Genomic DNA, 121,896 nt, shown 5'->3' with positions numbered 1-121,896 from the left:
GGAGTGTGCGTAGGCAGTGGCTGGCAGTGTGGCTGCAGCCATTTAGTTAGAGCACAAGGTCAGTCACTCGTGGGGTGCAGACAGAGCCTTGTCCTCAGGACGGAACGCTGAGCCCCGTGGAAGAAAAGTGAACTGAACAAGCTCTTCTCTGCCTGGCCCCTCCCTGTCGCAGTACCGCCTGCCTCGTCTACTGACAGTGCCCTTTGGCCCAAGCTTACAGGAGCTCACGCTTTTGCAGATATGGGCCCAGAGCTGGTGTTTAGGCAGGGACGGCATCACCTGAAGCCAAGGGGCGTGAGGCCCCCAGCCCTGTAGCCGGCTGTCGATGCCCGAGTCAGCCTTGGCAAAAGTTGTCCGTGTCCCCAGCTCCCGGGAGCGGTGTTCGCTGCTGAGCTGTGCCTGCCCTGCCCTGCGCTCTGCGAGAGCCTGTCCCTCGCTGCGGCTCGGGCGAGCGCTCTGTGGGGCCGCCCGCCCCGCGGAGCCCGGCGTTCCCGGCTCCGTGCCGTCCCGCTCCGCGGCCGCCCGCCCCAGCACCGTCCCGCTCCCCCGGGCCGGCGGCGCGGACGCCACGTGGCGCCGGGGGCCGCGCCGGGCCCGTCCCGCTCCCCGCTGCCGCCGGACGGGGCGGGCCCGGCCCTGCCGCCGAGCGGGACCCGCGCTGCCCCGGGGCGGGGCCGGCCTGGGCTGTCCCGGCGCCGCTCCGCACGGCCGGGCCCGCTCCGCCCGCCAGCCCGGCCCCCGCCCCGGCCCCGGCCCCGTCGCCCATGGGGAGCGCGGCCCGGCGGCGGCCTGGCAACAGGAGGCGGCGGGGGGGTTTCCCTGGCGGCCCCGCTCGCCCATAGCCCGGCGGGGCATGCCCGGCCCCAGGATGCCGGCCTGGGGGATCCTGCCCGTCACGCTGCCTGCCTTCACCATCACCGGCATGTGGATCGTGTGAGTGCCGCGGGGTCGCCGCCAGCCCCCCACCCACGGGCGCTGGGGCCGGGGGCCGGGCCGGATGCTGCGGGATAACTGAGGGCCGGGGGTTGGAGGATGCTCTAGAGTGGAATGCTGTGAGGTGGGATGCAGCGGGCAGGAGGTTGCGGAGAGCCGCTGTTCCCGGTCATGTTGGGGCACTTCTGGACACTCAGGGGCTCCCACACCTCCCTGAAACCCTCGAGGCGCCCTGCGTGGTCCCCGCGTCCCCTGCAGCAGCGCTGGCATGTGCCTCCCTGTCCTTGCATCCCTGACACCCTGCGGAATCGCGTGTCCTGTTCTGGCGTGAGTGCGGGTGACGCTCAGGTGGCAGGGGAACGGCATCGGGAGCCACGCCACCAGCCCAGATACTGCAGCGCCTGGGCAGTAGTCCCTGCATGGGCACCCATGCCATGTGGTGGGTGGATGGATCGAAAGGCCTTGTGCTAGGAGTAGAGGCTGTGTCACTTGGCTGGACAGTACTAGTCCATCCCAGCAGTCTGTTTCTCAGGCCTTAACGCCGGTGAGCAGTGGATGAAGGACTTTTCTCAAAGGCACCAAGAGGTTCGGTAGAGGTGGTGGGACTTCCTGGGGTGTGCGATGGAGCAAATGCACCCCATATGCACGCGGGTTCATCCAAGAGCTTCCCCGTGAGGTATTGCCTGTCCTACTTCACAACGAAGCCAAATGTTGAACCTGGTGCTAGGAACTTATGCTCCAGGTTTTTTCCTTAGACACCTTGCAAAGCACGGGCTGTCACCTGTGAGTGACCCTGAGGGGCAGATGCCCCTCCAGACCAAATCGGCACAGGTTGGAGTTGCTGCTTATGGTCCTCACAGCCTGAGCTACCCTGAGAGTGGCCCTTCTGGAGACCTGTGCTGGGAGATGGCTCCGTGAGGGGTCTGCTCCTTGGTGGCTGGGGATGCTGTTCCTTGGTTTCCCCCACCTGTCCTGCTCTTTGCCTCTGTTCTGGGATCATCCTTTTTGCAGCCCAGCTGTTACTCAGCCAGCTCGGGAGGGAGAGGAGTTTTCACACTGGTGTTGGGACCTATTTTTAATCACAGCCACCAGTGATGTAACAGCAAGGTGCTGCCCACTGCCGTGGCTGCCGGGCAGGAGGGCTCCTTGATGGCTGGGGTGGGGGCCGTGGGGCTGAGACCCCTTGGAGTGGAGCAGGATGCACGTCACGAACCCCTTGTTACACTGACTGAGACACAAGGGTGGCTCCTTAGTGAAATGCTTGGTGGAGCTGATCTGCCCATAATGCCCTCTCAACGCTCTGGCTGCTTTTCCAGACTCCTTTTAGCTCCATACTGGCCAGCCAGGGGCTGGGGCAGCAGGGCACAGCCAGTGCCATTGGGTGGCACCCGGCACAGGTGTAGGCTGGTGGAGAGCCCTGATGCCAAGGCATGCCAGGGAGGCTCTGTGACAGAGCAGTGCCCCAGAGCCCGTGCAGCACAGCAGCATGATGGAGAAGAGGCTGCACAGAAGCAGCTGCACTGAACTGGAGCAGGAGGTGGCTCTCATCAGGGATGCCACCAGGAACCTGGTCCCCAGCAGTGGGACTTTCGCAGAGCATGTGCTCATGCACTTGTTTTTCTTTTTGCTGCTTTGTAAAGCCGGGAGGTGCCACAGGATGAGTGCTGGTCCCTGGCAGGCAGCAAAGGCTTGTATCCTCTGCTCTGGCAGACAGTGCCTGGGGCTGCTCTGGGTGCTGGCAGGGAATGGGGTGCAGGGAGGCGGGTGGCTATGGTAACCCTGTGTTGTCTCACCTCCAGATATGCCATGGCACTGTCCAACAACCACATCTGCCCTGTCCACAACTGGTAAGGCCTGGGGGGAAATGGGCTTTTTGGAACATCCTGGCTTGATTCAACACCTCATAATGCCAAGTCTCTCCATACCTGTCCCACCTGAAGTATGCCAAGCCATGCCAGACCACTGAGCAGCTGAGGCACTCCCTGCACTCTAACTGTTCTGAAAGGGGGTTGGGGATGATGGGAGAGGTGGAAGCATTAAAGGGGCACAGATGCACCTTCTCCCCCAGCAGACGTGGTGGTGTTGGGGTGCAAATGCCACAGGGCACGTGCCTCCTGCCCAGTTGAGTCCCCAAGTTGAGTGCCTTTTGGGAGCAGAACAGCTTGGGGACGAGCTGCTGTCAGGGCTGGGCTGCCCTCCCTCCTCTGCCCAGGCTCGCCTGCGGTAACGGCTGCTCTGGTGAACAGTCCAGCCTCACTCCAAACCAGGCAGGGAGAAGGAGGCCATTGAAAAAACACAGCATGGAGAAAGTATGAAAATAAGTGGTCAGGAATTACAGAGAGCTACGTGTCTCCATGGAAAAGGTTGTGACTTGCCTGCTTGAGGCTAAATCTGGCAGTGCCAGGGGGATGGGATGGTCTTGCAGCACCCGGGCACCCCTTGGGCAGAGCTGCCTGCAATACCCCCAGATGGGGATGAGGCGTGGAAGAGACAAGGGCTGGGAAAAGAAACACTGTTTGGTCTCTTGGCAACTCCTTCTGCAGGGTTTTTGGCTTGTAGCGTCGCCTTAAAAATCTGCCCAGAAAGATCCATGTTAGTTTAATTCTTGCTGGAGTGTTCGAAGAAGTGAAAAAAAAAACCAAAAAACCTGCTGCCATTTCCTGCCTGATGGCTGATTCTGCCCTGAGAAGAATATGTGTCTCGGGTTGTCTCTGCCTCACAGCCAGCCCTTAATGAGGAATAATGCTTCCCGGCCTTAGGCTGCTTGCTTTAAACAAAATAATAACAAAAAAAAAAACAAACCCCTCCCAAACCAAACACGACCCCAAGAGCAGCCTTTGAGGAGGCCGTGAGGCTCCACAACTCGCCTGAGTTTAGTGGTTGGAAAACAAAGCTACCAGTAAACTGAGGAGACTGAAAAAACATTAAGAGCCCAGCCCTTTCCAAAACGGCTTTTTTAACCATTTTCTTGCTGCATAGCTGGAGGTGGTGGATGGACAGCTTGGGTGAGGGACGGGGCAGCACTGTCCCGCCGCAGCTCCCCCCACAATGTTGTCCCCCCTCAGTCCCCCCACAACGTGGGACTTGGGGTGTCTGAAGAGGCCCTTTGGGGCAGAGAACTTTGCACTCACTGCCTGTGGTGTGAGCATGGGGTCCCACTAGCCCACGCCAGGCAGAGGTACTGTGTGCCTGGGTGATGCTGCAGCAAAGAGGCACCCAAAAACCCACTTCCAGTGTGTGCCAGCTCCTGGAAGAGCTGTGAGGGTGCGTGAGCCGCTGTGGTGGGGGTTTGGTTAGGGCTGCAGGCAACAGCTGTGGTACGGGATGGGCTGATAAGAGCTCGGGGTACCTGGGCTCATGGGGTCTGTGGGTGCAGCAGGTGCTCCCAGGGCACTGCCATGGGTGCGGGCAGCAGAGCCCTGCCCGGCCCAGCAGTGCTGGGACTACCCCGGGTGCACTGCTGGTGTGTCTGGCTCCAGGGCAGCCTGGGGGCTGGCTCTTGTCATGTCCCTCAGGCAGTGCCTCCCAGCTCCCTCCCTCCCTCCCGGGTTCCGTGGCACTGCCTCGGGGGTGCCTCTGGCTGTGGGGGCCATTTCCCACACAGCTCAGTGTTCCAACCCATCCCCTGCAAACCTGGAGCTGTCAGTGTCTGTGTGCCCGGCTTTGCTGGTGCTTCCATCCCAGGAATATGTGAGGGGGCTGGTAGGTGGGTGTTCCTGCTCCTGTGTGGGTGTGGGGCTGCCTGAACCCCCTGAGCCCACACCCCGGCCTGTGCAGCCCCTGGCCTGCCATGGTCTCTCCCTCACAGGCTGGGGCCCCGGGTGAGCAGCAGAGCCAGCAGGCAGGGAACAGGCTGTGGAAACACAGGTGTGATGCTCCCTGTTGGGCAGTGGGTCACTCCCTGGATGGTGTGGGCACATCCCTGGGTCCGGGCGGCACTCACTGCAGAGCAGCTCAGCTGCCCTTGCAGGGCCTGTGGGCAGGAGACAGGAGGGCCCTGGGCAGCATCTCAGCTCTCCTAACCTCTCCCTTTGCTGCTGGCAGGAGTTACAACCAGTCATGCGACATGGATGGCCCCAGCTCCTGCTGCACACTGGATCACATCCCCCTCGTCAGGTGAGCAGCCTCAGGGTGGGAGCACGGGCAGAGCTGCTCTGAGACCCCTCCAGGGCAACCCAGGAGGGTGTCCTGAGGAGGGAGCCAAGCACACACCCCAGTGCCCCCGCTCTGAGGGCTCCGTGGGTCTTCTTTGTCCCCACAGCAAGTGTGGCACCCTGCCTCCCGAGAGCTGCTTCTTCAGCCTCATCTGCAGCCTGGGCTCCTTCATGGGTAAGTGAAGCAGCCCAGGGGAAGCAGGGCTGGGAGAGGCTGCCCTGCACCCACCCTGGCATGGGGCAGCAGTGGGATGAGGGGGCTGAAGACAGTGATGGGGCTGTGTTTCCCTCCCGCAGTCATCCTGGTGGGACTGCTGCGCTATGCCCACCTCCTGGAGCGCCTGGGGCCATCCCTCCTCAACACCCTGGGGCTGGCCGCTGGCTGGGTCTGCGCTGCTGGCCTCACCATGGTTGGCAACTTTCAGGTAGGGCATCTCCTCAGGAGTCCCTGGGATAGGGGGGCAGGAGAGAGCCTTGGCTGAAGCAGAGCAATGGCTGTGCTTAGCAGGGTAGGGTTTGGGGTGGTTGCTTTGGTCCAGCGTCCCATCCATATAGTCCTTCCCTTCCCCTGAGTCAGTGCTGTGCTTCCCAGGGTGCTGGAAAGTCCTCTTTGTGTATTCACAGTTCAAGTCTAGTTTGGTTTGGTTTAACCCTTACATTAGCTGAGCCCCCTCTGCACTGTCTGTCCTCTCCATGGGCACGTGCAGGGGCAGGGACATGCTGTTCAGGCTGCTCCTGCTCCTGCCCAGGGGGTGACACCAGGAAACTGTTGGGGCAGAGCCTGTGCTCACAGGGACCGGAGCGGGCCCGGGCTTGGCAGCACACGGCGCTGCTCAGCCCCTGCCTGCACTGCCAGCACCGGCCTGGCGGCAGCTGCCTGTGACAGCCAGGCCCTCCTGCTTGGCAGGAGGCTGCTGCCCACGCCAGCCCCGGGAGAAGCTTTGCGGGCCCCAGGCCCCCTCGTGCCCCGGCCGTGGTGAGCAGCGCTGGGCTGTGACCCTCAGGAGGGGTGCAGGCAGTCCCTGATGTTGCTCAGGGCAGAGGACAGCCTCTGGGCACAGCAGGGCTGCTGGCCCATGGATAAAAGAAGCAGAGCTCTTTGAGATCCCAGGAGTAGATGTTGGATCCAAGTCTGCACTTCAGCCAGGAATCAGGCACAGGGTGAGCTGCCTGGACCTGCTCCCAGCAGTGTCTGCACCCGTTCCTGGGCAGGAGTCCAACTCCTGGGGCAGAGTCATGCTGTGATAGGCAGTGTCACAGGGTGTTGGCACTGACGGTCTCTTCCCCACAGGTGGATCACGCCAAGGTGCTACACTACATTGGGGCGGGGGTGGCCTTTCCCACCAGCATGCTGTTCCTGCTCCTGCAGTCCATCCTCACCTACCGCATGGCCAAAACCCGAGGGCAGTACTGGACCGGCCACTTACGTACCATCCTCACCACTGTGGCCTTCTTCACCCTCGTCTTCAGTATCCTGCAGGGTGTGGGAAGAAGATTGGGAATAGGCTTGGTGAAAGGTGGTCCTCACGGTGGGGTATGTGCCCCATGTTCTCTGCCCTTTGGTCTGGCAGTGAGGCATGGTGCCAGGAGAGGAGGTGGGCAGGGCCTGAAGCAGGGGCAGCTCCCTGCAGGTGTAGGCTGGAGGAACAGCAGTACCAGGGCTGGGCAGGGGCTGAGGAGGGGAAGGGATGCTGGTGGGTGTCTCTTGGGGTGCTGGGATGCCCCAAACCATTCCTGCCCTGGCTGCTGCTCCCCAGCCACCACTGCAGGTTCCAGTCACACACCATCCAGGTCTGGTTAATTGTTGGGTTTTTTTAATGGGACAGAGGTATTTTGAGCCCTTGGCAATGCAAAGTCCATCTGAATTACCTCTCTGAAGCTGAGTACAGAAGCACTGTGTGCAGGTGCCAGGTAGCACTTTTGCCAGCCAGAACTTCCAGGCACTCGCCAGCCAACCTGCTCATGGGACAAGAAAGGGCTTCATGAGCAGGTGCTGGGGTCTGCAAACACTTTACCAGGGAGGGGGGCATGGCATCAGGGGGGCTGGAGCTCAAAGAATGGTCCCAAGTGTGTGGCTGGGGAGTGAGGAGTTTATTTGGGGCTGAGGTTAGGGATAAATTGGGAAACAAGGTAGTGGTTATTGGACAGGAAGGGGGAAAAAGCATGCAGTGTCCATGGGTCCCAAAGGGGCTGGCTGGGGTCTGGCTGAGGTGAGCAGCACAAGAGGAGCCTGGGGGTGCTTGTGGGCCTGGCACATAGCAGCAGGGTCCTGCTCTGTCACCACAGCAGGCAGGCAGGCTGGGAAGCAGGCAGGGAGCTGGGAAAGGCAGGACTGCTGCAGGGCCATGCCAGCTGGGAGGGACAGGAAGGGCATGTAAGGACAAGGAAGACAGGACTGGTGCCCATCTGCTGTGGCCATCGTGCTCTGTAAGCTCTGGGGACTGGGAGTGGGCAAGCAGCGAGCTGTGGTGAGGGCAGTGTGGGGAAAGGGCTGGGATCTTTCCTGATGGGATGGGGGAAATGAGCAGAGGGCTCTACACCGTACAGGTCAGGTCCCTGCTTTTGTAGCTCTCCCAGGTCTTGGTCTCACTTGCAGAAGCATGGTATTGCTGAAGGCTTCACCTGGAGGGATATACATACCTCCTCCCCTCACCCACAGTAGCTCTTGCAGTAGGTTTCCCCGGAGATTTTTGGTGGGAGTGGGAGAAGGATAAAGAAATTCCAGTAGCGGTAAGATCTGGAGAAGTGGGAGCAGGCCCTCTCTCTGGGGTGGGCCAGCATGCAGCACAGAAGGACAGGAGGTGCTGTAGGACTGGGATGCAACAGTCCTAACCCTGTTTCAAAGGCTGAGTTTTATCATCTTTGACTGCATCCTGTCAAAGGGCAGGATGGGGTCCACCAGCCTGGCTTGAGGAAGCAGCAGGGAGTGTGGGGAAATTGAAGCATCTGGGTACCTGGCTTGCACTGAGACCTCCAGCCTGAGCTCCTCCTGCCCTGGCCTCTTCAGATAATCCCAGCCTGGCATCAGTGCCATGATTTACCAAGGCTGGTTTGGGCATGTGTGCCATGATTTCACCCATGCCAGGACCCTCCTAGTGCTGGGAGAAGCATGTGGGAGTTTCTTAGTGTTAGGAGTGGTGATATGTTTCCTGTAGAGGATGGGTACTCACGTCCACCCCAGCATGTGGTAACAGTGGGACGTGGTCCTCCATGGGGTGGTTGGGGTTCAGCTGTACTTTCCTTGACTGGGATACCCTCAGGTGGTGTGTTCTTCATCCAGGAGAGCTTCGTGCTACAGCACGTGGCTGCCTTGTGTGAGTGGATTTTCATCATTGATGTCCTGGTTTTCTACGGCACGTTCACCTTTGAGTTTGGGGCCATCTCCACGGACACCTTCCTGGTCCTGCTGAAAGCCAGCCGGGCCCCCAAAAGTTACAAAGGCGAGAGCAGCCTGTCCAGTACAGCCCACATCCACAGCCATGTGGAGGGCCTGGCTATGGCCTGACCCCCACAGGAGGCAGCCCACAGTGGAGACCCCAAATTGGGCTCTGACAGTGACTCCCCACCTTGAATATCTCTGAAAACCCCGCTGCCGTGTTTGTGTGTGTGTGTTTGTGTGTGTGTGTGCACGTGGGCCTGCGGTGCCCTCTACTCTCAGCAGGAGCTGAGTCCAGTGCTCCTCTGGCAGCTGCTGCCTCTGCAAGAGCCGTCCCCTCCCTGCCCACAGGGTTTGGGGTCGCTGCTGGGGTGTGGGGATGCCAATCCGGTGCTATCATCAGTGCCAGGATCTGCCAGTGAGCCTCTGGGGTAGCCTGGTCTGAGTCGGGCTGCTGAAGGCAATCATACAGAGGCTTCCTCATGTAAGGGACATGGGGGAACAGGGGGCTCACCCTCCCTTCACCACACAAGCCTGTGTGCTGGAAGGGGATGAGATCTCTCTTCTTCCCTCCTCCACAGGGGTAAGGTTCAGCTGAGCAAGCCTTCCAGCTGGCCACAGTGACTGTCAGAGGAGCCAAAAAACACCAAGTGCCTTTTCCCTTCCTTGGGAAGTGACTGCACTGCCAGTCTGTCTGCAGCCCCATTAAGGATGGCAGCAGGGGGTCTCTCCCTGCCTGCCTTCCCAGTGGGGCTGGTGTCTCACTCTGCTGCAGGATGACACCAGCAGCCCCAGCTGGACTGTGCTGACCCCCCTGCACCAGGGCTCTCACTGCTCAGGGCCTTCTATGCCATCAGTGGGTGACTTTCCCCACATTTTTTTCAGCTTTGAGAATTGCTGAGAGGCAGGTTTCACCTCCCTGGTCACAGCATTCCCCTGCTTCCAGCTAGTTTGGGAAATGAGTTTCCAAATTTACCATCATACAGGGGGTGTCCTGCAGGCACTGTGCCTGCAGAGCAGTGGACTAATGCTCTTGTGCCACTGCTGTCCCAGAAGCTGTCCCAGCAGCTGTCCCAGAGAGTGCAGCCATGGAAAGGGGAAGCACTTATGTAGGAACAGAGGAAGCATGTGCCCCATTCTTCTGGGACTCCCAAATCCGTCCTCTGGTGCCTTGGCCAATGCCTGCCTGGCAGGAGCCCATCCCGTTCAGCTGCAGCATCCTTGGGCTGAGGTGCAGTCCGGGGTATCCTGGGCAGGGCTTGGGATGTCGAGGGGTATGAGTGCTGTGTGTGTATGCATGTGTGTGTATGTATAGATCTACAAATATATATATATATATATATACACACACATACATATATATATATATATATATATAATCCCCTTGTCCCTGGAGAGGGATATTTACTGCTGCTGCTGCTGCTGTGCGCGTTGATCAAGTTGGGCTTTCCTGTTTGCCCACCTTTTCCAAACCAGCCTGTAAATCCACCAGTATATGTAGTTCAAAGAGGAGCCTTTCTGACTTTTGTATCTAATATATTTTTTAAAAAGTATATATAAAGACAACAGCGAATTTACAATAATAAAAGTGAAAATCAGCCATGGGTGAGGCAGATGGTCCTTCCCCGCTGGAGTAGCAGCTGGCTTTGGGAATGGGGTGAAGGGTCCTGTCCGCCCCTCGGAGGACAGCCATGAGCCCGGGGCTCGGTTCCCTGACCCCAATGCCAGCCAGGTGGCGGATAGGCGATGGAGCCATAATGCAGCGGCCCGGAGATGCCCGTCCCTTCGGGGGACCCCTGGCCCGCCCTCCCGCTGTCTCCGCCGGGCGGAGCCGGGTCCGGGAAGCCCCGGGAGGCGGAGTCGGCTCGGGACTTTCCCGGTACGGCGGCGGGGCGCGGCGGCCGGCCTGAGGCTGGGGTGAAGGTAAGTGGCCGGGCCGGGTGTGGGTCCTGGGGGTGCCGGGGGGACGCGCCCCAGCGGCGGCGGGCAGAGCTGCCCGCGCTAGGGGGAGAACGGTTCCCAGGGAAAGGGAGTTGAGCGATTCAGAGGTTTAAAGTTCATGTGCTTGGGCTGCCCGTCCCAGCGGAAGGGTCCTGGGCTCTCTCTCGCTCCAGCAGCTACGCCGCTCCCTGGTTGCCTCTGGGCTGTCCATGCGGCCAGCTGGGGTAGGGGATGTTGGGAAGATCCAGGTCGGAGAGACAGTTGCTGTCTTGGAGGGGAGAGGAGACAGCAAGTCCCAGCGCTGGCGCTTACACCCTTTTCCCTGCTGGTGGGGAAGTTCCATATTCTCTCTGTTGCCAGTGGGTTCTGCCCCATCCTGCAGCTCTCCCTCTTTCGTCCTTGAGCCCTGCCTGCGCTGGAGCAGGGCCGGCTTGCTGCCAGCTCCGAGGCAGATCCGTGCCCGCAGGCTCGGCAAGCTCCAGCCCAAACGGAGCCGTGGGCACCGACACGGCAGTGGTACTGTGGGCAGAATGGAAACTGGAGAGAGTGAGAGACAGCAAACGCAGGGCTGACGCTGTGAGGGGTTCTCTGAGGGCATACAGCTGGATTAATAGTTCAGAACAGCAGAGGAGCTGATTTACAGGCCCTTAGAGGAGAAAACCAGAAGATCAGTGGGTGTCTGGGGTTTGCCAAAACCAACTTGATAGCCACAATGGGAGTAAAGGCATTTTTCGCAGAGATATACAAATGGCTTCAGTGCTCAAAGGCAGGTTGTCAGAAGGGGAAGGCTTAGAAAGTTTTCAGGGAGAGGGGATTTCTCTCTGCCATACTCGCTCGTCAAGAACTTGGTTTCCAGGAAGGGCCTCAGAGCAAAGTCACTTTGAATGTGATATGAGAGAGACTCAGCAGCCTCTTGCCAGTAGCTGTTGGGACTCCAGGAATGAAGCAGAGCACAGGATTTGTGCAGAAAGCAAGGCCAAGTATTCAGGGCCATTGTTTGCCGGTGTTAGCAGACCCCAGGGAAATCAAAATGCGAAGGGAAGAGTATGTTAGAGGAGCAGCCAGCTGAGTGGCTGGAACATGTCAGCTGTACACTAGCGCAGTTCAGAGCAGGGCTGCACTCGTGCTGCCTCCTGCATTTCTGGAGCACCCTTTCCCATGGCTAACTGAACGCTCCTGCCTCAGATAGGCTGACGTATGTTTCCCTCCTGCCTGCAGGGCATCAGCTCTGCAAGTCAGCCGACTGTCATGGGAGGAAAGAAAATAGCACCTGCATTACTAGGTCACGTTCAAGGAGCTGCAGGCATGGAAGAATGGCTTTAACTCACACTGCTAGCCAAAGGCTGGCCTTTAATTGAAGCAGCCTGGCTGGCACAGGGAGGCTGTGCCATCTGGCAAGGGTGCTATGGCAGTGCTGCACTCCACGGCAGGGAGCTGGTGCTGCTCTGGGCAGTGCTTTGCAGCTGGATTGCTGCTCTTTTCCCCCATTCCCAGCAATGCCCAGAGAATCCTTTCTGAACGCTAGGTATGCATGAAGATGGGGAGGAATTAGCCAAGCAAATGGGGTCTGGAGTTCAAGCCCATGATCCAGGGGCATGTTGGGTAACACAGAGCAGGGCATGCTACTGATGGAGGAAGGAGAGATGTGTTCCCTTCTGGGATGTGTGGGGGATCAAAGCTGTGTGTGCTACACTCCTAGGGGAAACCCCAAGTCCTGGGGGCCAGAAAGGCATGGTGCTTGGCACAGATGGCAGAACTTCCCCTTGAGAGCAGGTCTGAGGTTGCCTGAGGTTGCTTTTCTAGGAACAAGGAGGCAGGTGGTGACACCATCTCTGCTCAGCAAGCAAGGTGGGCTTCCTCTAGCACACACTGCACAAGTGTGCAGGGATAGGGCTGGCAACCTCCAGAGAGAGCCAGAGCTGTGTGGGATGGGGAGACACAGGCACGACTCCATCACATTCTTTAATCATGCTGTTTGCTGCAACAAGTGGAACTGTCCCAGGCAGCAGTGATCAAGCTGTAAAAACCCCTCAAGAGGAGATAGAGCTGATGCCACTGGAGAAGGGGAGTTGTGTTATTCAAGGGGCACAGTTTGTTCTTATCCAACAGGTTCAGGCCTGAGTTCCCCCACCAGACTCAGTGGATAGGGTAGGTGGCTGTTCCCAGCACACTGAGGAAGGTTGGTTGTCCCTTTGTTCACCTCTCTGGAAGATCTGTGCCAGCAGATGATGGTGGCAGGCTGAAGCTGTCCAGGTGGGATGATCGGTGGGATACCAACAGCAGGCAGTCTGTGCTGCTTCCCACAGACCATCAGGGGGTTGTGTCCATGTTCCCAGGCCTTTGGAAGCCCCTGCAGAATGGCAGGAGGAAGGTCCCCACCTCATTTTGCACTCCTGGATCTCTACCTTCCCCTTCCTTGCACCCTTCCCTGTGCTTGCAGGTCCCACAGACCCCACATCCCAGGCTGCACAGCTGCCTGGGATGCATCTCCGATCTTAGGTGGCAGGCCAAACAGGAAAAGCCTCAGGCTTGGGGTCACAGGACAGCCCCTTTGGAAGACTTGAGTGGCTGAAAAATCTCCTTGAAAAGGCTCTGTTCAGCTTCTGAAGAATATGAGTCACGCACGGATTGAACAATCCCCTTCCTTCCCCTCTTCTCCCACACACTCAAAATCCCCTGAGTGGGACCTGCAGCAACCACTGATTCAGAAATTCATGGTATGAGGGCATCGTGGAGTCAGATACGGTTTTTTTCTTTCTTTCTTTCTTTTCACTGGTTAGTGAGAAGAGATGCGGAGCATGCCCGTAGGCTCTCCCCGGATCCTGCCCCTCTGCTAGAAGTCACCGGTGGTTTTCTGTGGTCAGGCAGACCTTGACCCCAGCGGAACTCCTGTGGTACTGGCAGTCCCTGTGGCGATGCTGGGGCTGGACGGGTTGCTGAGACCAGCCTCTTCCTCCCCGGTGAGTAGGAGGGTGTGAGCGTTGTGGGCGGCAGGGAAGGGCCCCTGCTGCTGGCAGTGCCTCGTTGGGGTCGGCGGGGAGCATCCAGTGCTGAGTGCTGGGGCGGTGGGAGATGCTCCCACAGGGAGCTCTGGGACTGCCGCTTCCACTTTGAAGCCAGTGGGAAGAAGGCAATGGGAACATGGCTAGCGAGTGCTTCTCTCAGGCCACCTCCGCGGGAAGGATGCAGGGGTTGCTGTGTAAGTTGAAACTGGGGAGAGGGAAAGCACCTCTTTGGGTGCCTGGCAAGGGGCTGCAGACTCTGCTTCGGTCTGCAGAGTTCTGGAGAGATTCCCCTGCCCAGAGGGGAGCCAGTGGGCTAGGGGACAGCACTTTGGGGCGACTCCTGTTTGAGTCCATAGGGGCTTGGAGACGACATCCCGGTGAGGGAGACACATCCCTGTGCAGGATGGGATGATGTGGGGTAGGGACCTTGGGGGACCCAGGGGCTGCTGCGGGCTTTATGGCGCGGGCGGGTGGTTTCAGCCGTGCTGCACTGCAGGTCTTGCTGGGGAAGGGCTGATGGCAGCACAGCGGGGACTGGCACCCGTAGCGGTACAGGCGGCCGGGGACGGTGCGGGGTAAATCCCTCCGTACTCCCGGGGGGAAAATACGGCACATCTGGGGCCCCGGAGCTGCCAGGCAGCGCCCGAGCGAGAATGGCCGGGGGAGGCGGGCGGGAGTGCTCCGGGATTTCCAGCCCGCCCGGGGCTCCGAGTCCAAAATTCCCAGGCGAGGAGGGGACAGCCCGTCCCATTGCCCCGGGCGGCCGCCGGCGGGCGCAGGAGCAGCCGGGCCGAGCAGAGCCCGGCTCCGAGCCGTGCTGGGCCGACCCTGGCGTCCCGTGTCCCGTGTTCCCGGTCCCGTGCCCCGTGCCCCGAGCCGGGTCGGGCCGTGCCCCGGCCGCGGCGGGGCGGGGCGGGCCGCTGACGCGCGGGCCCGTCATTTCCCGGCTCGGCGGGGTTTCTAGGGACTTTCCGGAGCGGCGGTGCCTTCCTGCAGCCCCGCTCCCCGCTCAACCCCCCTCTCTTCGCAGGCCGGCGGCCGGCCCCGCGCCGACATGGACGAGCAGTTCCCACCCGTGAGTGCGCCACGGATCGGATCGGATCGGATCGGATCGGATCGGCCCGGGGGGGTGTCGCTGCCTGGTCCCCGTCCCGGCCCCGGAGCTGGGCAGGGGGCAGTTCCCGACCCCAGGGGTGGGGTGGGAGGTGCGGGTCTGTGCCTGCTTCCGGGGTGGGAGGTGCGAGGGTCTGTGTCAGCCTTCAGGGTGGGCACTGAGGGGTCTGCACCTGCCCACCTCTCTTCCCGGGGAGGGACAGGGATCTGTGCCCGCCCCGATGGGGTTCTGTGCCAGACTGCCATCACCCTCCCAGGGTAGTTGGGGGATTCCAGCCCCAACACACTCATCACACTCATCTTCCCTCCCATCACCTAGTGCCTGGATGGGATTGACTATGATGACTTCAGTTTTGGCTCCCACATGATGGAGCAGAAGGAGCCCCTGATGGAGACAGGTAAGGGCCCCTCTGGCTGTACCCTTCTGGGGGGTCCCCAGCTGCAGTGGAGTTTCCCAGCAGATTGACTCATGCCTCTTAGTTCCCAGAAGCACCGCAGGTTTTGTCCTTACTGGTTCCATTGTGGGCCGTCTGGGAATCCCTGCCCCATTCCACCAGGATGGGGCTTGTTCCGTCTGGTCCTGCTGCTCAGTTTACCAGGGATTGCCAGGTTGGACAGTGACCTCTTGGGGGTTCCTGTTCCCCAAGTGACAGAACATCCTCTGGCCCTCTCCTCTTCCTGCTACTCTGACTGCTGTTCCCAGCTGGGCTGTGACAGCACAGGGTTTGGGGGCTCTCGCGACCCCCATGGGACAGACAGGGGTCACATCGTCTTCAGTGCTGTCCCTGTATCTCCAGCATCCTTAGTGAGAGCATAACTTTGGTTATCCCATGTTTCTCATTGTTACCTCTCCTTTCTGTCTTCCAGTGGAAGGTCCCTACCTTGTCATTATTGAGCAGCCAAAGCAGGTAAGTACGTCACGCAGGTAAGGCCAGGTGTAATTGTCACCTGCTCTCATGGCATCAGGCCTTGGCCACCCTTGGCTGACGTGCTCTTTGCCTCCGCAGCGGGGTTTCCGCTTTCGGTACGGCTGCGAGGGCCCTTCCCACGGGGGGCTGCCGGGAGCATCCAGTGAGAAGGGGCGCAAGACGTATCCCACTGTCAAGGTGAGCGCTGCCATGGGAAGGGGGTGGAGCAGTGTCTTCAGCCAGTAGTGCATGAGCATCAGGAGGGAGCCTTGAAGGAAGGACAGGAAATTTTTAATAAGCTCTTGTGTGTCTCCTGGCGCTAGGAGTGGTGGCCATGGGGAGGGATAACAGGGATTTGTAGAGAATCCTTCAGGCTCCTAGGCTTATTGTACCTGACCCCCATCTCCTTCTTCCCTGCAGATCTGTAACTACACAGGGGTGGCTCGGATCGAGGTAGACCTGGTGACGCACAGTGACCCTCCCCGTGTACATGCCCACAGCCTGGTGGGCAAGCAGTGCAACGAGGCTGGCAACTGTGTCACAATCGTGGGACCCAAGGACATGACTGCTCAGTATGTGCAAGGAGGAGCCAGGGTAGCCTCTTGCCTATGTGAGGTGGCTGTGGGTGCTGCTTGCAGCTTATGAGATGGGGAGAAGATAGGGGTTAGTGCACCCTGGAGCTGGGTTTGCTGGATGAGGTCAGGTGTGTGTTCAGACAAGTTCATTGTTACAACTCTTTCCCCTGACCATTTTGCCTGTCTCTGGATTTTGACATATGCAGCTTATTTTGAGCTTCTGTCCTTGAGATTGCAGCTCCCCAGCTTTGCAGATGACTTTTGAAGACAGCCTGAGTCACAGGGTTATTCTGCAACTGCTACAGTTGCTCTTACATATATCCGTCCCTGGCTCAGCTCAGTACCATTTGCATCCCTCTGGCCTTCAGTCATCCTGGTCTTGTCTTTGACAGCCCTTTGGACTTATCACCTGTGGGAGCCCAGAGTTTCTTGGGCTCCTTTCCTCTCCTCTGTGGTTGCTTCTCTTCTGCTGCACACACACTGATTCCCTGCTGCCTGAGTGGCACCACTCTGTGCTTAGGTCCTTCCCAGCTGCAGGAGTATGTGCCCTTATGAGCTTGCTGCTCCTGGCATTGATGCTCCCAGATCCCAGCAGGTTCCCTCTTCTCCAGGTTCAGCAACCTGGGTGTGCTCCATGTCACCAAGAAGAATATGATGGAGATCATGAAGGAAAAGCTGAAGCAGCAGAAGATGCGCAACAGGAGCCAACTGCTGACGGGTGAGGGCAGCGTGGGGACTCAGTGGGCCTCGGCACCACGGGCTGACAGCTGAGGGCTGGGCTTAGCATGGGGCTGGGGTGGGTAGGAAGGGGACCTGGAGCACTGTCCTCCCATACAGCCTGACGGTTTGTCCCCCTGACCTGGCAGAAGTGGAGCTGCGTGAGATCGAGCTGGAGGCGAAGGAGCTGAAGAAGGTGATGGACTTGAGCATTGTGCGGTTGCGCTTCACCGCCTACCTCCGTGACAGCAGTGGGAACTTCACGCTGGCCCTCCAGCCTGTCATCTCAGACCCCATCCATGACAGCAGTGAGTGTGGGGCCAGTCCAGGAAAGGGATGGGGCAGGAGGGGGATAAGGACTTCTGCACAGTGACTCCCAACATCTCTTGCTCTGCAGAGTCCCCTGGAGCTTCCAACCTGAAGATCTCACGGATGGATAAGACAGCGGGCTCTGTGCGGGGAGGAGATGAAGTCTACTTGCTGTGTGATAAAGTTCAGAAAGGTAAAAGCCATTCTCTCCAGACAAAACCTTCTGGAGGGGCTGTGGCAGGAGAGATCTGGGGCTCCTGGGTGGTCAGGGGTCTGTGTCCTTGGAGCCTGTTTGGGGCAAGGAGACAGGCGGTGCCAGTGCCACTTGTCTCCCCAGATGACATTGAGGTGCGTTTCTACGAGGATGATGAGAACGGCTGGCAGGCCTTCGGGGACTTTTCTCCTACAGATGTGCACAAGCAGGTACAGGGGAGGTGGGGAGTGTCCTGCTCTGCTTCGAGGCAGATGAATGCTCTGTGGGGTGAGGTAGCCCCATTCCCAGCTCCAGGGATGAGCAGAACCTCATGTCCATCATGTCCTGCCCACAGTATGCCATTGTTTTCCGCACACCTCCCTACCACAAGCCCAAGATCGACCGTCCTGTCACCGTCTTCCTGCAGCTGAAGCGGAAACGGGGAGGGGATGTGAGTGACTCCAAGCAGTTCACCTACTACCCAGTGGTGGAAGGTGAGCACCACCCCGGCAGGCTGGCATGTCCCCTGCTGCTGGGGCTGCCTCTCACCCTACAGCCTCTCTCTCCCCACAGATAAGGAAGAAGTGGAAAGGAAGCGCAAGAAAGTCCTGCCTCAGTTTCCTCAGCACTTTGGCGGTGGCTCGCACATGGGGGGGGCCGGCGGGGGGGCCGGGGGCTTTGGCTCTGGAGGAGGTAAGTGGTGATGCCTCTTCCCCCCACCCCTCATGTGGCTGCGGTCTGGCCCTGGGGGCTCCCTTCTGCTCACCCATCCTCCGTCTTGGCCCGCAGGTGGGAACCTCAGCTTCCCGTACTCCCCTGGGCTGACCTACAACAGCATCTACTCGTCCGGCCCCCACCCAGTGGGGAGCTACCAGGGGGGTGTGCAGATGAAGGGCCCCGAGGCAGAGGGGCCTGGGAGCGACAGGAAGGCACCTGCAGAAGAGAGCACATACTGCAAGGAGCTGCAGAAGCATGGTAGGAGGGGCTGAGCTTGAGGGAGGGCTGGCATACATCCTTCAGGAGTGGAGGCATGGACTGGGAACCTTTTGGGGTTGTGTGCTGCTCTCCACACCTGGTGGATGCAGAAGAGTGGATGAAGCTGCTGCTCCTGGAGGTGACATCCTGCTTTGCCCCCCAGCCCAGCTGTGCCAGCTGTGGATGCTGGCTCTAGCCCGTCGCAATGCCCATGCCCTGCTCGACTACTCGGTCACCGCCGACCCCCGCATGCTGCTGGCAGTCCAGAGGCACCTGGCCGCATCACAGGATGAGAACGGAGACACGTGAGCACACGAGGGGTTTGAAGGGAGAGCGTGGGGGTCTTGTTGTCTGTCAGAGCCACTATGGGGGCTCTGAGGGCAACAGGGATTACCTGGAGAAGCATGGAGCTGACCTAGGGGCTGTCCCACTCTCTCTAAAGGCCTTTGCACCTTGCTATAATCCATGAACAGACAGCTGTGATCAAGCAGCTGATTGACGTCATTGTTAGCATCCCCAGCCAGCAGATCATCAACACCTCCAATAACCTGCAACAGGTACGTGTTTTTCAGAGTAGCCAGTTTTCCTCTACCTGGGAGTAGTTCTTTATTCCTATTTTCCAACCCTGGGGGCTCCTGTAGCTGCTCCTGGCTGAGGGGAGGCTGCAGATCTGAACAAGTTGCAGCTGCTGGAGGGAATGGTGGTGCAAGACTTGGCTCCTCTTATGAGCGCTGCTGAGGATGTGCTGCTGTCCTGCAGACACCACTGCATCTGGCAGTCATCACCAAGCAGCCCCAGGTGGTCCAGCTCCTGCTGCAAGCCCGCGCCGACCCAACTTTGCTGGACCGCTATGGCAATTCCCTGCTGCACCTGGCACTCCAGGCTGGTGATGAAGAGATGCTGAGGACGCTGCTGGCTCACCTGGGCTCAGCTGCCCCTTATCTGCTCCGCCTGCCCAATTTCCATGGTGAGTGTGGCTCAGGGATGATGGGCAGGACCCCAGTGGTGCCATCATGGGCTTGGCCAGAAGGCTGCTGAGTCTATCCCCATCTTGCAGGCCTCCTGCCTGTTCATTTGGCTGTGAAGGCAAAGAGTTTGGCTTGCCTGGACCTGCTTGTCAGGACGGGAGCAGATGTGAATGCAGTGGAGAGGCAAAGTGGGAGGACGCCACTGCACTTGGCTGTGGAGATGGAGAACTTGAACATGGCCACCCACCTGGTGAAGAAGGTATGGAGTGGCTGGTGTGGTGGTGGCTGTGGGACAAGGATGGGGTGCAGCCTCCTACAGGCTCCTGGCAGAAGTGGGGGCGCCCCTGAGGCCTTGGGGCGACAGGGTGTAGGAGAAGCCGTGCCCAGGCAGCCCATTCTCATGGCCTCACACATTTCTTAGCTGGGAGCAGACATCAACAGTCGGACTTTCGCTGGGAACACCCCCCTGCACTTGGCTGCTGGCCTGGGCTCCCCCACCCTCACCAAACTGCTCCTTAAAGCTGGTAAGGCACTGCCCTTCCTCCTTCCCTCCCCATAGCTCTGGCTGCCTGTGCTGGGTGGTGCCAGGCACAAGGTCAGACCCGTGGGCCTGGCTCATGCCTCCCTTTCCCGACAGGGGCAGATGTTTTGTGTGAGAACGATGAGCCCATGAGCCTATCCTCGTCAGAGGCCAGTAGCGACACAGATACCGACCCTGAGGAGCAGGAGCTGGCCATGGATCTAGGGGAGCCAGCCCTGGCTGCAGAGCACAGCACCAACTCCAAGCTCTCCACACAAGGGCATTGGCAGGCCGGGCACAGGCAGCGCCGCTGCCACACGTCCCTGGACCTGACTCGGAGCCAGAAGGTGTGTGGCACAGTGGGACAAACTCGCTGGGAGTGTTTCTGTGCAGGCCACGGCATGGATGGGGCAGAGCTCCAGGAGATACTCCTGTGAGGATGCCTGTGCTCCTCCATGTCCTGCAGAGATCCAAGGTGTGAGGAAGCAATGGGGGATCTGGGCAGTGTTCTGGAAGGTTGACATCCATGTCTGTCTGCAGGTGCGGGAGATCCTGCTGCAGGCCTCCCAGCAGGGGCCTGAGGCAGAACTGCCCACTGCCCCCCAGCCAGGTGAGCAGCCCCTTCCCCTCCCATCCCCCCAAATCAAAAGCACCGCACTAGGCAGGGTCACATCCTCCCAGCAGCAAGGATGGGCAGCCTGTGATGGGGGCACCTCTTTCACACAGGGAAGGTCCTGTCACTGGACAGTGAGGCACTGCAGGGGCTGGAGCAGCTGCTGAACCAGGACTGCAGTGGGTCAGACTGGATCGAGCTGGCCAAGCGCCTGGGGCTGTGCAGCCTCGTGGAGACCTACAAGGACACGCCCTCGCCCAGTGTCAGCCTCCTGCGCAGTTACGAGGTCAGTGCCTGTTTGGGGTGCCTCTGTCCCCCTTGTCTGGCCATCAGCCCTACTCAATGCCCTCTCTCTCTGCAGCTGGCAGGTGGCAGCCTGGGGGGACTGCTGGAGGCACTGGACTCCATGGGACTCCACAACGCCGTGAGGATGCTCCACAAAACCGAGGCACTGGAGAAGCTGCAGAGCATAGGTACAGAGAGTGAGGGCTGGGGCTGGTGGGCGGGGCGTGTCTCTGCTGCCCTGCTGTTGCCCCATCGCTAAGAGCGCCTGGGGGTTGCTTTGCAGAGCTGAAGGAAGACAGTGCCTACGGCAGTGAGTCGGTGGAGGAGGAGCAGGCACCCACACTAGCCCTGAAGCCAGGAGGTGAGCTGCCTCCCAGCCAGCAGCCACAGGTGCACTGAGGAGCCAGCCAGCAGCCCCTGTGACCACACAGGGAGCTGCACTGCCCTCTGTCTTGCCCACACAAGTGCCTTCTGGACTTGGGGTCCGGCTACCTGGACTCGGGGATGGGATGCAGCTGGCTCCTGCCCGTCTCTGCTCTTATTTAATGGTCCCTCTTCTGAATAAAAGGACACAGGTTCTATTAGTCTTTGCCCTCCCTCTCTCCAGCCCCAGCCATGAGCTGGGCACTCACACCCCTGAACCCTGCTTGGGTCTGGAAGTTTGGCAGCAAGGAGACGGCTGCCAGCTCCTCCTCAGCATCCCTTGGTGCTGGGGCTGTCCCCAGCCATGGGGAAGAAACCACAGCGCACCCAAGAAGTGAAGAGTGAGTTTTACTTCAGTAACTGAGAGAAGAAGCTGTACAAAGGTTTTTTTTCCCCCCCCACCCCCAAGCCACCTGGGGCAAGGGTGGATTTTTTTTTTTTTTTTTTTTTTTTTGCAATAGACTCAAAAGAGCAGAATAAAAAGTTTTGACACATTCGCAAAGTCAGTGCTGGAACCAGCCAGGTCCCAGGCGGCTGAGAACTGCATGTATGCCAGCCCCTGGTCACAGCCCTTCACTGTACCTGGACCCCTTTCTGGACAATCCTGCAGCCATTCTCCATCAGTTGCACCTTGCTCTGGATAAGCATCCTTCAGCCCACTCTGGAGTGGTGAGGGCTGCCCCAGCCTGCCCCTCACCTTGGAAAGGAGGGAGCCTATTTCTGAGGAAGGGGTTGCACCACTGCTGCTGCTGCAGCATGAGGACTGCAGCACTGCAGACAGGCTTTGCTGGCAGCATCTGAGGCCCCAGCCATGCATTGGAAAAGAGATGGGAAGAAAAGCTGGCTCCAGCCTGTGCTGGACCCATAGGGCAGGGGGACCCCCACATCAACCCTGGCTCCAGGGGTCACCACCCCACGGGGAGTACTTACACACCGCTGCCCACCGTGCCCTGGGTACGATGCTCACCCCCAGGTTGCTGCAATCAGGGCCAGTCCAAGCTGCCAGCAGTGGGGGGTGGAAAGTGGGGGTCATGAAGCACCGGTACATCAGCCTCCTACGCAGCCACACGTGCAGCAATGGGTGCTGCCATCTCAAGGCTGCCTCCTTGGTACTGGCAGCCACAGGGCTGCCTCCCTGAAGGGTTGCTGGTGCTGAAGTGGAGCTGGGGAGCAGGCAGCAGCAGTACACACAGTAGACCATGCTCAGCTTGCTGCAAGGTGGGGGTGTGGGGAGCTGGATCGCCCCCTGAGTCCTTTTAAAAAACTCCTTCCCCCAGAGTGCAGTGCCTACAAGATATGGCTGGGTTTGTGGTTTTGTTTTTTTTAAACAGTTCCCAAAGAGCATCAAAAGTAGCCCCCCCAGAAAACCTCCCTGGTGGTCGGCTCGATCTGGTACTAAAAAGTGCAAAACTGTATCACAAAAACTGTTCAAAAGTTGTAAGAAAGCGGGGAGGGTGCAGAGGTGATTGAGGTGGCAGAGAAGGGACCAGGTGCTGTTGCCCTGGCTTCCTTGGCCACCAGCCCCGGGAGAGGGGACAGTCTTAGGGCTGGCCCCCTCCCATCTACCCACATGGCACGATGGAGCTGGAGAAGCGGCCGCTGGCTTTGTTTTTCTGCACTTGTCTTTTTTTTTTTTTTTTTTTTTTTTCTAAGCCATTGAAGAATTGAGCCCAGCAGATAGGTTTCAGTTGTTCCCACTCCCCAGGGCAGCAAGAGTAGGTCCTGCAGCCAAGTGCAGGACAAGGAGGGGCAGGAACAAGTCTCATGGGGCCAGGCAGCTCCTGCAGGCAAGGACTGGGGACCGTCCTGCTCTGCCACTGTCTCCAGTGGAGGGGCCATGGCCCTGCATGGCTGGTGCTGGCGGCTGCAGTAGGGCTGTCACCCCCTCCAGCTGGTGCCGCAGACAGATGGACACATGCAGGGTCTCGGCAGGCACACGGCCTCCACCCCCGTGCCGGGGGAACAGGAACAGAGCTGCAGTGCAGGCAGCTGAGGCCCCACACTTACGACTTCTGGGGGTGGCCAGGGGGCTGGCGGCCAGCGCGCTCTGAGACGTTGCGCTTCACCTTGGTGGTCGTGCTGGAGGGCTCTGCGTTGAGTGAGGGGCTGGAGTGGGACTTTTTCAGGCCATCGTCCTCCCCACCCGCTGTGTCAAAGAGGGTGGACTCAAATGCTGCCAGGTCCTCGGAGCCAGCCTTCAGCTTGGCCCGCAGCAGCATGGCATAGGTGCCATAGCGCGATTTCTGAGGAGCACAGTGCAGCAGAGAGAGAGGTTGGCAAGCTGGGTACTGTCATGGCCAGCATCCCTGCAGGGGGGGGATGCTCATGGTCCCTCCAACCCAGCCAGCATCCCGGGGCAGAGGAATGCTCGTGGTCCAAGACCACGGCAGTGGCAGAGTAATTCAGCTGATGGGATGGGTTGGTCCCATCGCTGAGGATGGCCAAACAGGTAGGGGCAGAGGGCCTGAGGGCAGAGGGGGGCATCTTCCAGCTCACCTCAAATTCCAGGTACTCTTCTTTCTGCTTTAGCTCTTCATACTCCTTGCCTTTCACCTTCTTCTCAGGCAGTGAGGAACGATGCTCCAGCAGCTCTGCTGACATTGTCTTGAACTTGGTCTCATGGTTCTTCACCTGCTCCTCCTGGGGAAGGGCGGCACTATGTCAGTGCCCTGCTCTGTCCCCCTGGTAGTGTAAGCTGCCCAGGGATAGAACAGGTTTTACCCCTTCTAGGAGCAGCCAGGATCTCAGCTTCTGCTGCTGTGTTTGATTTTTTTTTTCTTTTTTTTTTTTTTAATGGCAGGCAAAATCACAGGCTCTCGGGGGCAATCCGCTCTCACCTTGTAGGGGGGCTCACTGCAGTCTTAAAGCAGAAGAATTTAATCCCTCTAAAACTAGGCTGGTGTTTTTTAAAATCCTTTCTGCTCTATGAATAACTGCCCTGGGTATGCACGAGTGCCAGCTAATCCCCCCAGTCAGTTGCCTTTCAAGGTCCCTGGCAGGACCTTGCAAGCCGTGATGTGGGACCACTTTCTCCTCCATGGTCTGACCATCACCTGACTCCAGCCCCACTGCCAGGAACAAAACCTCACTGTCTGCCCCCAGTCTCAGTACCCCTTTTCTCTGTCTACCCCTTGGCCCTTCACCTCACTGGGGAGGCAGCTGAGTGCACAGCACTACACAGATCCCTCCACAGGGGAATGTGCCACTGGCAGATCCGGGGGTCTGTCCCAGGCTCACCATTGCCCCCACACCGGGGCCCACCTGAGACAGCCTGGTGCAGGAGCTGGGCAGCAGCGGGCGGCTGAACTTCTTCTGGGAGCCGATGGCTGCGGGGAAGGGGGGTGCAGAGAACATGGCTGCCACCACATTGATGCGTGTGATCCACGAGTGCATCTGTTCAGGGTTCCTGAGGAAAAAGGCCAAAATACAGATGGGCTATCTTTGTCAAAGACAGACAGATCTGCTCTGCAGACAAGGTTTGAGTACCCCCAGGCCTGGCCCTGGCCCACCATGGCATTTGGGACTCTACCCACAGCTAACCTGAACCCATCGGGGTAGAAAAAAGAGGAGCAGGGCAAAGCTCAGCACTGACACCAGGCCCCTCTCCTTCCGGCCAGGGCCAGGACAGGAGAGAGCAAGGCGGCCCTAAGCCCCATCCCACCCTACACTCAAGTCAGGGGAGCTCCTGTGCCCTAGTGTGGGGCCAGCCAGGGATCCTGAAAGACTCACTGTGCTTGGAAAAGGAAGACCCTCCAGTCAGCTGTCCTGAGGTAGAAGACATTGGGTCGCTTGCTGTAGTCAGATGCTCGTGTGGCAAGCGAATGGTGGATGCTAATAGCATTCTTCAGTTCTTCTTCTGCCAGTGCCTTCCCTGGCTTATACTCCTCCTGCAAATCATGGGGCGTTTCAGAGCCAGCTCAGGGATGCACCCCACCATGAGTCAGCTCTATGAGGTTTCAGAAACTGCAGATTAACGCTGGCTGTGGCAGGGCTTGGACACTACCCTCCACCAGGCAGCTGTGGACTCTGCTTCCAGCTCATGCTATACTCCTGGAAAGAGAGTATGCACAATCCAGGCACATTGGCTTGGCAACAGCTCAGGAGGCTTTTCCCCACTGCTCCCAGTTCCCTGTGTGTGTGCCTGCAGGGAGCTGGATGTGCAGCCCAGCCCTCCACTCAGGGGAAAGACCCTGGTGCCCCTCTCTTCCCAGCCAAGCCCCCTGCATGCAGCGCTCTCAGTCAGCAGCACCTATCACTGCCCAAGCTGTACCCAGGCGCTCTGGAAACAGGGATGCCACCAAGCCCCCAGGCAAGAGCTCAGACATGCAGGGTGCTGAGTCTGCTTAGGCCAGGCTTTGCAATGCTGTGTGCTGCAGGCCCTCTCTCAGTGCTGTGGAGACTGCTGTGACCCGCTCTCTGGTCTGGGGTCAATCCCTCTCCCTGGTGTGGATGTGGGTGGTCCTGCTGCCTACCTTCTGCAGGTAGAGAATCATTCCCTTCAGGATGGCGTGGAAAGGCTTCCAGCCGCGCTTCCCTCGGGGTGCTGCCGGGGAGGAGAGAGCAGCTCAGACATCAGCCTCAGAACAGAGCGGGGGGAAAGGCAACCCCCCCCCTCTTCCAGCCAGCCCTGCCACAATGCACGTCACCCCACCCCACCCCCGGGACGGGCAGCACGCCAGGACTGTCCCTGCGCACCTGAGCCCGTGCAGGCCGCGTGGCTGGCAGATGGTGCTGCAGGCAGGGGGGCTGCTACCGCCCCCCGGGGCCAGTGCTGTGCTGCGCTCCCCCCTGTGCCCCCCTGCGCTCCCCGCCTCGCTGCTTGTGCTCGGCTTCGCCACTGCCTCCGTGCTCGGGCACGGGGACAAGGCAGTGCTGCCTGCCAGGTAACGCTGGCTTTGAAGGGCGGCTGCACCTAATCACATCTAGGCAGCATTAGACGGCCAGGGCTTAGAAGGGATTTTATGGGGAATATGGTGAACGTGTCTGGCAGTGCCCAACCTGCTGCAGCCCGCTGTGTGCCTTGTCTATCACACCACTGGACACTTCCCTTCATCCACACAATCCCGTGGCAGGGTTGCAACCCTGAGACCCCACCCCACCACCCTGCCTGCCCCTTTCTCAGCTCTGTGGGCAAGGAGAGGCTTTCCAGGTCCCCAGCCTGAGGGCTGAATTATGCCTGACACAGCCAGCCAGACAGACAGGGCACTGATGCTGGAGGCTGGCATGAAGCTACAGACAGACATCACATAGTGACTCCTGCCCTGCTTCCCATTCAGTTCTGGAGTTCACCGGTATCCTCTTGCCCCAAGTACCCTCCATGGGCTCCCCAGGCACCTACTTTTCTTGCAGTCAGGATCAGCGTGGATCTTGCGGACTAACAGCCCGTGCTTGTAAGTGGCAATGCTGGAGTCCTGGGAAAAGTCCAGAAAGGGGTTACTGCAGCTGCTGATGCGCTTGATGGACTTTGGGTTGGGATCTGCCAGCTCCGAGAGGGACTTTCTCAGCTCCTCCTCATCTCTGCCAATCAGATTTGGGTGGGGAAAGAGTTTGTTACCTTTCTGGGGACAGCAAACACAAAGTTCCCCACTGGTTGGTGCTACTTTTAGGCCTGGCTTCTGAAAGGGAAACTAGGAGCAGCAGGCCTGGATGAGCAGTCATCCATCAGCACAGGTGAGCATCCCAAACCTAGCCATGCCTGTGTGCCCCTGTCTCTCTAGACAGCTGAGATGCTGCCTGGTCCCCTGAACAACAAGGCATTGGGCTTTTGCTGCTGATTCAGGGTGGGACCCCTGCCTGCCCCAGGGAGTGAGAAGCCTTTTTTTGTGCGGGGATACAACAGATGCCAGCCAGGCTGATGAGCCAGGAGCGATGGAGGAGCAGTACCCTAAGGCTTGGCACTACCACAGCCCCCCAGCCCATGACATACAGGCTCACAGGTCCCCAGCTAGTAAGAAGGAGGGTATGGAATGGACCATCCCCACAAGGAGAGACCCAGGCTCTGGTCCCCACATTTTAAGGGTGGCAGCCAGACCACAGGGCCCAGGACCAGAGGCAAAGGGGTGCAGGGAGACTGTAGTGGGAAGGCCTTGGGCAGTATCATCCAAGGACAGGAGCAGGTGTGGGCAGGATGTAGGCAGCCCGCTCCCACCGGGGCTCAGCCCCTCACTATGGGCAGGCTGCAACGGTGCCACTCCCCCCCGCCTGCAGGAAGATGTGGGAGCCCAAAGCTGCTGCCTCCTCACTCCCTCAGCTGCTAATTAAACCCCTCAGCATCTGCCGGCGTCTCCATGGCAGCGGTCGAGCACATCGCTCAGTGCTGGGTAGCACCGGGCTGATTAATCCCTGCAGCGCAGGCGCTGCCACTCCTGCTGCTGGAGATGGCAGCTGTGGGCGAAGGTGCAGGCACCCTGTGGGGCCCCAGCACAGCCACAGCACCTCCATAGCCTGTCTATTCCCACCCCGGGCACAGCCACAAAGGCACAAACCCAGGCAGAAGCTGCAAGAAGCCAGCTTTAGGTGGCTTTCCCCCAGCACGTTGGAGAAGGGGCCCCATGGCAGTGCTGAGGGCAGCCAACGGGTACACTGCCTGGACCCCAGCCCAGCCCATCCCAAGCTCCCTCACTTTCCCTCATCCCCACAGGGGCACCTGCCCAGCAGCATCGTGGTTTGTGCGGCCTCTGGGGCCGGGTGGATCCACTGCCCACCCTGCGCCATGCAGCAGCATCCCCCGCAGGGTACTTACATGGCCCACTGCAGCTTCTCATTCTTGATGGAGCCGTACAGCGCCTGCAGAGAGAAGAGTGGGGGGTCAGCAGGAGAGCGGTGCCGGGCTGGGGATCTGCTCCGTCGAACAGAGGAGGGACGCCAAAGTGGCTCAGGGACACTGGAGGTTAAGGTAACGCCATGTCAGTTTGTTCCAGTTCAGCCCTGTTCTGACTGGGCTAGCCAGCTGACCGCGATTTAAGGTTACAGACACCTCATCCTGAGGGCCACGGAATCTGCAACCCCCCCCACCCCAAAGAAATGCTGGGGGTGGCCCTGGCATTTTGCCCTCTCCTACTCTTTGTCTCTACCTGCCTGTGACAGTGCCACAGCCTTAGCAGTATAATGGTGAGGCACACCTAACATTTCCAAGTGCTTGGGAGAGCTGTTTCTCCCTATTCAATGGTGTTCCAAGCTGGTAAAAATGACACCGTTCAAGAGGCCTGAGCCCAAGGAGAGCAAGCTTTTGGGACAGACTTCATTGGTGCATGCCTTCACTCTGCTCAGTGGAACCTCAGCTTGCTCCAGGGCCTCCAGAAGCCCCATGCCCCAAGAGACCACAGCCAACAACTTCACTGCAGTCAGCCACCCACCCTGGGCTGGCAGAGACCAGCTCATGGCAGCAGCCAGCACTCCCTGGCAGTGCATTGCAGGAGCAGGAGCACACTTTGTGAGAGACTTCAGCATGGTGCTGGCCCTGCAACTCGCAGAGACACTGGCATACTGTCCTTTATGAGGCCCTCAGAGGACCTTGTCCTCTTGGCTGGTCAAGGCAGGTGCTTGGAGTGGCTGTGGCCTGCCTCTATCCCCTCCCCAGCACTCTCAAACATTTTTCCCTCCTTGGAGATCCAAACACCACCCACGTGAGCAAAGCAGGGTCTGCTGCCTGTATTTCTGCACAGGAACAAGCTAAGCCTGCCTGCAGGAGGATACTCAAGGGCCCCACTCCCAAGTGTTTGTCCGGTTTGAGTTGGGTGCAAGCCAGCAGTGCTCAGCACAGCTCTGCAGTCAGGGAGGCTCCAGAGAGGGTTTCAATACAGTGCTCACAGAGGGCTTCAGAGCAGGATCTGGAAGGCATCATCCTTGGAGGAAAATAATCGAGTCTTGCACAGGCTGTTCGTGCAGCTGTCAACATCCATCACTGGGCCGGAGACTGCTGCTGAGAAATCTTGCTGGTGGCTGAGAAAGTACAGCTGGAGGCGTGCAGGGGCCCGGGAATGCTGGCCAGCAGACAGGCCCCAGCGGTGTCTGGGGAGGGGACATTCATCACTCCCAAGAGGAGCAGCAGCCAGGATGGTGCAGGAACCCAGCTCTTTCCACACTTTTCTGTTGGGGAAATGCTGGCATAGCACCAGCTTGTTTCTCAGAGGAGGGAAGGGATTGTCTCAATCTAGCAGGCAGAAAGTAGGGTTCAATTCTCTCCTGGGAAGACAGGAAACCTACAAAGTGGTAATGGCCTCACAGCCTGAGAGAAGATTTGATCCCAGACCCATTCATGCAGTCCCAGTGCCAGAGGGGCAGGATGCTAACTTGTGAGCAGGAGGTACCCACCAATGGCCTGGCAGCAAGGCAGCCAGAGGAGCAAAGAGACTTAGACAAGAATCTGGGAGAAAAAAAGCCATCCAAAGCCCTGCAGAACATAATCCGGGAGCAGAGCAGGGGGATAAGCAGGATCTCAGAGCAATGTAGATGATAACGAGTCTCTATGGGAAACAGAAGTGAAGGGATCTTACTCACTGCTGGGGATGCAGCTGAAAAATGCTGAGAACCAACAGACACAAAAAGGAGACTAAAAAAATGGCACAGAGTAGTGGGCACTGGAAACAGCAGAAAAGCACCTCAGGAAGAGTGGGCACAATGGCACATGCGGCTCGGCTTCCATCTGGCTCACTGGTGATACACAGAAGTGTCATCTCCCTGCCCCAAGGAAGGGAGATGTGAGCCAGCTGAGCAGGGATTTTGGATAGCTGGAGAGGACCCCAGCCCCATGCAGGGCTTGTGAGAGGATTGTGGCTAAATGGTGAGTGAATGAGCCAATAGAAGAAGATGCTCAAGGAGTAATTCAGGATGGACAAGTGCTGGATAACAGCCTGAGTTACAAAAACCTGGGCTCTGGGACTCTCGGTGAATACTTCAAAAGGCTGAACTGCTTTACGGCTTCAAAAGGCTCCAGCTGGCCTGCTACAGGCCCCAACAGCATCCCACCAAGCCCACTTCCAGCAGCCCCTGGAAAGTACCCCACCTCAGAGACAGGAAGCAGGGGCTGCTCAACACTCCTGTGCAAGGGGACAGTGAGAGGCAAACAGGAAAACGGCAGGATTAAGAGGGCAACACAAAGCTTTACATCTACACTTAAAACCTGCCAAAATTCTGCTTGGCAAAACACCAGCCCCAACCAAGACCAATCTCAGGTACAAAGCTGGTGGACTCAGCCCAAGTCCTAGCTGAGGATATGCATTCCAGCCACAAAGCCCATCCTGCTGTTCTGGTCCTGTAGCAGAGCCACTGCCTGTCAGTCCACAGAATTCCGGGCTCTTTGGTGCACAGATCATTTCTGCTGGGGAAGTGCAGGTGACGCAGGTTCCTGAAGACTAACTCACAACCACGTCAGCAGAGACCAGAGACACCAAATTCATCTCTCAGCAGGTCCCTCTCTCCAGACTCTCTTTGCTCCGTGGATTCATTTCCCCTGGGCCTGAAGTACAGCAACTCTTTGGCATTTCGGAGCTTGCAAGTACTACCCAAGAGAAAGCTGGGCACTGGCCACATGCCACTATGGATGACGACCCCAAGCATGGTTGGGGTTTTTTCCCATTGTTGGGTTATGAGCTCACTGTTGCAGCATGCCAGGCCAATCAGCCAGCTCGGCCCTAGACATGCGCAACGCTAAAGAGACCTAGGAATGTACTGTCCCAGTGGGATTTCTAACTGAATCAACATCTTTCTTTGGTGCTTTCCCTCCCAAAAGCAGGCTGAGAGGCTGTCCGTGAGTCCTGCTCTACCAAACGTCTCAAGGACAGTTGAGGGACCGCACTAGCAACAGGCAGGTGGCTCTGATGTTCTAGCCCAGCCATAGGGCCAGCTCTGCTGGGGCCAGCCTACGTAAGCAGGGTAGGGAGAAGACACCTGCCTTCAGCTCCTCAGCTCAGATCAGACCAGATCCAGTGATGGTCTGTGGAGCTGAGCAGCAAGCTGACCTGAACACAGCTTTGGCACTGGACTGTAGTGAGGGCTGGAGCCCAGCACCCAAGTAACAAGTGAAGGTTGAGGCAGGAATTTCAGCACCCAGATGAGGGTTTTAACCCTTTTTGGAGTGCCTCTTTTATGTATCATAACTCTTATGGAGACATCCTCTTTCCAGTCTGCTAGCTCCTCTGTTAACACAGTGCTCAGCTCTCATGCAGCAAGATGCCCTGTGCATTTCAAGGCTCCCCCTCCTCTTGTCAGCCCTGTGACCAGCTATGGGCTCAGGACACTCAAGACAGACTTCACAGCCACCAAGCACCCTTCCTGCAGTCATTCTATCTCTTTCTGTGACTGACGACATTTAAATATGAAAGCTCAATTGCTGTCTGTCCCCAACTTTTCCTTAGCAAAATATCTTTGCTACACCCAGCCACAAAGCTCTGTGAGGGTCCCCAGGCACACAGATACCCTAGCTGCACAGATCCAAACAGCAGGGTAAGATCAGGGCTGTATGTCAGATGGAACTGTATCTACGTCAGGTCCCTAATTCACTTTGGCAGCCCACCCCCCTCCCTGCACCTCGTGCACCTCCACAGCATGCACAACCCATGCCCAAGAACAACTCATCACCTGGCACATACCAGCCCTGCTGCGTACACCGCCGTGTCCCTCCCACCCACCCTGCTGCTGCAGAGGGGCTCCTGTGTGCACACAGAGCAGACTGACCTGGGGACAGATTTTTTTGCCCGTAGAATTGGCTGCCACGGGGACAATGTCCTGTGCATCACCTTTCACCCTGCTGCAGTCATGGGTGGCAGCAGGTGACAGCTACCCATCCCGGCCCCATGGTTTTGACTCAGTAACATTGCAAGCTGCATCAACCTCTTTCAAAATATTTAAACCACTCCTTGCACAGGCAACTACCACCCCCAGGACAGCAGACACTTCCCAGTGCAGCCTCACAGCGCGGGAAGCAGCGACCGATCATCTCCCAACTGCATGTTTCCATCCGAGTGCGTCACAACTTAATGCTGCCCCCAGACCGTACTGCGCTATGACAGCACCGCGGCTTGGCACGGCCCCGATGGCCCCGCCGGGCTGGTTTTGGCCACGGGGGCAGCCCAAGTAGCTCTGGGGTAACCCTGACTGCTCTGCCCCAGCCTGCCTGCGAGGGGGGGGGCCGGTGTGGGCTCTTCTCCCGCTACTACACCGAGGCACGACGCACCCAGAGACAGCCAGTTCGCTTCTTCCCACCTAGGACCGATGCGCACCAGCCTAACACCTCCAAAACGGATGCCGGCTTACAGCGAGCAAGCTCCTGGCAGTAAACAGCCCTTTTTCGTCCACGCAGCCACTCCGTCCTCTCAAACTCTGCTCGGCTGGGAGTCGGGGCTGCGGCGCTACCCCTCCGCGTTGCCTTGCGGCTCTCCCCGACGCTCAGGTGGGTGCCAGTCTGTCCCGGCTGGGCTGACCAGGGCACGGCGCAGTGCAACCCCTGGCAGAGAGCCCGCAGAGCCTGTCACTTACGCTAAGCCGTAGGGCAGGTCCCAGCGGTACGGCTCTGTCCTGGATTCCTCTCGCAGCGATGTTTTCGAGCAAGCACTGCTGCCAGACCACGGTAAGCGGCGCAATGTCACCCAGGTCTTGTCGCGCTCCCGCCACCCCCGTGATCGGGGTGGGATGGCGGGGAGGAAAAATCCAGGTTTGGGGACGGGGACCCTCGGGCGGAGAGAGCACGGCGGAGACCCGGCTCCGCAGAAAGCAGGCAGCAGAGAGAGACGGGGCTGGCTGCTCGCTACATCCGTATCAGGGCTGAGGCTCTTGTAGCGGGCGGGACGGTGACTGTCCGGGCACATTCACCTGCCCGTGTCCCCGCCGGGGCGCAGGGCGCTGCGCATCCCCCCGCGGGGCCCCCCGCTCCCCCGAACCGCCGCTTACCGGCTTCTTCTTGCGGCGGCTCTGGATGCGGCTGACCACCAGGTCCGTGTAGAGCACCGGCTTGAGGGTGCGGGAGCGCTGGGGCCAGCCGTAGCAGAAGGTCTCCACGCCGCGGTAGTTGCGCCCGTAGCGCACCGAGCACATGGAGCGGGACCGCATGCGCCCCGCGCTGCTGTTGATGCTGTTGACGCCGATCATCCTGCCGGCGGCGGCGAGGGGCCGGCGGGGCGCCCGGCGGCCCTTCCCTGCCCGGCCCTGCCCTTCCCTGCCCGGCCCTGCCCGCCGCGGCCGCTGTGCCGCCGCCGCCGCCGCCTGTTGAAGCGGGGCCGGGCCGGGCCGGGCTCGGCGGCGGCTCCCGACAGAGGCGGGGCCGCCCCGCCCCGCCCGCCGCAGCCAATGGCGACCCGCGGCGCCCGGCCGCGCTGAGCCCCGCCGAGGGGCCGGCGGCGGGCATCCCACCTGGGGGGACAGCATCCCTGACGCTGATGCCACACGAGTTGCCGGAGCTGCCTCCGGTGCACCAGCTGGCCGTCCCTGCCTCCTTTCCGCGGAGAGCGGGAGCAGGTGGCTGTGCCCTCCTGGGGGGGCCGCGGTGGTGACATCTCCCGAGTTTCAGGGGCCAGGTGGCACCTTCACTCGGTTCCAGCTGGGGAGGCTTCAGAGCTGCTGCTGCAGCCCGGCCCACACCAGGGACCTAGAAAGCCGGTAGGAGATGGGCCCGGTGGGGATGTGCTCAGACTTTCCATCTTCAGTGCCCACCCCACACTTAAGCCTCTTGCCTGTCCCTCCCAGGTCAGGCAGGAAACATCAGTAGCTACAGTCACCCAGCTGACTATGGGCAGGACAGAGACGTTTCAGGCAGTTGCTCCTGTGAAGAAGCAAAGAGCTGGGCAGCCTTGCAGAAAGCACGAGGATCGATGCGTAATTTAGTTAGGCTTGACTGAGCAGGAGATGCAGCCAGTGGAGAGGGGGAAATTTTCCACTCTGTCCTGTTTGGCATAGTGGTCATTTGGCACAACCTGTGAAGGAGGGGGCATGGATGTCTGGCACATCAGATGTACTGGGCTGCCTCTGAGGCCCGGGGGAGCCACAAGAGACAGGGGCAGGGCAGCCTATTGCTCCCAGGGGAAAGAGGAAAAAAAAAAAATAGCCCAGGGGATTAGACTGAGCAAGCGTTCCTGTGATTATAGCTCAGAGGTGGGAGCCAAGGCTTTCTTCCCACATTGCTAATCACTTACCCAGCACTCTGAGCGTCTGAGCCCTGCTGTTGTGCCTCCAAGCGGGAAGGTGGGGGCCCATCCTACCTTCCTCCCCCGAGGACCCGACTGCATTGTCAGGCTTAATTCATTAACATCTGTGACGTCCTCTGGGCTCCTAGGCTGGAAGGCAGCACGGATTTGGCTCACTCCTGCAATTCCTAAGCAGCGCTGGTAAGAAATGGGGCCCGATTTGGCCCTACTATTGTTTCTGCCAGCCAGTGAAGCACAAGGTTAAGCTAAGAGAGTAAGGAAGATGGGGACGAGCTAAGGCTCCACAAAGTGATCAGTCATATAAAGGTCAAATCCACATCTGAAATGTAACAGACAATCTGTGACGGTGAATGAAATCCCAAGGGGACTGGGCTGGAATCACGCTGTCAAGAGAAAAGCAACATCTCAAGAGCTAACCAAAGTATCACCAGCTCCAGGATGTCCTGCTTCCACTTCCTTCCTTATTGCATGGGCAGCTGCTGTCATATGGCCACAGGAGTTCAGGTCCAAGCCTACAGATGTGGGCATCTTTGGGCACAGCATTATATGGGTTCTTATATCTCTGGCATGGCTCCATGCCTGATCAGGGGGACATCTCAGCTGGAAAGCTGGGCAGCCCTGCCTGCAGAGTATAGTTCTCCAGGGGAGCTTTCAGAGACAGAAGAAAGGGTCTCCAGCAGCAGTGCTGGTAAGGCAGCACTGCCTTAGTTCCCGCAGCAGTGCTATGCAGGGCATAGTGAGGCACTGGCAGTGAGGGGGATGTGATGCTCAGCTGTGAAAGCTCTTCAAGTGTTTTCACTGCTTCTGCATAAAACTGGGACTGTTTACATGTATTATCTAGTAGCAGATAAAGTTCTCGTCTGACTCAAGCTGCCACATGCTCTCAGGCATCATGCTGCGTTTATCTTGGGACTCCCTGCAGCCAGAGATGAGGGCAGTGCTCTGGCTCCCTGTGGGTCTATTCCTGATGCTGCCCTCAGACCCACAGGGGACAGTGGCCTTCTCCCCCTGCAGCCACCTAGGTCCTGCCCTACTGCCCCAGTTCCCTGGCAGTGAGTGCTTTGGGTGAGAGCCACCTCCAGCTCCAAAGTCCATGGGGTAGCAACCTGCACCATCTACCCAAGCAGGCTTGGAAGAGCCCCCAGGACCTTTCTTCTGTGGTGCTGGAGCTGCCCAAGATCTGGCCTAGAGCTTTGGGAAGCTTCTGTGAAGCCTGCCAGCCCTTCCCCTCCCCTTTCCCTTAGGAAACGTGTGTGCTTCTGGAGCGCTAAAATTAGCCAGCCAGCTGTGTGGCACGCTTGCACAGGAGCCTCAGTCCCCAAGCACAGCCTGCCAGCCAGGTCTGCCAAGGAGGAAGCATCCTGCTCGGGGAAACAGGGCTAATGCAGGCTGACACAGGGAGGGCAGCAGGAGAACCCTTTCCCATTTGTCTGCCCCTGAGCCTGTGCAGGGACCACAAAGCATCAAACAGCCAAAAGCAGTGGGCAGAAAGGAAAGAGTCTCTTCTCTAGATGAGCTGATTAAGGCTGCCCAGGAGAGGCACAAGAGCCCCTTGCCAGTTCGCCCCCCAGCACAAGCCAACAGCACTTTCTCCATCTCACCTGCCCCAGAAACCTACTCCTCCTTGCATGGGCAGGGGGTTTCTAAAGTGGAGTGGTGCTTCAGGTGAAGAGTTGCAGCCCGCCCTGCCTGAGGTTCCTCACACTGTCTTTCACTCCCCCTCCCCAGCATGGCTCCTGTACAGAGGCGGCTGAACAGCGGCGGTGGGAAGCACCGCAGCTGCAGAGGGAGCGGGCCATTTTTAGCAGAGCAGCCTCCCAGCTGCTGGGCTGCCGGCAGAGCTGTGCGGGGCTGTGCTGCAGCACTGCAGCCTCCCTCCACTTCCTTACACCCAGCAATGGTCTTGGCCCCTGCCCATGAGAGAAAGCCTGTAGCTTCATGGCACTTCCACACTGACCTATTTCCCTGTGTCTGGGATCTGATGTGGTAACTTCATCTCATATGTTTGAACTGCTGGTGTTTTGAGAGCTAAGTTTAATAGGGCAATGCCTCAAGTGTGGGCACCCAACCACAGGGCAGTGAGGGATGCAAAGGGGGCACACCAAGAAGTCTGTGGAGCTCAGATACTCCAGGGCAAAGCAGCACTGAAGGGTCAGGGTTCACATTTCATATGTTTCCATCCATTTTGTGTGCTTAAAGGCTTTTCTGGAGCTGAGTTTAAATTTAGAGGAGAATTTCTCCTGAGTAACTCCTTTTACCGGCGAAGTGTGGGCTGAGAGGGAGGACAGCCCTATTGAGAACTGCTGGTAACCCCTAATGATGGGGTGAGCGACACAGCCAGGAATAGACCCACAAAGGCTGAAAAGGGAGCTCAGCTTTTCATCCTCTGTTGCCTTTTTTCATCAACCACCTCCCCCACGTTGTGGCTCCAGCACACTCTGGGAACCCATCTTCCACATCAGGAGTATTTGCCAACTGTAGTGCTTCACCATCAGCAGTGGTTTCTGCCTGGCAGACCCCATGGGAGCTAAGCCTATTCCCAGGGCCTGAGGAGAGGAGACAGCAGCTCAGAAAACCCTCCTGAGAACAGGTGATGCCAGAGAAGCACAGCAGTCCAAGGCCAGAGGTGCTTGCTGAACACTCTCCCTGACCAAGCCCCTCTAGGAACTGAGTCAGGCAGGAAGAGGCAAGAGTCCCTCAGTCACACCAGTGTGGTGAGTTCCCAGCTCTGAGGTTTTAACCTCCAGCCCACTCTCCCCATCGCAATGCCTTGCCCATGTCACCTCTGCCACCAGAGATAGCTCCAAACCCAGGGCCTGGCCAAAGTTTAGGGCTTCAGTGCTTCAGGGAATCAGAAAGGGCTGAGTACCACAGGACTGACGCCAGGAAGCCTCTGGCTGCAGCTGGTAAACCAGCCCTAGTAAGCTGCCCCATGTGTGCTCCCTTGCCTGCAATACAGGCACAGCAAGAACAATGAGGGAATCAGAACTCCAAGCAAAGCTCCAGTGTCGTGCTGGGGGAATCGAGCAGCCTATGTACCTCAGCAAGGCAGGAGCACAACTGTAGGCTCAGGGACCATCACTGTTCTTGCACATAAATGCATCTCGCATTCATAGCATCTCATGTAGCCCTCCATGTGATCCAGCCCAAAACTCTCACTTCTGCTCCTGCAGCTTGGCCAACCAAATTTACCTTGAGCAGCTCCTTGGGGAAGTCAGTGCCTCCATTGAGTCCCTCCAAGTTGCCAATGAAGTCGGAGCAGGACATTCTCTTCCCAATGTTCTGGGGGAGTCAGGGGGAGAGAAACATCACAATTACCTTTGGGAGAGGGGTCTTTGCTGGCTGAAGCAGGTCCCACAGCCCAGGAACAAACACCCCATCTCTGCAGAGGGGTGAGGGACCAGCCAGGTCTCTGGAAGGCTGCTTGGAGGTATGGAGAAGCTGTTGGCTTTGCAGAGACTCCAGGAGTTTTAAATAGCCTTCTTTTTCAAAATTGTGTGCTCCCTGCTCCCAACAGCAGCTGGTTTTGGAGTCTCATTCCCACCTTCTTTTCCTGTTCAGTTTTCTTTTCTGTCTTCATTCTATTTCTACATCTTTCAGCTCAGCAAGTCTCCTGCGAAGCCCCGCTCTCTCCTTCATCAGCCCCTCCTCTAATTTAGCCTTTCTTGCCTCTCCTCACCAAACACGTAAGGGGTGACCAGCACTTATGGACCCAGGCTCCCATGCCTCCTGCTCATGTGGCACTGTCCCCACTCTTCCCTGAGCACCTACAGTTTCAGGGTGGTGAGGTCAGACAGGGGACAGACTGGAACAATGGCAGTGGTAACTTACATGTCCATGCAGATCTGTGTTTAGCAGCATCAGGGCGCATGTGAGGGTGTGGGCTCCATCTGCAGCACAAGCACAGGACAGGAATTAGAGCTCCCAGCCCAGCCCTGCAGCTGGTGCTTCAGTGTCTCAGCATGTTAGGAAGTCTATGGGGCCTCTGAGCCTCCAAGACAGCGCTGAGCCCCCTCCTCCCACCCTGGACACAAGGGGACACAGCAGTCACTGCAGTGCTGACAGCCTGCAGGTAAGTAGGCAGGAGGCCGCTGGTTCCAAACCTGAGCATACAAACTCCCTTCCAAGCCTGCTGCCCCTATAGCCAGGCAGTGATGCTGTAGCTAATCCTGCAGAGCTCCTAGCATGGCAAGGTAGGACTGACACAGCCTCTGCCAGCCGGGCAGCCCAAACCCCACCTGTGGCAGAGCCAGCCCAGAGCAGACCCAGAAGCAGATCCATTCTGTGTGAATGCACACAGAAGAGGTGCAAAGACATGAAATAGTACAAAGTGGGTGTCTGGGCTCCCGAAATGCTAGGCGCACAAGTTTCCCCACTTAGATATTCCCTGAGCTGAGAGTCTGAGAGCTGGGGTCTGTTTGGTGAGGTGTGTGCTAAGTGTGTCTCTTGTGCTAATCTGCTCAAGGTCAAAATTAAGTATGGGTTGAGCCCTAATTATGCATCATCCAACCAGACCAGGCTTAAAAAAAACAACAATCTAAAGAATCTGTCATTTGAGAGAAATGACATGCTGGGGCTGTCTTGTAAGGCATCAGTATAGGCTGCTCTCTAGTTTCTGTTTGAGCACATTCACTGAGCTGACAAACTCACAGGCTCCCCTGAAACACACACATGCACACACACACCCCGCAGACATGAAGTTTCTTACCTTCTGAAGAGATTGCATTGGGATTACACTCGTAGTAGCGCTGGGAAAAATGAGCCAGCACTCGCTCTCGCTCTTGTGTCTCTCCCATCAAGGCCAGCTCTTTTAGAAAGGACCTGGAAAAGCAGCAGCAATGTTGGTCACACATGAAGCCCACTGCAGTTTCTGCAACTCACCCTGTGCAGGAATGAAGCTGTGCTTTCTGGTTTTGAGACCTTCCTGTGTGCTGGATGAAACCCTGTTTTTGCACATCCCTCCCTCCCTCCAAACCCACCATGGGACTCTCCTCCAAGCCCACAGCACCATATCCTGCTGGCACATCGCAGAGACCTACAACCAATCCCAGAAGCTACACTGGGAAAGGAGGTAGGTGTAACAGAAGGATTTGAGTTCAAGACCTGGAAGGTCAGGCCTTGGTGAACCTGACTGTCATTCAAGTGCACTGACCATTGAGTTAAGACCAGGAGTGTTTTTTCTTGGTTGCATGGCTGAGAGACCATCTTGGAAATCACCCTTTCCTATTTAAGATGCAAGAGGATCTCCAGGTGGCAGACATGCAGTCTGCTTGCTCCTGCAGATCTCTGCGTGGCTGCAGAGCTGCAGAGGGCACGGTCTGTTGGGACCCCACTCTGGTGGCCACCACAAACACATGTGCACATACTCAGTTCTGACCTGAGAGCCTGATCCAGACTCATCCCTGTGAACACGAAGAACTTCAGATATTCCCCTGCCACCATCCTGCTGAACTCGTTGCTGAAATAGAAAAAGGGGAGGGTGAGAATGGGATCGACCAGGCTGTGGGGACAGCCAAAGCTGCACAGGGGTTGGGTGGACTCCAGGAGGCTGGGAGCTCCCTAGGGTTGCAAGAAGCGTGCTAAGGACAGAGACACCCCATGCTCCCATGAAACTCAGAGAAGTCACCCACAAATTCACTGGGAATACTGGGCATATAAGAGAAAATGACGAAGATATAGAGGGAAGGGCCCATTAGAGGCCAGCCACCCCCATGCCCCAACACCTTACTGAAGCATCCAAGATGCAGCCATGGTAGGAAGGCACAAAAATCTGGATGTCTCCTAGGTTTTAAGACCTTCAGAGGGAACACCTGGTGCAAATATACCAGTCACAAGAAGCGGGTTTTGAGGTCCTGCCAGCAGTCCCTTGCCAGCCTGGTGCCCCGCAAGGGCAGCAGCTGCAGGTACGCTGTGGGTCCAAGTGAGCTCCTTGCAGAATGGAACAGTCCTTCCAAATACCCACACGTACTTCTTCCCCAAGTGGCGAGCCACATCTGCTTTTTTAAAGCCATCCAGGTTGTAGAGCCTCTTGGCCAGGCGTTTGGCAGCCTCCAGGTCAGCCTTGTGTCCATTGGAAAGGGTGTCCGTGCTGCCCAGGGCCAGCTGCTCCACACTGTCCATCTCCGACTCTGAGTCTGAAACCAGCTGGCTCTGGGGGCGGTCACTGCAATGGGAAGGGACACTCCACGTTAGCCTGCCTAAAGATCCCCTCCTTGTTCATCTTCTCAGGAAATGCATGTTCCTCACCCTGCTTTGGAGACTAGCTACTCACTGCTGCGACCTGGGATGAATTGCATTGGTCAGAGACACTCTGAGGTCAGCAAAGGGGAGGTGTAGGAAATGCAGGTCTGGGAGGAGGGGTGGGGGGATGGAACAGCACCGGTGACTGACTGGACCAAGGCACTCAAACCAACATTCGTACTGGATGTGGAAGGAAAGGACAACTACTTCAAAGTCCCCCACTTTGAACCTGTGAAACTGTATGTGTGGGCTGAGGCTCTGCCAAGCTAAGCTGTAGCAGACTCGGAGCAGAAACATGTACGCATCACATGCTGTCCTACAGCTCCGTACTCATTTTTTAATCTGGACAAACTCCTTGTGCTGCTCTCAAGTGCAGATTCTACCCAAGACAAGAAACTCTAATTCCTTTGTTCACCTTTGCCCACCCACTGATTTCAAAGCACTACACAGACAGCAAAGCCAAGGCAGAGAACATGAGGATGAAGGAAAACCTCCCTGGCCTCCCAGCTCACAGTGAAGCGCAGCCTTCTCCAGTCTGCCCATCAGCTCTCAGACCACCACGCCTTAAATGGCCATGTTAGGAGACACTCTTGGCTTGGCCCCCGAAGCGATCTGACTCAGCTGTGCAGAAGTTATCCCAACCAAAAGCTGGTTGAATCTAATCAACAACAAATGTTAAGCAACTCTGACCTCGCCCAAATTTTCTGGCAGCCCTTACAATGTTCCAGTCTGATTTATTTTTAAAAGTCTCTAATTGAGTTTTAAGAGGCCTGCTCTCCTGAGCCAATTACCCAGGCCAATCTCCTTGAGGCTCTGCTTTTTTCAAGAAGGACGAGCCTCCTCCTGCTCAGCGCTGCCTGCCACAGGGGAGCCCTGCACAACACTGACAGGCGGCCTCATGCCCCGGGGGGCTCTCAGGTGCCATTCTCTCCACCTTCCTGTCACCCCCAGCCAGCATGCTGGGGAGAAGCTGCTCTGCACTCAAACCTGTGGGTCAGACATTTCCCTGGTGAAAGCAGGTACAACACTGCAAGTCCTTGGAGAGACGTGCTTTGCTTGGACCACTGCTGAACTCAGTGGTGCCAGGTGACTGTGGTAAGACCGGGATGGGTGGCTGAGGTAGATCTGTGCCCACTTGGCTCCAGTCCTCCCCAGGAAGACTACCCATCACTCCAATGCACCCTGGTGGAAGCAGCCACAAGAGTGGTCACAAGGTCACCATGAGATCACCAGGTCTGACTCCACCAGCTCTGGGAAGCTGGGCAGGCAGCTTCCAGCATCACTGTCTGCATCATGAGCACACCCCATCCTGTGGGCAAATCTCCCACCTCCCTAAAAGCTCTTCTCCCAAAACAGCCACATCCAAAGGTGCTGTTGGCATGAGCCCTGGTGCCTGGCTGTGCCTTCACTGTCTGGCAAGGTCAAAGCTGCTCTAAGGGGTGCCCGCCAACAGAACAGGCTGGGTGCTGCTGGGCCAGTGCTGGGCACACACCTGGGCCCCACTTCAGCTCCTTGCGTGGCTGCAGTAACTGTGACCTCAACCAAGGACAGAGGTCACAGGCTCTCTCTGATTCCCAGAGGCAGAGGAGATTAATCCATCCCAGCAGCTGGCACCTGCCAGCCATGGGTTGTGGTGACTGCATTTTTTTTCTAAAATCCTTATCTGTTATCACAAGGGCACAGGCACTGTCCCCTTTGCAGCCGAGCAGTTCCAAGGGTGCTTTTCCAGCCACAGGCTGAGCTACAAAATTCAAAGCCACCCCTCCAACACTCCCTATGTTCTAACTGCATCTCCAGAGCAAGTGGCTCCTCAGTTACCCTCTCAAAATCTTTTAATTCTTCTCTGCACCATCCCTAAAACTCCCGATATCCTTCTGGACCTCATTTATACTGCTGAGAGGTTGACCTTCCTCAGATGGCCAGTTCCTGGAGTGTCCAGGGACAAACCTAGAGCTCTGAATCTGTCCCCATGACCTCTTTTTCTAATCTATGGTTCTCAGCTTTCCTATCTAAAGCTGAGCATCCAGGCATAGGGCCATTTACAAAATCTCTCGTGTCCTTCAATACCTGTATCTCCCTGCAGGATCCCAATCTGTGACTACAATTCCTGCCTTGCTTCTTGCACTGGGCATGCAGGGATCTCAAACCTTGAGTCTCAAAGTAGCTCTACCAGCAGAATCTGCTGCTCCCTCCCTCACCAAGTGCCAGTATTGATTTGGTGTTTTACAGCAAAGCATAACCTTGCTCTCAGGATGAGGCACTATTCAACCATGCCATGAAATGGGTTTTTTTTCTAGCACTCAAGGCACTCTCATGCAGTCAAATATGGACAGTCAGCCTCTGTAGGCTCAGTATGCCCCCTTTGTGGTACATATCTGCCACCACTCAAAGCCCAAATTGGCTTGGAGAACATGCAGCTTAAAGACAGAAAAACAAGAGCCCAATTCTCAAGTAAATGGAGAGCAGAGCAAGAGACATATCCATGTCTGAGGTAATTGAGGTTATGCTAATTTTCTCGCCAATGAGCTAATTGCAGGTCTCAGGGTGAGGGTTTTTTGGTGTATTTAGTAAAGTGACATTTTAGTTTGGCTTGAAGAAACACTGAGACAATATTTTTTACATTAAATACACGCTTATGGAATAAAGATCAAATCTGATATTATGCAAGTATCCTCAGTGTGCTTGAAATAAGTCATTCCTGAGCAGACACAATGCTAGCTCATCCCTCTCCCTGCTGGCACCACTCATGTCACTGGGAGCACAGGTCCCCCTGTCGCCTCAGAGGTGTTTGCTAGAGCCCAGTGTGCTGCAGTGAGGCACATCTGGGGGTCTCTGCAAGGAAGGCACGTGATCCGGCACAGGGCTCAGGGCTCACCCTGGGACAGAGGCTCTTCACTGACCACTTCCCACCCCAGCTCAGCAGAAGGACTTCTTGTGCTCCCTATCCTGGAAAGCTGCTGCAGAATCACAGTTCTGCTCAGAGCCACCATACCAAACACACTGCTTCGTCCAGGTCAGATGGTGCTCCAGGGCCCAAATGTTCCTTCTCAGGGCCAAACACTCCTTTCCTGGAGTTGGACCATCCTCTCACCCCAATATTCCTTCTCCAGCTGACTACCTGGAGCCCAGAAGCAGGGACCACAGTACCTTCCCTGACTGCAATGCAGTGTGTCACTGCAGGAGTCCTGACATCCTCTCCACCTTCCCACTATCAACCAAGCTTACTTGGCACCATGTTCACTTGGTTTTCCAGCGACCAGGAGCAAATCTTCTCTCCTGGATGTGGAGCACCAAGAAGGCACTGGTTCTGCAAAGCCATGCCCAAGGGGCTGACCTTCACCTCCCAGACGCCAGCAGAGAGGTATCTGCATGGTGGGACCCTTCCTGCAGCACCAACTTGTTCCCAAGGAGCTAGGGTGTGCTCAGTTGAGCTTCTGCGCTGTCCAGGTTGGTCCTGACACAGTCCCAGGCAAGACACCTGCTGCAGGAAACTCCAGACCTTTAAACACAATTCAAGTACTTCTTGCTCCCCACATGAGGCTGGTTTCATCCTACACTATGAAGGGACATGGCAAGGAGCCTGGTGCATGTCCACAGAGGACAGGTGCATGAGGCAAAGTAGCACCCTCTCCTCAATTCTGGAAGGCCCACGTGCATAGCTAGATGCTCATTGTCTCTGCCAAGCAAACCAAGCCTGCCTAATGTTGCTGCTCAGAATGTACCAGACCGGATCTTTGGCTGAGCTAAATGAATGCAGCTCCCTCCATCGGTCTCAGTGGAGCGACTTTGATTTATGACAGCAAAAATCTGGGCCAGTTAATTCCTCACAGAATTGAAGTTAGGGCTGGGAGGACACTTGAAGGTCAGCTAGACCAGCCTCCAACCACAGGCGCGGCTGGTTGTGCTTTCTGGCAGCTCTGGAGCCCAACAATCACCCAGCCAAAGCAGCACCCACCCGCATTACTGCTGACAGATCCAGATAGGACTGAACTTTGGGCAGCTGTGCCCCTCCTCAGTCTTGTTTCTCTGCAGACTTCCAGAACCTCCCCTGTAGCACCAGCATCCTCTGGAGATGTCTATTTGTCCTCCATCACCCCATCCCACCATGTTTTCTTGTGAGGGACACAACTGCTCCTGCAGAGGACAGGGACTGACACTACAATCCCACTGAACAATTTCTGGTACCAGCTGAGAGCCTTAAATATCCAGTTACTCACCTGCTGGATGGAGGGTGGTCTTCTCCCTCAGAGACACAGATGCCATAGGGTCAGCACAGGAAAACCTGGGTGTCATGAACCCTTGGGCCAAGAGCGGTCTAGGGGCTCGGAGTCAGATCCAAGAGCTGGAATTAATGCCTGACACATAGGGCTGTATCCCACAGGTATGTACTGCTGCTCATGCCTCTACAGACAGACCTCCCAACCCTGGGATCCCCTGTCCTTTATGCCATGGTGGGCTGATGTGTTCTGTGTCCTGGCTCCTGCTGCTCTTCATGGCTTGACACGGCTTGCATCGGGGAAAATTCCCCCCAGGCTTGTCCTTTATTTCTTCCTGTGCCAATGCTTGTGGGGAGACCTCTTCATCCTGCACCCTAACCTTGTCTCCCTACTGTGCTATCACCCCAGCCCACCCCATACCTCCCTTCCCCTTTCTTCATCCTTTCCTCAATGTCCACCTTCCTCTGCTCAGCTCTCAGCCTCAACCTCCTGCATTACACCCCGAATCCATCCCCACGGGGCCCCAAACTCGGCACAGTCCTTCAGGGCATCCTCACCAGTTTGCCCAGTGCTACCTGGGAGCTCAGACCAGCTGAGAGGCTTGCGCTGGCCCCGGGAGGGGCGGGGCGCCGGCTCGCCGACCGCCGCAGTAACAAAAGGAGCCTTATAAAGAAAGGCAGCGGAGCTGGCTGGCAGGCCCCGTGCTCCAGCACACGCCGGCAGCGGCGCTCCGGCAGGGACGCAGCTCTGACTCCCGGCGCGTCCTCCGCCCGGGGCGGCTGCCAGCGCCGCGGGCTGCCCGCTCCTCCCACACAGCCGCAGCTCCAGGGCCGAGCTCTCCCTCTAGCGAGGCTCCAGGCGCGCTGCCCTCGCCGTGGTCTCCGGCCTTTTCCATGGGGCGATTTGCAGCCCCGCCTTTGATGTCGCTTCTGCCGCCTACCCTTCTTTCTGTCCCGCCGCAGGCGAGCCCCGATGAGGTCCCAGAAGAACTTGCCTCGCTTGGGGGGCGAGTCACGTCTCTTCCCTCCGCGGACAAACCTCAGGGACCGGCATGATTGTGCCCGGGGCCAAGGCTGGCTCCAGAAGAGTGGGATTGCAGGGAAGTTGGGGAGCTGGATTTCAGAGGGCTTGCACCCCCAGAGAGATGCAGGTTGCCAATCTACATTCCTCCAGGGCTGATGCCCCATAGTGCCTACCTGTATAGGACTGTGCAAGCCCGGTGTCCCTCTGGACACCTGCTTGCACCCAGCAGCTTGGCCAAGTCCTGCAATTTGGACCTGCAGTTGCAGAAGGCTGTCTGTCACCACTGAAGCAATCTCTCTGCAGTCCCCAGGGCTGCCCCAGCTCCTGCCCCACCATTTTGCCAGCACTGCATCTGTCCCAGGCTGGCCTCCCTGGGTCTGCAAGGACTCTCTAGCCCTGGGGGGCTCTGCCCCCGCACATGCTTTGCAGAGGTCTGTCATAGCCACAGGGACAACCTGCTTTAACTGCAGCTCTCTGCCCATTGAGGGCAAGGGACCTACACACTTTCACCTCGTGCCCAAATCAGGTGATAACCTACTAACAGAGCTTATGCTGGGGATGTCACTGCTGTGGGCACGGCAGGGAGGGACTTCAGTCTCTGCTCTGTCCCTTTCAACCAAGCCTGCTGGAGTAAGTGCAGGCAGCCCAGGGGAGGCCTTTGTAGGTCTACACTTACACATACTTCCCACATACAAGGTCAAGATAAAAGCATGGTCTTCACTATTATGTGTTGAGGTACACCAGAGCCTTGGAGCAAGGAACAAGGCTGCATGACCCAAGGCCACTGGCTGTGGGGGGCACCACATCAGCCCAGCAATGCAGAGGCATCACTTATTGGCCATTCCTGCCACTGAGGGAGGTGGGAAGTCACAGGCTGCAAGGCTGTCTCCAACCCGCATGCTAACCCCAACTATTGCAACAGTTAGTAGCAAAGCTTTTGGGGACACAAGGAGGACAGCCACAGGGCAGCACATGCAGGCCTAGACCCACTACTGGCATTCATCACCAATCACACCCTGCAGCCTGAGGTCACCTCCGCCAACCCTGAGACTGCCAGACAGTGTAAAGCATAGTCTTCACCACAGAGTCCCCCTTCCAGGGGTCCCCAGTCTACCTGTGGTGGTGGCAGTCAGTCTGTACTGCTTGTGACCATGGACAGTGGTGAATGCTGTGCTCTGGCTCTGCTGGCACAGGTGATGATGCACTGGAGCGACTGCAGATGTTCCTTAGCTCCTTTCCTCATCAATTTCCATTGAACACCCCTTAGTGGGAGAACTACAAGGATAAGCTCTGCTCTATCAGATCAGCCCTGCAAGGTATCAGGATCTGCTGATTCCAGTTCATGAGAACCTTTGAGCAATCAGCCCAGCCACTTCTTCCTCAAACTACTTGGGAATCTTCAGCTTCATGGTCAGCTCCACTGAGAGTCTAGAAAGTTGGTAATACCAGTGATGGGGAAGAGGAAACTTCTTGGACCTGTCCCTTGTCAGAAACCCCTGCCTCCTGAGGACTGATCCTGCAGATGATGGGCTGTCTCAGACCCTGGTGCCACAAGCATTCCCTGCTTCCCAACCTAGTTCCTGCTTCCAGCCCCAATCCCCACTCCTTTTTCCTGTACCAGATGGCAGGTTCCGACCACACCTGCCTCTCTGTCCACTGCTGCCTATGGGACTTTGAGAGGAGGCTCACTCCATACGGGGGGGGCAGAGAGCTGGACTGCTCCCTGCTGGGGGCCTGCAGCAGGACCCTGCTCCTCCACACCCCATTTCTCACTGTCTTTCCTGCAGTCTCTGCTTCAGGCCACCACTGGAGCCAGGGCACCTGCTCACCTGCTGCAGGGCAGCATGGCAGATCAGAACAGTCCAGGACATGGACAAGAAACAGGGCCTGAACTGGACAAAAAGAAGTGCTGTGCAGGGACCTACTGATAACCAAGGGAATAGTTTCTAAGCAGGGAAAGGTAGTTGCCTGGGACTCTGCATGCATGTGTAAGAGAAGGTGAGACTGGCAGTTATGGTGCTATGGGAAGCCCAGGCCTTGGGGTTCCCAGGCCAGGGAGTACAGTGGGGGCTGCAGCTGCATCTCCCCTGTGCTCCTCTGTCACCAAAGCAGAGCAAATGACAAGAGGCTCAGCAAAGATCTGGGGCAGCTTGGGGGATATACAACATCCCTCCACAGCCTGTGTTGCAGCACTGCTCTGAAACCTGAGCTAGCAGGCGAGTACAGTGCCACAGTGTCCTCGGCACTGCCTGCATGCTCTGTGCTCCACTGACTACAAACCAGTGAGGAATAATCTCTGTTAAGCACCTCCTTGCTGCTCCTGCTGTCAGCTGTGTCTCTGCACCCTCACACCTGCCTGTGCCCCTGCATTGCTGTGCTGTGGTACAATGGCATCCCACGGACAGTTAGTCAGATACTGTCCTTTTGGTTTCTCCAGGGTGCTGTGTTTCAGTCTCTTGCCTTGGCACAGGGAATAGGAAGCCAATTTTTCCTGCAAAAAGCACTGATCATGGCTGGACACTGTCACCCTTCACTGCCATGTGCCTCCCAGACACGACCAGTTTTGCTGCACAAATCTTGTCAGACTTCTGTGCTACCACGTCTCTGGCTTAAGTGTCCCAAAGAAAGGGAAGGCCTAACCCAGCTCCCCTCTGCCCCCAAAGGCCCTTGGACTGACCCAAGGGCCACAGAACTGATGCAATATGCCACCCCCCTCTCTTGATTGCAGACACCAGAGAAGACACAGAGCTTAGATCTCCACCTGGCCACCCCAAGCTGAGCCTACAAAGATAGCACAGACTGTGACCAGAAGTGACAGATTTGGTGTGGAAAAGACCAAAGCCTGGAAAGTGGATGAGGGATTCAGGATGCTCATCTCTGCCCTCCATCTTCCAACATGAACAAGGCTGAGGAGCTTCAGGAAGCCAGAACAACAGGCACAAATCCACGGGACTCTTGTCTTTAAGAAACAAATGGCTGTGGTGCCGATGGCAAGAGACAAAGTCCCCAGCAGGGAAACGCTGTCAAATTTCTACTGGTAGTCAACTTCAGACTGGCCTCTCCCCATACCATCGCAGATTCTGGACTGCCTTGCAATGAAAATCACCACAGGATTGAAGTTCTGGCATCCCCTGCTTGCTTGGCTGAAGGAAACCTCACAGTCCTCCAGTACCTACAAAGCTGGCAAAGATGAAAAAGGAGTTGTGCTCCCATCAACACACCTACCACAATACCACGGTGATCACTGGCCTGATCATCCACTGCCTAGACAATCTAGCACATGCAGTCCTGACCCTTCCCCAGCAACACAAGTTAGGCTCTGGCTGCAAACCAGACCTCACAGCATCAGACTCCACATCAAGCCTTAGTGGCCCAGCTGGACAGCAAGCAACTTTGGTCACTCACCTTGTGTTAGAGGCCAAGGGAGTGCCAAAGCTGTCCTCTGAGTGGCAAGGGCTGTGCCGAGTACTCTTCCTTCGTCTCCCCCGTTCCTCCTCCCTCTCTGTCCAGGGGGCATCTGTGGCTGAACTGGTCCCAGAGTCTGGCTCTAAGTGCGCCAGAGGAGCAAAGTTCTCCTCAATCACCTTGGCGCTGTCTCGGATTTTTCCCTGTATTTCTGGGGTGAGGGTTGGGAGGTCAAAAGTGAAAAAGGTCCCATGGGTACGGGCTGGGGAAGAAAGGATGTCAATGGAGTCCAGGCTGGTGTAAGATGTGCCTTTGGCTCGATGGGACTCCATGATGTTCTCAAAATGCTTGCTGAAAGAGTCCATACCATCCTTGGAGAGGCTGTGCCCTAGAAGGAAGGGCACCGGAGACTTGAGCATACCCTGTGTATCTCGGTCCATGATCCTAGAGGGAAAACAGTGAGAAGAACTCATCATTGAAGAGCAAGGGATCAAAACTCCCAAACAAAAGCCCACACACTGCTTCAGAAGGGAATTGAGAAGAGTAGAAATCTCTTCTGAACATCTGTAGACCACCAAGGAAATGCCTTGCCTGCCCAAGACACCATGGGAAGCAGGACTGGGCTGGCCTCCCTCCAGACATATGCTTCTCCTTTAATGCGCCACAGACTTTTGTTCCTTTAGTGGCTCATCCTCATAAGAAGCTTATGAGATGGCTCCTGCTCCCAATCACTTGACTTGAGCTTAGATCCAATAAAGGGCTCAAGTACGAGAAGCAGGATGTGGTTCATCTCCATTTCCAACCAAATCTGGAAGTGGCTGAATTTTTCACGAGCCTTCAGAGCTTCTATGCCCAAAAAGGCTCCTCCTGAAGCTGCTCAGGACAGCATGACATCTTCCTCAATGAACACTTCACTGTGGTCACTGAGTACTATGCTCAGAGCATGACCAACACTCACCTGCAAGGTCTGCTGGCTGTTTCCACAAGGTGATGCTGAGTCCCAGGAGACACGTGTGACTGAGCATAAAGTGATATTAAGCTCCAGGTTTCCCCACACAGCACAGAGGGAGCCTCACACCCTTCTCTGGGCTTGGGAATCTGAGCTGACCCATGTCCTAGAGGCCATGATTGGTCCTAGCTCATCATCTTATCAGGGATCAGCCCCACAGAAAGGACCAGCCTGTCTTCAGTGCTGGTCTGGATCCAGCCCAACACAGAAGTTTCTAAACCCTGAAGCCTTGAGTGTTTTGTCTTGTAAATGAGGTGAAGTACAGCCTGCCCACCTACCTAACCACGTGACAACATGGATGTTTCCAACCCAGAGAACATAAGTGCTTCAGCAGTACAAGCACAAACACAGCCCTAAAAGCCTACTTTACTCATAAGCTGCTATCATTTTATTGAAGCAGCAGAGGAGCACTTGTTATGCCACTCTCTTCTCTGATTAAAGGAGAGGAACTGCTCCAGCCTGTCATAACATTTGTTATGAACAAACAGCTTCCTACAGAGGGTTCAGAAGATGCGTTGCTGTAGCACACACCAAATTATTTTCGTTCATTAGCCTTCACACGCCACTCAGAAATCTCACCCCAATTACTTCAGCAGGCCAAGAGCTGGCAGCTTGACTCCTCCAGAGTGCCAGCTGGTTTCAAGGGGAGTGCAGTGAAGCCAGACACAGGTAGGCAAGGCAGAGTGCAGGCTGGTCTCACCCATCCACCAGTGTTTCCCTGGCTCTGCAGCACCACGTGACACTCTTACGATTCCTGTAGGAGCCCCAGGAGCAGCCATTTCTGAAGTGGCTTTTGGTGAGGACAAGGCAGAAAAGACCTTTTTAATAACTACAGATGTGCTTTACAAATGCAAATGTGCATTCTCCATCCTTCTTGCCCAGACCCATGCTACTAAACCAAGCTAATGCTGCTGACCATTTTGCACCTTGATTCCAAGAGGAGGACGAAAACTGTGCCAGGGAAGACAATGCCAGCAGATTGGCAAAGGCATTTTGAAAGGAATCTTGTTTCCAGGTGGGCTCATTTTTGTGATCAAAATCCCAAATCCTGGAATCTTGTTTCCAGGAGAGGTAGGTGTGCTCATTTGGTGTGATATTGCCACCAAGCCACAGAAAAACCATGGCTGGTTTTGTCCACACCATCCAAGCTCTGGAAACAATGTCTTCACCCCAAAATATCAAGAACAAAGCCATTCAGTTCCAGAAGGATGTAGTCGCAGCAGAATGGGAGCGATATTGCCTGCTCAGACCCAGATGCTTCATTAGCCCCTGCTGCACTTCCCAGATCCTCCACGCTCTGCCCTGGTCCCCCAGGAAGGGTCACTGCACTGAGACCAAGCCAGACAAACCCAGCTGAGAGGAGCAGAGGACAGAGGGAGATGCAGAAGCTGCAATCGAGCATCTGTGCAAGGGTGACAGGCAGCAGGAAAGCAAAGGTTTCCAGCCTTGAGCTGGTGCAGGAGAGGCAATGAGCCTTCCTCAAGAGAGTGCCAGGCAGACATGGAAGGGAAGCAGATCCGGGAGCCAAGAGCGCCTCAGGCAAGGCTCTGGGTATGGGATCTGAGCAACTGGGTTTCTGATGCATCTGACGGCTGATGGAGGGGAAAGGGCTTGCCTCACTCTTGCTGCCTGCAGAGACATGGTGCTGCAGAGACATGCCATCCCTGGCAGTGGGGAAGAAGACAGGAAAATCTCTCCTGTGGCCCTCAGTGGTTTTAACTCTCTGCTACATGCTCCCGTGACCCTCCACACCCCTAACTCACCCATGCCCCATTCCTCCAGCTCCAGGCTCCTCCAGCCTGCATAGGCACAGCAGCTGCTGTGTGAGGATCCCAGCTCAGTTCAAAGTGAGACTGTTCAGCATCGCAGGAGCTGCGGGTACCTCCCCTGCTCATTGCCAGGCCCCTGCCAGCATCACCCTGAGCGTCCCCTCTGCAGCCCAAGCCTGGTGCTCCATCCAGGAGCATCACCCCAAGCTGTGGCTCTATGACCACTTTGGGCTCTGGGACAACACATCAGAGGCTTGATGCAGGTCAGGCACATGGTTAAGCATTTGATGAGATTGAGACCATAACCATTTTTCTAATCCTCAAGAAGGTTTGCCCTGTGGCTATTTTCTTGCCAGCAAGCAGCAAGCACAAAGGCTCTGGAAAGGCTTCCCAAGCAGCAGATCTAAGGGCTTTTCTAGGCAAGGCTTGCAGGGAGAAAAGGCATCACTGCCTCCCATCAGCCGTCTGTGCTCTCGGGGGAGCAGAGCATTCCCTAGCAAAGCCTCTTCTCTCTTATCACCCCAAGGCACTCATGCTGAGGGCCAAACCAGGCTCCTTCTATAGCTTAGCCATCATGTCTGCTGATGCTCAGGGAGGAAGGGAATTGAGCCTGCTCTCGCTGACAGGTCTCGGCTCTCTGGGACTAATAGGAATAAAGACAGTAAAAGCTTAGACTAGTCATTAGAGTCAGTAGATATAACTCTGAATATATTCAGGAAGCAGATTTGCTGGAAGAAGACAACATTTCTTCCATCGCTTTTCATGTCTTGTTTGATTTGGAGGGGGGGTTGGAATTTTTTTCTTGCTGTTAGCATCCTCTCTTATTTTGGGAGGGTAAATCACAAAAGATGATTCTGAACTTTGGCCAGAATATGAAGCACAACAAGGTAGTACCAAGCCAAAGTCCCCCTTGCAGAGGGTGCTAAACCCTTAAAGCTAGATTTTTAAAGGGACATACATGTCTAATAAAAGCTGAAAATCAGCATCCAAAGGCACTTCAGTGTTTTTTTAGGGCTGGTCCTTCCCAGCAACCAGGACAGGCCTGGAGTTCAGCAGCTGCTGCAGCAGCAGAATGATGCCAGGTCCAGGAACCCAGGGTGGCTTCTTCATCCCCCCAGCTTCACCCACCCTCCCCCCCGCCCCGGTGAGCAGGCAAAGCAGAAAGCTTGAAGAAGAAGACATCAATACTGGTGACTGGTAAACAGGGATAAGGACTGCAGCTGCAGAGCTCAAAACAGTGTGTAAGCAAAAAGCCAGGGCTGTGATGCAGGGACTGAACAAGCTTGCAATTTGAGCCTTGTGATTTTCAAGACACTGTCTACAGGGTCTGCACTTACCAGGGAAATATTCAGGGGGCTACAGGGGAAAAAAACAACTGGTCTACAAAGAAGCCATGCCAAATGAACATGACACCCACATATATACATTGGTAATTATACTGGGAGCACCATCTTTTTGGAGCAACAGTGGTTGTTTACACATCCAAGCTTTCAGCACTGGCTGGGAAGCTACAGTACCATGTCTCAGAGGAGACACAAAAAACAGGTCTAGGCTTACAGCTCATACAACTCACAGTGGCCTCAAAGATATTTGGAAACAAAATAACACTATGTAAAAAAATTGTTAGAGCAAATTGAAGAACTTACAATAAATTTATACCTTATTCAAACATCAACTTGGAAAAAAAACCCCCACACTACAAATGGCTTATTTTCAGCTTTTCTCTAGAACCCACATTTTTGAGAACAGGGTGGCTGACACATATTTGTCCCCTCCAGTGCAGATGCAAGGGTTGGACAAACTGACAGGAGTTCAGCTCCCCTTGAGATGCATGCCTTCCCTCCTTGTTAGCTCAGCACCTTCATTCTTTTCCTTCCCAGTGCAGGGGCACTACTGTATTAATGTATTATTAATGTATGTTTTTCATTATTTTTAACTTCTGCTGACATCAAAACCTCCCTTTTCTTTTCTTCCACCTAAATGCTCCCCACCTACCTTCTGCACAGCTAGGTGAGTTCATGCTACCACGTGGCATCCCAGCATCACCCTGGTTTTGTGTTTCCCAGATGAGACCTGTCCTTACTCCTTTAGAGCATTTGCTGATGATGCTGAACCTCCTCACCTCACTCAAGACTCTTGACAATACATATGTCAGAACATGACTGCACAGTGCCTTTCCCCTCCAGGTGGCTGTCCTACACAGTGTTCTGGACCTGATGATGCCCATCACTCTTCATGATCAAACTACCACTCCAGCAGAAACTCCATGGGCAGAGTTTCATGCCACCAAGCCAAAATGCTATCTCCTGTATGTGCTAATTGCCAGTGCCTGGTCCAGGGCAGCTGGGAGCACACTTGCTGCCCATGGGTACTCAACTGAGTGATAATCTTAGTGCCACCCACTCCATCAGCCTCCCAGCACAAGGTGTTTTGCCACACATGTGAAAAATGACATAGATGGCAACAAAATGCTTTTCTGATCCCAATGTATCCTCTACGCTATTCCGAACATGGCAAATACCTAATGAGGCTGAGCAAATGGAACTGCTCTCACTGCTGAAGCACAGTCATCTGTGGGGAGAAGGACAGCCCAGCAGCACCTGGCTTCCCAGAGTCGCTCCAGGACACAACCTGTGCTCTGGTGTCCTGACAGTGGCCACCCCAACACCTGGCAGCACCATGGCAGGACTCATGCTGGGAGGCCTCGACTCAGCTGGGCAACCTGAGCTGCAGGGCTCACCCCAGGCAAGGGAGGCCCACGGCCCAGTGCCCAGCACAGGATCCCCTGTGCTGGCTTACTCTTTCCATAGGGCAGTGAGAGCCCCCTCCCAGTCCTGCCCCCAGCCCCGGGACCCCATTTCACCCCCATGCACAGCTTGCATGTTGCTACTGGGATTTTTGCCTCAGACACTTCAGCAGAGCTTGTTTTGCCATGCAGGGTACAATAAGGAGGGTGAGAGGAGCTTTTTGCCCTTGCACACGGAGCCTCACCTTTCCCTGTTTTCCTTCCTCATCGCCTCAAACACCTCATTGTCCTCGTCCACATCCCTGTCCTGCAGCCCATCCTTGGAGCAGCTGGTGCCTGGGACGGGTGGCTCCTCCGGTGTGCTGTTCCTCCTGCCTGGCGTGCCCACAAAACTTGGGTTGCTCTCACTGTCCTTCTGGCTCTCAATTGCTGAATCCACCTCCTCCTTCTCGGCCAGGATATCATCGATGTTGGTTTCACGATAGCACCTCAGCGGCACAGTGTCCAGGTCTGTCTCAGAGTACTTCACTGTCCTCCTTATAATCCCAGTTTCACAGGAGCCAGACTTTTGGCTGCTCAAAGGAGACACTTCTATCTCCACCTCCACATGGCTCAGGCTGTGCTCAGGTACCAACGCCGGTGGCTCGGCCGGCAGTGGGGAGACAGACTTCTGGGGGAGTTCAGCCAGGGGAGTGGAGTCGGGGGCAGAGGAGCCTGCAAGGAAGGCCCAAGCATTCAGAGCTACAGGGAGCTGCAATGGGGAGCTCTGAGGAGCTGCTCCTGCAGCACCACACACACACACACTCCCTCCCACCCCACGCCTCTACCTGAGAGTGTGGTCATGTGTCATGGAAGCATATAAGCTTGAAAAAGACCTCCAAGACCGTCAAGTCCAACCTTTGACCAAGTACCACCATGTCAACAAAACCACAGCACTAAGTGCCATTCCAGCTGTTTCTTGAACACCTCCAGGAACAGTGACTCTACCATGCTGAGGAACACAGGAGAACAGTGAAGAGGTGGCAGAAGGAGAAAGAATGCGAGAGGCAGAGACAGGCTGCCAGCTAGTGCATCTCCAGCCAGCCCTGAGACCCCATCCAAACCCAGAAGATCATCTGCAGAGGCAGCCAGGGGCTCTCTGTCACCTCTTTTGCATGACCACAGGGGACTTTGCAGGGAGGTTGGTACATGCACGATCTGACCCCAGGAGGACATAGGCTGACCAGTCTTGGGGGAATCTCAGCTCTTTGTTGGGCACTGAGAAGACCCAAGGGATGGGCAGCCCCAGTGTGAGTCCTGCCAACAATACAGACTTAAAAGAAGGGGTGGGCCACTCTGATGGCATCCACCTGCAACTTCTCACCTGTCTTTGGGGTGTCTGAGGAGCCATAGAAGAATTCCCACTTGGCCTTGGCAATGCGCTGGGCATGGGCAGAGCTCTGCCGGGGATACAGCCAGGTGCTGCCCTGCAGAGAGGAGAGCAATGAGTGGGCAATGCACCCTCAGGGCAGAGCCCATGTCCAGTGTGTGAGACTCTGATACCTACCTGATGTCGGGGCTCTGGCTTCAGGGGACTCCTGGCAAAGGTGGGGAACTCCTCTGGCAGCCCATTGGATAGGGATCGGCAGAGGCAGCTGGTGTCGAGGGCACAAAGCTCCTTCCCACAAGGACGTGTCCCCCCTGGGGTCCTGCCCCCAGCCAGGAGCGGGTCAGACGCGGAGGCCTCCAGCTTCAGCGTGTGCAGGAGCCGCTCCTGAGGCAGGGGCTGGGGCTGGGGGGATCCCCCGTCCCCACCGAGCTCCAGACTGCGGCTGAGGCTGTAGGGGCCATTCTCCCAGCGGAGATGGGGGGTCGTCGGGCAACCCAGTGTCCGCACGCTGGCCTTCTCAATGAAGCGGAAGGTGACCACAGAGCTGCGTCCCTCTGGGGCTGGCGGACTGCGGCTGCCCAGAGAGGCGATAGCTGGGCTGGGCCGGCCCCACCGTGGGGTGCAGGGGGCAGTGAGTCGCCCCGTGCCTGGGCAGCTCCCGCTGCCGAAGGGCGCCGCCTCAGCAGGCCTGCGGGCCAAGGAGCCAGTGCTGTTGTAGAGGCCGAGGGGGCAGCGGCGGGCATCGGGCGCCAGGCCCTTGCGCAGCAGGTGGAGGCGGCCGGCGTTGAGGTTGGGGCTGAGGCAGGGTGGGGGGCTGCACCGCCCCACCTCGGGGCTTCCCTCCGCCAGCCAGGGCCTCCGGCTCACCCTGCGGGCAAAGGGCGGGGGAGAGGCGGTGCAGGCCTCCTCGGCGTGGAAGCGGACAGGTGCCCCTGCTTGGGCCATCCTGCCAGAAGAGGGCACAGAGGTGTCAGGTCCAGAGCCCAGCAGGGTGGCACAGGCACAGCAAGGCAGGTTCCCAGCACCCCTGAAATGTCTGAGAAAAGAGGCGATGCATCCTCAGGCAGCCCTGAAACAAGGGCAAGGAGCTGGTTAGGGAAGGGAAGGAACAGAAAAGAGTCTGGGGCCATGGGGGGCGACAGGCCAAAGGTGCCCCGCCCTCAAGGCAGAAGAAAGATATGCTTCAGGTGAGACAGCCCCCAGCAAATCCCCTCCTGCTGCAAGAAGCAGGCAAAGTTCATCAAGAGCATCACACCAGCACCACTGCAGGGATGCTGGCAGCCCTTTGCTTGGTCCCCAGGCACCCAGAAGGTTTGCTTTCTCCCCAGGGTGCGAGGATGCTCAGGCACTTTCCCCACAGTTCAGCACCCCAGACATTGTGAAAGAATGCATTATAAAATGGGTTTCATTCATTCTGCTTTAGGCTGAATATATTTACTACCCACAGCCTACAGCCTACTAAAGTAAGGGGGGAAAAAAGTATCTACTGTATCACTGAGACATCCTCCAATTATACTTACTCAAGGAGTTTAATATGAGCAGCAAGGGCAAGGAGCCACTCTGTTTGGAGGTCAGCCTGGGTTTAAACTGTGTCACAGCAGTACATGTCGCAGCCACTACTGATGGCGCAGACAGAGCTGTCAACACCAGTAGATTCAAAAAGCAGTGGTAACAGACAATCCCAGCCTGGGGGAACACAGCAAGCCTGTCCTGCACATAGCTCACTCGCCTGCCTGTCTCTGCCCAGAGATCATATACCCAGAGATGAGACCACAGCAGCAGGTGGGTGGTTGCAGGGAAAGGCAGGACCCAGAGCCCCCATCAACCCCACTGGCAGGGCTGCTGACATTTTTCTTTCTCCCAGTGGAGCTAAAACTTGTACTTATCCTTCCCTGAGCTTCTTCCAATTCCTAATATGCAGAGAAGACTTTGCCTTGGCTGCTTGTGCCTTCTGACAGATGCTAAGATACTGAGCCCCTCACTTTGATCATTTGAAAGTGAGAAACCATATGCCAGCTGCAAACAGGAAAGCATGATTTTCTTCTCCCTGTTTCCGAGTGCAAACCAGACAGGATTCAATTCCTAAAAGAAGTGGGGCTGAATTCTCAAATGTTTAGTCTCCAGAGATGCACAGACAAAACTATTAATGAAATAACCCAAACTACACCGGTGGGGTAGGCGCCCATTTATCTGCACTATTACACTACTGAAAATATCTGTCCTGCTGAGCAACAGCAATCTCTAATTGACTCACTGCAAATTTTATTCTCCTGATTAATTTATCATTTACTGTTTTTACAATATTTTTCTCCTGTTATGGTTGTGTTCACATTCAGTGTTGCTGAAGTTAACTGCTAAATAATAAAGATGCGGGGTTTATATATTTCAAATTAATTCTTCTTTTTATCTCAATAAAAAGATTTTTTCCTTGACACATATGCCAAGGAAAAAACTTATCTCTAGGAATTGTTGGCTTTCACTGTAACATAACAAATCTACAAAACACAGCCTATCTCAAAACATGTGAGTTTTTACTAGAATAAATGGGATAAGCAGAATGTCCTCCTGGTTATTAAAACAGAATTATCAAATTTAGAGTAAAGGCCATGCCTGCCTTTGACCCACCAAAGCCGGATGACTACACCATGCAGTGGAGCAAGCTTTTCTTTATTAATGAAAGGTAAAAAAGCACAAATGCTACTGAGATGAAAAACCAGTGATGGAATGAGTGGCAGCTTCCTGCTTGCTGATTTCAATTGTGAATCAAACGGATGCTCCTTAAATCACTGCGATGAATGGGTTGGGCTGTAAAGCACTGGTGGGCTGGAGAAAGACTTGCTGGTCCCTCTGCCTAAAGGCAGGAGAAGTCCTGCAAAGAAAATCTCACAGGGTGTCTGCCTGGGCAACCCTGGGCATGCATTCAAAGAGAAAAACTCAGGAGCTGCAGTGTGATAGCCAGGGGCTGCACATCACTGGGGGATTAAATTTTTTCAATAAAACATCTTGCAGGAAACTTGTTCCTCCTGGCTATCTCTTTTAATGGCCAAAGCAATGTCCAGGGATGCTTCTTGGGCATTGCTTTGAGCCATACCCAGTGCAACAGGGGATGGCTGCTCTCCATGCAAGCACTTTCCTTGTGGAATGGGGTGTTGCGGAGTGAAGGCAGCAGGCAGCAGGAACTGCTTGCGCTGCGGGGGAAGCACACACCCACGCCACGGAGTGTGGGGACAAGGCGTAGGAGCTGGGGGAGGACGAGAAGAGATTGGGCAAAGAACGGGATAGAGATGGGAGAGGCAAAAGGTGCAGAGCTGGGCTTAAATTCACACGATGGGCCGTATTTGTGTGCTGGACATGGAACCCATGGCAGGGAATGGGGGAAACCAGGCTGTGGGTCTCGGGCTACCTGACGGGGCTAGGGCAGGACGGCCCCTGGGAGATGATTCTGCCCTCCAGAGGGACACAGAGCAGTCTGAGAGGATGAAGTGGTGACCGAAGCGGGATGCCTGGAGGCCCTGAGGCTGTGGGGCAAAGCGGTGACCTCTTTCTGGTGTGGTGTTTAGGCAGGGGACGTGTCCCCACCTTGGAGCTGAGGCTGAACATGCTCTTCACTACCCGCCCCCCCCCCCCCCCCCCCGCTCGGCTTCCCTCACCCGGCACCTCCCGTCTTGGCGGGATCAGCCCTGAGTGGATGTGACATCCATCCGGATGAGGAGGGAGCACCCCCGGCCAGGGGGGCCGGCGGAGCCTCCCGCCGCGATCTCCCTGCCTGGGCATCGGCCCCGCGCCCGTCCGGCCGCACCGGCACGCGGGGGCCGGAGCGGGTCTCGGCCCCGCCGGGTGCCACCGCAGCCCCGTGCCGCCGCCCGCCGGTCACCGCCGTCCGCCGGTCACCGCCGCCGGGAGGGCGCAGAGCCGCCCGGGTCCCTGCAACAACTGCTGCAACTTTCCCCGCTCGCCCGACGCCCCGTTTCGGCCTCCGGTCCCCGCCGCGCCCCGCCCCGCTCCGCTCCCCGCGTCTCACCGGCAGTGCCGCCGCCACCACCACCGCATCCTACGCGCCACTCCTCCGCGCCGCTGCCGGCACAGGGCGGCTCGGCTCGGCTCGGCTCGGCTTGGCCCGGCCCGCCCTGTCGGGCGCGGTACAGTACGATATAGTACAGTACAGTCCGGTACGGTACCGTGCGGCACGATGCCGCCGGCCGCAACCCGCCGCTCCCTGCCGCGCTAATCCCGGCCCGGGGCCGTCACTCCGCCCCGCTGACAGCCACGGCAGCCAATGGGAAACCCCCGCCGGGCGCCGCGCCCCGCCCCGTTCGGTGGCACCGGCACACGAGGAGCGGTCGAATTCACACCGGGGTGCGTGTCCCTGTGTGTGGGCAGGCTGGCCGGTCCCTCAGCCGTGTAGCATCCTGCACATGCTCGAGTCCCGGTGTGCACACCGCCTGTGCCAGTGCGAACCTGGCCTCGTACACTGACAGCACTGGCAGCGCGACCGCGGATGCCGGTGTGCCTGTTCCAATGCCACGCCACTCAGTCCCCGTGTCCTGGCATGCGTTTCTCCGTTCTTCAGCGTGCACATCAACATGAACGGCCTGTCCGTGCTCAGCTGCATGCAAGTTACTTTGTGACCACCGGCGCGTGTCATGTATGACCATGCACGGCCTGTGCATTGTGCTCTATGCCAAAGGGTACAGGCCTCCCCTGTGCCCCACCATTGCTTAAGAACCACGAGGATGAGAGGACAAAATCTGCTGTGTGGTCCAGGCTACCAACCAACATAAGCAAGTCCTTGCCTTAGAGCACAGGCTCCGTGCCAGGGACTTACCTCTCCAAAGCTCATCACCCTAAGCACACTACAGCCATGGGTGCCAAGGTGTTTCAGGCCACCAGGAACTTGATATCATGGTGTCAGTAGGCACCCCGAAGATGGTAAATGCCACATGAATCTCAGGAAACCACTTCTAGATACAAGGGCGGGGGGGGGGGGGGAATCGCCTATCCTTTGTCTCCTTCCTAGGCATGGGGACTCCATCGGCACCAGTGGCATGTGTGAGTAGAGCTCATATGGGACAACTGGGTACCAAGGTGAGGGGTGCTGTGGCAGGGCTTCAGAACCCTATGCTGCCAGAGCACTGAGTCTGCATGTGGCAGCCACTGGGACTGGCAGCCAGCACTTTGTGCCCTTACAGGTTGCCAGATCGATTTGCTATTAAACAGCACTTTATTACCTAGCCCAGCAATCATTATTAAATGTGTGTGAGACAAGAAGCCCAGGGGAGCTGGAGCTTCATGTGCACATTGTGTCTGCGAGAGAATTTGGGAAGAGCTGCCTCTCCTTGCTGCTTTCCCTGCCTGCGGCAAGCCCAGCTCCAAACTCACCTGCCCCCACTGTCACCCAGAAAGTGTGTCTCCTGTCCTCCCAGGCATTGGGAAAAAGCATCAGGCAGGGCAGACTTTCCTCATATTTAATGCATCAAAGTGCTGCCATTTTCTCCTTCCTTCTCCAGGCTCCTGCCTGTGAAGGGCCTCTCTCCCCCACACTGAGGACTGTGGGACCCAGCTGCCTTACACCCAGCCGGCTTTTCTGGCAGACTCCAAGAAGCTGGGCTAATTAGGGGCCTCACTACTGAAGGATCAATGACCTGATTCCTTCAGCAGCTTCTTGATGGCAGGAGGGCGGGGAGGGGAGAGGCTTTTCTCTAAGCCACAGCCAGAGTGACAAATTTAACCAAGTGGAAGAGCTCAGAGCTTTCCCAGTGTGTCCATACCAGGACAAGGCATATCTGTGCCTTCCTAGCACCTGCAGGCAGCCCTGCTGAGAGCTGCAGAAGGTAAGAGAGAGGTCTTTTCCTGCCACCCTGACTGGAGATCCAGACCATTCACAGAAAACACATTTCTGTCCAAAACATGTGTTCTCCCTGCTGTAGTAGTAGCTGTTGCTCTCCCTACAGTGTCCTGCTCCATATCTCACTCATCTTCCCACAGCCCTAAAAGGAAGATATGTCCACATACATGGGTCTGGCCAGCACTGACACAAGCCTCACTTGGATCAGGATTTTTCATGATTTAGCCCTGGCTCTCCAGATCCCTCCTGCTGTGAATCCCTCCCTAGCTGATGCAGGACAAGAGGGAGAAGAAAATCCCTTTGGCAGATGACAGAAGGGGAAAAGGTGTCCTCCACACTTCGCCTCCAAGCCCCAATCCAGTGGGCTTAGCTAGAGAGATAGGAGTGCAGTGCATTTGGAACCCTCTTTATTATCATTTGGGTACTTCAGGACCTTCAGTCCTTGCCTGCATGTACCATGTCCTTGCTGTATTAGAATCCACTCAACTCCATGTCATCCCTTTCAGCCTCCCAGGTCCTGCAACAGGGAGCTTCCAGGAGTTTTCTAAATATTGCCAGCACTGTCCTTGGTCATCTTCATAAGTCTGCAACACAGTTTTCCCTCCTAGAGGCAGAAGGGTCTGAGTATCATCAGGGCAGCATAATGATGAACTTCCAGCTTGGAAGAGATCAACCTGCCATGTCAAAGTGTCTGAACAACTGTACAGATCTAGGTGAAATTTGGGTGAAGAGGGGTTAGACAAGAGCTCTTTCCCCCAGCTGGCTCCAGGAGACGATCATGCTCAGCTTGCCCTAAGACACATGGATCAGTGTCTAGAAAGGTGCTGCAGCTGCAGCTCCACTTGGGGTAAACATTGTATTGCACCCCAGGGCTGCTTCTCTGAGCCTAGTGGGGCTGTCAGAACCATTTCCTCTCTGGTGTACGTTGTGCTAAAGGCATTGCAAAGGGTACAAGGGCATATTCTGCCTCACTGCTGCCAAAATCAGTGGGGCTATACTGTAGCCTCAGGGCGCAGTGTAGGTCTGCAAGGGGGGGCGACAGTCACTCCATCAGCAGATGGGCTCTTCTCACCCAACTGACTGGAAGCGTCATGGAAATAGGAACTCCAGCCACACAGGCGATGAGTCCCAGTGAAAGCAAGGGAAGCTGAACTCCCCTCACTTCTGCATTGAGGGCTCCAGGGCAACCAATTAGGTTGCATGTGTTGCCTCAGGGCCTAGGCATAACTACATGGCTCTAATTAATGCCTTCTACCTCCAGTGCCAACACCGAACCACATCCTAGTCATATATTAAAAACGCCATTGCAGAACAAGCCAAGCCTTTAATGGGCTGATGCATTTATCTGTTATTCCACTAGGCTTGCGGTTAAAAATAAATGGAGAAAATACCCTCCCTTGGACAGTCCTATAGAAATGCTGTTTGGCACCATAGTTGGGGCAAAAAGACAGTGCTGAAGATCCTTCCTGAAGCCCCTTCCACCCAAACCTGGAACAGGGGAGAGCAAACCTGTACTGTCCTTTGTCTCTTGCAGCTCCCTTGTGTGGGACACTCATGTGGGACTGTGGCAGGATTTTTCAGGGTGAAAGACATTCTAGAAGAGGATACAGACTGCAAAATGTCTTGCCAGAGAGAAGAGCCCATGTGGACTACAGTCGACACGAGGGATAGCTGCTGCCTGCCCGTCTGCCAGTGCCATGCCCAATGTCCCAGCTCCCTGCCTTGTGCTGCTCTCTTTTGCAGGAGGAACAGGGGCCTGGAAGAGTGGAGTTGTAGAGAGGTGGTAGCAAACGCTGTGTGCTGGGCTTCAGAATGAGCTGTAACGAAATATTTCTTTAATGCCCCAGGCACACCAGCTATTACAGAAATCCTCTCAGACTCTGTTCCAGTGCCAGGCAGCACCCGCACAGGGAACGGGCTTCCTCCTGCACCAGCATTGCTCTGTCAAGATGAAGGCAGAAATGACAGCATGATAAAACCTGTCCTGGGGATGTGGGAGGTGGGGCCTCAGCACAGCTTGAGCCATAAATAATCTCCCTACACAGCAGTTAGGGGAACAATTGTGTGGGAGTATCTCTTGGTAAAAAGATGCTCAGGCAAAGATGATCTTGAAGGAAAGCAAGGGATTTCTGAGTGGCGGGGTAGGCTCTCCAGTGAAGACAGAGCTTCCTGGGTGCCAGCAGGTCATTCACCAGACCTACCTCACCATGGTGAGTCACTGCAACAAAGAGACAAATTTAGACTGAAACAACCCAAATCACCCGTACTCTGGTGTAGCCTCCAAGGAAAGCCTTGTGCTGCAGCACAGATCTTTAGACTGCTCTCCAGTTAATCTATGCAGCAATAAGATGTGATCCCTTCCCCATACCTTCAGACTCAAGATTCACATAGGGAAAGGCGAAAGGGTGTAAAGGGAAGCGAGAGCAATGAATACAGAGTATTTTATGCACAAGAGAGACAGTAAGCCCCAGGCACACAATCTGACCCAGCACAGGAAGAACACAGTGACATACAGGATTGTGTAAAAAGGCCTTGAAGGTCAATTATAGAGGAGTAATTACAATATATCCAGAAAACTGAGCAAAATGGCTGTCATGGAAATGTGTGGAGACAAATGCAAAGGACACACTGAAAGCTTGAATGCAGGGGATTCATGAGTGGGATGCTGCAGAACAGCCCTGTATTTCCGTTTAGCTGGGAGCTTCTCATGCATAATCCTCTTTCAGCCTTGACTTGCAGAACTTGGTCTTACTTTATTTCTATTTATTTTTTTTTTTTAGCCCTGACTGTATAGTCAAATTCTTTTCTGAATAAGAAGTAGGAAGGTGGCATGTACAGGGAAGGGTTGAACAGAAGTCACCATGTGTTCTTGTTTCACCAGCTTAGAAATGGCTGCTGGTTACATTGTGCAGTCTCAGCACTGACTGACAGCAGAGCTTACCCTGTGAGCTCAATACCTTCTCCCATGCAACCAAGAAGTCCAGCTGTGGTCCACTCAAACCGTAGAGTGATGGGGGCTGTCAGACTTATCCTGCAGCCAGAGAAAAGATGGAACCAGACCCTTTGAAAGAACCTGGTGAGAGTCCAAGAAAAAACAGTGTTGAGAGGCTTTCCTGAACTTCTGTGGTACTGCATTCACTTAGGTCTCACATCTTACAGGATTGAATACTGCAGAGCTAATGGTGTCCTTGACAAGATCTTGACAAGTTTCTTGTCCCACTTGAGGCTAGTAGAACACTGTGAAGAAAATGGCCCCAAAGTCTTTGTAAGGCTAAAGGTGTTTAGCCAGCAAGGTGCCAAGCCATCATACAAGGTGATAGGTCCTAGAACGTTGGAATAATGTTGGCTTGGCATCATATTGATCTCCTAAAAATAAGTTGTTGGACAGCACTAGCTTCTGGAAACCCCAGCAGGCTTGCAGAAACCCAGCCAACCTCTGAATACACCTCTGACATGGAAATAACTGAATTTTCAATGCAAGGGAAAAGTCAAAAGGCAGAAGTGGAGGAGATTTGCCCATTATAGCTAGAAAATCAGGAACATCTCTGGGGGCTCTTCTAACCATGAAACTTCCCCTCCTTCAGGGTCCAGTTTCCTAAATCTCATCTCCACTTCCTAAAGGGTGAAGTGATGACCAAACTTCTCTAGACTCTTCAGAAGTATAGCTGTGCATCAGCACCACCTCGTAGCAGTGGAGTTGGCTGAAGTCTCTGTTCACTTCAGGGGATGTTAATGAGTGTGAAGATGCCATGCCCTGGCTCTGCAAGCTGCCAGCACCGTATGCTTCCAAGGAATATACAGGAAAGCTGTTGCAGCAGCAGTTGTTGTGAGCTAATCTGCTTCCTCCCCCTGGGGCTCAGCTTGGTCTCTCATTACTATGGATCAGCTCAAGGCCTGACGCAGTAGCCCTGTTTTCCCCCACAGGACATCAGTGGCCACTGGGATAACAGGAGTGCCAGGGAACTGAACAGCGTCCCCTGCGTGTTGAAGGTACCTGCGCAATACACTCCCCAGCTGTCCTGCAGGAACTGCAGGTGTCACAGCCCAGCATTCACCAGATCCAACTCAGAAAGCTATTTTGCCAGACCTGTTTGAGGTATCATGGACCAACTAAAAATGGCCATCCAACTGAAGCTTATAGAGGAGACTCAACTTTTACCTTTCAAGAAAATGCAAACCCAACTTTGGCAGAACATTTTCCAACAGAAAGGCAGAAGCTCTCTGCAAATCTTGATTGAGCAGAGCAGAACAAAACTCTGGTTCTTCAAGCTTGTCTGCTTTGAGCTGTCCCTTCACCACAAAGCTACAGTGGATAACACCCCCTCAAGCCCTGTACTGCAGTGCTGTACAGCCATTTCACTGCAAGTCTGCATATAGGAAAACTTGATAGACATGAGCACAAAAACAGTACTGGTTTGGGATCCTTACTATTGGCGTAGACCTAGGTTGCTGGCTTCACTGAACATCCTGATGGTGTAAATCTGTGTCTCAGCGCACACCTCTACAATACACTAACAGTCTCTGATGCTCTTTCTGCATCTGCAAACAACCTGTGGATAAAAAAGAGAACAATATGAACATTTCACATCAGGAAAGTATCCATAATTTCTAGTACCTCACACATACATCTCAATAGCTGTAGCCAGCCCACTGGCCAAACCCCTCACAGGCAAACAGCACTCAGGCCCTTGGGACATTTATAAATCTTGGCGGCCCTAACTAGTCTCACATCCAGCTTTCACCACTCCTGCCCATAGCCCAGTCATTCTACATATTAAGGGACTCTGCACTTTTCTATTTCACAGCAGGAAGTCAAGAACAGAGTGCTAACATCACAGGGAAAGAAAAAGCTATCCCAGGACATGGCCAGGGGCATTCTTAACTCCAACAGAAAATTTAAAACCCTGCATCACTCGTCCTTTAAATGAGAAATGCACTGTGCTAACTCAGAGAGCCACTGGAATCCTCGAGGAGCAGGTGCTACGTGTCCTGGGGCAGACAGAGTAGGTAACTTCCCCCAGAGGAAAGAAGACTTTTCCACAGACCAGGTTCTACATTTTGAGGAAATGAGCATAGCTGGGTGCACAGATGGGTCATTGCTTTCCAGGAAATTTGGGACCAGGGATTTATTTACTGTCTGTGGGCCCTGCTCTTTTGCCAGGTGGATTTTTTTTATAGCTTCTATGTCCGCAGTAATCAGCAGCTTGATGCTGCACGAGTCAGCAGGTCTCAGAGCCGAGACAGAGATGGAGTCACACGCCCTGTTCCGGCTCGGAGGTGTGGTGAGCGAGTGCCGCACCAACCCGGACCGGGTGCCCGCCGATGCCCGCTCCGCAAACCGGCAGCGGGGAGGAAGGAGCAGCGTCCGTTTCTACGGGGTCGTTATGGCAACTGCGCGGACAGGAGCCCGGGCTGCTTCTTCGCGGGGGCTGCGGGCAAGGGGAAGGACCCCGCCCTGTCCCCGGGGCTGCGGAGGCAGGTGGGACACCGGCGGAAGAGCCGGTTGGCAGCGTGGGAGGATGCGGGCTGGGAGCGGCGGGCCGCGGGCAGCCCCGGGGCGGGGACAGCTCGGTACCGGCGGAGGAGCGGGGCCCAGTGGCTGGCGGTCGGGGGTGCTGTGAGAACTGTGAGCCCCCGGGATTGGCCTTTCCCGGGGATCCGTCCGCTCCTGCGGGCGGGCAAGGGCGGAACAGCCGGCTGGGAGAGCCGCGGAGCCGGGCAGGTGGCTGGGGGGGCTGGCGGGGCCGTCGCTCACCGGCAGCAGCGGGTCCGGCTCCGCGAGGTGCTGAACGGACAGCGGCGCCGCGCCGCGCATGCGCGGCCGCCCGCCCGGGCCGGGGCGTGCGCTGGGAACCGGGGAATGGGAGCAGTCGGTGTGCGCTGGGAAACCGGGGCCACCGGGAACGGCCGCAGCCGGTGTGCGCCGGGGAACCGGGGCCGTGGGGAACGGCGGCAGCCTGTGTGCGCCGGGGAACTGGGGCCGTGGGGAATGACAGCAGCCGGTGTGCACCGGGGAACCTAGGTAGCTGCGGGGCTGAGCAACCGGTGTGCGCCGGGCAACTGGGGCCATGGGGAACTGGAGCAGCTGGTGTGCGCTGGGATCTCGTGTGCGCTGGGGAAACGGGATAGCTGAGGAACTGGGACAGGCGGTGTGCACTGGGGAACAGGGATAGCTGCGGGGCTGCAGCCACCGGAATACGCCGGGGAACTGGGGCCACGGGGATCTGGTGTGCACGGGCAATCTGGGACAACTGAGGAACGGAGACAGGCGCTGTGCACGGGGGAGCGCGTCCGCCCCGTGAGCTGGGGCACCAGGGCCGGTGTGCGCGCCGCGCCGCACCGCTGGGAGCAACCTGCGGGAGTCGCTGCAGTGGGACCTGTGACCACCGTGGCCCGCTGTCCCGGCCCGGCCCTCCCCGCCGCGGTCCGGTGCCCCCCGGTGCCTCTGGGCCGGTCCCGGTAGCGCGCTCCGCCGCCGGGGCGCGGCCAGGGGGCGGGGCCGAAGGTGGGGTGGTGGGGCGCGTGCACTTCCGCCCGCCGCCGTGACGTCACGAGCGGCCGCCGGTGTCCAGGGCGGGTGCGGCGCCGGATGGAGCGGCCGGGGGAGCCCCGGCGGAGCCGCAGGTACCGGGGGGCCGGGGCAGGGCTGCCCTGGGCTAGGCTGCTCTGGGCTGCCCTGCCGCCTCGCCACGGCGGGCAGCGGGGCGGTGTCCTGGTCCCGGCGGCGGGGCAGCCCGGGGGCGGCTCTGGGGCCGAGCGAGGCCCTTAGGGCGGTGGGGCAGGAATGGTCTCGGGTGAGGACCCTCCCAGGTGTGGGCCCTGCTGCTGTTTCCAGCCTCAGCTCGGGGGGCTCCGGGCTGCCGGGATCCCTGTGCCCCTTCCCTTCCCGGCCCGAGGCCTCATCTTCGCAGAGATGCTGAGCGCCCACTCCTCGGAGGGAGATTCCCTGGGGGCAGCCCGGAGCCTTGTTTCCCCCCCGCAGGAAGGAGCAAGTGTCTGGTCTCTCCCCCTTGCAGGGTGCCCAAGTGGCCCAGCACTGGATGCTGGGACTGGCTGACAGGTAGAGCGATGCTCGGACATGAATGCTGGGCAGAGCTGCTGTGCGACTGGTGCGGTAACGCTGCAGCAGCTTCTTGCTGCTTCGCTGAGGGACAGGGCCTCCTTCAGCAGCTGATGGAAAGCCCCACCCAAGCTCTCCTGGAGGGCACTGCGGGCAGGTAGACTCGGATGCCTGAGCAGTGAACGTCCCAGGCTGGGGAGGTGGTGATGCAGGCAGCAGGCATGTGCCCTGCTGATATGCCTCGCCAAGGGGCTGTTCTCCGTGTTCTCCGTGATTGTGGAAAACGTTGCTGAGTCTGAGTCTTTCTGGCTGTTCCTCCTAGAGGCACTCGGCAGCAGGTGTGAACTGATCTTGCCTGGCTCCTGTAGTAGCCTGGCTCTCTGGTGTCTGATGATGAGTGTGACCCCGACCAGGGGATGCCTCCTGGACCTGCCCTGGGAAGACATCTTGGTTCCACATATCCTCTGTCATCTGCCGCTGCAGCAACTCCTGAGCCTGCAGAGGGTCAGCAAGTCCTTCCAGTCTCTCATCCAGCTGTACCTGGCCAACATGCGCTGCTTTGACTCAAGCCAGGTATTGGATGGCTCAGGCTGGGGGAGGACACAGATGTCCTTCTGCTCTGGAACTAACAGGGGAGCATCTATGTGGGGAGAAGAAACCCTTGGCAAGGAAGGTAGTTTCTGCTCGGGAACTTGGGTTAATGGTTCAGGTGTCAAACTGGATAGATGGGCTTAGGGAGGAGAGGCAGTGATTCAGGGCCCAGCAATGCCAGTGTCTTGAGTAAGAGGCCCTGGGAGGAGTAAGCCTGGAAACTCCACCCAGGCCATTATGTGGCACTGGCTGGCAGAAACGAGTTTTGGAGTGGCATGTCCTCACTAAGGTTGTGCAGTAGGTTGGACCTGCTGGGAGATAACTCTGTGCTTGGTCTTCAGGGAAAGTTTGTGCTATTCCTTGGAGCCACTGCCTGGGACTGGGAAAGATTGGAGTAACTGCTATTCTGTGAGGACAGAGTGGTCTAGCAAAGAGATTTTTGGAGAGCAGAGGTGTGGAGCTCATCATGAGTATATAAATGCAGAAGTGATGATGTGGGATGGAGAAACCAGAGAATCATCTAGCTTGTGGCAGTAGCCTTGGAATGAGGTGAGCAGTCTGATGGTAGGGCTTTTCTTGGGATGAGGACAGGGGATGGCTTTGGTCACTATTGTCACAGAAGAAGAGAGGAGGGGACAGGGTATTTGGTGAGGTTGATGCTCATCTGAAACCCTGGGGCAATGCCTCATTCTTCCTGGGTTCCCCACGCAGATTGGACCTGCCATCCCTCGAGACGCTTTTGTTAACCTGTTGAAGGATAACGAAGTTCTGCAGCGGCTGGCACTCCAGAACTGCTCCGACTGGCTGACGGACCGGGAGCTGCTCCCGGTCATTGGGCAGAACCACCACCTGCACCAGATCCAGCTGAAGGGCTGCGCCCAGCTCAGCCGCCACGCGCTTGTGGCCATCTCACTGAGCTGCCCCAACCTGCGCCAGCTCTCTCTGGCTCACTGTGAGTGGGTGGACAGCCTGTCCCTGCGCAGCCTGGCTGACCACTGCAAGGCCCTGGAGGCTGTGGACCTGACGGCCTGTCGCCAGCTGAAGGACGACGCCATCTGCTACCTGGTGCAGAAGTGCGGCAGGCTCAAGTCTCTGTCACTGGCTGTCAACGCCAACGTGGGCGACGTGGCAGTCGAGGAGACAGCCAAGTGCTGCCCAGAGCTAGAGCACTTGGACCTCACGGGGTGTCTGCGAGTCAAGAATGACTCCATCAGGTACTGAGCAATGTGGGGAGCCAGGGTGCAGATGGCAGGTATCTGGGATGGGGAGAGGAAGAGAACCAGAGAGGAAAGTCAGATTTTGTCACGCTGAAAGCAATGAGAGCCTAGTCTGGGAGAGAAGCCACTAGCAGGCCCTTCAGGGGAGGCACTGTGTGCTATTAACCACAAATTTCCCGGTATATCATGGAGGGTAGGTCTCAGATCCAGATGTCCCTTGACTTTATCTCATACCACCATGGTGCTGTCCCCAAAAGATAGTGCATGTATGGCACAGTCACGGCTGCTGGGAGAAGAGAAGAGCATGAGTGCACTTAGGAGTCCTGACTTGCAGCTGCTCTCTTTCTTGGCAGGGTCCTGGCTGAGTACTGTCCCAAACTGCGCTCGCTGAAGGTCAAGCATTGCCACAATGTGGCGGAGTCCAGCTTGAGCATCCTCCGAAGCCGTGGGGTGGAGCTGGATGTGGAGCCTCCGCTGCAGAGGGCTCTTGTTCTGCTGCAGGATGTGGTTGGCTACGCCCCTTTCATCGACCTTCAGATCTAGAACTGCTGCTGCTGGGGAGGGGGGGACTGACACAATGCTGGGATCCCAGAAGGATGCCGGAACTGGCTGCTGTGGAGATGTGCAGAGGGAGAGGTCAGTCCCACTGGTGAGGCTGGCTTGAGTGGGGCTCACTCTTTCCTCTGGGGCTGTTTAGCAGCCACTGAGTGTTCATAAGTGGACTTCGCTGGTGCCCCTGGGGAAAGTAGCTCCCTCTGCAGTGGCGTGGAAAGAGCGAGTGATTTGCAGGAACACCATGGTGCTGAACAGGCCTTGGTCAGGCCGGCTAATAGATAGGATTTATTATTTGTTCTATTTAAAATCTTTAAGCAGCAGCTGTCTAGAAAGCAGCGGAGTGTTTCATGGGGACTGTCCCCTGGGGTGGGTGTGCAGGGCATGCCAGCTGAGCAGTGGAACAAACCAGACCAGCTGGAGCAGTAAGAATAGCTACCAGCCCTCCTCTTGGGAGAGGGCAGGCCCCTCTGGGCTCTGGGAGGAGGGCAGTGAGCCTAGCTCCAGCCCAGAGTCACTGGCTAGCCTGGCACCAAAGGACTAGCATGGCCCAAATGCAGGCAGTGTGTCTGCCCAGGCCAATGTGCTGGTTTAGGCTGCAGCAAGGTGGGAGTTGTTTTCAGGGGGAACATTCTCCTAATGGCAGTTTGACCAAGAGAAAAATGCCAAACCTAGCTATGCTGTCACTGAAAGCAGTTGGTCATTGTCATTTGTTTCTTCCAGCATCTGACTTAACATTTTAGTAGTGCCCAGGCCTGCTATTGTATTTTGCTTCCTGTGTGGCTGGAGCTTTGGCTCTCAACAGTGGTGAGAAATGGCAGGAGCACTGACTCTGCTATAAGCTGGAGTTTATGGAGAGAGCTGCAGATTGTGTTGGCAGGGAGAGCCTAGTTCTGGAGTTGAGCCTAAGCCCTTTTATCCACTAGGCAGTTAATCAAACAGGAGCTGCATCTTGAGGACATGATGAAGAGAGTAATTAGAGGAAGGGAGGATGACCCTGTTCCTGTCTTAGGCCCTCAGAAGGACTGGAGGCAGTATTGTAAAGCATGTGCATTCTCTGGCTGAACTACACATCAACTCACATCATCTTTATTAATACTGGCACTCAAAGCAACAGTGCACAAAGACTTGTTAAAAAGGTTGCTGCAAAAGCACATGCCACATCTGAGATCTAAAAATGTCCCATGCAAGGAATAGCAGAGGATGCCTAGGTCCTGGAGCGCCACTGCGGTGTGCTCCTGGGGGCAGAGGGATAGCTACACAAGGAGTGAAGTCTCCTCAGACAGGTTAGTTGAGGAAGCTGAAAGCAGTGTCCTGGATTCCAGGTTAGTTCATGTTAGTGGCAGGTGCAGTTGCCTCATTCCTAGCACCACACATCCATCCTGCCATGTCTAGCAGTGAGGAGGAAGGCTGAAGAGCCGGAGGACCTGGCTATCAGTGGAACTTGTACTTCCTGGCTGGTTTTAGGCTGATGTAGGTTCTCTTCATCTCCTCGCTCTCAGGCTTCTTGATGTCTTTGTACCTCTCTCCTTTTGTGCTCACCACTTGGTTATCAATATAGCGGATCAACTTCTTGGGAGCCTGGAGAGGAAAGACAGTAACACCAAGTGGATGGACAGCCACTCTGTTAGAGAAAGGGAGGGGGCAAGCTAAAGCAGAGCTGTACTGTGGGGGGTGGGTGGGTAGGCTGCTTTACCATTGTCTGTGTTGGGAATCTTGGCCAAAACTGGGAAGGGTGCTCTCTGATGGGAGGGAGCAAGAGCCATGGTAGTCAGGAAAGGTTAGAACAGACAGTGCCTTCAGCACCTTTGCTGAGCTAATCTTCCCTCTTTGACTGACAGGTTCTATGAACAGACCTGCCTTTGGCCTGCCCTGTTGTTTTTTTGGACTTGCAGCCTGGCTTTTTTTTTTTTTTTTTTTTTTTTTTTTTTTTTTCCTTTTTTCCCCCCAACCTTAGGACATTGAAACTGCTCTAGAGCTGGACCTGCTTACCTCTTTGGGTGGAGCTGGCCGATGTGTTTTCTGATCGTCTGCACTATCCACCATCATGTATCTGAAACATAAGAAGCATTTAGTCAATTCTGCAACATACATTGCCTGGGGCCACTCACAGCCTATGTCCCTTCTCCCCTGGCTGCTTTGCGGCTGTGCAATGTGTCCTACTTGCCTAGATTGCAGCCAGGAGAACTTGATGTTCCCCTCTGGATGAAATGGGCAAGAAGTATGTCATCCTTCTGGTGAGAATCTAGCAGGATTCTCCTGGAGTAGCATTCTTAGCTGTATGTGAAGGGTACTGAAATCTGAGGTGGTTGAGAATGCTGATAGCCACTGCAGAACTGAGGTCTGGTGTGCTCTGCCATCGGGGCAGCTTTGTTCCTTCTCAGTCCAAGTGATGGCAACCAGATGAGACATAGGTGAGATTACAGGACCAATCTGCTGCTTTTGCCCTGAGTGATGGTGTTCCATTCACACTCCTCCTACTGTTTGACTGTGAAACAGGTCTATGCTGGAAGCAACTTGTTAAGAGCATCACCTCATTTCCCATGTAACTGAAACATCAGGGTCCAAGCATTTGCTTGCTGTACTGCTGAGTTGCTACTCTGAGATTCTGGTGCTGGTTTAGCACAGGTGACCACGACTTCTCCCTCAGTAGTTAGTATAGTTGCTCTTGTGTATCTTCAGCTATGGCGATCTGCTTTCTGTACCTGTGCTTGAGTAATGCTTAAAGTACAGGATGTTGCCAAAATGTCATTAAAGTGAAGTTTTCAGAAATATAACAAGAAGCTGGTGCTTTTTTTGTTCCCTTGCCTGAAATGAGCCTGCACAGGAGATGTTACTACTTCCACCTGGATGCTGTTCTGCCTTGCTTTATCTTTTCCAGCCCATCAACTGTTTATCCTGTCCCTGGGGAGAATGCAAAGTGGAAACATGTGGCTGGATAGACGTGTGGAAGCTGCATGCCTGCATGAGGATACTCATGAAATATGAGATCTTAAAGCAGATCGATGAAACCACACTGTGGGTTCTCCCATTGAGAATTAAATGCTTTTAGAAATGAATACAGGTAAACTAAAGCTATTTTCATTCCCAAGAAGTTCATAGGAGGAAACTTCAGAGAGGTTTCTTTAAATGCACTGAATTCACACCTTCAGCAACTGAGATTTAATCTTCCCAGTGCTGTTGTACAGGCAGTCGTCTCTTGAAGGTATCTTTAACTTTGTTTGGACTGTCTCCAAGAATGGAGGTATGAATGAGTTACTGTAGTTTTACAGGTCAGCATGTGTTTGTTACCTGAGCTGCAGGATGATTGTGCCTTAGACCTTTAACCAGGACCTCAGCTAACAGCACTGTGACTTACACTGTATCTATAGGATTCTGAAACCTTGCACACAGCCAGTGCTGTGACCCAGCTGGTACAGGTAATGTGTTTCTGTGCCAGAGCTCTAAAAGAAACCAAACCTGTTCTGTTGTTCAGGTTTTGTGGGTTAGTTGTTGGGGTTTTTGTGTGTGTGTGTGTTTGGTTGGTTGGTTTTTCATTTTTTTTTTTCCTTCTTCTTCGCTGATGATTGTATTTGTGCTTAGATGTGTTCAGCTAATACCCACCCGTAGTTCTTTACAGACCACACTGTTCCCCAAACTGCTACCTCTTCATTTATTTGGAACAAAACAAGGGGTTCTTTGCTGCTGGGTACTTACTTCTGTAGGATGACCTGTTTTAGTTCGTCGTGGTTGGGTGTTCTGCGGGGCCGTGCCAGTTCCTGGGAGGACACAAATTGGTGTGTGAATAGCACAACAACAGGGCATACAGCTTACCCGCTAGCTCAGTGAACCCAGCTGCTGGTGGAGTACTCCAGCCCCTGGGGGAAAGGAGTGCCAGCCACAGTTCCACTGGGGTCCTGGCTTTGTTGTGGGCACAGCCTATACTAAGAGAGGCAGAGGAGGGAGAGGGGCTGTTGCTCTGCATGATCCTCCTGGCTTATCGTGCATAAAGTTTCTGCAGTCGGAATTTCTGCTTGTAGCAGACAACTGTGGCAGCTGCATGTTCCTGAGCTCTGCCCTGCTCCTTGGCCCACTGCCACCCCGGTCAGAGTACAGTACCTTCACACTTGCACCTCCTGGGCCAATTTCCACCTTCTCCTCCACAATTAACTGCACTGCCTCTTCCAAGTTCCCCAAGGCCATGGCGAGAGCCTTCTCTGCCTGGTTCACAGTACAGGCTGGGAACATCTCCAGTAGCAGCTCTACCCCATCCTTCAAGTCAGCACCTTCCTAGTTGGAGCAAGAAACAGAGGTAAGTTGGGGATGCAGTGAGGTGAGGTGCCCTACTGTAAAGGGCCTCTGGTTTTTCACGGTCAGGAAATTCAGCTTGCCCTTTGCTCAAAGCTCTCCTTACTATCATTACTAAATCTGATACCTGAAGCTAACAGGGGACTGTATCTTTGGAAAGACCAACTCCTCACTCTCCTTTAATCTCTCCCCTCTGTATTTCAACTTGCTTTAAAGCAGGGTTCCTGTAATCTCACTCATCTGTGTGGCCATGCTTAGGAGTGAGCTTTCTGGACCCTGTGGTACGAATGCCTGACTCCTACCCACCTTCTTCTTCTTCTTCTTCACCTTCTGAAGTTGTATGTACTTTGATTAGAAAGGAAAGGGCCTGCTAAACACTGACCTGACCCTACATCAGAAGGAATCACCATAGCAGCATTTGCTAGAGCACTGTGGACACAGAATGATTGTACTGCAGAGCAGGAATAGACCAGTACTGGAGAAACAGCAAGCAGGGTTTGGGGGCGGAAGATGGGGTTGATGTGGAAGGTGCTGGAGTACCTGTAGCTGCTCTGGGATCTCTGAAGGCATTTGGGACAGGCTCTCTCAGCCATTGCACTGGCTTACCCTTTCCAGCCACTTAAAAGGATGAGCCAGAGCATTGGCTCACAGTCTGTCAGCACATAATTTTCTGACAGTCTTGCTCAGGCCATGCAATGGAGAAGACCATGACCACAAGTGATGCTGTGCCACAGCCTATGCTGTGGTTCCTTCCAGAGCTGGAAAATGCCCTCAGGTGGTGCTTATGACCTAGTGCTGTGTGACTGTCCCCAGTGTTCCTGCTCCTCCATGGGGTACTCATACCTGGGCCCTGGCTCCGTCTGTTAGAGTGCACAGTCTTTCCCCGGTGCAGCCTCCAGCTCCAGGCTCCTGGCTCTTGGTGAGGTCTTCAGAGGGTGCTTCACTCCTGCTTTCCACAGCCTTTTGGTCAAGTTTTTCTTAAAGACACAGTGATATCTCCTGAGGAACAGTCCCACTAAGGCTAGAGCTCTGTGCTTTCTGTTGGCATTAGATTGCTAGTGCACTGTGTGCCAAAGCAAATCTCTTCTTAAGTGACAAGACGGAAGCACTACTGTTTCTCCTGCCCTCCATGGGCATAGCTGCAGCTCTGCTCCCACTGATCTACAGGAAGCCAGTGCTAGCACATGCTGGAGTGCCTGAGTTCTGTATTTCTAGGCTGTACAGGGCATGGGCTGCTTGCAAATTCAATTCTACTTTTCAATTCTCAGTCCGCTAGTGCTGCAGTTGTGGATACTTCCATTTCTAAGAATTCCTTGGTATTTGCTCTATCTTTGAACTAAGGTGTAGTTTTGATTTTAAACTTGGGAATACACTGTGGTATTCCCCAAGGTGCATACAAGCCAGCACATCCTGTGATCAGGTTACTCTGATGAATCTCTTTTTTTACAGGCTCTTTTTCTCACTGTAGGAAGAACCATTTCACTTCTGTCCTAAGACTGGGATGGCGCTTTCCTTCCACCTTCTGGCTATATCAGGATCCTCAAAGGGTAGGATGCAGGGGAGCAGAGCAGAGCAGTAGATTTTGTCAAGTTCAAGAAAGCAGCAAGTAAGATAAAAGACAGGACTGTCTATTCTACGTTGTGTAGCCTTCTGGCAAGACAGCAGTGATGTTGCTAGACCAGCAGAACTCAGACTGTTTATGTCCTGGAAGGTTTGATATCCAGGCACTGCAACCTGTCTGTTCTTTAGTGGAAGGTACTCATGGAGTTAATCAATACAGCAATCCAGCTGGTCTGTGAATGCTGAGGTTAAAAAGGCCAATTGTCACAGTGTAGTCTTCTGCAGTCCTGCATAGTGCAGGTCAGAACACATCACTGGATTTTGCATCTGTGCCAGGATTCATGGACGGACAGGAAGTGAGCTTTGAGAATGCTCAAAGTCAGATGTGATACATGTATTCAGCTGGATACTCTATTTGATGATGCAGCTGATAAAGGCTGCCCAGTGGTAGCGCCACTTACGCAGATGGCTGTCAGAGGCAGGCAGAAATCCTCGCTTTCAGAATTAAGCTGCAGCAGAATTTCAACAAGCAGCCCTGAACTGGCCATTTCTCTCTTAGTACTCTGGCTTTGATCTCAATAGAGATATTTGGAGAATTGATCAAGTGTTTTTCACTCCAAAATGTCTTGGACAGCATTCCATATGACTCCAATCTCCCATATGTTGATGTTAAAAACCTGACTGAACATTGAAAAAAACTCCCCAAACCTGTCAATCAATTCAGGCTACTTTATAACTGTTTAGTTTCTAACTGTGGCAAACAAGTTTGTATTTTATTCTGTGACGTTCAACTCCAAATATTAAGATTAAAAATACGTACAGATCTTCTTGTGCTGAAATTGTTTATGTAACTCACCTTTGTTGCGAGCTTCACCAAGCCTTTCTGAGAGGGAGAACATCATTTCACAAACATCCCCACTGCAAGAGACAGAAGCTGTATAATTAGCATGAGGAGTAAAAGCACTAGCCTATCCTATCTACATGGCTACCATTTTATAGAAAGACAAGGCTGGATGGGAAGCCCAGTAAAATCAACTGGTATTTCAGATGGCCAAGGACCTACTTGCAAATTATATCAGGATTAGCATCTGTGACATCAGGCAAAGAGCGACTTATCATGATGGCTCAGGTTCAGTACTAATACATTTTCAACTAGTACATTTGCAACAGTTCAACACAAGAATTTGTAGTACTGAGGGGCTTGGGGCCAGGCCCCCGGTGCATGGCATGCTCATACAAACCAGTAACAATCACACATACCTGTGGATTTCTGCAAAACCAGGGATATATGCCTCCATCATTTCCACAAAGGTGTCCATGTCAAAAGTCTCTTCAGAGGACTCTGGTGAGCCCAGCTCTTCCAGGACACCCGTGATGTAAGAGAAGAAAACATCATCCATCCCACTGGAGACGAAGAGAACACAGGCAGCAGGGTCAACAGGCCCATTTTTTCCTTTCTCTCTATCTCCATTCTGCCTAACCTCGTGTCTTTCTAATACAGCAGCAGAAGGACCTATGTGACTGTATGTTTTGAGGAGATACTACCCATAGGGCCAAGTAGCAGGTGGTCAGTGGTTGAGAGGGAAGCATTAACAGATAAATAGCGCATGTGGTCCTGCTTCTTGGGCAGCACTGAATGAAAGCCCCAGCGTGTGTTCCAGAGGCTGTGCTCCAGTGGGTGCTTCAGCTGAGCTAACCAAAATATTCCAAATGCTCAAGACCTTGGCTGCTCTATATTGACTGATGTTTCAGGTGAAGTCATCATATTCTGTTAAGTTACACATTCTATGGGATACAGAGTTCTCTGCCTGCTGTTCTCCACGCTTGCGTCACTGCTGCCACCAGCTGCTGAACTAGCTGCTGTGTTCCAGCCTCAAGGTGGCTGTTATCTCTACATGCAGGCAGAATTCAAAATAGGGAGAAACCTGACATAGATTATCCTGCTCAGAAAGCTGTTTGGGAGCACTGTGGAATGAAGGAAATCCCACATCCTAATGGGTATTACTGGACAGGAAATTAATCATCTTGGTCATCAAAGAAATGACATTGCTAGATTGCAATGCTAAACTATAGTTGTTCCAGCATTCCCATCAGAGCCTGTGCAAATTACTTACATCCTGGATCTGACTTAAAGGAGAGCAGCACAAAGTACAGGAAAACTACAGAATTCAGTATAATGCACAGAGTGACAATGCAGAGTTCAAGCTGGAACAATGATACTGGAACTGCCTATGCCAACATACCTGAGATCTGCTGCAGGGATGTGGGACTGGATGAAGCGTGTCAATGTGTCTTGAATGATTCTCTCAAGCTCCATGTCTCTCTAAACCTTTTTCTTTTAAAAAAAGAGAAGGAAAAAGAAAACTCTATGTAATTTTAATAAAATCAAAATAAGATCAAAATGCAGGTATGGTATAGGTCAGTGTGTTCTTCTCATGAGAACAATTCAAAAACTCCTCCAACGTCTTGTCATCTCCAGGTAACAGTGGGCAAAGATATCCATAAAAAGCTGCAGTATGAGGATCCACTGGAAAAAAGAGCCCAGTATCTTGGGCGCCTCCTGATTGTGTTGATGCTGTCAGTATGCAGCTGTACTGTACATTTAAAAAGTCCCCCCTGTGAAGCAAAGCTGGAAATGCAGATGTGTCCAGCTGCAGGACCCAGGGACACCTTCTTGAGATGGAAGACTGTGCTGTCCAATGAGGAAGAAACAGGGAGTGGACTCAAGTGGAGTGGGAGTACACACAAGTGCAGAAAGGGGTGGACCTTCTAGCTAAGAGCATATGCAGTGATGCTTGGACTTGACTCAGGAATGAGTGGGAGGAAGGGTAATGTCTCCTAAAGAAAGGACATCCTAGAGCATATTTTACAGGGAAATACCAAGCAGGGCACAGACAAGTAGTCTGCCAGCCAAAATATCAAAGGTCTCCAGGTCAGGCATGGACTGCCAATGGAATCCTGCCCAAACAGGAGCCCGTTGTTGTGCTTGGTAAATGAGCCATTCTACAGTTGATGCAGCTGCAACAAGGGGCACTTGATAACCCAAAACTCAGGGGAGTTCTACGAATCACAGAGCTCCTGCAGAAGCAGTGGCAGAAGGGGGCTGCCCACAGCCCTGCTTCAGCTATCAGTACTGAACCTGGACTGACCAGGATGGAAAAAAAGCTGTTTCCTAACCATTCCTTCCCAGTGGGGTCTCCAGAGCTGCTAGGTGGACAAATTCCTGGTATAAGCACCAAGTTCTTCCCAGGAAGGAAACCAACCTTGCATTCAGAGAAACTGATATGGTCACTGGCCAGAGAGGTTCCAAGGGTCATCATGCTCCCATCAGTGCAGCTCTCTCATTTCAACCACACTAAGACCAGGCCTGTTTGACACAGAACTCATGGAACAGTCATATAGCTTGCTAACAGACAATTCTGCTGTCCCATGGGAATCAGAAAGGTTTGGCATCTCCCCACATGAGTCTTCCAGAGTTAGCAGGATATAAACAAAATGACCCCATGACACTCGGCCAAGTTTAGAATTATGTAACTCGGGACATCAAAACACCTTATGCATTATACTTTCAAATGCTACACTTCTTCTAGTGATGACCTGCAATAGTTAAAGGGGGAGATTCACTAGGAAAGCTTATCCTATGTGCTCAGTATTGTGTGGGAGTGATTTACAATACACAAAATTGCCTCCAAAGGCAGGAGAAATCACTCTCCTGAGAGCTCAGTTTTCCTGAAAAGATGTTACCATACTTCTAAACTTCCAGTGATAATTGCAATGTGGGTTTTAAGATCACTTGACTAGTTGTCACAGATTCAAATATATCTGTGAAAGTCCTTCTGCATTTCTTGTTGTTGCAATGTGGGTTCTGTGTAACATGTTGCACAGAATCTATTTTTAAAAGCATATGATGAAATGATACTCCTATTGCTCTGCCACAGCTACAGCCTTACAATTTTGCACTGTCAGAACATGAGACCTTCAGCTCCTGGAAATCCCTGTCACTTTTTGACAAACTCCAGTCTTTAAACGCTGGGGGTTTTTAATCAAAGAATGAGTAGTGGAGGACTGTATGTCATCTCATTAAGACAGGCTTAGTTTGAAATACCAGGAGTGCTTATTTGAACCACATAACATCACATGGCATACGTATTTCCTCACCTCAGGCAGAGAAAAGTGGTATTAGTTCTCAAATTGTGAATGTGAAAATTATGAATTTTCTGTATTAGGTACTTTGGCCAGCATCTCAACAGGGTTTCCAACTCTATTGTCGGTGTTGAGAATCTAACAATCTCTGCAATCTCCATCGCCTTGTATTCTCCTTCCCAACATGTTAATGTCAAATTTATTTTGTTGGTTTGGTGGGGTTTTTTGTAAAACAAATGTAGAAGTAACATCCCTCTAAAAGTACCATTGTTCTTGTGGTGTATGAAATAGCTACTTATGTTATATTGAAGAAAAGTTGGTATGAATCTGTCTTCCTCAAAAAAAAAAGGTCAGAATCTGAACTGTTTGCATACAGCTAGATTGTTTTGGAAGGCTCTTTCAACTCCAACTTCAGTAATCATTCTCAAATGGCCAGTGTGATGGAATGGGAATGACTGTAAGCCTTGGACTTTTTACTAACAAGATAGACTTGAGCAATTTAGAAGAATGTTTCTGAACTAAGGAACTGCCATTTGGATGTATATCAACTTTTATGAGATCATAAATTTGCCTTCCGATGACTAGAGGTTTCTGCAAGCGGAAGGAGTTCAGTGTTGTATCCTTGGATGTTTCTCAGAACAGGTTAGAGCAAGTTTAGGTGAATCTGATCTGAGAAGGTTCATTTAGCTCAAGTGTCAGTGATTATTTTTATGTGAGTGAGTAATGGGACAGGGATGGTTTACTGAGCTCTCTGAATTTTGTTTTTGAAAAAGCACAGAGCATGTCTTATGCTGCTTTGGTGTGTCTGTGCTTGGGGAAGTCATTTTGCTGGGATATAAGGCCGTCTCAGTGCAGCCTGTGACATACAGTATCAGAGGAAACTTCTCAAAAGACATGTGCAGGATAGAGAACAAGCTGTGGCTATATTCCACTGAACTACTTAACTCAAAATTTTCTGGCTTAAAAGAAAACTTTCCAGGATAAATGATACTTTACAGACAATTTCAGTGCTTCTATTTTTTGTTTTTCTGGATAAAGAAGTCCCTGAAAGGGACTTCACATTGTGGTTGGTACAGAAAAGCAGGCCAAGATCACTGTGTGTATTACCACAATTAACTGCTTAATGCTCTAAAATTAATATAAGACTTTTGTTAATAGCTTAGTTCCAGTAAACTACAGTGATAGAAAATAGTAATGCCAGTGGCCAGACTCTGCCTTCCCCTCTAGGTCTACACTGGAAAGCTGTACTTGGATACTCTGCTGGGACAGGGCCCTTACCGGAGCAGACGTGTCACCTGTGCGAGGTCTTCGGCTCACGGCCAGTGTTCATGAAGTCACTTCAGTGCCTGCAGAGGAGTCGACAGTCCATCCTATGACTGCCAGGCACAAGCCATGAATGAGGGAAGCCCTTTATGGGAAAGGAAAGCTGAATTAGCTGAAGCACGAGCACAAGAGAATCATTCTGTATGCTAGTGTCTTTATGCTTTATGTCACTTGTGACCATTCCCCCCTAACACAGATGGTACAGCTTTATTCTTAGGAATAAAATGTATTTTTTGAAACGATAACGTGGCTGTGAGAACGGTGTACCTGTCAACCTTCAAATTCACTGCGACGTCGTGATGTTTTTCAACATCTACAGTTCACGTAGCAAGGCCAGCAGCGGTCCCTGCACATCACCAACGTATTCCAAAAGCCCTGGTGGCCTCATCGCCACGGCCAAACAGAAGTTGTCTCTCGAGGTTTTAAGGAGACAGACGGGAGAGCGAGCACCGGTGTTCCCGTGTGCAGGTCGCCACGGCGGGAGCCCCAGGCGGGAGCGGCGACACGGGCTGCTTCCCGCCACCGGCATTCCCTCGCCGGGGCTTGACAGCGAGGCCGCAGAGTGCCCGAAACACGCGGCGCGCGGGCCGGGTTTCCCCGCCCGGCCGCCCGCACCGCGCGTGGGTCGATCCCCGCACCGCAGAGGCTGCGCGTCACCCTGCCCGGCCCCCTGGCCCGTCTCCCGCCCGCCGCGCTGCGGACTCCGGAGGAGAACCCCGCGCCCGGATTCCCGGGCTTCCCGGCGCTGTGTCCCGTATCCCGCATGCCGCATCCCGTATCCCGCATCCCCGCGGGCGGGGCGGAAACGGGCGCGCGCCGCCGCCGGCGGGGGTTAGCGGTCACCTGATCGCCCGCGCGCCCCCGCCGCGCCGTCCTCCCTCCGCGCGGGGCCCGCGCGGCGCGCGCGAACGCGTCACGTGGCCGCGCCCGCCGCCAGCCACCGAGGCGCGCGCGGCCCAGCAGGGCAGGGCAGGGCAGGGCAGGGCAGGGCGGCTGCGCGCTGCCGCTCCCGCGCCGCCATCTTTCGTGTGGGCAGCGGCCCGGGCAGGCGCGGGGCGGGGCAGGAGCGCCTTGGGATGGTTGGGGGCGGTGCCTAGCGGAGTCACCCGGGAGAGGCGCCCGGGAACTCTGCTCCCCGCCGAGTGCGAGGGACGCGTTCCCTGCTGAAAGGAGCGCGCTTTCAAGCGTTTGGGCCGGGCTGCCCGGCTCGTCGGTCAGCCAAAGCTCTGTCACTGGGGATACTGCCCAAGCTGCGGCCCGCTTGTAGTCTCCTGGCTAAAGAGCCGCCCCGATGCACCCCGGCTCGACGGGTTGCCGTACGATCAATCATTCATTCCGCCAGTTTGGAGGGTCGCTGTGTGTCTAGGGCAGGCCCTGGCCGTTCAAGAATCACAGAATCAATTGGGTTGGAAAAGACCTCTGAGATCACTGAGTCCAACAAGTGACCGCGCACCAACCTGAGAAGGCAGCAGAGCGGGATTGGGGGGGACCGGAGCAGAGCGGGATGGGGACAGGAGCGGAGCGGGATGGGGACAGGAGCGGAGCGGGATAGGGACAGGAGCGGAGCGGGATGGGGAGGCAGGAGCAGAGCGGGATGGGGGCAGGAGCAGAGCGGGATGGAGAGGCAGGAGCAGAGCGGGATGGAGAGGCAGGAGCGCAGTTCTTTCCCTGCTCACTGGCTGCACTCGCCCAACCCCAGTCAGGTGAGCCGCTCGCTGCTTTGCCTGGTCTGACAACGCAGTGCTTCCTGGAGCACTTTGGAGTACTATGTCATGCCAGGTGCTCCTTCAGAAAAATCCTAAAGCAGCAAGGCATAGTTGTTCTCCGACTCATGCTCTTCAGTAATGTGTTACTAAATACCAAGCGAATGAGCCCGATTCTGCCTTTGGCAATACAAAACAAGCAAACAAAAACAACAACAAACACCTCCCCCCCCCAAAAAAAAAACCACAACAACAAAACAAAACCAAAAAACACCGAAAAAAAGGGAAAAAAAAAAGCCAGAGTAATGCAAACTGGGTAGGGAACATCACACTCACTCCAGTGTTACTAAGTGCAGAGTCTGTTTCCATTGTTTATCTCTCTTGAAATGTACATACATTCCTCCATTGACACTGTATAAATATATGTCATTGTAGGAGTATCCACTGCCTTTCATTTCATCTGCTTTTGACTGTTTTTAGCTGCACTTATCCATACATTAGCCGGAAGTAATCAACTATGCTGCATTATCTTTCCTTCTATCTGTGTTTTTGCCTTAGTTTGGTAAACAGTTTGAAATCCTGTACCAAGCCTGCTTTTTCTAGGTTTCAAATTGTGTGACCCATTGTGTAAAGAACATGCTGAGAATGCAGCTGCTTCTGGCATAGGCTTCATCACAGTGAAGTGGAAGGGGAACTTTTGAACAAAATGAAGTAGCACATGTAAAGCCCTGTCCTGGGGTGACTTTATGATGCTAAATTGTATCCCCATTTTTCTGTTTAGCCCAGAAATAAGTTTTCTGCCTTTAAAAGTGGTTCTGAGAGTGGAGGGGGGGGGGGGGGGGAGAAGAAGCGCGCAGTTTGTTTGCAGAAAGTGCACTTGCTCCCTCTCATTCCTTCTCATGGACTGTGCTGTCTGCAGCACTGACAGCAGGAGAGAGCCCTCCTTTGCTTTTAGTTAATTCTTTTTAGCTAGCTGAGGCAGACAAGTTCCCCAGAACTTCCCCTGTGGCTTTTCTTTTTTTTGGAACTGATCGGTCCTGCTCTGGACTGAAAACCCAGAAAAACACGAGGAACTCACGCCTATGGCCCACTGGGGCCAGAACTTGACATTTTCTAGTGCAGGAGGGACTGATAAGACACTGAGTGAGCCAAGCTGCATCCCACAAAAAGAACTCTGTATTTGCCATCTCTTCAGAGCTACGAGAGATTCCGTTGTTTATTATTATGCATTTTTTCATGTTTGTAAGTACTTTGCTTGTTAAATAAAGTTTTTTCCACTTTTCTCCAAGGAAGTCTTTCCTGAACCGGTGAGGGGGAGAGGCCGCTTGAATCTGCTTTCTAGAGGGACCCCATTTGGAAGTTTCCTCCCAAATTTGCCCAAATTCAGGACAAAGCCCTAGAAATTAACAATTTTTAAAGCTATGACAAACAATTGCAGTTACCTTGTTTGACCTAACTTCCCTCATCAATTCTTAATTGAATTAGAACAGACATTCCTAAACTACTTTATGTTAAGAGGTTCTACCAGCTTTTCCCAGGTAGTTCATGGCATCCTTTTCATCAGCAGAATTTAAGGATTTGTTTAGCCTCAGTCTGCTTTGTAGTTTCCTTGGCTTGCTTGGAAACTTTGAGGCCCATAAGAAATTTTGAGTGTTCTCAGATACTGTCAGTTCAGACAATTTTTAAATTCTTACAAATCATATGATTTTTGTATCACAAGTTTCAGGACAACCACAGACTGGACCTCTGTTTGTTGTTTTTTTCTACTACCAAGACTTTGAAGGTGACCATCAGCTGGGATGATAATAGGAGGAGAAAACCACACTGGACTTTGAAGCAGAGGTCTGAGAAAGTCTAAGTTACAATACCACTGAAATTCTCCTGTTTAAACTATTTAAACTTCTTAGTTGTGTACATTGAGTACACTAGGTAGTAGTGGCTTCTTTTAGTGTACTTTGTTGCAATTCGATATTTCACCTACCCACCTCACTCTACACCAAACTGATGTAAGAGAGTGGGATTTCTTTATTACAGTAATGGAAGAGGACTAGTCTTGTAGTACTGGTAACAGATACCAGAAAAAATATGGCATCTAAGAGCTTCCCAATTTTAAGTTAAATTCACAGAGGTTTGACCTAAAGCTCAACAAAACCTCCACAGGGATTCCCTATACAAACACACAAAATACACCCTTCATTGTGAGTCCAGGCAGAAAGAAACAACAGCATAGGAAATTGTTCTTGGAGAACCGTTCTACTCGTCAGTCACAGGCTGTTGCAAACCAGAAAGGTTAACACACCATCTAATTATTTGATAGGATTCATATTCCTTCACAAATGTGATGAATAATGCAAGTGTGTTGAATCAAGCCAGAGGAAAATTGTTCCTTCTCCTGCCTTTTATTAACTCCTTGTGGTATAATGTACTTGAAATCATAGAACAGTTTGGGTTAGAAGAGACCTTAAAGATCAGCTCCCTACTATGGTCAGGGATGCCACCCAAAATGAGTTTCCTCTGTGACATTTTAACATGTGGGTGGATGATTCTTGTATGTGAGAAATTTTACTTTTACACATGCTTCTTTTTATATGGCTTGAAATTAGAGAACAAAAAAGTACCCCTTCCACCTGATTTTGCCCCCTGCTTAGTGTAGACTTAAGTGTTCCCTACAATGAGTATTTTGCTGGTTTTGTATGGTCTGTCTTTCAAAAGCTCTGGTGATGGGGCTTAATCTGAAGCAAGGCACACTTTTCTGGGATGTGTTTCCTGATATTTAGGCTTTATTTCCCATTGTTTTTAGTTAATCTTGTCATACGTTCATATGTGTCCTTGATACTGCCTAAAATACTCTCCTGTTGCTAAGCCTAGAATACCAGTACAAAGCTGTAAGTTTTGTCCAGTGCTTTTGTTTTTAGTAACTTCATTTTAATTGTGATTTATCTTCAGTCCTCTTCAGACCCCCATTTTTGCGATTTAGAGAACAGGTATTTTGAGAGCAGTCCTTTTATTTATTTATTTTTTTTTTTTTTAGGCAGGAATGGGTCTTCAAACTCAGAGTTCTACAAAAATTTAAACAACTTCTGAACACCGGTTTGAAAGCGCCCAGGGCTCTCACATTTTCTGCTGCAGCCAAAGGAGATTCCAGTTTTCCCGTCCCAATTTCCCAGGAGTTCGGGGGAGCGCAGCTTTCCCGGGCAGAGAGGGGACGGGGGCCTGGCGCCCTCTGCCGGGCGCGCCGTGGAACGCCAGGCGTTCCTCCGGGAGCGCGGGGGCCGCATTCCCGAGCCCTGCTGGTTCGGTTCTTTAGGAAGGCGCTAATTTTGGCATTCTGAAAGATGTTTCCTTCGGTTGATCCTGGGAAAACTCGTTGCAATTTCAGAGTCTGACAGGTAGAGTAATCTGCACCCCTAGGTTACAATTAGGTTTATTAGAGCCTGTGTCTTTCCCCCTTTCTTGGTAACATGGAGTTCTACTTGAATATTTCCTTGTTTTTTTTTGTCACTCTTTGCCTCCTCTTATGTACATCTTGTCATAGTTACAAAGGTCTTGTAGTCAAATAAGAGACAATTCTGTGGCTGTGTGTGACAAATGATTCTGTTTCATTCCTGTATTGTGACTTAGTTAGCTTTCTAGTGTTCACAGGTATGACAAATTTTTTTTTATTTTTGTCACAGCGAAATGAGCAATTTGTCTAAAAATAAACAGCAAAGTATGTGAATAATAAGTAAATGAATAATTTGTCATCTTTCTGTCAGGGAACTCATTGTGCTCTGCATTTGTCTTACAGTTTTATATACAGTAGGTTGGAGCACAGAGTGATGACATGTATTTCCAAAAGTCTCAGTATGAGTCTGTGGCAGAGTCAGAAAAAGGAATCAGGAACTTGTGTTCACTGACTCATCCAGTTAGAACTGTGCTACTTATGGGCATTTTTGAGTACGTGAAAAAATAACATAATCAGTGAACAAGGGGATTTTTTCAGGCTCTGATTATAATACATTGAGCAAAGGTAGTCTGTAGCAGGCTGGGATGTCTGGGGCTGCTCCAGTTTGGCCAACTCTAAAGGAGCAATAAGAAGATGATACTGAGGAGCACTGAAGAGTCTTTTCATTTGCAAAAGGCTGTTGATGCTCTTATATAGGACGGTGATGTGACTCTAAAGTTAGTGGTATTATAGCAAATAACTTTCCAGCTGACAGTGTCAGATGGTCTCATGGCTGGGAGGAGCTTTTAGGCTACCAAGTATTTGAACATGCTGCCCTGGTGCAGATCTTGAAAGCGCAGTCTGCTCTATGATGGGCAACCCTTTCCAGCTTCTTGTAGGTGCTGCTAGTGAGGGTTCCATAGTAGGCTGGTTCCTAGTCACTATGCACAGCCCTCACAATGCTCACTTCACTTTTTGGCAAGTGTGATAAAGGGTTTTCTCAGTACTTATCTCTAACCTTGATCAATGGTCTGCTAGCAAAGGATTTTGTGTCATTCTGAAGAAACTGACATTTGCAGCATCGATACTGCTGTGATTTCTTGAATTTTGCCTGTGAATGCAGGCCCTGCTGCCAAGAAGGACTTTCTCACCCATAATACTTCTCAGCCATGTGCCAAAGTAGATATTGGACAGTTTGCCAGGTTAAGGGCAAACTGTTTGAAATTTAATTTATTGGAAGCTTGTTAGTTTGTCATGCATATTATCAACAAAAGTATTGAAAGGGTCTCTTCTTCTGTTGCATTCATATGCGAAAGTAATTTTTGCCTTCTATTTTTTGTAGCAGCTAATTCAGCCAGAATTCAAGTGTGAAGGCTTTTCCTAATTTAGAGGAATTTTAAGAACTGGAAAATTATGCTACGTAACTAGTTATATTTGAACACGTCTCTGAATTTACATAGTAAATGCCTGACTTTGCAGTTAGCAGAACTAAAATATGGAGAGGATCAGAACACTATTTATGCACTCTGTCTTATTGCTATCTTTAATTCCTTTTATTCAGATGTGTTTCTTTTGTTCAGATGTAATGGGGAAAAAAATCTAACTATTTCAGTACTGGAAAAAGCTCAGGACACGGTCTTTGATCCTCACCTCCCTCTGTCTTTAGGTATTATCCTCATTTCACAGATGGACAAAGTAAGGCAAGGAACATGTGACTTTTTTTTCTTAAACTACTTGGAGATCTGCTACTGAAAAGCATGTGAAAAAGCTACACACTTCTTATACAGTTATGTAGCTTTTCTTTAACATATCCAGCTACTTCATCTCAGGCAAACTGATAAAAGGAAACATATTCAGCTGGGATAATGTACCTGCCTGCAGAGCATTCTGATTAAATTATACACCATAAAATTATACTTGAGTAGGCAATGTAGTAAAAAAAAATAATAATAACAATAATAATAAATAAATAGGATGCTGCCCTCAGGAGTTCCCTGAAGACCTCCAGGTAATTTGTGGATTTTAAAATTCTGATAGCTCTTATTTCTGATATATGGAAAATACTCCCTGGAAGTGCATTCAGTTCCTTGTCTTCTTTTGATGTCCTGCTGCTGGAGAGTTCTGCATTTTACTTTTTGACTGGCACATAAAAGATGAAGAAAAATGAGTTTGAAAAATGAGGGTTAAAAGAGAAATTTATTGTGAGCAGCAATGAACAAACAGTGCAGTCAGTACCTGAGAACAGGCGTGGCCTTTGAAGAAAGGCTTAGTAATTACACGCAGATTTCCATAGGTACGTATTTGTAAACCCCCTGTACCAAGTGTGCAGTGAAGGGTGAATGTTGTTAAACAGAACTTGCTATATTCTAGTTGGGCTGTGTAGAAATTCACACAGCACAGTCTAGATAACCAGAGGGGTAAGTTTATTCCCTTTCTTATTTTACTGTACTATGGATTCCTTCTTGTGGCATGAAGCAACCCTGCAGTGTATGAGAGAAGCACACTCATTTCATTTGAGGTAGCCCAGTGATTTGCTTGTTGTCCAAGACCAGGTCCCTTGCCCCCGGTGTTTGGCAGCAGCTGAACTGGTCTGCGGGAGAGCAGGAGCAGCGGAAGGGCGCCGGGGGTGCTGGCGAAGAGCAGTGCGGCAGCCGAGCGCTAGATGCCACTCTGAGGCCACAGTAGGAGCTTGGCAGCTCCGAGCATCCCGGCACAGAAGGCTGGGAACGAGAGCTCTGGGAAAGCCCCGTGTGGGAGGGAGACAGGCCGAGCTCCTTGCATACCCCTCCGGTGACGCTCAGAGAACAAACAGCGAAAAGGTGAATCAGGGGCCACCGGTGCCGCGTTTGGGCCCCATGTGAGTCAGGGCCAACAGCAGGTGCTTCGGATGGGAACTAGACCTCCATCCAGAGCTAGCAAATAATCTCCCGACTTCAATGGCTTTGTGCACAGGTGTCCTCCCCACTTCTGACCTATTAGCCAGATGGGCTCAAAAGGAAGGAGGAAGAGCAAGGTGAAAGGGCAGTTATAGCTCACTGGATGGGGTTTCATGAGAGGTTTAAGGATGATCTGAAGACCCGTGGCTCTTACCGTGTTTCTGCTGGTACACTTGCCCTACAGGTAGGTCTTTAAAAGTCTGTGATCAATAGAAATACAGTTAACAACCCCCTCCTCCACCATTCCCGTACATGTCCTAAACATCGCAGCATTGTACTGAGAACCAGGCATCAAAACTGTCTATAATCTGTCTAAACTAATAATGGGCATGAGTCACAAACCTCAGCATGGGTATTATGTGGCTCAGAAAATGCAGGAGTGTCTGAAAAAAGGTTTGGCTTGTTGTCAGGATAAAGGCTAGTTGTGCAATTTGGATTTAGATCAAAGCTGAAATGTGGAATGAAGTTTTGATGGGGCAGCATCTTTTCTGGGAAGTGAGTCTGCTTTACTGAACAACTGGGAATGGAATACTTTCTGTGAGTGACCCATACTATACATCTTCTAAAAAGTACTCCCTGTTCATACAATGTAACATTAGCAACACAAACACATTGCTTTAAAGTACTGAAGAAGCTGTGAACTGCTGGAGAGGGCAGTGAAAGCAGAGAAACATATATCTATTTCCTTTTATGTGGAGGGATTTACCAAAGCAACATCATAGTTTTGAGTGAACTGTGTGGCTTGCGGTCCTCAGCCTTAGGGATGAATACATGTCAGTCTGGAGGAAACAGGAAGGGATGAATCCTGGTAAAAATCCTAGTCACTGATGCATATTATTTCTCTTCAATTACTTGGCATTCCTACATAATCAGAAATAGTGTGCAATGCATTGCTAAGTGAGTTATGTTAGCAGGCTTATAGAGAAAAGAAGATTTTCACTGCTATTAGCTACAGGAGTTTTTTAGGTAGAAATGGTGGAGGTGCATGTCTCAGAGCTGAGGTTTTTTTGAGTGTTAACTTCCTAAGAACACTAGTATTGCTTTTGTGGCCTGTACTGCACTGCAACCCTCCCATGTAAACTGTGATTGGATCCAACCCTGTTGTGGTAGAGATGTGGGTGAGTTTGACCTTTACAGAGTTAAGTACTCAAAAAAAACCTGCTCTTGGCAAAGTGCAAGTATAATGCATTGTCTGGCTGTTTCATTTTCTACACCAATTGGTCAGTACAAAGAATAAACAGATATTCACTGTAACAGGTTTTATGTGAGCTCACATGGTAGAGGATTGTATTTTTAGTGTTCAAGTTCCTGTACTTGCTCTTTGCTGTCCAGTTTAAACATCTGTTACATTGGGATCGTAAATCCTACTGGTGAAACATAGACAGCATGCCCTAGAAATTGAGTGCCACTTCAGTAGCCAGTTTCTAACAAAAAGTATTAGAAAGAATCATTCTGTCTTTCCGGCCACCACCTACCTTTTGGAAAAAATATCTTCCTGGAAAGTAATTGTTCAGTAATGTACAGAAACCCCATATGTATTCCTTCTGTGTATCTATAAGTATGTGAAGGTATATTGTCCTGTGGTTGTCTAAGTCCACTGAGTAATCCATCTGGGGTCCCTTACATGTGTGACTAAAACCTGAATACTTACATAAGGCAGGATGTTGGGTCAGTGTCTGTTTTCCTTAACTTGAGTTTAAATGTAGAAGTGACTTCTTTGAAGTAGAGCGTTCTCAGATATGGAGGAAGGAGTTTGGTCTTTTGTAAGTGAAGTACACAACCATTGCCCGCACACACACATTTTTATCCATGAAACCACCCCAAGTCCTAATGTGGAATTTCAAGGTTCTCTGTTGGCAACATCCATCTTCTGCACCCTCCTCGTATTAGCATTGATCTACAGTGGAAATAGAGAACACGGCTGTGTTATTATATACCTGACTGCAATTTCTGCTCTAGTGATTGAGTGTACATACAGAATTTTTGAAACATGGCCATTCTAACTTATTTTGTCTTCCTGTCAATAGCATGGCACTTGTCCAAATTATGGATCGATATCAGCTGATCTTTTTATGTTAAACTGTAATGAAGTTGCCTCTCTTATTGGAGATGTGATCTTGCTTCAGGCAATGCTTTTAACTGCGAACTTTTGGAATGGAAATGGGGAAGAAGGGAAACAGAAGCAGAGGAATGAGCAAAAGCCAGAGTGGAGAATAAAAGCATTCCTTCCTCTTTTTGAAGGAGGTAGGAGTTGGGTAAGAGGGGGACTCGGATATGAAGAGAGCTGGCTTGTTAGGACTTGTACTAGTATGGGTAAGAACTGTCAGCCTCTACTCTCTTCAAAGTACTGTCAAAAAGCCAGTGGTGGACACTGGAAATGAAAGCCTGGCTCTCTTGAAATTTCATGCAATGTTACCTTTAATTTCTATTTTCATTTCTATTTTTTTTCTATTTCATAAAGTTTGTGAAATCAAATGATTGAAAGAACAGAGGAAAAATGGAATGAGAGATGTAAAAGGGGATATTAGATCAGCCATTTTTCCCTTGTGAGCAGGATGAGATCATCTCTACAGTGACATCTCCAGATCATTATCTAGTTCAGAAGAGTTTCAGGGTATCAGTGTTGTGCCATAGCTGTAGCACAGAGCAGCTGAATGCCTATCATTTCATAGGCATTCACTGAAGCTCTTCAGACTGCCCCTGCTTTTACTTTAATCTTATTTAACTTGCATGGACAAAATGTAGAGGGAAACTTGTTCTATCCCATTTCTAGGGTAAAAGGTTTGTGGAAGAAAGATATTTTGTCTGGCTTTTGGAAAAAGAGTCTGTGGGGAATTCTATTAATTTTACTTTGTAAGGCAGAAACAATGAAGAAGGGAACTTGGTGGGTTTGGAGCTGGTTGTCCCTGGCTGAAGTTGACAGACACTTTCCTAGAATAAAAGGATGCTGGTATTTTGAAAGGTGTCTTTTTGTGAACCATTTAAGAATAAGTCAGTTTCTTTCATGGTTTCTCTCAGAACTGTCTCTGAGCCACTCTTACAGCTCAGTTTTGGCTGCTATGAATATGTGCAACATTCCTGGAGAACTCAGGAATGCCTCCTATTCCAAGTGCCTCCTTTGTATCTCTGTCCCATATGGGAAGGGAGGTGTGAGGCCTGAGTATTCACCAGTTCTCCTTAGTTTCTCTGCAGTGGCAGATGGACCAGCAATAGGGAGGCAGCTCTTGGACACACCAGCTTGGCCCCTGAGCTGGCTGATAGGAGGACAGAGAGTCTGGGGGGCATTGCAGCAGGGACCCCTTGCTCAGAGTAAATGCAGCCACTCTCACATTCTAGCTCTCCTCTCCAGAGTATGTGGAGTTCCCTGGAGGTATTCTTTCACTGGATCTCTCTTGGTCTGTAGTCTCAGTCGGCAGAGCTTTACTTCTACGTAATTGTATGTAAGAGATTGTTAGTTTCCTTTGTGGTTTTTATCTTTTCTTCCTCTTAAACCTTTTCAGTGTGTGGGTGCTGTCCCTGTCCTTTCACCCCCTCACTATATAATTTTATAATTATTTCTCATTCAAAAAGTTCTGTATATGTGGCTTTCTAAATGTTACTGTTATTATTATTCTAGTTACTTTATGGAAGTATCTGGAATGATCCATACAAATACAGACTGTTGGACTTGAGAAGCACATGACAAGATCTTCAAAAGAACTGAAAATGATTGAGTAGGACTGATAAACTGAGATAAATAAGGGAAATTAAGGAACAAAGTAAATAGTTTCTTTACTGTCAAAGAACTGTAGCTGAGTTGCAAACTGATTTTTTATTTCATAGTCTTATGTAGATACTTTTGATTCCAAGAATATGTCTTCCCTCCTTGGAGCTTTAAGCAAAAAATACCTAAGTAAGACCCCTCTATTTCAGGCTGATGCTGAAATGAATAATGGAAAGTTAAGACTCTGATAGCCAAGAAGTTTTTGAAGTTTCAGTCAGTCTGTACTACCACTTCAGTTTTAGCCCATTACTCTACTGGGACCCTATGGTTCAGTTAGTGAATTTGTACACATTTTTGTCCCCCTTGACATAAGATTGGCTAACTATAACTTTGGAGGCCTCTTTACAATAGTTTTGTGCTTGTGAGCCTACAGTACCTAAATATCTCAAGAAACATTTATGGTTATTAAGGCCTTGGTGAGGGACAGTATTATTTCAGTTGTGCAGATAATGAACTGAGACAAAAGACTGATATTTGGGGAGTAGTACAACAAAATTATGGTAAATCTGGATGCAAAACAACTGTCTTGTTCAAGGAAGAAGCTCTAAATTCTAAGACAGTTTTCCTTGTAGTGCAAGGATGAGAAATTAAATTGTGAGTACTTCTTGTTAATTACAATGAGAGAAAACCTCAAGCATTGCTTTGGGTCTTTGAAGAGAATTTAAAATTTTGGAGATCCCACTGTGAAAAGGAAATGAATAGCTTCTTTCAAATAACAGTTTAGTATTGAGAATAATGTTGAATATGAAAAATGGAAATTTTCATACAAACTTGAAAATATTTCATCGAGTGTTTTAATCCATGTAGTTTGTCGAAAGTGGTTGATCTTTGAGAAAAGAAGTTTTGGTTTGCTGAACCTACATGTTCATCCAGAAAAACATGAAAAAAAATCCAACTAGCTATAGTACCTGGCAAAGAAAAGAGAGGGAAGCCACAGGTGTTTTGCAGATAGGTCTTTTGCTAGTATAGGAGGTAAAAATTAAGACTTGTACTTAGCTTTTCAAAGAGTTTGGTAACCTGTTGGTGTAAATCAGCATAGCTGCACTGAGGTCAGTGAGGTCTAACTGTGCCACAAAGCTACTTCTTATTTTTATTTTTTTTTTCTGAAGCAAAAAAAAGTAGCACAGATATTATGGAAAAGTTAATATCCTGTAGTGACAGGAGATGGTATTTCTTCAAGCCTGGGAAGGAAAGTGGAAGAGACAAGAAGCAAAGCTGGGAGACATGGAAAAAGGAAAAAAATAAACCCAACCAAGAGGTTACTTGCCCTTACCAGTAAAATCTTGTTTTAGGAGACCCAACATCAGTGACAAAACAGATGCTGACAATGCTCCTGCTTAGCAGGTGACTATGTATATATGTCCCAGGTCCCACAGTTTATGTGACTATTTACTCAAGCACAAAGTAAGTGGAAGGGGTCATCCCTGTTAGCTGGTACTCATTGCTACGTGGGCTCCATTTGCTTTGCTTTGGTGTCAGGGGCAGCAGGGGAGAACAAAGCTTAGAAGACTCAGCCCAAGGAAAATGAAGTGGATTCTTGGATGCTGAAGTAGGATATTTCTAATAACTGATCTGTTGGTTTGTTTGCAACACCAGAAAAGGTGGAACATATGGAGCAAACTGGAGAGTAATTAAATTAGTTTAAAACCAGAATTTTTTTCCTTGGGCCTCAAATACTTGCTTTTAGTGTGATTTTCTTTTTGTTAAAAAAAAAAAACCCAAAGTAAAATTGAACTGAATTTTAAGAAAGCATTGCAGATTTGACTTTAAAGGGCTATACATTACACATTCAGAATATCAAACTGAATGAGCTGGATTTTCAAAAAGTTTGCCTAGGCAGGAATAGCTAAACAAATCTGAAAGAAATTTGCAGTCAGTGTAAATCTGCATTTTAAGAGCTTGCTCAGTCACTCCACCTTAGACAAACAAATCTTTGTTTTACATCATCTATGTTCTTATTTCTGAACTGTTTCATACACAGAATGTTTGTAAGCATGGACAATTATGCACAGACTGTTGAATAAAGACAGACTGTGAAACTGGAAAGGGGAAATTCAGCTTTATGGATAGTAAGAGTTACACCTGCGGGGATTTTGCCCAATTACTTTGGAAATTCGAAGTCAGACTTAATAGTGGGTGTAAAAAGAGAGTGGCTGTCGTGACTGTGGAAACACTGTGTGGGGGATTTGTGTGCATTACAGGGAAATAAATATCACAGAACTGTAGTTCTGGGCCTTGACTGTTTTCTATTAGCAAACAGGTTACCATAACTGACTTAAATCCTTTCTTGGCAAAATTTAGTTGATTCCAGTGGATTTACACCAGGGATTAATTTAATCTTCAGTTTGCCTAGTTTTCAAGCCCAGAAGGACTATTAGCTTGTGTACTGAGGTCTGCCACACAGCACAGGCTACAGAATTTCATATAGTTATTCAGCATCAAACCTAGTAACTGGTGTGGTATGAAAAAAGGCATCTTTCTGCAGGGAAAAATCTCAAGGAAGTGCTTTTGGAAAATTGCTGGAATGATCAAGGTTTTTTTTTTTTTTTTTTTTTAACAAGGATGAGGCCTTGATTCTATTCCTAATTCTATGTCAGTCAAACTTCCTCTCCATGCTCTAATTTCCATGCCTCTAGCTTGAAGATAGGATAGTTAATCTTATCTGGAAATAAACTTAAATTCCATAGCAGAGGACTGATAAATGTAAATAAAACATCACTCTGTGATTGTAGTCAGCTCCCTCCTCTATCTGTTTTGTTCTTCTGCATTTCTCATTTTGCTTTTCCCATCTGCAGATCTGTGATATTTTTACTGAGTGCAGTAAATGATGTGCTGACCTTCTACTGCCTTTAGTACTACCTACTAAAATTTTATCTATGTTTTCTTAAGGAAAAGTACAAATGAAAACAAATTTCTCTAAAATCTCATGCATTCAAGTAGACAAAATGCCAAGCTAATTTTTAACTTGTTCATAATACCGCACTTCTAGAGTGTGTGTTGTTGCTGTTATTTACATAGCTGTGTAACGAGATGGGAGGTTCATGAGGCTTTTTTGTTTCATGTTGCATTTCAGCTTTCTTTTAGTAATTACTCTAGCAAATCTGTCTGCTGAGTATCTCATAGTTGTGTTATTCCAGCCTCTAGAGTATCCGTTCCATGCTGAGGTTGGAATTCAGATTTTGTGCCTCAAAACACGTGGATTCAAGTGCCCAGAGACAGTGGTGTATAGTCCTTTTGTTACGTTTCTGCCCAGGAGAAACTGTCCTGCAACTCAGGGACTTGGTTCTGGATTGTCTCCTGATTAAAGTTGAGCATTTGTATCTCTCCATGCGAGCATAAAAGAGAAATGACTGATGTTTTCCTTGCTCCTAAGTTTTAGGAACAGGGACTGACAGCTGGAGTCTTAGTAAAGAAAGGATCTGTAACCAAATGGACCCACGGGATGTAGGCACTTCATTAGAGTTCAATATTATAGTGACAGATACCTTAGGAGTGAGATCTAAAGATTAGATTATATGGCAAATGGAAGCCCCAGTTTCCAAGTGTGATTTGCTGTCAATAATGGTGTCATGGGCATGAATGTCTTGAGCAATATACACATCACTGACAGGAAAGACTCATGAAGAGGGTGCAACTTTTCTGCTTCTTATCTTGGTTTTGCATTTTATTAGATGCTAGGATCAGTCTAGTCCCTATTGTTTTCACAAACAATATGAGGCTCTTGTCTGCAGACTGCTTTAGGAAGGGTTGGGCCCTCTCAAGCCCTACCAACAAGGGCTCTGTAGTTGCTCTTCCCGTTATTTGCCAACTGAGTGATACTACAGAATCACTGTTGTCTTTACCTCCTGTAGACCCTAGGGTCTGGTAACAGTTGCTATTTCCCCCATACCTTCTTGGTGCTTTTTCTGACCTCTCTTCAGCTGACGCTCCTAGACTCCCCTCTCCTGTTCCTGATCATTTGGAAGGCTTGGTCCTGGGAAGTCACTGTGCCTCTCCATCATTTCCCTTGCCTTGTGCTGCCCTGCTGCAGCCTTGGTCCCCGGGGGCTTGTGTGTCCTTCCTCACCAGTGTTTGCCTTGCCTGGTGCAGCATTCAAGCAACACCTTAATAAAAAGCTTTCCTCCCTTATCTCCTCTCTGCTGCTGTGCCACTGGGCTGGGGATCGTGTTCCCATCTCTTTCACACGCACACCTGGTCATAAAACACTGGGTTTGTTTTTAACCTCAAACCAGGGAGCTTTAATTAAAGAGACAGTGACCTCTTTTATGAGTTTGCTCGCATTGGGTTTCAGGGCTATTGTCACATACAGCTCACATAACAGAGCACCATTGCACAAAGCTCCATTTACACATCCTTCCCTGGCTTTTTTCCTCTCCTCTTTTTGTTTTCCAAACGCAGAAGGAGGTTGTTTTCTTGTTTACCCCTAGGCAGAGTTGTCTCTCATGTTAGTACCCTATGGCTAACAGTTTCTTTGAAGAGAACCCACCTTTCTTACTAACACATGGATGCCATTAGACAGAAATGTTATTTTTTAATCTATGTAAGAAATAGTCTTCTGGATCTGAATGACTAGCTGAAACAGATCTCTTCTTTTTCCTTAGCTAGTTCTCATAGCTGTATAATGGAATTTGTGTGTTTCTTATGACAAATACTTATTATTCACTGTTGCATTAACCTGTATTCATTAAGTTTCAGGTGCAATGAATAGAATTTTTGATACATGCTCAATAATGATGTGTAGGAACAGACACTAAAATAGTTTTTTGTCCATTAAAAAAAATTGTCCATAAAATTGTCCATAGTTTTACACAGAATAGTTCACATGTAATTTAAATAAAAATTTTCACAAATACAGATGTGTATTCTCCAGTGCATATATTCAAAGATATACAAACAGAAAGGTATGCAGAAGTGTGTATGCAGTCCAGAACTTATTTGAGGTATGCAGACTTCTAAAAAAGGCACTCATGCACAGAAAAGAGACAGCTGGGACAGAGACACAAGGAACCGCATAATTGGTGGAATACAGAGGCACACAGGATATGCACACACAAAAGAAAAAACAAACAAACCATGTGGAAGAGTGTGGCTGCCCTCAGAATACACCTTGTATGTAGACCTTTGAAAGCAGGCACAAGGATAAGTCTGCAGGAAAATACGTTTGTAGAAACTGATGCCCAGTTAACTCAAAAAGTAATATATAAATTGCTGTAAACACACACAGCATGGTCAGGTGCTGGAACTCTCACTGAATTTGCAAGATTTTTGCATTCAATGGTGTTACTTTCAGGAAAAGCTCAATTATATGAAAAAAGATTACATGGTTTAACTGCAAAGCTTGTAGAGATGAGAACATGTGGCCTTACACATACAAATAGGTAGATATATATTGATGTGAATACTGATACATATTTTTTTACTTAGTGTATTAATACAGATTTGCCTAGACACAAATATACCACACACACAGACCCTTAGACACACACAGATATACCCATGTCTATGTTCATTGAGAGAGACTCACTCAATATCTGTGTATGTGTGTGTTGGGAGAGGGTCATAACCTCCTCCATTCTTCTCCTGAAGGGGTTTGGATAATGAAGGGAAAAGAAATGAGGCCTGGGGCTAATTTGTAGTGGCATTTCCTGGCCTCTCTTATGCCAATGAAGCTCCGTTTCATCTTTAGCCTTATCAATTCTGCAGTCATGTGGCTTTCCGCTTGGACGCCTCTGTCTCTTCACCCTCCTCCCCAATCTCCGATGCTAATGGAAACTTCGTTAATGCCATTAATCTGCTGACTGGGACAAGTCAAAAACATATCCACACAATCTGAGCCAGGGCTGCAAGCGTCCTGGGGCTGCCAAACAGAGGCACCCCTCGTGCTCACTGCATTCCTGAAGGAACTTCATATTGATTTATTTCTTTCCTTCTCTGCTTTATTCTTTGACGACTTTGCATCCGTCAGAACAGGGATCAAGTAGAAGGCCTTTTCTTCCTGATCTCTCATAATGATATTTCTTCAAGAATCCTTTACCTAGTTGCAGAGCTAGTGCTTTCTAGTGGCCCCTCATGGTAGCCTTTTTGTTCTTATGCTGTCTTTGGCGACAGACCTGTTATTCCTCTTGCCTAATAGAATTTCATGACAGTCCAAATGTTGTGTGAACCTGCCTGGGCTGGTCTAAAATGAAAAGCATTCCACTCTACCTTGATATTAGCAGACAGAGTATGAGTAAGTCTCTCATTATCCAACCATAGTTACTATTGTTCAAGTGGCAGTTGCCACTAGTTCTGTTCTTGAAGGACTGTGCTGCTGGGGTGCCCTGTCTTCTGAAATGTTCTCATCTTCCCTAAATCAATTTTTAGGAGTGAGAACATAACATTGCTTTGCATTTTACTATTAGGCCAGGTTTTGTAATGTTTTTCCATTGTCTTTTATCACAATTGATTATCATTTTTGGTGATGTATAATTTTCTTAGCTATGACATCAACTTTCCTTGCCAGTGTAGCACACCTGCAGAAACTTGAAGCTCTGAGCAATGACTCACCATCTCCTCATTTCATAGTATTGTCCAGTAGCTGAGCATGTGGAAGTTCCACATGTCAGGATTATGCTGGCTGAGGTTTCACCAAGAAGAGAAAATAGACTCTGTGTGATACTTGTTTTAGGAAAAATTTCTGTGATAATCAGAGTTCATAGCTAGCTCCTGAGAATGTCAGGATGTTGAGTGATCTGTATTTGATCTATGAATCTTTATATACATAAATGAAATAGTGACAGTGAAGAAGGAAAAGACAGCTAGGAAAGGCATGCCATTGGAGTTGTGACATATGGATATGTTTTTTTTTTAAAAAAAAGCATTAAATTGATGAAAACAAGGAGAGAAGTTGGCAGTTCATTATGAACTTTGATGATGTCAGGCTAAGTCTGAAATTATATTGGCCATGACAGAAGGCTGGGTCTTAGTTGCCACCTTCACACCGACATCACAGTAAAAGGGGATTGTTTTACAGAGAGAAGACAAAGAAGTTTTAAGTTCTTCAGGCCTGGCAGGGGTTGAAGTCAAAAGTTCATAGTCATGTAGTTTTGGGTACACAGAATGCATGTCATTTCCCACCAGCCAGGAGAAGCTCCACTGAACAGACCATCTTCTTCCTCTGGCCAGTGCTGGGATGAGATGTACTTTTTATCATCAGGGTATATTAATGCACTGCACTATCTGATATAGAAGGATTCATGATGGTTGGTACCATGCCTAGTTTTTGGGCATCATTGAATAAGGGAGAGGGGGAAAATGAGGTAGAAAATGTTACATCTTGGTATAAAAGAAAAAAAAAAAGCAGCTGGGATACTCAGTGCCCTAAAATTCCTGTTTAGATGAGTGGGGCAGTATCTGTAAATCTAAGATCAGCACCTGCTGGAGCACTTTCAGAAAAAAACAGAATCTGTGAAAACAGAGAACTAAAAATCAAATACGTGTAGCCTTAGTAAGTACCAGGACAGTTATCAGCTCATACAAGACCACTCATTTTGGTTTAGACATTAAATTTGGTTTCCCTTCTTCATATTCTGTGATTCAGGATTTGAAATTGAAACGTTGGGGCAAAAAATGATCATGCCACACTGTCCTGTCCAAGAAGAAAGGAAAAAGGTCTTCAGGTGAGCAAGTAGTTTGTGTGCATCAAGTTGTTCTATTCCAGAGAGTGCCTTAATAGAGAAACAGAAACACCGGGAAGCTAAGCCCAATTCAAGATCTAAAATTGTCCAGCCCAGTGACCTTGGCAAGTTGTTTAATCTCTTAATGTATCTGGACTTTTCCTGTTTAGAATATTCCTATTACAAACTTCTTGGGAAAGAAGTTTCTTCCTATGGGTGCAGCCAGCCAGAGAGTTGGTCATCGTTTTGGCTAAAGTCACTCTACAGTAATGTAACAATCTATGCCTCCATATGACAGGAATTGTGCATTAGACTGAGAAGTAAAAAATGCTTTAGACTTCTGACTGGTGCCAATAAAGAAATAAATTCAGCAAGGCCTGCATTAGATGCCTTGGGTACAGGGAGCATCCCAGCTGTGGCAGCATAGAGCCTATTGAGGTTAAATTTGGATCATGTCATGATGCAGCCTTCATGCTGGGAAAGAAGTTTAAAATGTCAGTGCTGTATGTGTTTGGAAAATTTCTTTTTGAATGCCACTGCTATGCACAAAACTGCTGCTGCCTACTGGTTGTATGCTCTGACCCATTTTTTGATCAGTCTTTTATAACTGCTGGACTTATAGGAGCTGTCATACTGCTATGCAGATTCTGCCCAGCTTCCATTTTATCATGGAAAATGTTCAAAAAGAGGTGGTGAATGCAGTTTTTCAGTGAAACAGTATTTTATTGCAGTCATGACACTCCAAAGAGATGGAGTATATAAAGTTTGCTGATTGAAATAATATCAATGTATCCATTGGTCTGAAAAGCAAGCTTTTTTTCTACTTTGTGCTGCTTTTTTTATTACAAGATTTTGGTTTTTTAAATGAAGCCTGTGAGTGGTAGTCAGGCAATGCAGCTTTTACTTCTGGTTCTGTTAAAAATTTGCATTTTGCTCTTGGGATAGCATAGTCTGTGTTTGCATTATCCGTTTGTTAAGCGAGGAAAACAACAACTCTTTCTTACTTTCTTTTCTGTCTTGTCTAACATAGACATGCCTGGTGCAGTGTCTGTTTCCATTCAGTGTGCCACAGCCTCAGCTGAGGAACTACTCTTCTCTCTGTCAGGCTTCTCTGTGTGGGCTTCTGCGCTTGGACCCAAAGGCTGGAAATCCACCCATATCCAAGCATCTCTATAGCTTACTTTTTACCTGCAGGTGGGTAGTACTTGGTGCATTGTGATGTTGGTATGCTTCTGTATCACTGAGGGATAAACAAAACAGGATTATAGCACACTCTCCTTTTTCTTTACCTTTATGTTACTACTATCTTTGCTTTCTTCTTCTGGTAAGTTTCTGAGTGCCCTGTGAGTAATCTTTAAGCTTTCCTGGAGGGAAAACCCAATATTTTGATGAGTACAGCTGTTTCTGATGGTAACTGTAGAAAAGAGCTTGAAGACTTTGGGTTTTTTTTTTTAAATTCAAGAGTGATCTAATGAAATCTGGGGAGTGGCCTTTCCTGGAAACATTAGGACCTACCAGTTCATGGCCAGGGAAAATTGGTGTGACTCATTACGAAATGTAGTACATTCTTTGATGCTGAGGGCAGAGAATTGAAACTCTCACAAATGCAAATGAATCTATGTTTTAAAATCCTTGCAATCAGCAAGGGAAGAAACTTCTTTGCTTTAATGAAAGCACAATAAAAAGTAATACTTGCAGAGTTTATTTAATTCAGAGATGCTAGGCTCATTAGGCAACTGGATTAGAACATGATTCTGCCTCTTATTGGCACATAAGAATCATGTTTACTACTGTGAAAATACAGTCAGTTCTAGGAAGGGATATTGGAGATGTTTAAAAAATCTCCACAAACCATGGACATAAGACTAAGACAGGAAAGACAGAAGAGAAGGTACACAGTGGAGGGGAAAGGCTTGTCATCCTTGGAACCATTGCCAAAAAGAACATCCTTGTAAAGTCTTGCCACAAACCCCTGGTTTACAGCCTTTGTGGAAAACGTTTGAGTCCTGTCAGATGGTGCCTCTGACAGCTGTGCACGGCTTCAGCAGCCCTGCAGTACACAGCACAGCTCTTTGGAGGACTGCGAAGCCGGGAGATGGCCAGTCTTCCTCCGCTTGTGAGAACTGACAGGATCACAGCATAAATGGCTCCCAACGACTCTGCTTGGCCTGTCAGTGTTTAAACAGGGGCAAAATCCCACCTTCTGGTTCCTCAGGACATAGGTGAATGCCATTGACTTGAGAGAAAAAAGGTTTATGCTCTGATTTTGAAGAAGGTGCAAGGGAGTGAAGGTTCTTGTTTCTAAGAAGTTGTTTAGTTTCATGTAAGAAAGCTGACCAAATTGGATACCAAATGCTTAAACTGCAGTAGGAAACCTTATCCTGTAAAGCCTGTTGTCCAAACTTGCTTTTGAATCTGATTCACGAAGCCATGGTAGCAGTTTTCACCTACTCCTTGGTATAGCCTTCGACTGCAACATCCACCAACACCTCAGTTCTTGTGTCTGGGCTGCAATCTAGAAATAAAGTTTGAGAGCTATCAGTCTATGAGTCCAAATTCTTGGGAGCTTCTGATTTAAACAGGCAAAGGAGATGCTCTTAAACGTGATTTCCAGAGTGTATAAATGTACTGGTTAAACCATAGTTCATGGTAGATTTTCTGCCTCACACATGAACTCATCTAGTCAGGGAAACATCAACTTATATACTCTTCAGAGACACATCACTTTTGTGGATGCCCCCTAAGAGAATCTATGGAAAGAAATGTTTCTTTGCATTACTGAAAGAAGAACTATAGGAGAAGCTGGAGGTTGGCACTATAGCAGCTGCTACTCTAGGATACTGTTCTGGGCTTTGGTGATAGCAAGGAAGAAAGATATTTTTCCTTGTTGTAGTAGTATGAGTTTTTTATATGTTTGGGTTGTCTTTTTGTTTGTTTGTTTTGTTCTTGTTATTGCTTATTATGCCACAATGGAGGGGATGTCACCTTCTCTATCCTGGTGAACTCCATCCAGCAGGAGTTGCTGAAAGCCATTGTGGTTTGTAGTTTGGTTGCCTGTAAGAAATCAATGTGCTGCTCTCAACCAGTTTCCCTATAGATGACAATAATGGCAATTTAGCTGTTTATTTCAGGTTCTTCTGAAGTCATGAAAAGGGAGTTTACCCTATTGCTACACTTATTTTATGATCTCTTTAAAAGAAAGAAAAGGATTAGGACTTGGGATGAAGTCCTAAGACTGACCTCAATGTCCAGAGCTCCAGCCTGACCTTAAAGCCACACAGAGAACAGTTACCAGACACTTTAAGTGAGTCTGAGCTCCACTTTTCATCTGACAGAGTGGCAGTTTAAGAATCAGCACTCTGTTTGCCCTACTTACCGCCACTACTAACACAGGAAAGCTGTTGGCACAGGGACCAGACTGTCACTTTTGTGACCGAGGGAGGAAAGAGAGGAGTCTTCACCCCATCTTCCTTTTCAGACAGTCTCCAGGAGTTTTGGAAGGAGCTTTTTACAAGCCCTCTTCTATTGTTGGCCAGGAAACAAAGGATGGAGGAGCTGGATTTAAGCATAATGACGTGAGCTCCTCCATGCAGAAAAACCCAGCTGAGAGACCCCCCCTGCTCCACACACACACAAAAAAAGGAAGAAAGGGGGAGAAAATCTTTGAAAATAACTAATTAAAGTTGTTTTAGCCTCTCTCTCTCTCCCCTCCAAGGGCGCCTAATCTCACAGGGGGCAGAGGGGGAGAGAGGCAAGAGGAACAATGAGAACCATCCCCCCTTCTCTACACCGTACCTCCTGGTCTCTGAGGTTTTAAAACAAGAGGCCACTTTAAGTTAATGAGCTATCAGCTGACTGGGAGAAGTCTCTAATGAAGCCTGATGTTCACACATTCCCCAGCTTGCTGAATAGGCCTCTGCCAATCTCATAACTGTCAGAAAGTTTCATTCATAAAATCCACATGCTGGGGGTTGTGGTGATGGGGGCAGGGAGGGAGTCGGGTGGAGATGGAAGAGAGGAAGTGTGGGGTGGAGGTCTCCATGTGGAGCAGTCAGCCCCAGAGGCCAAACAGGAACATGCATGGCTGGGGATGGCAGGCTCCAGGATCCCAGGGACCTGACTCCACTCTCCATTGTCTGGCTAGTAATTAGGAAGATCCTTCACATGGTTCTGGAGGACGTTGAAGTCTGTAGGGATAATTAGTGAAGATTTAGGGGATGTTCCAGCTTTTATGTCACCAACTTTGCTAGGGCTACAGGGGCAGGTGCTGGTGGCATGAAGCCGAAGAGTCATTCTGGGGCTTTGCAGTGCCTCATCTCCTGGCAGTTCTTTAGGAGCTCTGCTTGTGGGGACCTTTGGGGGAAGAACAACAAAAAGAAAGGGAAAAGTCTGAAGGAAAAGGCATAATGCTGAAACAAGAAGAAACAGTCTTGTTTACTTTACTGTAAGTAAACTTGGTGATGATGTGTGCTGGAGCTAATTCTCCATGGATACTGCACATGCTTGTGGCACCAGTAAAGAGGAAAGATGCAGATACAGGTCAAAATCTGTTTTCCTCCAAGGGCTGGGCTATGGTTCAAGCAGCAAATCAGCATTGTAATCAACACTAATTGAGGGCCTCTGTATTCTTGTGTTTTGCAAGTTTTGACATAAGACAATTCATGGTCTTTCCTGAAGATTCTGAGCAGCAATGCCAAGCCTAGATTTTTTTGGACGTTGTGGATCTAATGCTCAGAGCACGGGAATCGATCTTAGAGCATTAGTCTTTTCTCTCTCTCTTTGAAACTTACTTCTCTGGTGTATCTGTTTAATCTGTTACCAAAAATAAAACAAAAAGAGGCTGTACACCTCAAGGCAGGAAGTACACTGAATCTGAGGGCTCCCTTTTGGTCCCTTCCAATCCCCAAGTCAGTGTGCTGGAGCAGGACCAGGGCATAATTGTTAGAGTGTCACTTAAATCTTAGTTGTGACAAAAGGCACAGTTAAATGAGAAACAATTTCTGCCTTGGGGAGCTTACAGTGTAAATATACAGTGCAGATTGAGTGGAAAGAAACACTTAAGAGTCTTATTCAAAGACTACTGAAACAATAGTAGGATCTCTGTTAACTCTGAGGAGCTTTGAAACTTGATCATCTGCCTGCTATTACACGGGGTGTCTGAATCAGGGCTCTGAAGTCAAATCCTATCCAGGACATAACTACAAGGTCAATTTTGTTCATTTGTTTCTTGTATATAGTATGAAGAGAAAGGGATTGGATTTTTCAAAGTATAATAAGAAATTAGGGATGAATATTCTTGACACACAGGACAGCACGTGCTGAGGGCACAGGTTTCTCAACCAGTTTCCCTATTAAAAGGATTGGATTCCTTGAAAACATGAATATGTTGGGAAAGCAGCTGCCTTTAGAGATTTCTGTGGACTGGAGTACTAAAATGAATAATGAGTCAATGCTGTAATGTTTCATCCACTAAAGCTTCTGGCTTGCCATCTATTTTGTCCTATCATTGAAATTTCACTAGAGGAGCGTGGAGAACTATGTGGTTCTTTGTATATATATGGCAGAGGCAGTGCTGGAGAGAATGTAACTGGAATTTGACTGTAAACTGCGAAGTCTGCGGTGTGGTTGAATAATCAGGAAATATTTTTCCTCTAAGTGCTTCCATAGAGATTTGATTTTTCCCTTCCTTACACATGGTAGCTCTATTACTCAGTTTTGTTGCATTATAATAGTACCTGCATACTTCACCACATTTCTTTGCTGCTATTTGCATTTTGAAGGTCAGGAAACAAAACACAAGGTTTTGGGGTGGCATCCACGAAAGACCTTGCATACTTCGTTTCCAGCCAGCTTGTTTGCAGTGAAATTCAAGTATCTGAGTTAAATATGGGCACGTGTAAGTACATGGGAGTGGGGAGTTGTGTAAGCTAGTGGGTCAGAAGTGCTGAGGAGTAGGGTGGGACATCTGGTCTGGCAGGTAGGCACTTCTCTCTTGCCTGGAGAGAAACACCTGTCTTTACATTGGTTCATAGCTGTGCATACGTTCCTATTCAGGTGTGCTCTGTATGAATACAGGACTCAAAACCGGATATAGGTCATAAATGCTCAGCCTCTGAATATTTCTGTGGTGTAACTTCTTAAATTACTTCCGATGGTAGCCTTCCATTTTTTATAAACAATCAAATGTTCTGATGAGAAAGCAGTAGATTAGCACTTCACAAAGGCTGAAGAAGTTTCTTGGCTGAAGGGATGGCAAACTTGCAGAAGAGGAGGAATCTCTGATGTATATTTACATGCTATATAGCATATAATGGACTCTGTCTTGTCTCTTCCCTGTGCTGAGCAAGGAGCAAAGGAGCATCTTTGGAATGAAGGTGTGTTTAGCTCTACCTATGGCTCACTGAACACATGCTCTTAGAGTTGGACCTGAAGCTGTTAATTTTTGTTCTTGCGGTGCTAGTCACTGGTTTAGATGCTGACTTAGTTCTCCAGCTTGACATTACTCCTGGGTTTTCTTTCTCTGGAATGCAGCACTAAACAGATCTATCTTAGTTGAAGTCTGAATGGTCTCTGTTTGTGTTGGCTTTGATTATTTTATTTGTGTTTTAGCTCTCTCACTATTTCCTATCATCGGTATTTCTTGGTGACTGGTGTACAAATTGCTGACACAGAAGAGACGAATTAAATATCAAATTATCAAATCTGCTCATGCCAGTTTTTGTCCTTTTTGTCAGTTTTGCCTCTTGGTAATGCCATTGCTCACTCCCAGCATTCCCTCGTCCTTTATCAAGTCTCCTTCCCACTCAGCACTACATTGCTCTTGCTGATATTAACTTTTTCTGGCAAATCCCACAAACAATTTTGTGGAGGGCTGATTTTCTGTCACTGCTGCTTATATTTATTTAGTAGCTGGAGGATGACTGGGCTCTCTGTGGTTGAAGGGCCCTCCTGTATGCTTTAGACTCACTTGGATGCTCTCAGCCTGATCTAAGGGCTCTCCAACAAGGAGCCACCAACATGCCCCTCAGGAAGTTCAGGAAGCATCTGCTGGAGGGTTTGTTCCAATTGGATCAGGGTCTTGCTCACAAATTGGTAAAGGAGGAGGGGAGCAAACAGACAGTGGTCTGGTCCGGGTACAGCACTAGATGGGGAGCTTATCCTGTGTCATGGGTTGTGTTTCCTCTGTATATGAGCCAAGAGGGACCCCTTGCTTTACCAGCCTCTCATGTGAGCATTCATCCGACACAAGAGGCTCTACTCCTTTCCCCTTGGGGGGATGCTGAAGGCAAGAGCTCTCAAGGGCTAAAGAAAACAAAACAATGTTTGCTTAGCTGGAGAGCAGAGTGTGCCCTGCGTAAATTGTACTAGGACCTAAAAGTGCTTCAGAAATGAAGTGCCTCTGAAATTGGCTCCACAAGATAAATGTGAGGCAGGATGATGCCATTTCCCCAGCTGATGGGGTGTCCCGTTGACTCATTTGAGGTCATATTTTGGTTACTCAGGAAACTCAGCTTCAGGAAAAATAACATGAAAGACAAAGTTTTCCCAAGGAAGAAAAGGTTCTGATAGTCCTGCTCCTTGTAGACAGCCAACAAAAAATCAATGTGTGTGTCCCTTGTAATCACAGTACAGGGGCTCTGCTGATGGGAAGGAGAGAGAGAAAAAGGATGTTCTCTCCACTAGCATGATAAAACAAGCCATGATGATGGGAGGAGGTCAGGTACATTCTTTGTTCCCAATGTCCACATTCAAAGGCTTGTAGGAGCAAAAGGTACTTGCTTAATGCTGGTATGTTTCAGGTGGGACAGTTTCTGTTTCTAAGTCCATGTTTCTGTGGCCTCTCTGTGTTGGAGGCTTTTTTTTTTACTCTTTGTGCTGGACCAGTGAAAAATACAGGCCCTATTTCTAATTTTAAGTATCTCTGGTTCAGTTGTGCAGTCCAAGCTGGCACATTTACAATGTACTTATTGAAGATGTAGTACCCAGCCTCATATGTATTTTGTACTCTGCAGAAACCAAAATTTCGAAAATACAGTGTTTCTAGTACACTAGGAAGAAAAGACTACTTCTTGCCACATACCTACGTCCTGTAGCTTTCGTTTCAAAAGCTTTTTATTTCTTTTCTCTGTATACAGAAGTGTCTCATCATACATAGGGGGTTCTCACTTCCAGCATACAGTCCACTGCAGCAGTCAGTTCCCAGACCTCTTTTGCCTCTATAGGCATCTTGGGGATGCTCTGTATTTCTAGGACTGTCTTCTTTCGCATAATGTTTTTTCTCAGTGAACTTGAAATGTATCTATGCTGGCTGTTAATTATTCGCATCCTGAGTTATTAGTGACCCTTACAGAAGTGGGGATATCAAACTAAGTGGTTGTATGTTTGTGGTCTCTTTCCTCCATGATAGCAGACCTGATACTACAGTAGAAGTTCAGTTCTGTTGTGTAGGAAAGCATGTTATCCCGCCTCAGTGTTAGATCCATCATTTGATGTTCCCAGCAATTCAATTTGCAGGGTGGAGGATGTCATAAAAATGATTAGGCTGAAAAAAAGTCTAAACTTCTTTTCTATCCAGGCCTCTTTTATTTTTTTTTTTCTTTTTTCTTTTTTTTTTTCTTTCTTCTCTCTGTGTGTATTTTTGAAGCCTGCAGTGGATTTTCTGGACTTGTGACATGAGTTTTTATTATGCGGTGCATTAGAGCCCTTGTGAAAAATAAAACATGTGATGTGGAAAGTCTCTAGTAAAGAGTGACTCAGGAAAAGGAAAACAAAACCCTTCAGTCTAACGAAAGAACAGACTGTGTGAAAGTAACTTGGTATTTAATTGGAAATTGCAGTCAGTCTGCGGATGAAACAGCCTTGCTGGCATCTGCAGGTGGGTGTTTTGCTTATGCTTTACAGTTCTCCTTCCTGCTTGTGCCTGTGAACGCGTTTTGCTTGTCAGCTCAGAGGTGCAGACATGGCTGCAATTTGTGCCTGCTCTTTTTCCAGAAGTATCAGCAGTTCCCAATATCACAAGTGTTGTAAAAGTGTGTTAGTAAGAAAGACCCTGCAAAAAATACCTTACAGTACAAATGGGTGTGACAGCCCTTGTTTTAGAGATGGAGAACGCCTTTAGAGGTCATTAGAGATAAGTGATGTGACCAAGATCATGCAGGGCCTTTTGCACTCTAAATTATATCTGGGACTTCTACCTCACAGGTTCAGAGCTCACGAGGGCATTTTAATAGAGAAACTTGAGGAGGTGCACTGACATACATTCATTTAAGGTAAACGTGATCTGCCATCTTGGGCCAAACCCCAGATTTGCTTTCATCAAGTCTAATTATGATAATGGTTCATTTAACCTCTCTGCCTCCCCCTAACTTCCGCTTTAAAGCAAAGGTGCACTGGCTGAGAAACCTTGGACTGCACAGTTCCATTTTTAGCTCTGTCTGACTCATTTAATGATTTGGTCAGGTTAGTTTGTCCTTGACTCAGTTTCCCCACTGTCAAAATGGCACTAATAACACTGTCCTGCTTTTTGAGAAAGGGTTATGAAGATAAATTAGTTTTGGCTGGAGAAGAGTCCTGCAGGGCTAGCAGAATTGGAAGGAGACAAGCGTGCTCTCTGTTGCAAGTATTATCTATCACTTTCGTTTCTCACAGCCCTCCTTGACTTTTACTGACTAAGTATTCTTTCTCCTCTTGCAAATCGCCAACGTGTATATTGATCAGCAATATCCCTTGCACAGATTACAGGGCCATCTCTCCATCAATCCTTTGCCCTCTCAGAGGCAGATGGTTTGTGAGAGTGAAATCCTGGCCCTGACGATGTCAACAAAGCCAGGATCTCATCCCAGGTTTTCCGCTACATGAGTGCTTCCTCTTCTGTATAAAGGCTGGTTATGGGGTGACTGCTGCTGTCTCTAGGGCTCCTCTAAGGAAGAGCAATCCTCTCCAAAAAAATGCAGAGATGTTTTCAGAGGCAGACGAAGTGATGTGAAGTGAAGGGATGGTTGGAGATGGAAAAACCAGCCACACAACAATCTGACTTCTTCTAGAGAGGGTTAAGTACTAAATACCTCTTACTGGGTCACTTAATGATGGATGGTAGTTAGTGGGGGTGGGGTAAAGCTGACTTCCAGCCCTGCATCACTAAACAGTTCATTAGGAAAAACACACACAATGGAAAATGGCAGAGAGGCTCAAGTGTCCAATTTCTCTCTTGAACTCTCTGAACAGGAGGCTCCAGTCAGGGGAATCCCTGCCACCCTTTCCCCCCCTCCTTCTCTGGCAGTTTCTTTATTAATTAACGGAGTTGGCTGGGGACGGAAATGGAGGACAATAATCAACATAGATGGGTCTGCAGACCTATTTTTAATAATGTGCTTTGCATCTGTCTTAATTGGTATGGAAACAGTGACCTGATTGGAACGACCGGGAGCCTCTTGGGGCCTTTCTTTCTTCCTTTCTCTCCCTCTGTTTTCTTTTTTGTTTGGTTGAAGTTTGACTTGGTGGGAGTGGAGGGGCCAGTGGGTAAGAAATATAAAACCTAACCTTAGGGGCTGTTCACAGGCTGGGGAGTTGAGAGGGGTGACGTACTGGGGACTGCATGGGATGTGGGGGCAGGGAGGCCCGGATTGGAAACTTGGGCGTAAATGCCTCCAGGACAGAGAATCTAGCTGCCCTGAAGAGCTGAGGCCAAACAAGGGAAGGAAGGGGCAGCAGCTCTCCTGGTTTTGTGTGATGATGAGGAGTATGGTGGCTTTTTTGGGTGAGACAAGAAAAGCGCCTCAAGAGCCAGCTGATGGGCAGTCCTTACCCCACTAACAACGTGCATGCAGTGAGAGACAGCTCCTGCCTGCAAGAGGTTTTTAACCTGAAATAGACAGCAGGGGAAAATGGATGATTTGATATCAGAAGGTGGCTTAGGAACAAATTGTGGCCCAGAAACTTGACTCCCTCAGTGCTGCATGAGCTACTTACCAGACCACAGATACAGCTGCCATAATGGCATAGAGACATCACACTAGGGAATCCAGAACAAATGTTGTATGCAAACATACATACAAAGACTGTGTCCGTATGGGGAGACAGGATAAAACTGAATTTAATTGTGGTATGTCCTGCAAGGTGGTAAAATTTACCTGTTGCAGCTGCTGATGTTCTTAGCATTTGCCTGTTCATGCTGGATGCCTGCTGAGGTGGGATTGCAGAGACTGAGCACCACTGAACCTAAGGAGTCCCTGTGTTTTCTCCATACAGCTGTGCTGTCTGTCCTCTGGCAGCTTAGGGATGCTGCTTTCTTCTTTCTCTCACCTATTTAAATAGCTCACAGCAGGCTTTTGCAGGCTGTGCTGTGTTTGTCCACTCTGCCTTCCTGTGTCTTCACAATCTCTGGAAAGTAGCTCATGAGGCTTGAGCATTTGGAACACCACCTTTCTCCATACAGGCATAGTCTCCAGCAGAGCAGAATTGAAGAGGAACTGAAAATCTGTCCTCATGGGGAGGATGGAACTTGTATGCCCAAGCTGAGGAACTTGTTACCCAAGCAAGAATCATGCTGGGTGTTTTTGCATTACAGTCTTGGTGCCAAATTACTACCTTGCCAACTTCACTTTCTGTCAAAAGCTTGCGTGTGTGCCACTGTCAAACAACGGGATGAAAAAACAAGTCAAAACCCTGAAATTATAATGAAATAAGTGATTTTCATATAGGCTAGGATAGAAATTGCACAGTATTTAAAATAAAGTGAAATGGATGGATGGAAAGATTGGCTCAAACAGCCATTTTTGTATCTTCCCCTTCAATGTCTCAACATTTCCAAGCCTGCCCATTTTATTTTGAGTACTACAGCAGTTATTTTTTTCCTGTAAGCCCCAGCTCATAGGATGAATTCCTGTAAGTAAGAATCTCAGCTTTGTTTTGAGGAAGCTTGCTCTTACACTTGCTATGGAAAACTTGAAGAAATGGTGTTATTGCCCTCAAAAGGATCAGAATGAGAAGCTGAAAACAAGATCTCCCACATGTATTGCATTTAGTAATAATAAGTTTCTGGTGCTTATTTCCAATCTCTATTTTATGGGGCCTCGCTTGTTAACCTGGGCTACTTAGGCAGGCATGGAGGCATTGCTAAATTCAGGCCCTGTTTATGGATGGCAATCCGTGGTGTATATATATAAGCCCGCTTATAAAGAGGAAGGAAAGAGAGAAAAGAATTGCAATATGAAATGTAGGGGGAACAGACAGCGAGTGGCTGCCGCTGCGATGCGTGAGGAGTTGGCCAGGTCCCATGTAAATCAAGGACAAAGTTGACTAATTTCCTGGGTCGGTCATGGTGAAAATATCACATTTCATGGTTTGTTGCCGATTCATAGAAAAATCCTATTAAAACCGGGCAGATTACTTATACAATTTAAACAAATGATGATCAAAGATTATAACATGTTCTGTGAAGAATGAAAAGGAGCAGAAATGAATGTGCATCTGGTGAAATAGGGCCAGCTGGGGTTTGCATACAAACTTGCTATTTTAGCCGTGAGGGGCGAGGGGGGGTGCGGGCGGCTGGGGGGTACCGCGGCCCTTTCCGAGCGGGGCTCCTGCGGCGAGAGCATCGCCCCCGCCCCGCGGGTGGGGCCGGGCCGGGGCAGCGCCGGCTGCGGGCAGCAGGGGGCGCCGCAGGCCGCGTTTTGAGGCGGAGGCGCGGCGCGGGCTCGGGCCGCTCCCGGGAGCAGCCTGGGATCCCGGCGAGATGGATGGGTGGACGGATGGATGGGTGGACGGATGGATGGATGGAGCCGCGGGGCGCGGCCGTCGGGCACGCTGCCCATCGGGGGTTTCCCACTCACAGCCAGGTACGATGTGCCAAGCGAGGCTTAGCCCGAGGAGCGCCCGCGCTCGACCCAGACCCTAAACCTGCGCTAACTCGCGATCCCATAACATACTGCATCACTTCCAAGATGCTCAGGAAGAAAAGCCTAACCTGAAAACCAACAAAGCTTAGGACGTGAAATAAAAATGAGTTCTAGGTCTCAACAAGACCAGGTCTACACTAGCGGTAAACCAGATGGTTACAGATCCCAACATAGATCTGTTCCCTAATCCTCATCAGAGTGAAATGTGTGAAACCTTCACAAGACCTTCACAAAGTGTCAAATGCAACAATTGTACACTGAAGAAGAGAATACAGAGGCACGAACATATGCTTATGTTGTAAATATAACAGTGGCTTTGTGAAGTGATGGCGAAGGAGGAGATGAAATGGGTAAACAGAAATGCATGTCTACAGAAAATGGCAGAAATTTTAGCAAATATAACCAAATGATTGGTGTGGGGACCAGGAAAAGACAGGATTTTGTTTTGTTTATGTTTTTAAACAGCAGATCTCTGTATTTCACTGTGAAATCGTTACAACAGACAGGGTCGAATTTAGTCTTTTCCTGTGTACTGCTGAGCACCCTATCCCAAACAGTAATCCATGTGAAATCTACTGTAGTGGTTTTCATAGCCCTCATAGCTTGGAAATTAAGCTTAAATAATCTTCTGACATCACCACTCACTTTCTTAGGTTAAACATATTGAAGCAGCAGACCACTGATGCTCCTGTCACAAGGCTTGTTTTGCACAGCTGCCTGTCCAAAGTCCTCTATTGAGGCTTTCCCAAACACTGAAAGAGTAGGCAGGACTTGATGATTTTAAAGGTCTTCTCCAACCTAAATGATTTAATGGTAGTGTGGGAATTAAGTTGCATCCAAAATTTAGGGATGATGTGTATGAATTTACTCATAGTGGCTCTTGTTTTTAATCTATAAATCTATGAAATTGTTGCAATAAACTTGTCTCTGCATGGCCTTCAGCTCCTGATCCAAACCCTAATGCCATCTCTAACCCTAGGGTTGTCCAGAACTAAGGTATCCATGGCTCTCTAATAACTCAGCAGAACATATTTAAACATTGGGACAGCTACCCTTAACTTTTCTTCAAGGACCAGACAAATAAGCATCAAAACCTCCTGCAACAAAGCCAAGCTCTAACCTTACTGATCATTATAACACAAGGACTCAGTGCTGCAGAGAAGTTAAACGTGTTTGCAGCTATCAGCCTCTTATCTTACCACTGAGGACCTGGGAGAGTTCTGCAATGGAGATACGATGCTGCAGAACCTCCTGTCTCAAGCCCTAAATGTGGACTACCTGCAGTATCACTGATGGCTAAAGAACCTGTTGATCTGTTTAACTATGAAAAATTCAAATCCACTGAGGCAGGCTGCAGTCTTGATGCAGGCTGGACAGAACTCATCAGTAAAGCTGCACTAAGTCTTAGTTTTAGTCCTCACTTTATTCCTGGCACAAGTGATGGCCTAGAAATCCAGCTATGTCCAAAAGTTAATCAGAAGATATTTAAATATGCTGATAATGATTTTACCACTTATCTTACCTCAAGCCATGATGCCATTCCGGTTCCAGCATTGATCATGGCTCAGCAACCCCATTCTGTCTGACAATTAAAAATGATACATTTTAATCTACTTATCCCTGAGCAGGTTTGGCAGAATTGAGCAACAAAAATTATTTAGCAGAGCCTCATTGCTGGAATGCTAAGCTAGAGCCTAATTGTAATCCTAACCCTGATTTGACCTCTGCCCAGATGCTTACCATCAGTGAAAAATAAAGAATAAATATTTGACTATTGCAACATTAACTTTCATCCAGTTTTGTGAGTCTTAAAGATTTAGACAATTAATTTGCCCCTCTAATCTCCCTTGTTCCAGACTCTATCCCCAACTCTAATCCTATTTTTGATGACAGCTTAGAAATCCAGAATTTGGCATTCTCAGCTTGGCTTTTCTCTACAGGTCTGACAGCGGTCAGTAGTAAATTTGGTTTTTTTATAGATCCTACTGTCCCTAGGAAGAACTCAAATCCCAACCTACCAGCATTATACACTGTCCTCTCATTGTCACCAGACTTGAATCTAGTTGTTCTAGCCTGATTTGATTTTGCAGAATTCAGCAAATATCCATCTCTCTGTCTATGTCTCTTTAACTTTGTTCCTAACAATAAACCACTGGTTTTTATCACAGACCAAACATTTTTTCTTTCTTCAGAATCAGGAATAAGATATTTGACTCTACTGACACTAGAGTGGTATGGATAATCTGTGTATTTAATGATTTGGCTACAAAGAACTGAAAATTCCGTTTTCCAAAAATAAGTGATTTCACACCTTGAGTGGTGAATAAATAATTTAATTTCTATGTATTCAAGGGGAGCTGAGGCTGATTTATGCTAGCTGATAGTTCTGGTCTGGTACATACAGCTCTTTGCAATGGAAAGTACCTAATGCTGCTTTGTGGTTGAAACAATCCTTGTGCTTTTATAACAAAATGTGTATAGAGTATTGCTGAGTAAAAATCAAGAATGGTCTATAAACAGTATGTGCTGTTGGCTATATCCTGTGCCTCTCTAGGCTTGTATATGCTTTATTCTGGCCAGAGGGTGTGAACTAGCACATGGGAATAGCAGCTGGAGAATATGGTGGAAGTTATGGTGCTTGCAGGAACAGCTGCAAGTCTCCCCATTTTTAATTCAATATTGAATATAGTAGTATTGGCTTTTTAGATCATGACCTGTTCCAGTGCTGCTAATTACACTTGTGACATGAATGGCCACAGTAAGGAACCTGGGGCACCGGAGTTGAATTTTACAGAGGATGCCTTTTATGTGATTAAATGTCATCTTTCTTGGAAAAATGCCACCTAATGTACATTAATTTTTGATCAAAATGCTGAATTAAGAAACTGAACTGGACATTAATTTGTTTGTTAACTTTTGGGGAGTGAAGTGACTTCCACTTGGTTTTCAAGTAGGCAGTCAGGATTGAGTGGGAGGAGCTGTTGGTCACTAGCATGTTCTGGATAGGACAACCCTGTGAGCAGCTGATGTTACTTGAAGGTAAAATAAAATAACATGCATTTTAACTTGGAGATCAAGCGAAAACCACAAATAATTCTTTTCCTACCTTATACTGTGAATAAGCATCTTCCAACAGTGATGTCTCTGTGTAACAAAACAGTCTTAAAGACTTGTGCTTATGCAGTGCTTAGAGAACGTGGTAAGGACCTCTCACTTGGTACAGCCAACCTACCACCATGGCTGCTTTGAGCCAACATTTTGTAGACTTAGCATCATGTTCATTTCACGTTAATGGTGAGTAAAGCTGATTAGCTGCTGTTTTAACTGCAGGTAACTCATTGTTACTGGCAGGAAACATGTTTCATCTGCATAACAGTTTCATGTGAGCAGTGGGGAACATTTTCTATTAGCGTTTGTTGATGTGAAACGTGTTTCTTAGTGGAATTATGTTTGGGACTGGAAGAGAACTTGATTTTCATCTTTAACTCCAACTAGAAAACCTGAATCGTGAAAAGGAACCTTTTCATTCTTTCCCAGTGATTTTTGATACTACTTTTAATGTGTCCAAGATTGGTCTCTATCCTATTTACTATGCACATAGCTAACGAAGCTAGAATAAACCTTCTTAATGTTGCCCAAAGTATGTAAATATCAGCTGCATACAGAGGCTGAGGTGAGCTGAGGTTGTGTTCCAGAGAAACTGTGTTATAATGCTGTCCTTAACCACCACATTCAGGTGAGTTTGAGGTCTGTGAGGCCCCAGTGAGGAGCTGAGGCAGGTACAGGTTAGCAGTGTGTTTTCTTTTCTACTCCCGACAGTGTAATATTCCTTCTTTTCTCTTAGATACCAGGCAATCATGTTCATTTTTTTCCCCCCTAATTTTTTATTTAGTATAATGACAGCTACCAAAGCCCTACACAGCCAGGAGCTTGAGTTTTGAAAGTGATAGGATAGTGATGCTTTTAAAGAAAACTTTTATTTGCTTTCTTTGCTCATGCTTTCCAGATAGTGAAGCTAAACCAAGCAATGTTTGAGTCAGTATCTTTCCTAAAGTGCTGTCATACAATAACTAATTACATTACCAGTCATGCCTGTCATTCTGAAGGATCTCAAAGCACCCAGTCATCTGAATTATGAGAGCAAATGCAAATATATGACTGTGTTGTCAGTAAATACTGTGAGACTCTTTGTAAGAAATGTAGCTTCTGTTTGCCTAGAAGGTGGAACTTGCTTAAGTGTTTGCAGTAGCACTACACAAATGTTTTTGTGAGCAAGGAGGGAAGAATCCCCCACTTTTTATAGATCAGAAAGGGAATTTAGGAAGATAGTTGCCTTGCAACTTGATCATTCTTAAAAAGAAGTTTTTTGCTTGCCCCAAGGTATAAAAATTATGTAAGGGTGTGGTGTCTTTATTTCACAGAGATAGCCTCTTGATTCTTGACAATCCACAAGTTGAATTGTTTCCAAGTCTTCATTTATTCTGTGGGATGTGCTTGTGCTTAAGGGCCTGGCAGTCACAAAATACAGTCCCAGAGAGCTATAAGTCCGAGCGTGACTTGTAGACAAATAACTTAGTTCTGATTTTGCTGATTTAACTCAGGGAACCCACACATTTACTGCTGCAAGCCTCACTTGTATGTATTTGTATTGCTGGAATGCCAAGGATCCATATTACTTATGAAGTCATTCCTATGCCAGACAACATACAAATGCAGAGCAAATAAAAGACGATTCCATGCTTGGGAACTCTAGCAATCTACGACAGAAGATTGTGACATGATCAAATCATTATAACTGACACCAGAGAGGCCAGTGCTTCTGCTTCAACTTGACTAAAAAAACTCCAAGCCAACAAAACAAACAAATAAAAAAAACCCCAACAAAACAATAACAGCAAAACCCCTCCCCCAACAACATAAACATCCCTGGCCAAAGCACTGATCAAGTTGACCTATTTATAGAGAGGGAAGAATTAAAGAACAAAAGCATATGGAAAAATCTAAAATCACCTTTTCTCTTCAAATGGTCTCAAGTGTATGGGAAGGAAAGAGGAGAGGCAAAACAAAGCCCAGAGAATCTGAAGCTTGGACTGCCTTGCTTTTCCATAAATTTTCCAAGATATGTTGGAGACTCTTTTATGCATTAGCACAGTGTTTAGGAATGAATATTTGTTCAGTGAGATATGACTCTCCCATGGCAGAGCAATGAAATATAGGATATTCTGCTTGTTGGCAGCAGATTTCTGGCTGTCTATGTTTTTATTAGTGCAGGTTTTTCTATATGAGCGTAGCTATTTATCTAGCAGGCAGGGCCAGTAGATAGAAAGTTGAAGAGAGAGCCAGCACAGTTCTAAGCCATGTCAGTTGATAAAAACCCTTAAGGCAAAATATCTACAGGATTGGGCCATGTGCCTGAATTAAGGGAAATGCTGTTACATTTTTCCAGTCACTTCAGTACCCTGCAGTTCCTGCACTTCCACAAACACAATTCAATGCAGCTGATATAATGCCATGCTGAGGATGTTTTGTCATCTGCCAGTGTTCAGTCTTGGAAATTTTAATTCCTGAGTTAGAAGATGGAGGGAGCGTTTAGCAGAGGTTGTAACTGACTGATGACCTTTAGTGTTTTCTTCATTTACCACCAGAGATGGTCAGATAGTTACCCCAAGGGGCTTTGAAGTGCATCAGCATCTGTAGTCTGCTGGTCTGGTTTGGCTGCATGGTGACAGTGGAGGTGTAAGAATCCAAAAAAGCAACCTGATTCTCTTGAGTAATAATCTGAGTGTAATTGTTGAGGCTAAATCACACACTGGGGTGTTCTCTGATGGTAGTGGGAATTTTGCTTGAATGTAAACTGGATCAGACCTATGGGACCTGATCTTTAATTCCTAATGCTTTGCATGTGTGATAAATGCTTGTGGAGGTAAGCAAACCCATTCCTAGAGAGGGAAGCAAAGGCAAAGGTTACCAGGTGAAAGCACAGAGTCAGAAACCAACAGTAAGATCCTTATTTCTACAGTGATTCCCTGAGCTCTTGGTGTTTTGCTTGAATAGCTACTGAAAACAGAGAAGAAAAGGCAGTCTTTGCTCTATAGATTCAGAGAGGAACTGCAAGATAAAAGGCAACAGGGGATGAGAACTAGAGATGGCTTAGGCAATGTATGGAGATTGTCTGAAGTAGCAGTAGCAGCATAAACAAATGGGACAAAATCTTTTTGAAAATGTCATTATAAAGGATCTTGGCAGATGGGCTTGTGATGAAGATCAATGAAACAAGCAAGGGACATTTGTAAGGAGCTCCATTCCTTCATAAAACCTGTGAGGGGCACAAGGACACAGATTTGGAGATCCAGCAATTAACAGTGGGTGTGGGAATGGAAGTGCTTAAGACATAGGGCTCTTTTTTTGCCTTAAAAAAGAGATATTGAGTACAGGTATCAATTCCCCTGAGAGGGAATAGAAGCACCTTCTGATTGCTGCATTAAAGAAAGAAAAAGCAGCGGAGAGGTAGGACGGAGGGCAGTTCTACTAACAGGTAGGCTGGGGAGGTCAGCCGTGCAGTAGCATAGCAGAGAGGTGCAGCAACTTTCCAGGTCAGAGACATGATGGTTATGAAACCTAGTGGTTATGTGGACTGCACAGTTATATCTATGCCTTGGATCATCTAGAGGCTCTGCCTTCATACTCTGTTTTTAGCTTCTCTTATAATTTAGTATTACCTGAATAAAATCTGCATAGTCAAGAGCTTGAAATTGCAACCAAACTACTTTGAAAGTCAACTAAGTGGGGTCAAAGTGATTTATCTTAAAAGCCCCTTCCAAAGAAGCATGTAATCACATTATTTAGCTGGGGATAAAAACATGCCAGTAAGGGAGTAAAGAGCAGCATCTCAGGATCTACTGTGTTTAAATGAACTACAGTTTTAAAGCAGCTTCCAGCATGATCAGATATAGAGTGGGATATAGAGTCTAAGGGAAGCATCATCATTGTTACGCTCAGTTTGGGGAGACACTGATCAA

The 121,896-nt window shown here is 51.0% G+C and overlaps 5 protein-coding genes across 6 annotated transcripts; 3 read left to right on the top strand and 2 right to left on the bottom strand.

Annotated features, from left to right (window-relative positions):
• The first annotated feature begins 738 nt into the window (after positions 1–738).
• TMEM150A (transmembrane protein 150A) lies at positions 739–10,203 on the top strand. Its single transcript, XM_066191332.1, has 7 exons — positions 739–933; positions 2,733–2,780; positions 4,978–5,049; positions 5,195–5,262; positions 5,385–5,512; positions 6,379–6,556; positions 8,348–10,203. The coding sequence occupies exons 1-7, from the start codon at positions 854–856 to the stop codon at positions 8,590–8,592; spliced, it is 819 nt and encodes a 272-aa protein (XP_066047429.1). The 5' UTR covers positions 739–853; the 3' UTR covers positions 8,593–10,203.
• Positions 10,204–10,310: 107 nt separating this feature from the next.
• Positions 10,311–21,468, top strand: NFKB2 (nuclear factor kappa B subunit 2). Its single transcript, XM_066191314.1, has 24 exons — positions 10,311–10,386; positions 13,185–13,364; positions 14,440–14,484; positions 14,842–14,920; positions 15,390–15,430; positions 15,530–15,628; positions 15,851–16,002; positions 16,617–16,723; positions 16,872–17,030; positions 17,120–17,224; positions 17,369–17,454; positions 17,580–17,718; positions 17,798–17,917; positions 18,014–18,199; positions 18,363–18,504; positions 18,642–18,756; positions 18,959–19,166; positions 19,257–19,426; positions 19,589–19,691; positions 19,805–20,034; positions 20,228–20,297; positions 20,414–20,586; positions 20,662–20,773; positions 20,869–21,468. The coding sequence occupies exons 2-24, from the start codon at positions 13,320–13,322 to the stop codon at positions 20,982–20,984; spliced, it is 2,802 nt and encodes a 933-aa protein (XP_066047411.1). The 5' UTR covers positions 10,311–10,386; positions 13,185–13,319; the 3' UTR covers positions 20,985–21,468.
• Positions 21,469–22,627: 1,159 nt separating this feature from the next.
• Positions 22,628–60,111, bottom strand: PSD (pleckstrin and Sec7 domain containing). Of its 2 annotated transcripts, XM_066191313.1 has the most exons (17): positions 59,944–60,111; positions 56,100–56,991; positions 55,917–56,019; positions 54,799–55,267; positions 49,030–49,473; positions 40,113–40,307; positions 39,522–39,602; positions 38,853–38,965; positions 37,976–38,034; positions 37,337–37,426; positions 27,751–27,794; positions 26,347–26,525; positions 25,481–25,551; positions 24,738–24,895; positions 24,270–24,414; positions 23,505–23,648; positions 22,628–23,251 (listed from the first exon to the last, which is right to left on the bottom strand). In XM_066191313.1, exons 2-17 carry the CDS (start codon positions 56,865–56,867, stop codon positions 23,012–23,014), a joined length of 3,303 nt encoding a protein of 1,100 aa, XP_066047410.1. In that variant the 5' UTR covers positions 56,868–56,991; positions 59,944–60,111; the 3' UTR covers positions 22,628–23,011. The 2 variants fall into 2 exon arrangements, with proteins under 2 accessions (XP_066047410.1, XP_066047409.1); XM_066191312.1 differs by having other exon boundaries at positions 23,087–23,648.
• An 8,209-nt stretch (positions 60,112–68,320) lies between these two features.
• On the top strand, positions 68,321–71,858 carry FBXL15 (F-box and leucine rich repeat protein 15). The gene is made up of 4 exons (XM_066191330.1): positions 68,321–68,391; positions 69,150–69,400; positions 70,130–70,632; positions 70,989–71,858. Exons 2-4 carry the CDS (start codon positions 69,218–69,220, stop codon positions 71,176–71,178), a joined length of 876 nt encoding a protein of 291 aa, XP_066047427.1. The 5' UTR covers positions 68,321–68,391; positions 69,150–69,217; the 3' UTR covers positions 71,179–71,858.
• Positions 71,859–72,240: 382 nt separating this feature from the next.
• On the bottom strand, positions 72,241–82,542 carry CUEDC2 (CUE domain containing 2). The gene is made up of 9 exons (XM_066191331.1): positions 82,456–82,542; positions 79,278–79,369; positions 78,295–78,438; positions 77,891–77,952; positions 76,318–76,451; positions 75,286–75,456; positions 74,884–74,945; positions 73,180–73,240; positions 72,241–72,768 (listed from the first exon to the last, which is right to left on the bottom strand). The coding sequence occupies exons 2-9, from the start codon at positions 79,349–79,351 to the stop codon at positions 72,622–72,624; spliced, it is 855 nt and encodes a 284-aa protein (XP_066047428.1). The 5' UTR covers positions 79,352–79,369; positions 82,456–82,542; the 3' UTR covers positions 72,241–72,621.
• Between the last annotated feature and the right edge of the window lie 39,354 nt (positions 82,543–121,896).

Source organism: Chamaea fasciata, unplaced genomic scaffold, assembly GCF_029207755.1.
Source record: "Chamaea fasciata isolate MVZ Bird 193981 ecotype frontalis unplaced genomic scaffold, bChaFas1.0.hap1 SCAF_9, whole genome shotgun sequence".
Taxonomy (NCBI): domain Eukaryota; kingdom Metazoa; phylum Chordata; class Aves; order Passeriformes; family Sylviidae; genus Chamaea; species Chamaea fasciata.
The sequence above is the reverse complement of the archived record's forward strand: the minus strand, read 5'-3'. Positions and strand labels throughout refer to the sequence as shown.

Bases quoted from the DNA above. Each gene is read 5' to 3' on its own strand.
- CUEDC2 (XM_066191331.1), bottom strand. From the start codon at position 79,351: ATGGAGCTTGAGAGAATCATTCAAGACACATTGACACGCTTCATCCAG. The intron at 75,457-76,317 runs GTATGAGTACCC...TGCTCCAACTAG, and splicing joins CAGACGGAGCCAGGGCCCAG to GAAGGTGCTGACTTGAAGGA. The intron at 74,946-75,285 runs GTACTGTACTCT...GTGTCCTCCCAG, and splicing joins CAGGAGGTGCAAGTGTGAAG to GAACTGGCACGGCCCCGCAG.
- NFKB2 (XM_066191314.1), top strand. From the start codon at position 13,320: ATGCTGGGGCTGGACGGGTTGCTGAGACCAGCCTCTTCCTCCCCG. The intron at 17,455-17,579 runs GTACAGGGGAGG...TCCTGCCCACAG, and splicing joins CTACAGATGTGCACAAGCAG to TATGCCATTGTTTTCCGCAC. The intron at 17,719-17,797 runs GTGAGCACCACC...CTCTCCCCACAG, and splicing joins CTACTACCCAGTGGTGGAAG to ATAAGGAAGAAGTGGAAAGG.
- TMEM150A (XM_066191332.1), top strand. From the start codon at position 854: ATGCCCGGCCCCAGGATGCCGGCCTGGGGGATCCTGCCCGTCACGCTG. The intron at 934-2,732 runs GTGAGTGCCGCG...TCTCACCTCCAG, and splicing joins ATCACCGGCATGTGGATCGT to ATATGCCATGGCACTGTCCA. The intron at 6,557-8,347 runs GTATCCTGCAGG...GGATACCCTCAG, and splicing joins CTTCTTCACCCTCGTCTTCA to GTGGTGTGTTCTTCATCCAG.
- FBXL15 (XM_066191330.1), top strand. From the start codon at position 69,218: ATGATGAGTGTGACCCCGACCAGGGGATGCCTCCTGGACCTGCCCTGG. The intron at 69,401-70,129 runs GTATTGGATGGC...TTCCCCACGCAG, and splicing joins GCTGCTTTGACTCAAGCCAG to ATTGGACCTGCCATCCCTCG. The intron at 70,633-70,988 runs GTACTGAGCAAT...CTTTCTTGGCAG, and splicing joins GTCAAGAATGACTCCATCAG to GGTCCTGGCTGAGTACTGTC.
- PSD (XM_066191312.1), bottom strand. From the start codon at position 56,867: ATGGCCCAAGCAGGGGCACCTGTCCGCTTCCACGCCGAGGAGGCCTGC. The intron at 56,020-56,099 runs GTAGGTATCAGA...TCCTCTCTGCAG, and splicing joins AGCCAGAGCCCCGACATCAG to GGCAGCACCTGGCTGTATCC. The intron at 49,474-54,798 runs GTGAGGCTCCGT...TTTTCCCTCTAG, and splicing joins AGGAAGGAAAACAGGGAAAG to GATCATGGACCGAGATACAC.